The sequence below is a fragment of the Pongo pygmaeus genome, chromosome 15 (genome assembly GCF_028885625.2).
Source record: "Pongo pygmaeus isolate AG05252 chromosome 15, NHGRI_mPonPyg2-v2.0_pri, whole genome shotgun sequence".
Lineage (NCBI taxonomy): Eukaryota > Metazoa > Chordata > Mammalia > Primates > Hominidae > Pongo > Pongo pygmaeus.
In genome coordinates, this window is record NC_072388.2 from 68,161,503 (window position 1) to 68,264,941 (window position 103,439).

At 48.4% G+C, this 103,439-nt stretch overlaps 1 protein-coding gene across 6 annotated transcripts; it reads left to right on the top strand.

Annotated features, from left to right (window-relative positions):
* The first annotated feature begins 1,160 nt into the window (after positions 1-1,160).
* Positions 1,161-100,609, top strand: GALNT16 (polypeptide N-acetylgalactosaminyltransferase 16). 6 transcript variants are annotated; one of them, XM_063651736.1, is made up of 17 exons: positions 1,161-1,277; positions 1,710-1,999; positions 62,064-62,221; positions 65,988-66,086; positions 66,634-66,701; positions 67,259-67,324; positions 69,751-69,872; positions 72,784-72,871; positions 74,404-74,488; positions 74,816-74,919; positions 79,953-80,079; positions 80,829-80,921; positions 82,987-83,070; positions 88,313-88,454; positions 89,149-89,274; positions 93,313-93,452; positions 98,026-98,316. In XM_063651736.1, the coding sequence occupies exons 2-16, from the start codon at positions 1,823-1,825 to the stop codon at positions 93,448-93,450; spliced, it is 1,677 nt and encodes a 558-aa protein (XP_063507806.1). In that variant the 5' UTR covers positions 1,161-1,277; positions 1,710-1,822; the 3' UTR covers positions 93,451-93,452; positions 98,026-98,316. The 6 variants fall into 6 exon arrangements, 5 of the variants coding, with proteins under 5 accessions (XP_063507806.1, XP_054303393.1, XP_063507804.1 ...); XR_010123742.1 differs by lacking the exons at positions 1,161-1,277; positions 98,026-98,316 and adding exons at positions 99,344-99,491; positions 99,971-100,609 and having other exon boundaries at positions 1,421-1,999; XM_054447418.2 differs by lacking the exon at positions 98,026-98,316 and having other exon boundaries at positions 1,259-1,277; positions 93,313-97,350.
* Positions 100,610-103,439: the final 2,830 nt, after the last annotated feature.

A 103,439-nucleotide genomic window follows, 5' to 3' on the forward strand; every position in this document is an offset into this window, starting at 1 on the left:
CATCATTAGTCTTCTGAGTGAGGATATCATATTGCAGTGATGACCCTGGGTTTTCACAGCAAAAACCCAACTAGGGGTTTCTTCACCTCAACAGAAATGTATTGAGCATCTATTATATGTGCGGTTCAGTCTTGAGTGCTGGAGAAATGGAGAAAAGCCACCTGATTTTACTTCTATCTGTCAAGGTGGTGCTCATGGGATGCTTGTGGGGGGCATGATGCTGTGACTTCAGTTTGCCTGATTCCCCAGGTGGCTTCGTTTAGAGGCTGGACCCTATGTGGGTCTTCGGAGGAGCCATGGTGTCCAGCAGTGCCAGCAGGAAGCAGACTCCTCAACAACTCTGCCCCGGCATTCAGGGACCTCCTGAGTTCAGACTCACCCAGCCTGGCCAACCTCAACTCCTGTCAAATCCTAGGCCCCCTGCAACGCCTGGCAGCTCTCTCTCTTGAACACATCAAGCTCTTCCATCCTCTGGATCTTTGCAAGGCCTATTTCTGCAGTCTCTCCCCATCCTCACCTCCCGCATCCTTGCCTCTTAAGTGATTCATCCACCTTTCTGAGAGCTTTCCCAAAGGCCACCTTACAATAAATTATTTCTTCCTCTGTTGGATCCCTGCTTTGTTGTTACACATCTATTCATTGAACGCTCTGTGCCCCACACTGTGCTGGTCTCCTAAAACTCATCTAAGTCACTTGCTTTCTGCCTGGAGTGAAGAGTAGTTCACGCCTGATTCTCAGTGCCTCTAGGGCTGGAGTGGAATCTCAATGTCTGTGTCCTCGTCTCTCACCACCGCGTTTTGCACTTTGTCGAAAGGTGTCAGATGGAGAGATGGCTTCTAGACTGGGCTCTGCCCACTAATTAGCTGTGTGGCCTTGGGAGATTCATCCGGTCTCTCTTGCTTCCCTTCTTTCCGATGAAGTAATGCTGACGATGATATTTCAGGGTTGTCCAGGGGTCAATGAGGCGGGATAGAGGGAAGCATCGTGAAATCTGGGAGCCCCAGGCCAGCGAAAAATGTGGAAGGGACGTACCCCCACTCTCCTAGCACCGGGTGTGAGGCAGCGTCGTTTCCCCTTCGCTCTCCTCGAATGTCAAGTGCACCAGCTTCCAATCCCTCCTCTGGGCGGGCCCTGTCTGGCTAATCTCAGCTGCAGATTCCAGTACAAACTCAGGACTCTCCCCCGCCCAGCCGCCCCTACACAAGGACTCGCCGAACACACCTTGAATCCCGCGCCAGAGCGCAGCCCGGAACTGCAGCTCGGCGGCGCGGGCCCAGGTCGGGGGTCGCGCGTCTCCAGTCGGTGACTCAGGGCCGCTTGGTCCGGGGGTGGGTGTGGGTAGGCAGGACCAACCAGGGCCGCGCGGGGGCAGCTGCCGGGCGTTCGGTCACCTAGCGGTGGGAACCGAGGCTGGCTTTGGCCAGTCGCCATTCCGCCGCGGGCGTCTGTCTCGCCGGGTTCCCGGGCGCGGGAGGAAGGCCCGCGCCGCTTCCCACCCGGCGCGCTTCTCTCCCAGTGCGCAGTGGCCGGATGGGTCAGCCGGCGGCGGCTGGAGCGCGGAGCCGGCCCTGCGCGCCAATGAATGGGCACCCGGGGGACGCGCGCGCTCGGGGCTGAAGGGCATTAGGACCGTGAGGATCGCTCCGCGATCCTGTCTCTCCCTATCACCCCCCCCGCCCCCCCACCTCTCTCCTTTTTCTGCTCTGCAGGACTGAGCAGCTAGGCGCGAGCGAAAACAAACAGCTGGGGCTGCGAGCGCCCCCGCCCCGGCCCCGAGAGCACGCCGGCCCCGTCCCCCACCCGGGGCGCCCGTCTGCCCACCATGAGAAAGATCCGCGCCAATGCCATCGCCATCCTGACCGTAGCCTGGATCCTGGGCACTTTCTACTACTTATGGCAGGACAACCGAGCCCACGCAGCATCCTCCGGCGGCCGGGGCGCGCAGAGGGCCGGCGGGAGGCCGGAGCAGCTCCGCGAGGACCGCACCATCCCGCTCATTGTGAGTACGCCCTGAGCGTCGAGCGGCCGGCTAGGGAGCCGCGGCGCGCGTCCAGCCCCTGCGCGGCGGCCGAGGGCGCGGGGCCCGGCCAGGGGCTGAGTGCCCGCTGTGCCGGGCCGGCTTTGTATATGTTGGAGCATTCCTGCCCGTTGTTATGGCAACCTCTGCCGGGCGGCGGGGCTGGGGCGCACCGACTAAGGGAGGGTGACAGAGGGTGGGGGCTGGGAGAAAGTGCTGCAAGTTTGGTGGGCCCGGCGTGCGCGCGCGGCTGGGAACGTGGCGGCTCTCCCGGCTCTGCGCTGCCGGGGCCGGGGGTCTGGGGGCTGCAGGAGCCTCGTGTGCGCCGGAAGGCTGCCAGGCCCAGCGTGCTGCGAGCGGGCGGTGGGAACTACTCACAGCCGAGCGCGTAGGTGGCAGTGCGCAGCCCCTCTCCAGCCTTCTGGGGGCAAAGGACATCGGGTGGGGGCGTGGGTAGGGAAGGCTCTCTAGGCGCTGCGCCTGGCTTCGAACCCCCTTCTGAGCCGGGGTCAACTTGAACCCGCTTCTTCGGCGCGGACACCCAGCTCCCCCGGAGTTCTCTGGGTTGAGGAGAGGTCTCGCACTGTACGCGTCTCTCACTCCCAACATTACGGTCCGCCACCACGGGTAGGTGGGCAGTGTCAGCGCCCGAGCTCGGCGATACCCTTGCATGAAGTCAGCCTCGCGACATCTAAGCGGGCAGGGAAACAAAGGCAGTGTGGCACAGCGGGGGCGGCGGCGGGGCTGCGGGGGCCCTTGGCGCTCTGGGGACCCGGGCGGGGGCGTGCGGAGCCGCAGCCGCCCTGCAGGGGGCGATCCTGTCGCCGTCTCCGTCCGAGCCCCAGGTGACAGAGCTGTGCGTGGCCAGGCAGGGGCACCTGTTGAGGCGGGAGGCTTTGGCACCCGCCGAGAGTGCGCTCGAGCGGGCGCGTTCTTCCAGACGGGGGCGGTTGGTGAACGGGAGCCTCGGGCGACCCTCGGGACCTACCAGGGCGGGGCAGCCTGGCCGGATGAGGACCAGGAAGAGGAGAGCCGAGTGGGGCGTGGGTAAAGGAGTGAGGAAGCGTGGCGATTCCGACAAGGAAAGATCTGGGCCTGGGGGTGGAGGGGTGAGGAGCTCCGCGGGGGAGGTGCAAGGTCCGGAGGGCTGAGGCGTGTGTGGAGCCGAATCCGAGAAACGCATCCAGACGCGGATCTGAACCCAAGGAATATCGGGAAGTTCACTGGAGAGTGTCCCCTCATATTCCCATCCTGCCCCAGATTCCGAGTCCCCTGCAGAGGAAACATTATTTCAGGGCTTTGCCTGAAGAGACCTGGGGAGGGTGAGGTTGTGGGTTTTGTCCTGGATAGCAGTCTGGGTGAACTATCTGGGGGCAAGCCTGATTAGGTGCACTGTTCCCTTCTGGGCTGTTCTCCCAGGACACTGTTTCCAAAGCACTTGTCGCCCTTTGGACAAAAAACTGATAAGGAAAAGCCTCCTGTGCTGAGACCCCAGAGTGTTGTGATCTGAGCAGAGGGACAGGTTGGAGCTGGAACTGTCCAAACCAGCAGTGGCCTCCAGACCCCAGGGAGCTTCCTCCCCAGGAGCCCAGGCTGCCACATTCATACTCAGTGGCAGGAACAGCCCTAGTCTCAGGCAAGGCAGGCTGGCCAGATGCTCTGTCCCTCTTTCTGATGAGGCTATGGGAAGAGGGTCTGAGTTGGAAGGGGTGGAGAAAGAGGCTGGGCAGGGAGGAGAGGAGGGAAGAGAGCACAGGAGACTGCTGCTCAGAGCCTCTGCTTTGGAACCCGGAACCTGAACCCTGACCTGGCCCATGCACCTCTCTCCTGCTCCTTCCAGAGTCGTGTAAGATGCACTGGGAGGACCGCTCACATTTCTTAAGAGTCCCAGAATGGTGTAGGGGACCTGCTGGAAGGATTCAGCACTCATTTTGAGGGGTGGGAATTGGAGGTCATGAGAATCACCAGTAAACATCTTCTTGTCCCTGCTTATTCCCACAGGGTTTGACTTGCTGTGGGAAGCTAAGTTTAAAGTATGAAGGAGTATCAGGGAGATACCTGGGAGCTGGGAAGTGAAGGTGCAGGAAGAAAGGGAGGATGGAAGTCCCTGGGAGTGGCAGAGCCTTCTGTGGCCACTTAGGGGCACAGCCAGCTCCCTCTTTGTTCTTAAGCTTTAGATGCCTGTTCCACTAGCACTGACCCCCCATCACGCACCACTTCTGACAACTGCCTTGCAATGTATCATTGTATTCCTCTCTTCCAGTTATTTCTTCCATGTGATTTGCAGCTGAATGTAAGTGATGCATGCGGGAACTGTGCTGGAAGCTCCTTGCATCCCCACATTGATGCACACAGGAAGATTTCTTTTTTTCTTTTTTTTTTTTGAGATAGAGTCTCATTCTGTCACCCAGGCTGGAGTGAGGTGGCATGATCTCGGCTCACTGTAACCTCCACCTCCCAGGTTCAAGTGATTCTCATGCCTCGAGCAGCTGGGACTGCAGGCATGCGCCACCACTCTCAGCTAATTTTTGTATTTTTAGTAGAGACAGGGTTTCATCATGTTGCCCAGGCTGGTCTCAAACTCCTGACCTCATGTGATCCATTCACCTCAGCCTCCTAAAGTGCACAGCAAGGCTTCTTAAAGGAGTGAAATAGGATTCTCACCCATTTCTGGGGGCAGTCAATGCTTCACATCCCCTTAATATTATTATATTATATTCATATCTCCTTAATATTTTATCAACTGTAACCTGGCTCTAAGTAAGGAGGTGGGGGATGTATGTTCAAGCTTCTGCAGGCATTGAACCCTTTGTTCAACTTAAAAGGGGCAGGTGCAGCTGAGGATTTACTTTCTCCCTGCAATTTGTGGTAACCGCTTATTCAGAAACATTTCTCTGTCTAGTTGGGCCAGGATGCTGCATGTGGATTTTCAGATTCTTAGAGAATGATGTGGCTAGCCCTGCTGTCAGAGGCTGGCAAATTCAGACAGGCGTCATCATCGCTCCCTTGGGGAATCAGAGAGCTGAGCTGGGAAAGGGAGGGTCTGCAGAAGCGCCTGGACCTGGAGGCAGGTCTGCTTTCACAATGTCTGGACTATTCGAAGCCAGCCAAGTTGCTTCTGGACCTTGGAGATGCCTGTTTGGCATTATAGGGTGTCGGCATGGCAACCGTGTGGCCAGATTTCTCAAGAAAGTCCTGATTTTTAATATTCTGTCCTGCTATCGGCCCACGTGTCACCAATTTTGATGTGAAAAATTTGGCTATGGAATCTGTAAAGCTAAAGGGAGATACTGATTCCATCCCTATATGGCTGCTTAAGATGCGGCAAGGTTTGTGATTTTTCCATGCTGTACCTGATGGGCGAGGCAGTAGATTTGGGGACATCCCCTTGAATCTACACTGATGCACGCTGGGACAGGACAGCAGCCAAACTGGGAGGCGGGGCCGACACAGCCGGCCTTGAGTCTTCAGTCCTCACAGTTGTAGAGAACATTTGTGGTTGTTTTGGTTTGGGACTTAGGTTTTCCATATGCCAGTTCACTAACAGGCATGGGTGGCAGGCTAAGGTGTTTTATGGAATTTCACTTTACATTTTTTAAAAGGACTACTCATTTTCGGTATAGGTGCACTCATTTGTGTCAACAGTCTCCTATTTAGAGCTGTGAAAGATTTAGGCAAGAATTTTCTTAAACTAGAGTTTCTTAGCCTGAAATTGGGATACTGCTGAATGACCATCGACACAATACTTAATATCTCTGGACCTTGGTTATTTTGTCTGCTGAAGTTGAGTTAAATGATTTGCAAGGTTTGTTGATCATGAGATAAGCAGATGATAGCTCCATTTCTAGATGTAAATACATGGCTTTAAGGGGGAGTTCTCCTGAAAGGTGTTGTGAAGTTTCTGCTTATGGAGGGACATGCTCCTGTCAGGGGAAGGTCCCACAGGAACCCTTGAGGCCTTGCAGGAAGCCCCCGCTTACCTAGCAGAAGGGGATGCAAATGATGGCTTTTCTGGTAGTGTTCTCAGAGAGCGGATGCTTTAATAAGATCTAGAATAATTTATATTTTATTTATAATGTGTGCATTTTGGAACTGTGGGAACATGATTTGCCTAAATGTAATAACAGAAAGTGATTTTGTATTTAATTGGTTTAGGTACCACACTCGAGAAAGAGAGTGAGGAGGAAGAAGCACAAACACCCACAATTCCCTTCGTCAGAATGTTCAGATTTTTTTCTTTTCTTTCTTTTCTTTTTTTATTTTCTTTTTTCTTTTTCTTTCTTTCTTTCTTTTTTTTTTTGGACACAGGGTCTCACTCTGTCACCCAGGCTGGAGTGCAGTGGCACAGTCATGATTCACTGCAACCTTCACCTCCTGGGCTCAAGCGATTCCCCTGCCTCAGCATTCCTGAATAGCTAGGACTACAAGTGTGTGCCACCACACCCGGCTGATTTTTATATATTTTTGTAGAGACAGGGTCTTTCCATGTTGTCCAGGTTGGTCTCGAACTCCTGGACTCAAGGGGATCCTCCCACCTTGGCCTCCCAAAGTGCTGGGATTACAGGCGTGAGCCACCGCGCCCGGCCAAAAGTGTTCAGATATAAAGGGCCTGATTTCCTGTCAATGGGGTCTGTTCCTGAGCCATTTCGAGACCTGCCTCTGGGACATGGGGTCAGCCCAGAGGCAGCTAAGACTGGGGGTGGGGAGGAGGGCTGGCAGCCCAAGAGTTACCTTCCTGGAAGGCCAGAGGTCCAAGGGCACGGGACTAGCTTTAGGGTGCTGCTCATGCTTCTGCAGGTCTTTTACTTCTGTGCTGTAACAGCAATTTCCCCCCCAGCTGCTCTGAGATCTTTGGGAGCATGGCTTCCTTCCCTGGTGGCTGTGTATGTCCTTGCTGCAGGCAGAGAAAACCCTTGGGTCTGGAAATGCCATTTAAGGTAGAGGTAGGAGGACACTGGTAGACCAGGGCAAGGCTGAGTTGCCCACGGGACTGTCTCACTGTAATGGAGGAAGCTTCCCTGAGGTCAGAGAGGAGCCTATAGCCAAGCCTTCATTACAGTTACAAGATTGAAGATTTATACCCTGTCTGCTTCTTGAGGAGACCTTAGGCACCTTCCCCATGAACAGTAGAGCAAAGACACAGGAGGCTAAACAGACATGGAAAGGAGCAGAGGAGCCGAGCTTTCAGAAATGAGTCAACTGCTGATTATACTTGGGCAGTAAATTCAGTTCATTTAATCAGTGTGCTTGCCTGGTACAGTCACCAACTGTGTGTAGCCCGCTCTGAAAATGGTGTCAAGTGGTTTAGTCCCTCTTCTCTGAAAGCTTGTGGTCTTTGACCCGTACCTGTCTAGCCTCCATAATCACTGTATACTCTGTTATGTTGATGGTGACGACATTCATTGGAGACCTGGATGCTGTGTGTTTTACAGGCTTACCTCTCTGAATCCCCTCAACAACCTAATGAGATGGGTACCATTGTTAAGTTCTCATACAAGTAAACACGCTTACTCATGCTCTGACAACTAGTAAGTGTACCTGACACTAGATGTTTCTGACTCCAAAGCCCAGGCTCATGTCTTCCTTCCCCTGGAGCATCTTCTGGGCAAGATCCAAGCCTGGTCTATCAGCACATCTTTTCTGGGGCACCTGAATCAGCACCTTGCTTTGTATTCACTCCACAAACATTTGTTGGGGAAAAAAATGCAAAAACGATACAGAACAAAATGTTGGCAGTAGGGAGGTAGGATTATGGGCAATCCCTCCTTCCATCTTTTGGGTTTTTACCCCCAAATTTTCTGTAATAAGCATCCATTAACATGATAATGTTCAAACCAATAAGGATAATTATTTTAAAAATATATTTGATGACTGGTTAAGATCACTCTTGACTCCAAAATCAAAGTATAACCTTCTTAACTACATCTCACACTTCTGACTCCCCATCAAAACTTAGCATTGAGCCAACTTTCAGAAAAGACAAGAGACTTATTTGAATTATTCTGTAGGGTTCCAAGGAATAGAATTGGGGCCAGGAGGTGAAAGATGCAGGGAGAGAAATTTCTTTGCAGCAGAAGGAAAACATTCTCACAGAACCATCCAACATTGGAGCAGTCCAAAGGCCAGCCAGGGTTTCTCTCCACACTCCCTGTTGGCCCATAAGTGCTCCCAACAGCAGCAGGAAAGGGAGAAAAAAGACTCTCTGTCATGAAATAGGGCCCAATTATTGCACTGCAAGAGCCCTGCACCCTGGGAAGTAGGCGGGCCCCATGCACTGAGGCCAGCCCAGGATGGGGTAACAACCAGAAATCCATAACTGCTGCTGTGCTCCTCTGTGCCCTGTTCCTTTGGAGCTGCCAAGCAAGGAAAGAGAGAGGAAGCCAAGGCTGGTCAGAGACAAAGCTGCAAAGTTGGAGGCGCTGGTCTTTAGCATCTTTCCTCTCCCAGGACTGAGGCCTGCATAAGTATTTCTGCCTGGTGGAGGCACCTTGAGTCTGACCTTCCCATATTCCACTTCTATTTTCCCAGTCCAACCCAGGTGTGATTTCCAGGTTACCTGTCCTGTCTCCCAGGCCCCTGACTGTTGCTGCCTGGGGCGGCGCTGGCTGGCAGTGCCCCTGAGCTGTGTGCTTATGGAGAAGCCACAGCCCTGGCCTGCCTGTCTCCCCACACCCCTAAACTTCAGCTGCACCTTTGAACTGTATCTGGCTAGAGACAGTATGGTCACCCAGGGAACTTTTGTGAACATTTCAGACCAGATAGGAGTGGCAGGCCAGAGGTACTTTGGGAAAGAGGGGGCGACTGGAAGAAGCTTGTCGATCATATTATGTAGGCAAGATAAGGCTCAGGCAAAATTTGAGGAGGCATTGAGGCAGGTCTGCCCAGGTATAGCCTTTCCACTTTTCCAGACCCATTAGGAACAACTTCATGTTTCGCTGAAGAGCACCACCTCCTCTTTCTTGCTGTTTCATAAAGTGAGGTGTGGCTCTGTGTAGAGCAGGGATGACATTGTCTCAGAGTTCAGAGGTGAGTGACATGCCTTAATGTGAATTGTGCTGTTGCAGGATTTTCCTGGCCCCTAGGTGGGCCAGGCAGAGTGGAGTGGCCCAGGATGGAAACAGATGTTGGCTGTCAGCAGGGAATGGAGAGAGGGAATGGAGAGAGGATGTGAATGAAGTCCAGGTGATCCCACTTCTAGGCTCAGCCCTGCCCTCAAGGGACTGTGTTTCCTTAGGTGAGTCACTTCCACTCTCTGGACCTTAGTTTCCTCATCTGTCAGGTGAGGGTTGAACTACAGGATCTTGGAGGTCCCTATCAGCTGAAATCATCTTGGACTTTGTTGAACTTCTCCCGCAAAAGTGAGGTGGCCTTCAGCCAGGGCTTAAGTCCTGATAGTGCTTGAATTAAGGAGAATAAGACCAGAGGGTGAGGTGTACAGAGACCTTGACCACATGTATTAAGAAGGGCTGTAACCTTTAAATTCTCATAAGGAATAAGCTAGCCCTCCTCCTTCCCCTTTCTCTTCCCTTGAAACACTGTCTGATGGAGCTACGCAGCTCCCTGCCCGCTGTTCTAGAAGCCTAAGATATTTGTGAGTGTGTCTGAGAATGCACACAGGCATGTAGGCAGAAGTGTCTACAGGTGGACTTCAGATCTCTCAACAATCTAGGAAGACCAGAAGGAAGCTACAAAGACCCCTTTGCAGAGCATAAATAGCCACAACACCTGTGGACTTTACTCGGAAGACAGGCATGGAATTGCCCATAGGCCACAGTCTGGCAATTAACATTGTTTATAAAAATTGGTTTCAGTAGTTCAGGGGGTTGGTCATCTCCTGGCAACTTTCAGTTTTCCTAGGTTACAAATATAGTAGATTGGATGAAGCAAGATGAGGGAATTGCTAGGAGCTGCTGACACACTGAGAAGTGACAGCTGATAGCAAAGGCCTAGCCAGGAACGGCCGTTCCTGGCTTCTGCCTCCTGCCTCCACATACACACAGGATCAGAATGCTGAAGGCAGCATCTATTCATTCTCTTGACAATTATTTACTGAGCACGTACTATGTGCCAGGACTGTTACGGGCCTGGAAATAACAAACCAGGTAAAATCCAAGCTCTCAAGGGGCTCGTATTCTAGTGGGGAGAGGCAGAAAATAAACAGAAAGATATATTAGGTGGTGGCAAATACTATGAAAGTAAAGCAGCATAAGGGGGCAGAAAGATGGGAAAAGGATGGCCAGGAAAGGCCTCTGGTAAGACTTCACTGGAGATGGTATTGGCATGCAAAGAGAGAGTGAGCCATGCGAACATCGAGAGAGACAGTGTTCCACACAGCCTAGGCCAGGGCACCATCCCCGGAGAGTGTGTGCTTAGAGGGGCAGCTGGAGCAGGAGGAAAAGTGCCCACAGCAGAGGCCAGACCGTTAGGCCTTGCAGGCTGTGGTAAAGATAGGCTCAGAAATCCGTCCCTGAATCATCAGGAAGTGATAAATTCCACTCGGTGCACAGGCTGGTAAGTCAGGGAACTGTGTCATTCATTTCAGAACATTTTCCAGCAAGATGGTCAAATTTAGTTGTTAGTGTTGGTTCTTTTTTCTTTTTTTAAGATTTTTTCCCTCCCAGGATATGTGTGTGTATAAAAGTGTTGGTTCCTAAGGAGGTAAGTGTAGGTTCGTTGCAAAATGTTCTGTGTCTTGGAACACTTCATTTCCTTAAAATGTGGGATCAATGTGTGTTGTGTGTGGTATGTGTGGTGTGTGGTGTTTGTGGTATGTGTATGTGTAGTGTGTATGTTGTGTTGTGTGGGTATGTGTGGAACGTGTGGTGTATGATATATGGGGCTTGTGTGTGTGTGTGTGTGGTGTAGTGTGTGTTGTGTGTGGTATGTCTGGTGTGTGTGTGATATGTGGGGTTTGTGTATGTGTGTGTAGTATGTGGTGTGTGTGTGTGTGTGATGTGTGGGGTTTGTGTGTGTGGTGTGTGTGATGTGAGCTTTGTATGTATGTAGTGTGTGTGTGTGTGTGTGATTTGTGGGGTTTGTATGTATGTGTGTTATATGTTGTGTGTGGGGGTGTGTATGTGTGGTATGTGTGGTGTGTATATGATGTGTGGGGTTTGTGTGTGTGTAGTGTGGTGTGTGTGATATGGGGTTTGTGTGTGTAGTGTGTGTGTGATGTGTGGGGTTTGTGTATGTGTGTGTGGTGTGTGAGATGTGGGGTTTCTGTGTATTTAGTGTGTGTGTGTGTCTGTGTGCGTTTGTGTGTGTGTGTGTATGATGTGTAGTGTGTGATGTGAGGCTGGTGGAGGGTGTTGGTGCCTGAAGCGATGTAGAAGGGAAAAGATAATGGAGCCCTTGTTGAAATATTGGAGTGGGCAGGCTGGGGAGGACTCTGTCTGGAGGGAGAGTTTTGTGTGGGATGGAGAATTCTTCTGAATGGTGGTACCTGATCAAGCCTGCCTTTGTCTCCTTGTCTGGTTCGTGGTGTTCTCTTCTGGTACAGTTGGGACTCTGGAAATTGTTTTCTGGCAATGCAGGAACTTGGAATCCCTGCCCCTCCCCACAGCTTCTCCTCTGTTCAAGCAGACCCCCTGGAGGCTGAAGCCTTTCAAGGCCTTCCCTAAGACACAGAGCAGGCACTTGTGTGGGGGGTAGTCACTGCTGGGCAGGAGTGGGCACTGCGCAGCTGTTTCTCAGGCAGGTGCTGGATAAAAGGGGCTGCCCTCAGGAGGCAGACGGCTCTGCCCGGCCCGTCTGAGGTGTGTCCTCTGAGGTTCAATGGCTCCCTCAGTGCCCAGGTGACTGGTACGACACAGCGTTGTGTGTCTCTGGCAAGCTGCAGGCACCTTTTTTCTGTGGTTTAGGTCACACACAATTCCAATCCCCTGGCAGTCGTGCCCTGTGAGATGCTTCTTGCCAAAGTTCAGATTTTCATCCCTTCATCTTCTCACAGCAGCTCTGCCTGTAGCTTCTTTAAACAAACTGTAGGGGAGGGCTTCTGATATTTCAAAGTCTTTCATGTCAAGGGAAGCTGGCCTTGGGCTGCCACAGCCCACTGGGGCAACCCGAGTTGCCTTCCAAAGTTGCTGGATCAGCGGTCCGTTCCAGGGGGCTTCACTTCTGACGCCTCACACATCTGTGACCTGATTATTTCCTTGGAAGTCACCTTTTCCCCTCCCTGTGGAAGTTCTCACTGGATAGGGAGATGCAGGGCATGTGGCAGGCTTGGGGCATTATCCCAGGGCTGAGGGGAAGCACAGCCTGGGGTTCAGGGAGAAAGAACATGTGATCGCCTAGTGATGTCTTGCTGGGGATCTGGTGGTTTGAAGGGGCGAAGCAGTCACGACTGAGCACAGCCCCCACAAATACCGCACCAACCTGGAGGCCGGATGAAGAAGGAGAACCAAAGGTCAGGGCAAACACACCGCAGGGACCAGGGAAGGCAAGGGAGCAGCAGGCCAAAGCACTTCTCCAAGTGGAAAGCAGAGGCTACCCACGGTGATGTGTGAGTGCAGTCTTGGTGGTGCCTTGCGGGGGCATGAACATGGCAAAGGCCTTCTCCCAAAACAACCACAGGAAATGGCTCATCGCTGGATGCACCCCAAAATTGCCAACTCCAGTTCTTTTTTGTATAGCAGAGAACACAGTATCACCCAACTACCTCTTCCAGACAATGCAGCATCCCTGAACCACACCAGGGCCGGGGCTCTGGGACTGGGACTCACAGCGGGGTGAGGAAGAGCTAGCTCAAGACCTATGGAACCTGGGAGATCCGAAGGCCAGTGCTGGGGCAAAGCTGAGGGCAGGCCAACCAGAGAGCCCAAGAAAGGGCCCTGGCAGAGAGGAAAACTGGGCATAAGGTGACAGGTCTGAGCGAGAGTGCTCAGAGGAGCCGGCCCCTGGGATCCCCGAAGCCAAGCCGAGTCACAGGAGCTCTGATGGGAGGCTGGCATCTGCCCGACGCTGGGGAGAGCCCTCCTCATCACAGGGTCCAGACTGTGCTCACCAGTGCAGTGGTTGCCGGCCACAGGTGGCCACCAAGTGCGTGGAATGTGGTTAGTGCAACTGAGGAACTGAATTTTTCATTTTATTTGATTCTCATTGATTTAAGTATTGAAACAACACTCATTTTAGTTGTGGGAAAACATTTGGGAATGTTTAGAACTTCGGTATGTGGAATCTATATTTTCAACTGTAAATTTTTGTGAAATCTCAATACAGATCAAGTATCTGTGCTGAAAATTTAGTATCTGAATTGAAATCTGCTGTAAAATATCAGATTTCAAAGACTTAGAAAAGAACTAAAATACCTTGCTAGTATTTTTTACATGTTGAAATGATATTTGGATATATTAGGTGAAATAACATTATTAAAGTTAATTTCATCTGTTTCTTTTTATTTAATGTGGCTACTAGAAAATTTTACCTTGCATACGTGGCTTGCAGTCTGTTTCCACTGGGCAGTGCTAATGCTCACATTCATTCATATCCCCTCTCTTAACTGCTAGGAGGGACCAGGTGCTGTGGCTCACGCCTGTAATCCCGGCACTTTGGGAGGCTGAGGTAGGGCAGATCATCTGAGGTCAGGAGTTCAAGACCAGCCTGGCTAACATAGTGAAACCCCATCTCTACTAAAAATACAAAAAAATTAACCGGGCCTGGTGGCATGCACTTGTAATACCAGCTACTTAGGAAGGCGAGGCACAAGAATTGCTTGAACCTGGGAGGTGGAGTTTGCAGTGAGCCAAGATCATGCCACTGCACTCCAGCCTAGGTGACAGAGCAAGACTCTGTCTTAAATAAATAAATAAATAAATAAATAAATAAATAAATAAATAAAAAGTGCTAGGAGGTTGTCCCAGGAAGGTTATACAGTCATGTGCTGCAACAATGTTTTGGTCAACCATGGCCTACATATATGACAGTGGTCCCATCAGATTATAATGGAACTGAAATATTCCTCACCTACTGACCCTGTAGCCACTGTAATGTTGCAGCACAATTACTTTATTTTAAAAAATAAATTTAGTGTAGACTACATGTACAGTGTTTATAAAGTCGTGTAACATCCTAGGCCTTCCCATTCACTCATCACGCACTCACTGACTCACCCAGAGCAATTCCCAGTCCTGCAAACTCCATTCATGGTATGTGCCCTATACAGGTCTACCATTTTTTATCTTCTATACTGTATTTTTACTCTACTTTTTATATGTTTAGATACATACGGATATGCAAATACTTATTGTGTTACCATTGCCTACCATTCAGGACAGTAATATGCTGTACAGGTTTATAGCCTAGGAGCAATAGGGTATCCCAAATAGCCTAGTTGTGCTGGAGGTTATACCATCTAGGTTTGTGTAAGTGCACTCTGACATTTGCACAGTGATGAACTTGCCTAATGACGCATTTCTCAGAATGGATAAGGAATGCATGACTGTATACAAAGTGAAGAATCTGGCTACGCATCCTAGTTTACCTTGACTTCAGGATTAGATCTTTCCAGTCCAGCTGCTACTGAGCTATTGGTTCCTAATTCACCATTATCCGTGAGCATGAGATACCTCCCAACATGGGCTCTAGTCCTCATATCATCATTAAAAACAAGGTCAATATTTTGTGCAGTGTCTTCTCTTTTAGAAATCCCTTCTAAGCTCTTGCTGTGATGAAAATGGGTTTTGGAGGAGGGGTAGGAGCAGTGGAGGTGAGAAGCCTTTTACTCCTCTGGAAGGTAGAGGGATGATTTCCAGTCTGTTGCTTTTGGTGTTTCATCTTTGTCCTGTTACAGCCAGAATGACAAGTAGGTCTCAGCTCTAATGCCAACTCAGAACCTGTGGAAGTGGCAGCCTGGAGCACTGTGGTGAGGATTCTGGAGCTGCCTCCAGGCTGAGCGGGAAAGAGGCTATGATCGATTAGCCATGTCTGTAAAGGGCTTGGAAAGGGACCCTAGGACATGCGCCTTGTATTTACTAATCCTGCATTAGGTGAGGTGGTCTTCTTGGAGTGATTTTTCTCCACTTTAGAGATCTGACATGCTTTAAGACATCAGCCACTTTGAAGAAGCAGGGAATGAGGCTTACACTGAGCCAGAACATGTGCAGAAGAGACATTCTCATCTCCTTGGGCCAGAATCCTAGCTAAGGAGATGTGTGACATTTTAGTAAGCATTCCTGTCAGGAAAGTCTCAATACCCCCTTCACATACTTGGTGGAGGTGAGCTTGGCTCTGGTCCGGGCTCAGCCTACTGGCAACAAAGGACATAGTTACAGCCATAAACCCAAGAAGAGTAGGAATCTGCAGGGTTTGGGGGAAATGGGAGGGGTTGGCTCTTTTTCTGTCTTTCCTTTTCTTTGCTTAAAAACAGGAGCTGTGGATTTGAGAACATGTCTTGCTTCTTGGTGCTAAATTTCTGATGATGGCTTTGTTCAGGATGCAGCATAGCATAACGGTTATGGGCACAGACATTGCAGCCAAAATGTTGGGGTTCATATTCTAGTTCTGCCACTTACTAGCAAGTTACTTAAGCATTCCATGCCTCTGGTTTCTCGTCTGGAAAATGAGGATACTAGTAATCTGCGTTTTAGAGGGTTGCTCTGAAGATTGAGTTAATTCACATCAAGAGTTTAGGTTAATTCACATCAAGAGTTTAGAATTGTGCCTAACTCGTAGTAAATGCTATACAAGCATTAGTATACAAATTGTTACACAAATTAGTATGAAAACTTGTAATATGTTATTATTTGTTAATTTGTATATTAGTTATCTAATTCTGCATAACAAATCACCCCAAAACTTAATGACTTAAAACAATAATTATTTATTCTCTCTCATTGGGTCAAGGAATTTGGGAGTGGCTTGGCTAAATGGTTCTGGGTTTTCTCATGTAGTTGCAAACAGATGTCAGCCAGGGCTATTGTTATCTAAAGGATTGAAGGTGTTTCTCTCATATGGTTGGCAAGTTGGCATTGGCTGTTGGCAAAAGACCTCAGTTCTCCACGTGGGTCTCCACAGGCCTCCTGTGGGAGGCCTTCATAGTATGCGTCTTCATAGTATGGTGGTTGGCTTCCCCCAGAGCAAGCAATCTGGGAGACCAAGGCAAATATTGCCAAGCCTTGTATATGTGTGATGCAGCCTTGGAAATCTCATAAACAGAAGAGTAATATGATTTTGAGAGATTGCTGTGGCTGCCGGTTTGAGAATAGACTGGAGGACGGCAGGGATAGAAGCACTTTTTGACTGTCCAGTTTGTTCTGATACTTTCCCCCTTGACCAGCACAGCAGGCCTCGAGCTGATTATTACTGTCCTCATTTTACACATCAGAACCTTACTCAGAGATGGCAGGTTACTTGCCAACAGAGCCAGGATTCTACCAGGGCTGCCCGGCTTCAAAGCCATGGACACACTTACTTGTCAGGATACCCACCACCTGATGGCACAGCGTACAAGGGGAAAACAGATTCTGTGAAGGATCTTAGTTCCCCTATCTCTTCAAGTCAGGATGGGGAGCTTCAGAGGGCAGAGAGGTACTCATGGATCAGACAAAGGATTGGAGTGAAAAAGGGGTGACCATAGCAGTTGCCATAGCTGTGGGAAGATAGAGGGACTGGGGCAGAGTTTGGAAGGTCTTAGGGACTAGACGGGTGCAGGCTGGGGACAGCCCCTGCAATTGGCTTAGGCTCTCCAAAGTAGAACCCCTGAGGTCAGGGAAATTCTTGGTGTTATTTATTATACCCTAGAGAGCTCTATGCAAAGGAAGCAGGACCACCCACTTGGGATGGAGTACCTTGCAGGAGTAAAATAAATGAAATTGATCAGTATATATATATCAGTATGAAAGGAGCTGAAAAATATGATGTTAGGGAGGAAAAGAACTGCATTGCAGAATTGATTTAGTATGATACCATTTATGTAAATTAAAATAATACAAAACAATTCCATATATCATCCTTGGGTGTGTGTGTGTGTGTGTGTGCGTGCGCGTGCGCACATATACATCTCAAAGTATAAAAGTGGAACTGTCCAGGCACACTTGCTCATACCTGTAATCCCAGCACTTGGGGAGACTGAGGCAGGAGGACTGGTTGAGCTCAGGAGTTTGAGACCAGCTTGGGTAACATAGTAAGCCTCTGTCTCTACAAAAATTTGTTTTTAATTAGCCAGGCATGGTGGCATGCACCGAGTAGTCCCAGCTACTCTGGAGGCTGAAGTGGGAAGATTGCTTGAGTCTGGGAGGTCATGAGGCTGCAGTGAGCTATGATCATGCTACTGCACTCCAGACTGGGCTATAAAGTGAGACATGTATTAGTCCGTTTTCACGCTGCTGATAAAGACATACCTGAGACTGGGCAATTTACAAAAGAAAGAGGTTTATTTGGACTTACAGTTCTACATGGCTGGGGAGGCCTCACAATCATGGCAGAGGATGAAAGGCGGTGGCAAGAGAGAATGAGGAGGAAGCAAAAGTGGAGACCCCTGATAAACCCATCAGAGCTCGTGAGACTTACTCACTGTCACAAGAATAGCATGGGAAAGATGATTCAGTTACCCACATTGATTCAGTTACCTCCCATTGGGTCCCTCCCACAGCATGTGGGAACTCTGAGAGATACAATTGAAGATGAGATTTGGGTGGGGACACAGCCAAATCATATCACCTGTTTCCAAAAACAGAAAAAAAAAGAAGACCAAAGAAGATACACAGCACACTTATGCAGTGAGTGTCCTGGAGAAGGATGGGAGAGAGGATCAAAAGAGAGTGTGACTTTATCTGTAATGTTTTGTTTCTGTTGTTTTTGTGGTTTTGTTTGTTTGCTTCAGTTTTTTTATAAGAAAGAAGTTTGAAGGCCGGGCACAGTGGCGCACGCCTGTAATCCCAGCACTTTGGGAGGCCGAGGTGGGCGGATCACGAGGTCAAGAGATCGAGACCATCCTAGCCAACATGGTGAAGCCCTGTCTCTGCCAAAAATACAAAAATTAGCTGGGTGTGGTCGTGTGCACCTGTAATCCCAGCTACTCAGGAGGCTGAGGCAGGAGAATCGCTTGTACCCGGGAGGTGGAGGTTGCAGTGAGCCGAGATGACGCCACTGCACTCCAGCCTGGGCAACAGAGTGAGACTCTATCTCAAAAAAAAAAAGAAAGAAAGAAGCTTGAAGCAAATCTAACAAAATATAAACAGTTGTTAATTCTGGTGGCAGTGCAAGTAATCGTGTTCTTTGTCTTTGTCCTTTTTGGAATAAAAAAACTCTGATTTTAAAACATGTTTAAAGTAAAAGGAAAGAAAGAGCTTGTGACTTAAGGTTGCTGGATCTCAGCTGATTGAGAAGGAGGGTGCAGTGGAGGACTGAAGGCAAAATGCCTGTTCCCCCAAGCCTGTCACCCACGTGGCACTGTGGTCACTTGCCTGGAGGACAATCAAAGTGATTCTCGATTCTTCTGAACCTGAAGATCAACCCTGATGGGCTGGCATTGAAGGCACTGGTCATGGAGAAAAGACTTCCCTGCTGAGAGCCAAGGCAAGACAGACGAGATCCCAGGACCTGAAGGCCAATCTGTAAAAGGGCTGAATAGTCAAAATGGGTGTGTCTTCACGAAGGACAAATGACAAATTCTTTTGATAGAAAGGTATGAGATCAAAGACAAAAAGCCTTTATTATTATATTTTCTCCTTTTTTTATTATGCTTTAAGTTCTAGGGTACATGTGCACAACGTGCAGGCTCATCACATATGTATACACGTGCCATGTTGGTGTGCTGCACCCGTTAACTTGTCATTTACGTTAGGTATATCTCCTAATGCTATCCCTCCCCGCTCCCTGCCACCCCACGACAGGCCCCGGTGTGTGATGTTCCCCATCCTGTGTCCAAGTGTTCTCATTGTTCAGTTCCCCCCTATGAGTGAGAACACGCGGTGTTTGGTTTTCTGTCCTTACAATAGTTTGCTCAGAATGATGGTTTCCAGCTTCATCCATGTCCCTACAAAGGACATGAACTCATCCTTTTTTATGGCTGCATAGTATTCCATGGTGTGTATGTGCCACATTTTCTTAATCCAGTCTATCATTGTTAGACATTTGGGTTGGTTCCAAGTCTTTGCTATTGTGATTAGTGCCACAATAAACATACGTGTGCATGTGTCTTTATAGCAGCATGATTTATAATCCTTTGGGTATATACCCAGTAATGGGATGGCTGGGTCAAATGGTATTTCTAGTTCTAGATCCTTGGGGAATCGCCCCACTGTCTTCCACAATGGTTGAACTAGTTTACAGTCCCATCAACAGTGTAAAAGTGTTCCTATTTCTCCACATCCTCTCCAGCACCTGTTGTTTCCTGACTTTTTAATGATCGCCATTCTAACATTTATGCAGCCAACAGACACATGAAAAAATGCTCATCATCACTGGCCATCAGAGAAATGCAAATCAAAACCACAATGAAATACCATCTCCCTTTTTTTTTTTTTTTTAGTTTTTTTTTTAGAGACAAGCCCTCCCTCTGTCACCGAGGCTGGAGTGCTGTGGTGCTATCAAAGCTCACTGTAACCTCCAACTCCTGGGCTCAAGCATCTACCCACCTCAGCCTCAGCCTGTAGCTAGGACTACAGGTGCTCACCACCATGCCCGGCTAATTTTTAAATTTTTTGGAAAGACGGGGTCTCACTATGTTGCCCAGGCTGGCCTTGAACTCCTGGGCTCAAGCAGGCCTTCCACTGTGGCCTCCCAAAGTGCTAGGATTACAGGCATAAGCCAGCACACTGGCCATATTCTGTCCCTTTAGACATAATATGTGTTTAATACACAAGGCAGGAAATCAAAAGGAAGGAAATAAAAATCACCCCAAATCCTACCATTCAGGGTTACTGCTATTAATGTTTTGGCAAATAATTGATTCAGATCTTTTTTGATTGATTTTTTAAAAAAGGAAATTACAGATTCTATACTGTTTGTAACTTGTTCTTTTTATTTAACACTATATCACGAATACTCTTCTGTATCATAATCTTCTTCCAAATATTTTTAAATGTCTGTCTAGGATTTCCTTGTTGTCTACTGTTCCATAGACTATATAATCACAGTTCATAAATGATGAATGTTTACATTAGATTGGACTATATGATGTATTTTAGGTAAAAAATTGTCAAATTAGCAGTTTCATATGGTCTAACCAAATATGTTGTCCAGTGTTTCATAGTTATAAACAACACAATGAGCATTCCTGAAGGCAAATCTTTGCACATAGCCTTGATTAATTCCTTAGATAAATACCTCGAAATGAATTGTTGAACAAAAGATCAAATTTCAAATAAAGACAGGATCTGACAGGGCTGGAATTAAGGTGAGGCAAATTATCTATGCACAGAGCCAGATCCTGTCTTTACCTTAATTTTTTTTTTTTTTTGAGACAAAGTCTCACTCTTGTCACCGAGGCTGGGGTGCAGTGGCACAGTATCAGCTCACTGCAACCTCCACTTCCCAGGTTCAAGCGATTCTCCAGCCTCAGCCTCCCGAGTAGCTGGGATTACAGGCGCTTGCCACCACTCCCGGCTAATTTTTGTATTTTTAGTAGAGATGGGGTTTCACCACGTTGGCCAGGCTGGTCTCGAAATCCTGACCTCAGGTGATCTGCCCACCTTGGCCTCCCAAAGTGCTGAGATTACAGGCATGAGCCACCATGCCTGGCCATTTATCTTAAATTTTAATATTTTGTTCATTAAGAATTTTTTGCATTAATTTTGATTTTTAAAAATATTCATTAAAATATTACATACCTTGATTACTGAGTTTTGGGGGGTCCCTTTACATTTGCACCTGAGGTGAGTGCCTCACTTGCCTTACCCTGAAGGTAACGATAGCACTACCTTTTAGAGTTGTTAAGATGGGACAATCTTTTGTAAATCTCAGAACATTGTCCATAGTAAGTGTGTTCAATAAATGTTACATACATCTCCACTGAAAAAGCATTGGTTTTCTTGTGTGCAACAAGCACTAAGCTAGAAGCTGGTTTACAAGGACGAGTAAGACCCAGTTCCTGCCCTCAAGTTGCTCAGCCCTGTAAGGGACTGAGTGGGTGTGGGAAGGGCTGTGGGGGCCATGGCAGGGCATATGCCGAGTATAGCACAGTCTTGGACAGCCTCGCTGAGGGCTGAATCTTTGAAGATGAGCACGTGCTTGGTGGACACAGGAAGGAACATCAGGTGAGGGGTGTGGCCTAAACAAAGTCTTGGCGTAGTAACCCCAATTCCATCTTGTAGGGTCATCTCATAGGGTCATCTCATGGGATTGTAGCCTGAATGGAGGGGGCCTAGGCCGAGAAATAAGACTGGGCTGTTGGGGGAAGAGACTGCAACTTCACCCTGAAGCTGGTATTTATTCTGTTCCCAAGCCACACAGACTACAGGAGAGCCCAGCCTAGAATAACCTACTAATGTTCACTATGCAACAGAAATAATGGTGCCTAGTATTGATTTATTTTTCTTATTTTTAAAATTTTGTATTGTAGTAAAATACATATAAGATAAACTTTACCATCTTAACCATTTTAAAATGTACAGTTCAATGGCATTAAAGACATTCACATTGTTGTGTGACCGCCACTACCATTGATCTACAGAGCTCTTTCATCTTCCCAAACTCAAACTCTATGCCCATTAAACACTAACTCCCCATTTCCCCTCTCCCTAGCCCTTGGAGGCCACTATCCTACTTTCTGTCTGTATGACTGTGACTACTCTAGGTACCTCATATAAGTAGAATCCTGTAAGTGGTGTCTTTTGTGATGGCTCATTTCATTTAGTGTAGTGTTCTCAGTGTTCATCCATGTTGCAGCATGTGTCAGAATTTCCTTTTTTTAAGGCTGAATAATAAATACTCCTACGTATGTCTATATCACATTTTGTTTATCCATTCATCCATCAGTGAACCTCCCGGGCTGCTTCGACCTTTTGGCTAATGTAAATAATGGTGCTGCAAACATGGTGTACAAATATCTGTGCAAGATGCTGCTTTCGGTTCTTTTGGGTGTATATGCAGAAGTGGAATTCCTGGATCATATGGTAATTCTATTTTTAATTTTTTGAGGAATCACCATAACTTTTTCTTACCATTTTTACTGGATAAGGGAGCTGAGGCATCCAGCACAGTGCCCACCCCTAGAAAGTATACAATGAACATTGTTGCCTGGATGAGGCCCATGGAGGTTGAGTCACTTGCCCAAGGTCCCAGAGTTGGTGACAGATTGGGGGAACATCCAGATTCGAATCCAGAGGGCAACTCCAGGGCCCAAAGGCTCTTTACCTCCAGGTTGTATAGCTCCCTGAGAGGGCCTAGCTCCATCAGTTTCATGATGTCTTCTCTTCCCTTTCCTCCCCATGGGGAAGAAGCTGAGGTTACAGCCCTTAGGGGAGCCCCCACTGCCTTCGCTGCAATGAGTTGTAAAGGTGGCCAAACTGCTCATGGCTAATAAAAACACGGAGTCTTCACCACATGCCCACACCAACCCCTGAGACCAGGGCAGCAGCTGCTGTGCACCAACCCAACTGTGCTACAGATTGCTTTTCCTTAGCTGTTCCTTGTATACCCAGTGGACAGAGTCCGCGATCTTACTTGACCTCCACAGTGCCTGGTCCATCATGAGCACCTGGGGACTCTGCAGTGATTGAACCTACAGGGCCTACTGTGGGTCACACCCAGAGCAAAAAGCTTGACACATTCTCTGATTTGATGCAGTGAACTAGGAACTGTCAGTATCTCCATTTTGCAGATGAAAAAACTGAGACTCAGAGAGGGTGTGACAGCTAATCAGTCACAGTGCTGGGATATACAGCTGATATCTGGGCTCCTAACCACACAGGCATATAAAGAGGGGGAGAACCTAATTCAGCTCCAGACCTTGTTAGGTGTGCAGGGTCCCACTCAAAGTCCCCAAAGCACCCCTGGATTGGGATGGAGGAAAAGGATGAGAGGAAAACAAGGACAATTGCAAAGCTGGTGGACCCAGTGCTCTGCTTGTCTGCCCTCCCCGCTTTCAATGTTCTGTGAGCCTGGCGGTGGAAATCTCTCTCCTTTGTTGCCAGCAGGGCTGGAGGCTGCATCGCTGTGTAGTCATGACACCAGCTGAACCCTCCACTCCTGGGCTTCATGTGCTCACGTGACCCCAAGGAGAAGTGGCTTGTTAAAGAACTCTGACGTCAGCCTTTCTCCATCCCAGCACACAGGCATGTGCCATTTCTGAGACCTGATATTTTGCAAGCCTGTATTGAAGATCTCGGTACAGTCTCCCATTACTCCAGACACAGTCCTCTGCCCGAGGGTGGGTGCTGGGTAGGAGCTGAGACTGTCCCCAGTGCCTGTCTAAACCCCAAGTAACCATGAGGGTCATTAAAGAAACAACACTCATTCTGAAATTGCCTCCTGTTGGTAAGTATTTGCATGCACAGAGCACTTCAAAGACTAAGTGTTAGGATTATGAATTTTCATACGTTACATCGTGGGGTTTGTCCCAGAGAAACTACGAGAAACGTCAGCCTTGACGAAGACGATGTCTGCACTAGCTGGGCTTTGTTTTCTTTATGTGAAGACAACTCAAGTTGCATGGTGAAGTTTCATCGCTTTCAGAGAGGCTTGTAACCTGGGACCACCCGCGTCCCCTGGAGGCGATTCCTTGAGTAGTTCCCTTGCACGCTGCCTGCGTGGACACAGTGTTGTGTGGTGTTGGAGTGCACAGGCCTGGAGTCAACCAGACCTGGATTCGAGTCCCCGACTTTCCTCATCTCCTATTGTTCCCTCCACGCACTGTGCTCCTTCCACACTGACCTCCTTTCTTTCCAACAGGACCTCAAGTTGTCCTGCCCTGGGCACTTTGCACAGGCCATCCTCTCTGCCTAGAACACCCCTAGCTCCTCAGATCTGACCATGATTGGCTCCTCTCTCCAGCCCTCTCCAGCCTGTACCTTGCTTTGTTGCCTTCCCCACGATGATCGCCCTCGGAAATGATTTTTTTAGGGTTCCCTTTTATAAGGATAATGTGAACATGGGCCCTGTATCTGCTCTAAGTGCAGGCCCCATATCTGCTCTAAGTGCAGGCTTAAGAATTTGTCCTATTTATTTATTTATTTATTTGAGACAGAGTCTCCCTCTGTTGCCCAGGCTGGAGTGCAGTGGTGCTATCTTGGCTCACTACAACGTCTGCCTCCCGGGTTCAAGCAATTCTCCTGCCTCATCCTCCTGAGTAGCTAGGATTACAGGTGCACACCACCACACCTGGCTAATTTTTGTATTTTTGGTAGAGACGGGGCTTCACCATGTTGGCCAGGTTGGTCTCAAACTCCTGACCTCAAGTGATTCTCCCAACTTTGCGTCCCAAAGTTTTGGGATTGCAGGTGTGAGCCACTGCACCTGGCCAAGATGATTTTTTATATGTTCTCTACCGCTCTCCACCCCACCTCTTCCACTAGCATTACAGCTCATGAGGGGCAAGGCCATCTGTGGTGTTCACTTCTGTACCACCAGATTAGCACCTGCCATGCAGATACCTGTAAATTTGTGCAGTTACCATGGAGCAAGTGATCTCACCTTTCTCAGACTCGGTTTCTTCATCAATAAAATGAGCATGATTAAGGTCACAGAATTACATGAAAAGGCACTATGCACACATTAGTATGATCCACAAATGATGGATCACTAATGTCATTCACTTGGGTTCCTTGAGCACATCAGGGAGTGCACCTAGTTTAGCTGCATCAGGTCCTGGACAGTGCCTGGCACTTGGTGGGCACACAGTAAATGTTGCCTGAATCGGAGGGAGGCTGGCCAGTATTGATATGGCTGCAGTTTCTTTGCTCACTTGGTCTTTCATAGTCTGCATCACCCATGTCGTGGTTGCTAGGATAATGGTTTGTCTGCCAGGGTCACACTTGGCCTCTTACAAGTCCTGACTCTTGGGCTCAGGCTGGTGAGGAGCTTTGTGTAATGTGCCAGGGAGCTTTTCCAAGGTAGGAAAGACAAGATGGTAGTCATCACAGGGATGAAGACCACCGGTGCTGGAAGCTAACTGTCTGGGTTCAAATTTAGCTCTATCGCTTACTAGCTGTGTGACCTCAAGCAAGTTACTTAACCTCTCTATGCCTCATACCTACATCACAGGGTAGTTAAGAAGTTTTGATTATTTACTCTAAGTGGTGCTGTTAGAATGATGCCCAACACTTAGTAAGTGCTGCATTCATTTTGTTTTTATTACCGTCCCTCTGCTTTCTCATCTTCCCTGTGTCGTGTATTCATTCACTGAAGATATATTCATTATGCACCTACTATGTGTCATGAACTGTACAGGGGGCTGGCAGATCAAAGATGAACAAGACATTCTGGCTCCCGTCTTCAAGTTGCTTACAATAAGGTGGGAATCGGTGATCACAGAGGCGTGGATAAATACCAGGGGAGGGTATGCTTAAGAATGATTTGGCTCATCCTTACCCATCCTGATTTGGAAAAATGGATTCCTGCCTTTTGGTGCTCACACCTGCCCTGCTATACAATCTTTGACCCTCTCCTGAGACTAGACTCAACTTCTCAGGGCTGGACCTCATCCTTATCTTCCCCCAAACACCTGCTGCACTTCCTCGAGAAAGGGATGCCTGCTCTTCAGGCACAAGGAAGCAGAGCCACCACCTCAATGCCAGCAGCCAGGCCATCCTGCTACCCTCCAGACTCCAGAGGCAAGTGGGCCCATCAGCAGCAGCAAGGAGAGAGAGATCAATGCACCTGTCTCAGGAGCTGCACACAGATAGGTATAAGGAGGCGCCCCCAGCAGCGTGTCAGCTCCAGGGTTGTAACTTCCAGTTAACTCAACCCGTGTGGCATGTGCAGACGAAGGTGACACTGGGGAGCCAGGGCCAGGAGGCTTTTACACGTGGCTGCTCACTCATGACAAATAATGCTCCCGGGTGGAAAACTTGCCACCCACCCTGGGCAGGACTCTGGGGCCTTCACTGAGCACCTGCTTAGGTACAAGAACCTCTTATTCAGCAAAATGCTGTGACTTGCGGCTTCATAATATGGTGAATTCTGGTTCCACAACTTACTAGCTGTGTGAACTTGGGCAAAGTATACCTCTGCTCTGTTTCCTCAGTCACAAAATGGGGACTGATATGGTTTGGCTGTGTCCCCACCCAAATCTCATCTTGTAGTTCCCATAATCCCCATGTGTTGTGGGAGGGACCTGGTGGGAGGTAACTGAATTATGGTGGTGGTTCTCCCATGCTGTTCTCTTGATAGCAAGTGAGTTCTTATGAGATCCAATAGTTTTATAAGGGGCTTTTAACCCCCTTCGCTTGGCCCTTCTCTCTCCTGCCGCCATGTGAAGGACGTGTTTGCTTCCCCTTCTGCCATGATTGTAAGTTTCCTGAGGCCTCCCCAGCCATGCAGAACTGTGGGTCAATTAAACTAAACTTCTTTCCTTTATATGTTACCCAGTCTCGGGCACTCTTTTTTTTTTTGAGACGGAGTGTCACTCTTTCCCCCAGGCTGGAGTGTGGCGGCGAGATCTTGTCTCACTGCAAACTCCTCCTCCCGGGTTCATGCCATTCTCCTGCCTCAGCCTCTTGAGTAGCTGGGACTACAGGCGTCCGCTACCATGCCCGGCTAATTTTTTGTATTTTTAGTAGAGATGGGGTTTCACCGTGTTAGCCAAGATGGTCTCGATCTCCTGACCTCGGCCTCTCAAAGTGCTGGGATTACAGGCTTGAGCCACTGCACCCAGCCTGGGGCAGTTCTTTATAGCAGCATGAGAATGGACTAATACAGGGACTATAAAAGTGCCTGCTGTGGGAATAGGATTGTCAGGGGGATCAAATGAGATTACACCTCTAAAATGTGTAGTATCATGTGTGGCTTTCTCATCGTTACTGTTGTCATTATTGTTATCATCTTCCAGGAGCAGTGAGGTCATGCCGCTAGCCCATCACACACGGAAGCAGGATGGCTCCCATTTAAGAAAGATCCTTTAATTTTTATGCCACACTGTCAGTTTTGCACCTGCACAATGTACCATCGTCTACATTTCCATTGTAGGCACCATTGTAGCTGGGGCTGTGGCAGTCACATGGAGGAAGGACCTGTTTGACCCTCAGAGAAAGAGGGTTTTGTGAGGACACCAGAGAACTGGAACTGCAGTTGAAAGGGGAGGAAGCTGAGCCCCCCTCTCCATCTGTCCCTCAGGGATGGTGCCATCTCTCACACAGAGTTTCTTCATCTTCTGGATACACACCCCCACCCCTCACTAGCTCTGGCTTTTCCACACTTCTGCTGGCACATGGCATGCAACCATAGTGGCCCCAACCCAGATCTGCCTCATGGCCCCTCAGCTCAGCATCCTGGTCTGACTCTCCCACCCGCCCCAGTGCAACCAGTTTCCCACTTCTCGAAAGAGGCTCTGGTAGGTGTGCCCTGCCCTGCCAACCCAGGCTAAAGAGGTTAAAGATCACTGTTTAACCAGCACCTGGCTGGCTTGCCTTTGGGTGAGGTGCCCAGCCTGGGCAACTCACTGTAGCCAGGTGCTCAGAACCACAGGGCACAGAACTCATAGGGTAGGGGACAGCAAAGGGTAGGGCATGGGGAACAAGGGCAGAATCCTGTAAGAAGGGATGAGGGAACTTTCTGGAATGATATTACTGCTCTATTTCTTGGTAGGGATTTGGACTATGCAGGTGTATGCACTTACCAAAATTCATCCAAAGGCACTTTTTTTTTTTTTTTTGAGATGAAGTCTCGCTCTTGTAACCCAGGCTGGAGTGCAATGGTGTGATCTCACCTCACTGCAACCTCTGGCTCCCAGGTTTCAAGTGATTCTCCTGCCTCAGCCTCCGGAGTAGCTGGGATTACAGGTGCCTGCCACCACGCCTGGCTAATTTTTGTATTTTTAGTAGAGATGGGGTTTCACCATGTTAACCAGGCTGGTCTCAAACTCCTGACCTCAGGCAATCCGCCTGCCTCAGCCTTCCAAAGTGCTGGGATTACAGGCATGAGCCACCGCGCCCGGCCAAAGGCACTCTTAAGATTTGTGCATTTTACACACACATATTATAACTCCTACTTAATAATATGCACGCAAAGTGTTTAAGTGAAATATACTGAGGTCTACAGCTTCCTTTGAAGTGCACCAAAAAATCAGGATGGGTTGATTGACAGATGAAAGGATGGATAGAGGAGAACTGTATGATCAAGCAAATATAGCAAAATGTTAACAGTGGAATCCAGATGGATGTTCACTATACAACTCTTTCAACTTCTCAGAATGTTTGAAAAATTTTATAATAAAATGTAAATGTTTTAATAAAAAAAGAAAGGGAGTGTGATCAGGCAGGTCTTGACTGGCATCTCCACACAATTTGCCCTTTTTCCAGTCAAAAACACAGGACCCTTCTGCCCCAGGCCTGCCACAGAACACTTGGCATCTTCTTGACCAGTGTAGCCCCCATCAGTGAATCAAGAGACTTTCCAAGACATATGAGTCACTCACCATTCCTGATTTTCCAGATCAAGACCCCACACACCTCACCATGGTTTGTGACTCTGCCCACTGTTGGTCCATCTTTGTGCAATTACAACTCTGCATCACACCCTTCACTTTCATAGGGCCCCTTTGAGCATCTTTTGTACAATTGCCATTGACATCATTGTATCTCCACTGTGTGAAATACATCCCAGAGATAAAAATCCCTGTTGGTTCCCTGGGGACACGAGCCTCAGGTCTGGTTGTTGTTGCAGGCCCAGCACAGTGGCTGCCTAGCCAGATGCTCAGTAAATGTTGACTGGATAAACGCAAGGATGAGTGAACTGTAGAATTCAGTGCAAGAAAGAAGTGTTTATCTCCTGACGTTTGGGTAATCTTTCTTTTTAGCAAACAGAACTGAGTAGCACACAGCATTTCCCTTTTGGTGCAATATAGCAATTACAACTGCTCCTGTAGCCTGAGCTCCCTCACTGGAAGTGGGAGGGGGTACCTGCTCCTTCCCTTACACGTCTCTGGATGTTTTGTCTCCCTGTGAGTAATGCTCCAGGGAATACATAATAAATAAGTGAATAGAAATCAAGTCCAACCTCCAGAAAGATTAAGTGACTTGTCCAAAGGCAAACAGCCATCTGCTGGCCAGCACAGCCAACACAGAGCCCGCCTTTCCTACCTGCACTTTTTTCTCCTGGACCACACTGCCTCTTGTGTTCAGATTTGAGGTGAAAACACAGCTTGGAAATGATGCAGCTGCCTCTGAGTGAGATACGCTAACCAAAAATCCTAACTGCAGGGCCCAAATCCTGTAGAAAATTATCCTCTTGATCCTCGCCTGGATATTTGGTGACTAATTCTGAGGACTCAGAGAAAACCCTCCACTGCACCAGGAGCTCTGAATTCTCCCTGAAGTTTCTCAAGTCCTCAAAGACTGAAGTGCTAAGAACCCTAAGTGTTTCTTGGGATCAGTGACCCTCCAAGTCCAAAGCAAACTAACAGTGTCTGCCACTGCCTAGCTCAATTCTTTGTGCACTGCTTTCCAGCAGGGACTGAAAGAAGGGCCAGTCAAATCTAGGAAGTGACCTGGACAGCCGCCTAGTGGCCTAATTTACAGGGGGAGGAAAACAAGGTCAGGAGAGAGTATCGTCTGTTTAAAGTTGCACAGCGTGTTTGGACAGACTAGGGCTGGAATCTAGGCCTCCTGGCTTCCAGCATCCCGGCAGGACTTTTCCCACCACCCCCTGCTGTGTCTTTAAAAAGCCACAGGGCACTTGTTCTGCATTAAGGCAAACCAGAAGGCAGTTGGAACAGGTTGACAGCCCGCAGCAAAGAAACGTCTGATGCAATTGGTGGTGAATGAATTTTAGTGGGGATGCTGCCAAACTTGACCCCCGTTGACACAGGAGGCCCATGTGAAACAGCGGCTCTCCCACCAGTAACCCTGGCCCCTATGCTTTTCCAACACTCAGCAGGCTGGCCACGTTTCCTTCATTCGTTTTGCATTGACCGAGCACCTAGCCAGGCCTGGCGAGTTGCAGCCCCAGACCTCACTAGTTTACCACCTGGAATTACTCAGAGAAAATGAGATTAATAGGCCCTTCCTAGGCTATCTCTTCAAGGATCAGAACTTCCAGTCGGTTTCAATCAACCCAGAACTCTGTAGATTGGAAAACAGCTTCCACAGCATCAGAAACTTCAAAACTCAATATGAGGTCCGGAAAAACCAACACCTGGAGAATGAGAGAACCCACATGTGGAGCAGGGGCATATTTGAGTCTGGTGTTGGCATGGGCTGTCATCCTAGCGAGTGGATAGAGGTCTTTTCTTCTTTTTTTTAGAGACGAGGTCTCACTCTGCCACCCAGGTTGGAGTGCAGTTGTGTGATCACAGCTCACTGCAGCCTCAACCTCTTGAGCTCAAGTGATCCTCCTGCCTCAGCCTCCTGAGTAGCTAGGACTGTAGGCACACACCCCCATGCCTGGCTAATTTTTTAATTTTTTGTAGAGACAGGGTCTCGCCCTGTTGCCCAGGCTGGTCTCAAATGCCTGGCTTGAAGCAATTCTCCTACCTCGGCCTCCCAAAGTGCCAGGATTACAGGCATGGGTCACCATACCTAGTCAAATAGAAGTCTCATTGTTTTCCCTTTTGCAGCCTCTGAGGGATGCTGAGGTGCTGGAGAGTCTTGAGAGTGGCTGAGTCCATGTGGAAGTCATTATGTAACACTTGAACTTGTATGAGGCCCAGTGAATCCATTTTGAAGTCTCTGGTTTTAAGTTTGCACAACTAACTGAAGTCACCAGGGAATGTGATGCAGGGGAGACTGGAAATCAGGATGCTTCAGAAGGTCTCTGTGGTCAAAACTTCTGAAGGCTTCAGCTCGCTGGAAGGTTCAGACTCTACAAATCTCAGTTGCTGGCCTCAGGCCTAAGGCTTGAGAGGGGCTTGTTGGCTCGGCCTATGTCCTGTGGTTGTCCTTTGGTGGGAAGAAGTGGGCAGTCTCCACAGGGGCCTACAAGGACTGCCCTGGCTTCCATGGTGGTGATAGTGGTGGTGGGGCAGACTCCTGGATTCACCCTCCTGCTGAGGTTGCCCTCAGAAACAAGAGGCAACTCCCTGGAAGGAAACTCAGGTGCTCTTAGGAAGAGGAAATGGATACTAGGCTTCCCAAAACAAATGCTGTCCCCAGAACCCAGTGTAGACATTGTTCTGAGTTATTTATTCATTTGGAGATAGAGTCTCACTCTGTCGCCCAGGCTGGAGTGCTGTGGCACGGTCTCACTGCAACCTCTACCTCCCAGGTTCAAGCAATTCTCATGCCTCAACTTCCCAAATAGCTGGGACTACAGGCGCCCGCCACCAGGCCCAGCTAATTTTTTTTTTTGTTTTTTAATAGAGATGGGGTTTCACCGTGTTGCCCAGGGTAGCCTTGTACTCCTGAGCTCAGGCAATCCGCTCGCCTCGGCCTCCCAAAGTGCTAGGATTATAGGCATGAGCCACCACGCCTGGCCTGTTCTGAGTTATTTTTGTTAATGAATTTCATATGAACATATGCTTTGTTGGTCAATATCAATGATCTAATGTGTAAGGTTTTAAAAAGCAAGAGACAGTGCCACAGTGGTAGTTATTGTCACACGCCATGTGTTCATCTTTCTCACCGGAACTGCTATTTGGAGATGCTCTCAAGTTTGCACTTTGACCCACACAATCTTGCCAGATCTTTGCAAGGTTCTTAGGAGGCAGCTGTTGTTTTACCAAATATGGTGTTCCCAGGAGAAGGACCCTTTGCCTCAGGAAACCAACATCTTGGATGGCCTTGCAAGCAAACAGGAAGGCGGGGGAAGAAAAAGCTGTCCCAAGACATCAGAATTGAACCCAGGCTGCCTGCGGCTGGGAACAGCACGGCAGGGACAGACTCCCAGAATCATCTGTGTTTGGTGCCTCCGCAGAGGAGCTGAGACAAGATGTTGGCAGGGGCTTTGCCCTTCGGTTTCACTGTTGATGGTTTTAAACTGACAAAAGCAGTTGAAAAGGTTGCAAAAATAGTAAGGCTCTCATTGACCCCAAGATGCTATGGCAGAGAGTGATTGAAAGATTCACGTTAAGAATGTGACTCTTGAAAGTGCCTCCCAGAATTCAGACTGGCTTAGGAAAATAACTCGTGTGCTTCACCTCTGGGCTTGGAACCATCTCAGTCCAAATGGTAATGGTCTCAGAAAATTACCAGCCCTCGAAAATGAGTGTGGCGAATGGAAATGCTATTTCAGCCTTAGATGGAAAGAATTAAGTGCCAAAACCTTCCATCCAGGTTCCATGACTGACAACAGTTAAACTGTGTTAGAGGAAGGTAACGTCACCAGGGAAGGTTCCCTGAAGCTTCAGGACCCACAGAGCTCCCTTGAGAGACATGGTTCTGGGGCGCGGCAGCCCGCCAGCCAGGAGACAGGGTTAGAAGCTCAAGTGTCAAGGACACTTCTTCCAGGCTGGGCGTGGTGGTTCATGCTTATAATCCCAACACTTTGGGAGGCCAAGGCAGGAGAATTGCTTGAGGCCAGGAGTTCGAGACCAGCCTGGGCAACATAGTAAGACCCTGTTTCTGCGACAAATTTTAAAAAGTTAACTGGGCGTAGTGGCATGTGTCTGTAGTCCCAGCTAACTCAGGAGGCTGAGGCAGGAGGATTGCTTGAGCCTAGGAGGCAGAGGTTGCAGTGAGCCGAGATCACGCTGCTGCACTCCAGCCTGGGTAACAGAATGAAACCCTGTCTCAAAAAATAAAGTAAAATAAAATTTTATGTGGGAACTTTTGAAGTTTGTCCCCAAAGCTCTTACCTAATAAGCCCCCCTCCCTGGCTTATTAGATAAGAGGGAGACTTGGCTCTGACTTTCCAAGTCTCTAGGCTGGGTGGCTCCCAGTAGACCAGCTATTCATACATCTGACTTGACAAGGACACAACCCAGTGAGGTCAGGGTCCCCACCCACCCTGCTCTTGGTCAGAACAGTGGGAAAGGCACCTTCTTCCACAGACATGCGCCAAGCCCTGACCTTGAGCCAGCCTGCCAGGCCTCCGTGCTGCGCTCACCGACCACCAGGCACAGGCACTCAGGAGGAGAGGGAGTGGGATGGGGAAAGACAATCCTCGCCTCTGCCAGGAAGGCTCAAGGTCATGTGGAACAGGAGTTCCACCCCCTGGACGTCAGTCCTTCACTAGCTGTGTCGCCTCCCTTGACTTCCCCCATTTCTTCATCTGTAAAATGGCTACCATGAGAATGCCCACAGGCTTATAAGAGCTCACCTGAGAAACCGTGTGAAATTGCTTTGCAAACTGATCAGTGCCATAAAAGCAGAAGTAACCATGGTCATTACTATAGTAGGCACCCGAAGTCCTGTAATGGGTGTGACCCCACAGGCACTGCTAACTTGGGAGGGGTTCAGATACCCCTCCTGGGCACAGGCCTGATGGCATCCTGGGTCCTTCCTCAAGACAAGAATCTCAGGCGGGAAAGGGGACCTGTGGATGGCTTTGTCTTAACCTCAACACAAGCTTAACAGTAGCTGCTAATTATGGAGCATTAACTCTGTCCCCCCAGGCATGCTAAGAATTTTCTTCTCTCAATATCCATGTGGGGTAGGACCTGGGGCACAGAGGAAATGGGCACAGAGAGTTGAAGTACTTTGTGCAAGGCCACACAGCTAGTGAGTGGCAGAGCCGGGACTCCCATCCAGGTTGCCTCATTCCTGAGTTAGTGCTCTTAGCTGGCATGCTGGACCACATCTTTGTTTCCCATTATGAGCTCTGTCCTGAGACAGAGGGGAAAAGGTGAGTCAGCTGCTTAATGCTGCTGCCCCTGCTGGGCCCTGCTTCTCCTAGGAGAGGAGCTTGAGGCCAACGCAGGCAGGGCAGGGAATGGGAGTGCCATCCCAGAGCCCCAGGGAAGGAGCACATCTTCCCTGCTCCTGAGCGCATCTCTGTCCTAATGACACCAAGACGAGTCTCCTTCCATACCCTTGGCCAGTTTAATGGCCCATGGAAAGTCCTTTAAGGCTAGCTTAGCCAGCTTCCTGCCCCAGTCTAGACCCAGTGGCTCTTTCTCTGTTTTCTGGGGAGATGGAGAATCATTCCCTCCTACCCACAATAACCTTTCTTATACCAAACTCACAGATCTACTTAAAGCACCTCATCTTTTTCTCATTAGTCTAGTGATGGTGGCTTCCCCCTACCGGTTTGATTTGCTGTACACAGTGGCTAAATTTCCTGTCGTCCCTCCAGGCTGATGACAGGGTTGGCCCATTGGGCAGCCTTTTTCTAGTGCGGAGAGTCAGATCACAGTGCTGAGAGCACAAGACCTTTTGTTAACCTTCCTCTACAAAGTGCTACACTTCCTTAATGAGCTGTAATGAGAAATGCATCTGTGGTGACAAGAAAATTAGGTGGAAGATAATTGACTGAACTTATTAATCCCTCAATATGTGCCATGACCTACGCTGAGCATTCTGCACATATTACAATATGTCATCCTTGCAACCTCCAAGCAGGTTTTTTTTTTTCCAACCCATTTTACAGACGAGGAAGCTGAGGCTGAACAGAAGTTAAGTATCTTGTCACTGATCAGATGGCCATATTGGTAGAGGGGCCAGGAACAAGCCCTGTTCTGTCTTACCCCAAAGCCTGGGCTTTAAACTCCTCAGCACACTGCCTCACTGCTGCAAAGAAACCCAGATGCGGTAGGAACTGCATTGACTTCTTGCTCCACCCCTTAATGTCTAAACCAGATAGAAAAGGGATTTCTTTACAGAGCTCTGTAGAGTTAAGCACTTTTCTTTCAGACAGAATACTTCTTAAAATAGGCTTGGCTTTTTTCTCCCCAAACACTTCAAAATACAGTTGGACAAATTCAAGCCATTTGAGTCAGTTAAGCAGTAATTTCTTCCCTGACTAGCATTTATTGAGCACTTATTGTATGTCAAGTACTTTGTATTCATTGTTTTTATTTAATTCTCATAACAACCTGAAATAGGTGATGTCATTGTGAGGTGGTACAGTATGGTGGTTAAGCATTTGGCCCTTAAAATCTGGCTACTGCTTGCCCTGCTGCCTGCTAGCTGTGTGACCGCAGGCAAGTCACTTAACCTCTCCGTGCCCAGTTTTCTTATTTGTAAAATGATGATGATCATAGGAGAGTTGTGAGGTTTAAGCGCATTAATATATGTAAAGTGCTGGAACCAATGTCTGGCTTTATAGTAAGCATTAGTTATTCCCAGGACCATGTTACTGATAAGGGAACAGGAAGATAAAAGAGCAGCTACACTGGGACAGTTGGCATTTTCACCCAATGAGGCCAATGCCAGAACCCATACTTTTTTTTTTTTTTTTTTGAGACGGAGTCTTGCTCTGTCACCAGGCGGGAGTGCAGTGGCATAATCTCGGCTCACTGCAACCTCTGCCTCCCGGGTTCAAGCAATTCTCCTGCCTCAGCCTCCTGAGTAGTTGGGACTACAGGCGTGCACCACCATGCCCAGCTAATTTTTGTATTTTTAGTAGAGACGGGTTTCACCACGTTGGCCAGGATGGTCTCGAACTCCTGACCTTGTGATCCACCCGCCTCGGCCTCCCATCTCGCTCTGTCACCCAGGCTGGAGTGCAATGGTGCGATCTCAGCTCACTGCAACCTCCACCCCCCTGGGTTCAAGCAATTCTGCTGCCTCAGCCTCCCAAGTAGCTGGGATTACAGGTGTGCGCCACCGCGCCTGGCTAATTTTTGTATTTTTAGTAGAGATGGGGTTTTACCATGTTGGTCAGGCTGGTCTTGAACTCCTGACCTCAAATGATCCATCTGCTTTGGCCTCCCAAAGTGCTGGATTACAGGCATGAGCCACCGCGCCCAGCCCCCTTTTACCTTTTTAAAAAGCCACTTTACTGAGGTACAATTCACATACCAAAATACCAAAAAATTCACTGCAATTCAAGGACTTGTACTAAATTTACACTTGTGCAACTTACACCATAATCAAGTTTGGAACGTTTCTGTTATCCCAAAAGGATCCCGCATGCCCACATACAGTCACTTCCCTTTCCCACCCCCAGCCCTAGGGAACCACTAATTTACTCTCTGTCTCTATGGATTTGCTTTTTAGGGGAGACATTTTATATCAATGGAACCTACAATATGCAGTCTTTTGTGACTAGCTTCTTTCACGTTACCTGATTATTTTTATGTTTATTTACTTTTAAAGAGGGGAGTCTCATCATGTTGCCCAGACTGGACTTGAACTCCTAGGCTCAAGGGATCCTCCTGCCTCAGCTTCCCAAGGAGCGGGGATTTCAGGCACAGGAGACTGTGCTGGCTCACATGATATTTTTGAGGTTCACCCATGTAGTTTATATTAGTAGTTTGTTCATTTTTATTGATGAATAATATTCCACGGAATGGATATGCCTCATATTTTTTCATTCACCAGATGATAGACATTTGGATTGTTTCCACCTTTTGATCTTTATGAATACCTTTTAAAATTTTAATAATCTATTACAAAAAAATTTAAACATACAATGAATCCCCACGGGCCCATCAACCACCTCAACATTTAACATTGGCCGGGTGCCATGGCTCACGCCTGTAATCCTAGCACTTAGGGAGGCTGAGGCGGGTGGATTGCTTGAGCTCAGGAGTTTGAGACCAGCCTGGGCAACATGGGGAAACCCTGTCTCTACCAAAAATACAAAAGATAAGCTGGGTGTGGTGGCGCATGCCTGTAGTACCAGCTACTTGAGAGGCTGAGACGGGAGGATCACTTGAGCCAGGGTGGTTGAGCCTGCAGTGAGCTGAGATTGCGCCCCTGCACTTCAGCCTGAGGGACAAAGTGAGACTGTGTCTCAAAAAAAAAAAAAAAAAAAAAAAAAATTAGGCTGGGCACAGTGGCTCACACCTGTAATCCTAGCACTTTGGGAGGCCGAGGTGGGCAGATCACTTGAGGTCAGGAGTTCAAGACCAGCCTGGCCAACATAGCGAAACCCTGTCTCTACTAAAAATACAAAAATTAGCCAGGCATGGTGGCATGTGCCTGCAGTCCCAGCTACATGAGAGACTGAGGCAGGAGAATTGCTTGAACCCAGGAGGTGGAGGTTACAGTGAGCTGAGATCGCACCACTGTACTCCAGCCTGGGCGACAGAGCAAGACTCTGTCTCAAAAAAAATTAAAAAATTAAAAAATTAACATTAACATTTTGCCATTGTTCTTTCATCGAAACCACTCACATTTTTTTTTTCTGGAGTACTTAATTTCTCATAGGTAACATATTAATCAGGTTCTAAGACCAAGGAGTATAAGAAGATATTTCTTTCACTCTGGAAAGTCCTATCCCACATCTGCTCAGTTCTCAGTTCCCTCCAACCACCATTTTGTTCATGGACCCTTCCAGAATTTCTTTAGGCATATCGTTATCAGTCCATTCTTGGATTGCTGTAAAGAAATACCTGACATTAGGTAATATGTAAAGAAAAGAGGTTTCACTGACTCTCAGTTCTGCAGGCTGTACAGGAAGCATAAAGGCTTCTGCTTCTGGAGAGGCCTCAGGAAACTTCCAATCATGGGAGAAGGTAAAGGGGGTGTGAGCCTCCTACATGGCCAGCGTAGGAGGAAGAGAGAAGGAGGAGGAGGTGCTAAACACTTTTAAACAACCAGATCTCATGAGAACTCACTATTATGAGAACAGCACCAAGGGGGATGGTGTTAAACTGTTCGTAATAAATCTCCCCCATGATCCAATCACCTCCCTCCAGGCCCCATCTCCAACACTGGGGATTACAATTCAACATGAGATTTGGGTGGGAACACAGAGCCAAAACACATCACATATGCAAGAAAATATAAATATATAGTCTTGCTCAGGTGTGTTGGCTCATGCCTGTAATCCCAGCACTTTGGGAAGCCGAGGTGGACAGATCACTTAAATTCAGGAGTTCAAGACCAACCTGGGAAACATGGCAAAACCCCATCTCTACAAAAAATATAAAAATTAGCCTGGCATAGTGGCACATGCCTGTAGTCCCAGCTACTCAGGAGGCTGAGGTGAGAGGATTGCTCGGACCTGGGAGGCAGAGGTTGCAGTGAGCCGAGATCACACCACTGCACTCCAGCCTGTATGACAGAGCCAGACCCTGTCTCAACACAAAATAAAACTAGATAGATGGATAGGTAGATAGATAGATAGATAGATAGATAGATAGATAGATAGATAGATAGAGAGACAGATGGATAGAGATAGATGGATAGAGATAGATAGATAGATAGATAGATAGATAGATAGATAGATAGATAGATAGATAGATGCCTTTTCTCACCTTTTACACAAAAGGTAGCATATTACATACACTGTTTTGTACCTTGATTTCTTTTTCACTTAATAGTAGAGCTTGGAAATCTTTCCATATCAGAAGACAGCTTCCTCATTCTTTTATTTACATTTTTACAGCTACATATTATTTCATTGTGTAGCTATACCATAAGTTATTCAATCAGCCACCTACTGATGGACATTTGGACTATTTCAGTCTTTTACTCTTAACAGGCAATGCTGTGGTTCATTGCCTTGTACATATGTCATTTATCATGCAAAATATCTATAGGATATATTTCCTAAGAAGGAATTGCTGGGTGAGAGAGTATGTCCATTTGTAGCATTTGTAATTTTCACTGATTTGCCCTCTTTGGCGGTTTATCAATTTGACACTCCCAGCAGCCGTATACACTTGCAAGTTCTTGATTTCCTATTGCCTCATCAATAGAGTGAGTTATCAGACTTTTTAACTGTTACATAATAGTTCTGTTTTTCAGCTCTTGCCTCATTTTCTTTCTTTCTTTTACTCTTTTGCCTTAGTTTATACATTTTTATGTTAAGAATTTTTGAATGGGCTATTCTTATACACCTTGACTCATGTTTTAAGGCTTTTAAAAATAACAGCTTTAATGAGGCATGATTCACATACTATACAATTCACCCATTAAAGTGTACCAGTCCATGGTTTTTAGTACTTAGCTCTCTTTTAATGCTCATCCTCAATCTTTAAGAATTTTTTTTCTAATTGTATTAGTCTTATACATTCAGAAAAGCCAAAAAAACAAACTACAAAGAAAAACATAACACTGTCACTTAGAGATATCCACTGTTAACATTTTTTTTAAACAAAAATAATACCATATTGTAGATCATATGCTGAGGTTTGCTTTTATCATTCTCAGTTCTTCTAAGTCTCTCAATTGTGTGTTCAGCCTCTAGGTCTTCTAGTGACATAATCATCGTGATGATAACAATAGCAATAATAACGATAATACTAACGACTTACTGAGAGCTTGTTATGTGCCAGGCACTGTGTCTTACATGCTTTATGCGCTCGATCTCAATTAATCCTTGAAACAGTTTGTTGGTCGGTACTGTACTCATCCCTATTTTACAGCTACAAAAACTGAGGCTCAGAGACGTTAAGTAATTTGCCTCATGTTAAACAGGTAGCAACTGAAAGAACTAAGGTTTGAACACTCATCTATGCAACTTCAAAATCTCTAGTCACTCAGCTCCAAGTTCAGACTCGAGACATTCAGGACTGGTTAAAGAAAGCAGCCCCTCTCTCAGGAAGAGTCAGGAGGGCAGAGGAGTTACAGCCTCTCAACAGCAACGTTGGGGCCTGCCAATGCCAGTTCCTGATGCCCCCCTCTTTCTCAGGGCTGGTGAGTGCCCAGCGCCCTTCACCTGCATTGGCAGGATTCTGTTCTAGGTGTGTGGCCCTCTCTGCCCATGGAGGGCCCTCCCTACTTCAGCTTGTAGATAGGGAGTGGAGTGGGTAAGGAGGTGTTGCTGGAGAAGTGGCCTATATCACAAGAAGATGTGGGAACCCCTCTGGCGGGAGTCATCTCATAGCTCTTCCAACCTGTTGGTAGGGAATGATAGAACAATTCCAAATCTCTGCACTTAACAATCAGCCTCCCGTTCCCTGTCGCACACTTCCCACGTCCTCCACCATGTTCCAGCCTCACAGACACTTTGGGGGCACCTTCCCCTGCAGTTGCCCAAGCCAAGTAGTCAGCAGGAGCTTCATGGCTGTTAGCTGGAGCGGAAGGCTGGCTGCCTGGTTGCCACAGCAACAGCTGTTGTAAGTAAGTGGTCCTTGTGACAGAAGACAATTTAATAAGCCAGATCTGGGGGCCTAGTGGGAAGGTTGCTAGTGGCTTTACTGGGTATCTTCTGTGGTGCTGGAGCTGTAGGCAGGCAGGTGTGACTGAGGAGAGTTGGAGTCGGGGGAGGCCAGGCATCTGCCTTTACCTGAAGGCTGGAGGCTTTTGTCCTGCAGAGGTAGGCTCAGCCAAGAGGGAGCTGCCTCCTGTGTCTTCAGAGATCCCGACACTCAGCTCTGGACATCACCCAAGGCCGAGGCCTTGCACTTCTGCTCCCAGCTAGAATGAACAAGCTTGTATCAGAGCAGTTCTTCTGCTGAGAACAAGTGGACCATTTGGATGAAGCATAAGAAACATCTGTGTGCAGTTGAGACTGAGGCAGACAGGACAGGTGTCCATATCTAGGGCCCGATTTCAGCACGTGCAGTAGCCCTGGGGAAATGGCATGCTGTTTCTGCATCTCTGTGCTCCTAGTAAAACAGCAAAACTCCTGGAAAGAGTTGCCTATGCTTGCTGTGCTGTTTCTCTCCTTTCATTCTTTCTTGAATCCACTCCAGTGAGGTTTTTGTCCCTACTGTTCCGCCAAAATTGTTTGTCAAGGCTGTTCTCACTTCATTTGCTCCCTAAGGGATCTCGCCTCAAGTCTTAGGTTCCCAGGAAGCTGACTTGGAGACAGAGGTTTGCATGCAGCAAGTTTATCCGGCAGTACTTTGGAATGAATACTCGCAAGGCACACAGGATGGCACAGAGGGAGATGCTCCACTGTGATGGTGTTGCAGCAAAGGCTGTGGCTGACCTCCAGGGGTGCTCCAGAGCTGGGGCAGCCTCATCCGTAAGGTGGGGTGGGGAGTGCTGCGCAGTGTGCTGTGGAGGCATTACCTTGAGTCTTCCTAATGTCCTTAAGGAAGAGGTTCTGTCATTGTCCCCATTTTGCAGGTGCAGAGGTGGAGGCTGAGTGAATTATACATCTTGCTCACTGTGGGGAGCTGAGACTCAGATCCAGTCTTCCTGCCTCCCAGAGCCCTAGCCACGCTTCTGCTTCATAAAGCCTCCAAGAAGCGTGTTGAGGAAACTCCTGGGCCAGGTCTCTGGGAGGCCTGTGACTGTCACTCCCCTGGACTGGCTGCTGGGAACCCCATCTTCACCATGGAACTGTCAGGCTACAATGGAGGCTTCCCACAGATTCTGTCCCTATCTCCTTCTAAGACACCAAGGCTTCCGTGTTACAGGGTCTGATGGAGCAGCTCTGAGATGTTACAAGGGTTCAAGCAGCCTCAGAAGCAGGATGAAAGGATGAAGCCCCAGAGAGCCAGGCCTCTCTTCCCCAGCCCATCAGCGGCTGCTTTTAGCACGTGTGTGCACATTTTAGGAAGGGATGTTTCCTAGGGTGCTGCCTCCTTTCCCCACAAATGGCTCTGAAACTTGAAAAAAACAAAAGTCAATTCCAAAATAAGCGAATCTCTAACCACTGGGTGAACCCCTCTGTGTCCCCTTGAAGAACTTTTGTATTTAAAGTATGTGTGTGCTACACTCGCACACACGTATGCTCTGATACACACAGACACATCCCTGTCCACAGCAAAGCTTGTGCCTGTGTACACACATAAGCACACTCACATATTCACACAAATATGCAGACCCAGAAATGGAAACACCGAGCAGCATCAGCATTGGGGTGATGCCACTCCTGCCCTTGCTGTCACTGGGGCTGTGGCTAGTGATGCTTCTGCTGCTGCCACCTCTAAGGCCACCTCTAAGAGCCGTTACCCTCTAGGGAGCCCAGGCAGCATTCTCTGATCTCAGAAAACCATGCTTGCTTTTGCCTATTAGGGTCTGGGGTGATGTTTGAAGCCTGCAGGAATGGTTTTAAATATTGATTTGAGTCATCTGCAGAATCTTCCATTTCACTTAGGGTGTGCCCATTTAACCTCTGGAGAGCTACTGCCAAATCGCCTGCCCCTTCTGCAGGCCCTCCTCCCAGGTCCTAGCAGTCCCCTTTGCCATGACAGTTGGTAGAGGTCTTGGAGTTTGGTTCTTGGTACAGCTTCGTGAGAGATCTTTCAAAGCAAGAGGACGTCCAACTCAGAATTAAAGCAAAACTCCTGTTCCTACCCCCACACTCCCTTCCCCACCCCATCCCAAAGGCATGGGACATAGGAAGTCAGAGGTACCAACTTGGGATTTACCTTCTGGTTCTTCCTGTCCGTGGAGCCCTCCCAAATTGAATGCTTTTCAGCGGTACTCAGAGTACAAGAAATTCTTCCTCTGCATCATATTCTCTCTCACACACTTTAAAAGTGCTTGCTGTGAGGCAGCCCCCTGGGAGTGCTGAGCTAATTCTATCCCTGGCTTTGTTCCTTTTTTCAAAATCCATGTTTAACCAGTTTGGCCCAAAAAGAACTTGGGGATTTCAGGGCTCCAGGGAGTACCAAAGGCTTGGGATTGCACCAGGGATTCTGAATCTGGACTCCAAGAATGGACCTCAGGGGTTTGTGAGCCTCTGAAAGCACCTGCAGCTGCGTGCGAGTTTATGTGTGCTTTTTTCCTGAGGAAAGAGTCCATAGCTTTTAACAGGGTCTCAGCAGGTGTGCGAGCACTCTTCCCTACATCCCCCAGAAAAGGTTAATAACCATTGCCTCAGGGACAGAGTATGTAGCTTTATTTTTTTTTAAATTATTATTATTTGAGACGGAGTCTCACTGTGTTGCCCAGGCTGGAGTGCAGTGGTGTGATCTGTGCTCACTGCAACTTCCACCTCCTGGGTTCAAGTGATTCTCCTGCCTCAGCCTCCCTAATAGCTGGGATTACAGGTGCATGCCACCGCACCTGGCTAATTTTTGTATTTTCAGTACAGACAGGCTTTCACCATGTTGGCCAGGCTGATCTCAGAGACTCGCCTGCCTCAGCCTCCCAAAGTGCTGCGATTACAGGCGTGAACTACTGGACCCAGCCCAGAGTATGTAGCTTTATAAACAGGCAGAGTTAAGTAACTGCATTCTAGAATCAAGAGGGAAGGGCCAGGCGTGGTGGCTCACTCCTGTAATCCCAGCACTTTGGGAGGCCAAGGCAGGTGGATGATTTGAGCTCGGGAATTTGAGACCAGCCTGGGCAACATGGTGAAACCTGATCTCTCCAAAAAGTACAAAAAATTAGCTGGGCATGGTGGTGTGCACCTGTAGTACCAGCTACTCGGGAGGCTGAGGCAGGAGAATCGCTTGAACCCAGGAGGCGGGGTTGCAGTGAGCCGAGATGGCGCCAGCTTGGGTAACAGTGAGACCTCATCTAAAACAAACAAACAAACAAACAAACAAACAGAAAACACAATCTGAAGAGGGATTCTTAACAAGAAGTTGAGGTGGGGGTGCTGTATGCAAAGTTTTGTGTGAATCTGCCTTCTGAGAATAGGATACAGATTTCATTAGATCCCCAGAGAGTTCATAACTCCCTGATTTAATAATCACAGATACAGAGAATTAATGATGTTAAAGTATTAGTGTCATATGAAAAGGTAGATATTTTTAATAGTGATTCTTTTTCAAAATGTAAATGCATTTATTCATTGAAGAAAACTTGAAAAAAATCTTCTGGAAATCTTCCAAAAATCACCTATAATTCCAACACCCAGAAATAATAACTGTTTTTTTTTTAAAAAAAGATTTCTCCAGTGTGTCTGATGTCTGTCTGTCTCTCTCATTCTCTCTTTCTCTGTGTGTGTATGGGCATGTACACACAAACCTAGAATCATACTGATTTTAACATGATTTTTATCTATGTAATATCTATCTTATGAGCACTGTCTCCTGTTGTTAGTTTTCTAAAACAGTGTTTTTCAAACTTTGTTTAGTAATGGAACCCTTATTTTTAAACCGAATCTTGCACAGAAGTCTAAAATATAAAAGAAGTCTAAAATATAAAATAAAAAAATATAAAATGAAATTACAGTTTCAGATAAAAATGAATACATTTTTAGTATAACTATATCCCAATTTGAATTTTAGATAAACAAATACTATAAAAAGAATACATTTTTAGAATAAGTGTGTCTTATACCAATATTTGAGACATACTTATACCAAAAAAATTATTTGTTGCTTATCTGAAATTTTAACTTAACTGGGTATCCTGTATTTTACATGGCAACCTTGTGATATGCCATAATTTAACCACTCTCCCATTATTGGACATTTAGATTATTTCCAATATCTTACTATTATAAAAAATATTAAGCATGTATCTTTGTACCTACATCTTCATTACTTATTATTTTATAACACCCTAGAATCAAAATTGCTAGACCAGAGGTTGTGAACATTTTAAAGGCTTTTGATGCATTTGCCAAGTTGTTTTCTACAAAGAAATGTACCTTCCACAGCTGTATGTGAGGGCGCCCTGACCCATTGTTACTGGTTCACATTTGCTCGTCATTCTGCCCCAGCAAGGTCCTGAGCCTTCAGGTGGGATCCAAGATAGCTAAAATGTGTGGGGCCTGAAGGTGCTAAAGAACCCAAAGGGAGGGGCTGGTTAGCCCAACAGCAGCTGCTGCTTGGGGTCAGGGATCAGGGCTGATAAGAAATAGGGTAGAGATGGCAGAGACTTCACCCAGGGAAAGTCAGCTCCAATCATGTGTTGCAGAGACCATCCTTTCTCCATTAAAGTAGCAGTAAGCTGTACACTAGGCCCATGTAATGCATTATATTTAGTAAGCAGCCTTACTTACCATAAAGACAGCCATTCCAAGGAGGGGAGAGGCTACAGAGGAAAAAGTCTGAAAAGATTTTTTCCCACTTAAAAAATAACAATTACATAAACATAGTAACAACCAAAAGGATGGAAAATCACCCATAATCTTCCCATCCTAACGAATCACAGTTTTCAGTTTTCAGTATACCCTTCTTGTCAAGGTCCGTAATTTTTACATAACTGCAATCACAAAGTGTATACAATTGTATCCTGCCCTTTCCTCCCTTTATTGTGCAAGCATTTTTCTGTACTGCTACAGAGCTTTCATAGCTAATATTATTATTGTGATTTTTTCTTGATTTCAGAGGTATAATTATTCAGCAAGATAAATGAGAACATCCAGATAAACAAAAATGGGATCAAAATGCACATATTAATTTGTAGCTCATTTTCTCCCATTTAACTGTGTCTAGTGAACATCTTTCCATGTTAAAAAATGTTGATTTCTGCATCATTTTTATAATTGCAATATGTTCTATTTAAGGAGTCTTCCATCACTTTTTTTCCAGGCTCTTTTTGGGGGTGGGGGTGAGGGATCAGCTCACATTTAATGATGACATTTTAAAATTGTACAAGTATTTTCACATTTGCCCACTACAAACTTAGCCTCTTAAAATGACAGGAAAATACCAACCAATCGCAGGTTGAATAAGTTTACCCCTTCAGTTCCGATTTGCAATACCCCATATTCTTTTGAAATATGAAACAGACTGGTAAAGGCCAACAGTAAATTTCTGCCCTCTTGACAGAGTTGGAGAGTTCAGTCCAGGTTCTATTATGGTTTAATTTTATAAATGAAGAGATGGAGATTCAGAAAATTTAAATAACTTCTAATAGATCACATGTCAATGAGTGAGAAAATGTAGGCCTTTTAATTCCATACGTAGTTTTTTCTTTTTTCTTTTATATTATTGCAGTAAGAACACATAACATGAGACCTACCTTCTTAGCAAATTTTGAAGTGTACAATCCATTATGATTGACTATAGGTACGATGCTGTACAGCAGACTCTAGAGCTCATTCATTTTGCTTGGCTGAAACTTCACACCTGTTGATTAGTAATTCCCCATTTCCTCTACACCTCCCCCAGTAGCCCCTGGCAACCATGAACCTGACATTTTGATGTCTATGAATTTGACATCATCATATTTTAGATACTTTATATAAGTGGAATCATGCAGTGTTTGTCTTTCTGGGACTGGCTTATTTCACTTGGCATAATGTCCCCAAGGTTCATCTGTGTTGTTGCAACTGGCAGGATTTCCTTCTTTCTTAAGGTTGAATAGTTTCATTGTATGCATCTACCACATTTTCTTTATCTGTTAATCTGTCATGGACATTTGGGTTGTTCCCACATCTTGGCTATTGTGAATAATGCTGCATTGAACAAAGGAGTGCTAATATCCCTTCGAAGTCTTGATTTCAATTATTTTGGATAAATACCCAGAGTGGGCTTGCTGGATGTTATGGAAGTTCTATTGTTAATTTTTTTAAGAGCTTCCATACTGTTTTCTGTAGCAGCTGTGCCATTTCACATTCCCACCAACAGCGTGCAAGAGTTCCAATTTCTCCACATCCTCACCAACACTTGTCTTTTTTTTTTTTTGTAATAACCATCTTGACAAGTATCTTTTTTTCTTTTTTTTTTTTTTTTTGAGAGAGAGTCTCACTTTATTGCCCAGGCTGGAGTGGTGCGATCTCAGCTCACTGAAACCTCTGCCTCCCCGGTTCAAATGATTCTCTTGCCTCAGCCTCCCAAGGATCTGCGATTACAGACATGCGCCACCATACCTGGCTAATTTTGTATTTTTTGTAGAGACGGGGTTTCACTGTGTTGGCCAGGCTGGTCTCGAACTCCTGACCTCAGGTGATCCACCTACCTTGGCCTCCCAAAGTGCTGGGATTATAGGTGTGAGCCACTGTGCCCAGCCCTGACAAGTATTTTATTGTGGTTTTGATATGCATTTCCTGATGATTAGTGATATTGAGCATTTTTTCATATACCTGTTGGCTGTTTGTATATATTCTTTGGAGAAATGTCTATTCAAGTTCTGAGCCCAATTTTTAAATCAGGTTACTAGTTTTTTGTTTTTGTATTTTTTACTGTTGAGTTGTAGGAGTTCCTTATATTTTTTGGAAATTAACCTCTTATAAGAAATATGACTTGCAAATATTTTCTCTCAGTCTTTTCACTCTGTTGATTGTGTACTTTGCTGTGCAGAAGCTTTTTTAGTTAGATTTAATCCGGCTTTGTTTATTTTTGTTTTTGTTGCCTGTGTTTTTGATGTCATGTCCATGAAATCATTGCAAGACCAATAGCATGAAGATTTTCCCCTATGTTTTCTTCTAGGAGTTTTACAATTTCCAGTCTTATATTTGTCTTTAATCCATTTTGAGTTGATTTTTGTGTATGGCATAAGATAGGGGTCCAGTTCCATTCTTTTGCATGTGGATATCATGTTTTCCCAGCACTATTTGTAGAAGAGACTATCCTTTCATCATTGCGTATTCTTGGCACCCTTGTCGAACATCAGTTGACCACATATGGATGTGTCTATTGGGGTATCTATTCTGTTCCAGTGGTCTTTTTATGTCTATGCCAATTCCATACTGTTGTTTAATGACTGTAGCTTTGTAATATATTTTGAAATCAGGAAGTGTGACGCCTCCAGCTTTGTTTTTCCTTTTCAAAATTAATTTGGCTGTTTGTTGTTATATAATAACTTACTGAGCCAATTCTCTACAGTTGGAACTAGGGTTTTTTTTTTCCACAATCTTTTGCTATTATAAGTGAAACCAAATTTTAATCATTTCCTAGGGAAAAACCCCTAAAATTGAATCACATGTCACTTTTTTTTACTTTTGATCATACTGTTAAATTTATCTCTAAAAGATTTTTACCAGTTTATACTCCCACTAATAATGTATTAAAGAGTACCTAGTTCCCCACAGCCTATATCAAATATTGTAAATCATTGCTAAATATTCTGTTCAGTTGAGAGAACATAATTTATTTACTCTTCTTCCTGCTGTTAACATTTAGATTATTTTCAAATTTTCATTCTTACAAAATCATCATGAACATCTTTCTGCCTAATATTTGTCTATAAGTTGAATCATGATTAAAATAGGAATCCTGGGTGAGAGGGCGTATTTACCCTTGTCACTTATACTTTCCAAAGGTTAAACTGAAATCTTCTGGGTTGATGGGAGATTTGGGGCACCCTGCCATGTCTAGGGGAAGGTAATGGACAGAATGAAATAGAAGAGGCCATATGCCAAAGGATAAAGCACTAGAAATGTACGCCAGACTGTTTTCCAAAAGGGTACTAATTTAATAACCATTCCGGTGGCTTAAAAACAATTTAATGCAGTATTCAAAGATATTAGGTAAGGAAGAAAAGCACTATCCACCATTAACCTGCAATAATGTCATTCCTCACAGAGGACACTTCAACCTCAATAAAACACACATCTCTGTCCCTCCTGGACCCAAAGCTAGCATGTGCATCTGCCTAGCTCATGCACTTGGCAGGAACTACCTGTGGAACTCACAGGGTAGCTCATCTCCTGGGGCTCCTCTGTTCTAGAATCCTTTGTATTTTTATCTCCTATCCAAAGCTCGAGATCCCCAAGGGAGCAAGTCCCATTTTAGTGACACCTAATCAGAGCTGCTGATACTCCTTCAGCTCCTGTGGAGCCTAGGTCTCTGGGGCACAATGAACACACTTTTTCACATGACAAACATACCTCGAGCAGCTACTGTGTGCCAAGCAAAGCGACAGGTCACAAAGAAGCTCTCAGCAATTCAGCAGCCTTGTCCAGAGACCTAGTCCTCACTGTTTCAGCATTTGCTCCATGATCTGCAATAAATATGTATTGAACAATGATAGGATGAGTGGATATTGTTCCGGCTCATTTGATATTTGAGGTGGAAGAAGACTCAGAGATCATCTTGCTGAACCCCCTCCTTTTATACAGTCATTTAGTGACGGCCTCCCATGACCCGATGTGCTTGACACCCCGAGGCAGTACCATTACCTCCTTTCCGCAGCTATGGAAACTGCTTCACTCAGAGGTTAACTCGACTGCCACTGTGGAGTAGCTGTGGTCTAGCTGGAGGAACTTGACTGACATCCCTTTTCAGCTCTCCTTGCCCTGCCTGCCCCCTTCAACTAAGTTACTAAGTTAAGCACTCAACATCAGGCACTTTAGAAAATATGTTTTTTAAATGGTCAAGACAGAAAAAGAAATGGCACCAATTTCCCATGTGCCTAAGTACCTAAGTACCAGCCTCCTGGGAGTGTTCTGTGGTTGATGTCCGCAGTACAGGTGAGGAAAGGCTTGGCTTCTCGGCCCCCACCCCCAGTCCCACCCTGTTTTCAATTGTTAGGCTTGTGCTTTGGGGAGAAATCAGGCAAAGTCAAGTTGGGTTGCCAACCATCATACGAATGATGAATTCACCTGCAAAAGCACCTCCCACCCCGACTCTGCAGTTCAGCCTCCACGTCCTGCTCCCCTCCCTCCTCCACTTTCCTCTCCTTCCTGTCCATCAGGACTAAGCTACTCCGGACGGTACCTCGGCCCTCAGATGTTACAGCTGAGGAGGGGCTTACTTTTCATCAATGTATTTATCCCTGAGTTTCACTCTGAGGATGATGATGATAATGATGACAGTAATTAGCTCAATCCTTTTATCTTAGGTAGAGAAGAATTAAGGTTCACCTGTTTCTTAAAAATTTTATTATAAAAAATCAATCCTTATTTATATAAAAAAAAGACATGTATGAAGGAAAAGGTAAAAGTCTTCAGTTTTCTATCTCACCCCCATGCCATCTTCCAGAGGTGACCCCTGTAGAGCGGTTTCCTGTGTATTCTTTCAGGTATACCTATGCATTTACACATGCATATGTTTATAAACTATTTATATAAAATGAATCACACTGTATGTACTTATTTCTTCTAACACTCCTTTAGAATTTGAGTATAAGGATAAACTATACTTTAATCAGTTGTCCACTGATAGACATTTATTTCCACCATTTTTATTAAAAATAATGCAGTAATTAATATACTTGTACATTTCACATATTTACATGAGTTTAATTGTAGGGTTAATGCCTAGAAATATAAGGTGATCATATAATCTATTGCCTAAACAATGACAAGTGCTCATTCAGAAGGGCTCCAGAGAGCATAGGAATGTACACTGGAATTGTCTCAGGAAATCAAGTGTATTTTTACCTAGAAATGAAACTTCTGCTAAGTCAAAGAGTAATATTTTTAAACACTGATGTTGACAAATAGCCTTCTGTCATGGTTATACCAATGTATCATTCACCAATGTATAAAAGCTTCTATTTCTTCAAACTGTCAAAATACTGAGCATTAATAATTATTCTTGAACTTTGCCAGATGAATTAGCAAGACATTATGTCTCATTTTAGTTTTTGACTTTTGTTTTCTGTATTTTTTTATTACTGACAGAATCAACCAGATAGATCTTGCTTTAATTTGCATTTTTATTTAGTCATTAATGAAGTTGAACATCTTTTCATTTATTAATGGCCATTTGTGTTTTATTTTTATTTTCTTTTTCCTTTTTTAACATGTACTTATGTTTATTATAAAAGGATATAACTCAGGAAAAGCCAGATGGAAGAAATGCATAAGGCAAGATATGGGGAAAGGGGCACAAAGCTTTCATGACCTCTTGAGATGTGCCACCTACATTTCATCTTTCTTTCTTTCTTTTCTTTCTTTCTTTCTTCCTTCCTTTCTTTTCCTCCTTTTTTTTTTCTTTTTTTTTTTTTTGAGACCGGGTCTCACTCTGTCACCCAAGCTGGAGTGCAGTGGTACGATCATAACTCATTGCAGCCTTGAATTCCTGGGCTCCAGTGATCCTCCTGCTTCAATCCCCTGAGTAGCTGGGACTACAGCACGCACCATCATACCTGGATTATTTTTATTATTTTTTTGTGTGTTCGTAGAGATGAGGTCTTGCTATGTTGCCCAGACTGGTCTTGAACTCCTGGCCTCATGTGATCCTCCTGTCTTGGCCTTCCAAAGTTCTGGGATTATGGGCATGAGCCACTACCCAGCCACACATTTCATTTTTCTATGAACTTCTTCATATCCTTTAAGCTTATGTTCCTTTTTAAGTATTGGTTCATTTCTTATTGATTAATAAGAGCTCTTTGTGTATTACAGAAGTTAGTTCTTTGTCATATTTTTATTTAATACTTTTTCCCAACGTGATGTTTGTATTTTGACTTTATGGCATTTTTGACATATAAAAATGTTAAGTCTTTGTATAGTGTTTTCTTTTATGACATACGGGCTTTATGACATACGGGCCGAGATTGAAAATAAATGAAAAGTGACCAGTTTTTTCTTTATACTTTTAAGTTTCTTTTTCAATTTAAATATTAGAGCTACCTGAAATTTATTTTGGTTGAAGAAATTAGTCCAGATTTATTGATTTCCACATTGCCTAGTCACTTTTCCTAACGTCATTCACTGAATGGCATAGCTCTCCCTCCCCACTGCCATTTGAAGTACAAATGTATCTTATGCCAATCCTCCACATGTATTTGGGTCTATTTCTGATCTCTCCTCTATTGATCTGTTTATAGTAAGACATACTATAAGACTACAGGTACTACTAGTATAGTAGTATTCTACTATATACTACTATATAGGATATAGATCTATATCCTATAGATATAGGATACTATTATATAAATAGCATCTGTAGTCTTATGGTATATCTTAAAACCTGTTAGGTAGTTTTTTTTTTCAGATTTTCTGATTGTTCTCTCATGTTTAAACTCTTCCAACTGAATCTCCCTTTCCCCAACACAGCTGTTATTTGATCAGAGTTGCATTAAATTCATAGATTAAGTCAAGGAGAATGTATGTCTTTATATCACTGACTCTTTTTCAAGCATGAGCCGTGTCTTCCATTTAAGGTCTGTTTAACTACAGGGTGGGTGGTCATAAAGGGAAACATGGACAAATATACCTAATCAGTGGTTTATTTCTATCACATTACAATACATGAAACTGTGTTGTTTTCACTAACATGTATGGTTCAGTGTACTGTGCAAAACTGCCATAAATGCCACATTTCCATTGATCCCTGCACATGCATCTAAAATGTGCTATGATTGGAACATTTGTGTCTCTGTTTTCTAATGGAATAAGACTGCCTTTATGGCATCCCAGAAGTAATCCAAAGGGTTTTTTCTGTCTAAAAAAAATTAGGGCTGGGTGTGGTGGCTCACACCTGTAACCTCAAGACTTTGGGAGGCTGAGGCAGGAGGATCGCTTGAGCCCAGGAGGTTGAGGCTGCGGTGAGCTATGATGGCACCACTGCACTCCAGCCTGGGTGACAGAATGAGACCCCAGCTCAATAAATAAATAAAATTTTAAAAAATAGTATTATCCCTCTTTCCAAAATTTATGACTACTTTGTGCCTTGATAAAGTGCGGGCTACAGGGGTAGAGGCAGTCCAGGGGCATGGTCCTATTGAGGGGACAGGTCACACCTGCTCCAGCAGTGGTCCTGTCTTTGTGCTGCTGTAACAGAATATCATAGACAGGGTGGCTTATAAACAACAGAAATTGATCTCTCACAGTTTCAGAGGCTGGAAACCCAAGATCAAGGCACCAGCAGGTTTGGTGTCTGATGAGGGCCGCTCTCTCTGTTTCCAAGATGGTACCTTGTTGCTGTGTATTCCAGAGGGGACAAATGCTGTGTCCTCATATGGCAGAAGGTGAAAGGGAGTAAAGGTGTGAACTCTCTCTGAAGCCTCTTTTATAAAGGCATTAATCCATTCATGAGGGCGGAGCCTTTCTGACTTAATCACTTCCCAAAAGACCTTACTTCTTAATACCACCACAATGGGGATTAAGTTTCAACAGGAATTTTGGAGGGGACATATTCGAACCACAGCAGAGCCTCAAAGAAAGTCACACAAGAGGCAGGCTGATTTTTCCCAAGTTCTCTTTCCCTTTTCCCTTTTCCTTACGTTTAATCTGATTCAAAAAATCTGCCTTTGTCATGCTCTGTCCCATTTGTGGACATTATTGTGAAAGTATAGCCTAACCAATTAATTACTAGTCACAAACCACAGGTAATGTGTTTCTAAATTTGACCCACAGTGCCAATAATGTGCCACATCGGCCACTACTCTGTTTTTGGCTCTCTCTTCTGAAAAGTGTTATAAACCGAGATGCCCAGCTGGCAATCAAAGCCTTGCTGAGTTCTAATGTGTTGAATTGGATCCTGGCCCCACTGGTCCCGACCTCAGTTGGTGGGGCAGAAGGCTGTCACCATCTTTGCAATAGTCACACTATGAGTGTCCTATGTGTTATACGACCCATTATTGCTTTTTTTTTTCCCCTTAATATGTTGGGGCAGGGGTGGTGGCTCACACCTATAATCCCGGCACTTTGGGAGGCCAAGGCAGGAGGATGGCTTGAGGCCAGGAATTTGAGACCCGTCTAGGGTAAGTAACATAGCAAGATCCTGTTTCTAAAAAAAAAAAGAAAAAGAAAAAATCTATCTATCTATCTATCTATCTATCTATCTATCTATCTATCTATCTAATATATATAGTCCCAGCTACTCAGGAGACTGAGGTGGGAGGATCACTTGAGCCTAGGAGTTTGAGGCTGCAGTGAGCTAGAATCATGCCACTGCACTCTAGGCTGGGCAACAGAGCAAGACCCTATCTCTAAAAAAAATTTTTTTTAAATTAAAGTGTGATCAGTCCGTGTTCGATAGATATTGACTGTGAAATACCTGAAGTACAATGATGGCATGCAGACCTTGACGCTTTACGCTTGTGACTACAGCAGAAGTGGCACCGACCTGGACCCCATGTTAGCCCAGAGGGTGTTTCTTGGGGCGTCAGTTGCGTTGAGGTTGTCCTGTCTCAGCAGTTCATCCTGCTCGTGTCCTTTTCCTCAGCCACAGAGCAGGACCAGGTTGTTTGGGGTACTGGTACCCTGAGCAAGAACGACTTTGTCTCCCGTTAGGTGTGACTGCTGCTGAGAGTCATCAGGACCTTGAGGGTGTCGCTGGCTGAGAGGACCCAGGAAATGTGGTGGTGTGCTGGTTTGGTCTGAGTACACAAACTCTTGTATTTTTCTGTTTTTCCATGTTCTTTTGAGCCATAGTCAAGAAGCGCATGTCCAGGCCAAGAAGTGGCAGCACTGGGCAAGTCCCTATCTGAGCCATGAGCTGATGCCCTGATCCTTGAGCCAAGGAAGGACGCAACCTCCAGCCTGAGCTTGTCAGGACTCAGCTGTGTGCCGGGCACCAGAGACCAGCCTGCTTTGGAGCTGAGGACTCCGAATTGGCAAGAGGGGATGCCAAGGACATCTGAGCCACAAGCTGGTCTGAAGGCACACAGAGAAAGCTTTGTGCTTAGGCTCTGTGGCCAGACAGCCTCAATTTTGGTCCCGGCTAAGCCACTCAGCAGCTATGTGACCTTGGGCATACTATTGTACCTCTCTAGGCCTCAGTTTCCACCTCTGTAAAATAAGGATAAGAGGAGCATTTGGAGATAGAAATAAGCCCTTGGCATAGCACCCGGTGCACAGTAGACCCTCAGTGAGCCGTCAGCATCAGCTCCTTCCTGTTGAAGATGCCCAGTCTTCCCCCCATACCCTGGGCTACAGCAGCTGTGGCTAGAAGGATCAGGCAGGGCTTTTGTACCCTTCACAGACTCAGGGATGCTTGATTTGCACTGGCGAAACTGATAAGCAGATGCAAGCTGAGCATCAAATATCTCTGGCATGGACCAGCCTCACACTCCCTCCATCCCCACATGGCCTCTGGGCTGGGCAAAGGGCGGGAAATGGAGACCTGGGGAGCCTGGTGGACCTGGAGGGGACCCTCGGGTCTGAGCAGAGACTGCCTGGAATGGTGGGCCTGATGCCTTGGCCCAGCCTTAGGTGGAGGACCCTGGGTGGCTCAGATCCCTAGGGGAATAAGCAATGGGCCTCCCTCCACTTTCTTGGTGAGATCACTGGAACCACAAGCACTCATAAGGCCACAGGAACTCTTTCTCAGTGAAACCACTAGTATTGGAAAGCTGTGCAGTCATCAGTACCCCTGGAGGAGTCATATTAGGATGTGTTGGGAAATCTAACTGGAGGCCTTAGGTGGGTTTCCCCAGGCAGCTCCTATCTCATGTTCTGGATATGTAATTAAACTAGGGCCTCCCAGGCCTGTGGGACAGAAGTGTTGCAAGGTAGTGGATCTCCATAGTAACCATGGTGGCTCTAGCTGAGTTTCAGTTGGCTCTGGCTGATGGTGAAGTTCCTGATCAATACAAACAGAGGCCAAAAACCAGACTCACAGTTAGCCTTCCTGGGAACGGGGTCAGAGGAGACCACCTTTAAGGTCCCTCATAGTTCCAAGATCCTATGATTAGCCCCTCACCATCATGAGTTTGTACAAAGCAGCGGCTCTCAACTTGGTAGCACATTGGAACTGCCTGGAGAGCTTTAAAAACATCTGATGCTTTTGTCCCACCTCCAGAGATTCTGGTTTAGTTGTTCTTGGGTATGGCCTGGACATCAGGCTTTTTGCCATCTTCCCACGTGATTCTAATGTGTGGCCAAGGTTGAGAACTACTGATAAAAAGGCAGACAACGTAATATTATAATAATAGTTAATAATAATTCGTTAGTTAATAATAATAATCACAATTTATGTGCAAAGCACATTATATACATTGCATTCTTGATAATTTCCATTTTCCAGATGAAGAAGAAACATGTTCAGAAAGGGCAAGTGACTTTCCAAGGCCAGAGAGCAGTAAGAACTGCCATTCTATACCAGGGCCATGAGAATTCAAAGCCCTGGCCAGTCACTTCTATAATTGCCACTTTTGAGGCAATGTGCAGCAGAAGATGGGGACACGTCTGAGGGACCCTTGATACTCCACTCAGGCCTCCCCTGTACCCAACCTGAGGTTCCTGGCCCTGTGCAGCCTGCAGCACCTTGTCTGGTTGGATGAGACCACTGGCAGCCCAGTGGGGTTGGCTACTTCCTGAGGCAGGCTCAGGGAGGCCCTGTGGAACTCTCCTTTTCATTTGGAAGAGCTGGAACCCGAGACCTTGAGCTCAGAGATGTCGAATTTTGTGCTTAGCTTCCCAGCTCTCATAATGAATGGCAGTCTTTCAACTTGGGACAGAGAATCAGGTAAGATTTTACTCCCAGGGGAGTGGGGAGTGGTTGGAAATCACATTTTATTCACCAAGTGTTTTTGGTTTATAGCAGACTCAGGAAAAAAGTCAGGGGCCATCCATAAAATAGGGCCAGAGCCTTTTTACTTGCAGTTTCATTGAAATTTAGTGAAAGGTAAACCCAGCAGGTACCTGTTTTACTGGCAGTAAAAGAAAATTGGACAACAATTATTTAAAATGAGTCAGAGCTGTTTAAATCTAAAATTTAGGGGTATGTGTATGTTTTAAAGAAAGTTTACAAGGCTTGGAGATTTGGACTGAACTGTTTTTGATGAAAATGACATGGAAAATATTTTCCTTTCTTATTTTAAACCTTCTTCTTTGCTGTTTGTTTCCTAAATTTAGCAGGAAGCAATAAGCAAATCTAGCTGGAAAAAAAACTGAAGCAAGTTAGGGAAGTTTCAAGGTCTAATCGAAATGATAGACTGAAAATAAAGCTGTCCAAGGTGACACAGTAATTCTTCCCATTTTATAGAAAAAAGTCATTATTTCAACTTAAACCATTTCAGATGTGATTGACCTATTGGACACGGAAGTGCTGGATTTGGCACTCCCTAAAAGTACAAAGACTGGGGAGGGAGGCAACTGTCTAAACATCAGCCAAGAACTCTCAGCAGGAGGCTGGAAGGATGTGGGAGGCTCGTCAGCCTGTCACTCACCATTTCCCCAACCTTCCTTCCTCACCATGGCAACACCAGGGCTTCTGGAGCCATGGTCCAGATGGAACCCCCAGTCTCAAAGCCTGAACGCCGCCCTGCCTGCTGGGGAAGGCTGGGAATGCCCCACCCAACTCTAGATTTAAGCCACTAGCCAAATGCCAAAGACGGTCCTGATATTTTGGAATGGATCATTGACACCAGTGACTGTCATTGTTGTCAGTGACTCACTTGTTGGGTTTTGGGTTTGACTTTGTTTTTTACTTGTGGAGAATGATTTTCTATTTATTGGGAGAACTGCGGGACTGATATCTCTGAACTTTTGGTCACTAGAGAAGAACACCCAACTCAAATCAGTTTAAAAAAAAAAAATATGTAGGTAGGTAGATAGATACTTTACATCTCTTGGTTCTGATTGTTTCTTCTTGGTTCATTTTTCAGACAAGGTTTCTCCATGTGATGAACAAGAAGATTTTCATTTTGCACGCTTGGCAGTGCTGGCAAAAAAAAAAGTTCATCGTATAGAAAAGTCTCAGGGAAGATTCTGATTGGCCCAGATCAAATCAAATGACCATTCCTGAACCAATCACTGTGTCTAGAGGTGCAGTAATGAGATTGGCCTAGCCAGGGTCTTGTGCTCACCCTTGTGGTGGTGCTTGGGGTGTTGGTGGGACAGGGGACAGTGAATGACAGTCCTGCCAGGAGCCTATGAGTAGGGAAGAAGATCTCCAAGACAGGCAAAAACTACCATACGCCGGCTTGGTCCACCTCAGTCTCAAGTGTTGTATTTGGCCAAGGGTGCAGGGATGGTGGGGAAAGGAGGAAGGAGAGACTTGAGATTACACCTGTATTCAGTAGCTATTGCTTTTGAGTGCCTACAATCACCAAGGTTCTGCTCTGGGCTTTGGGATTCAGCATTAGACAAAACAGAAAACCCGTGCCCTGGTGAAGCTTATAATCTTGTGGGGAGAGGTAGCCAAAACCCTAAAATAAATAAGTAAAGCACATATAGACTGTGAGATTGCAATCAGTGCCATAGGAGAAGCAAAACAGTGCAGGAGGGCAGGGAATGAGAGGGTCGGGTTGGGGTCACAGAGTTACATATGGTGGTTGGGGAAGGCTCACAGAGGAGGTGACGTTTGAGCAGGGTCCTGCAGGAGGTTTGAGCAGGGCCCTGCAGGCCCTACACAGAGGATCCTTCCACAGAAAGAATGTGGCTGGAGCAGAGCGAGTAAGGGGCAACAGTGGAAGCAAGTTCAGCAAGGTGACAACTGCCCAGAGAGCCCCTCAGGCCATTGTGAGCTTGGGGGCTTGTAGTCTGTGGGGGGGGGGGGGGCATTGGAGGTCACGTGATGTATCACAGGGTCCCATTTGTTTGCTGTTTTCTCTCCAATTGACTATAGGTCCTTTGAGAGCAGGGACAATATTTAGGTATTCATTCATTTACTTATCTATTCCTTGATTCAGCAAACACCTGTTGAGTACCTACTGTGTGCCAGGTGCAGGGAGCCCCACGAGGAAGAGCTCACCATCTAGTGGAAAAGAGAAGTAAAGCACAAATGTCAGTGTCATGTGACATGTGCCCCTGCCTGACATAAGAATTCCACCAACAACCCAAAATACTCTCATTACCCCCTCCAGAGAGGGCAGCCAAGCTAGTCCCATCTAGTGGCTCCAAGCCCAGGATCTCCAGTCTCTTGAGCTCGTCCAGATATAGCTCCTCATGGTCCTGCAGCCAAGTGCCAAATGATGCATTTACTCCCTCGCCAGTACACTTAGTGAGCAACATGGACGGAATGCAGGCTAGCAGCAGCACAGTTCCCCTTTAGAAGAGGGGAGGAGGGAAACAGCATCCACTGGTCACACGACATCTGCAGACTCCTGCTCCAGTGGGAGTCGGGGTGGGGTGAGGTTCTGTGGTCAGTTCTCCAGCTCCGCTCTGAGCTTGGGATTGGAGGTTTCTTCTTTCTGATCCTCCATGGCCAAACCTGGCATGGGATGGGGCATGAAAGGGACCAGATGCTTGGATTCCTGTTCTAGGGGTCATGTTGCCTTTTGTTTATTTCCACATTCTCAGCCTCTTACCCAGTGTATGTACATAGTAGGTTTTCAATCAGTATTTGCTGAGTTAATACCAGTGTTGTTAAGTACGGTGCCTGCGAATACACAGGGCAGACATTGAATCAGGCTATGGAGCATTGGAGGGCAGCAAAGACGACTTTGTGAATTCATGACTTGGGTGGAACTGCTCATCTCTGCAACAGGGAATGCAGGAGAAGCAGCAGCTTTGGGATAAGTGGGGAATTTGTTTTGAGATGCTCCCATGGGACATTCAAAGACCTGAAGTCTCAAGATCAAAGAATGGAACTAAAGGCAAAAGGAGGAGTTCAAGAGCTGGGAGGAAATGATTATGGTCTGGGCATGGGAACTGGGGTTACATATTGGAAGTAGAACAGCTCTGGGTGGTGACTGGGGCGAGGCCAGAGAGAGCTGAGGAGAGAGGAAGTGAAAGCCCTTCAGAGGTCATGGAATTGTGGCCAGAAGCCACAACCTACCCTTCCTCAGGATCCCCTCCACTTCACTGGCTCAGGGCCAACTGACATTTCAGCTCCAACCCCAAGGAACAGCAGGGTCATCCTGAAAGGAGAGCTAAGGCCTCTGGGCCTACTGTTTCCATGACACCTGTCTCACAGGTGAAGAGTCAAACCCCAAACCCTGATACCACCTGGAGCGGGGTTGGACCACCCAGAGAGTATGGCTTGTGGAAGGGAACAGCAGACTTTACTTTTCCCAATAGCATCTTTGAGGATGTGTAACTCAATTTCGAGGCCTTGGGAGGAACCTCTCTAGAGAGCCTGGGCCTGAGCAGGCATTCTTCCACAACAGTCTCCATGGCCGTGAGGAAGCCTTCAATGAAGCGGGGAAGGCAGCAGGCTGGGGCGGGGGGAACTGTCTCAGAAACCTTACTTCTGCTTCCTGGCACATAGGAGGCGCTCGGTGGAGCTTTGTTGAATGAATGCACAAATGAATGGATGAGTGAATGCAAGCATTCATAAACAAATGAATGCGTGTTTAGGTGATTCAGAAGGGTGCCCCAGTGCCTGGAAGATGGGTGACTGTCAGTCAATGTTCACTGGAAAATGAATGAGTGTGGGATGAGGACTCAGAGGTTTCCTGAGCCCGCAGAGTGGCTGTAAGTCCTAAATAACAAACATGGCTATTTCCCACAGCTGACCTGGAGGATAACGAAGTGCACACTCTCCCTTTGGGAGCTTCAGCAAATCATCCCTCTGCAGTTTTTCTTTAATTTTAGCTCCTTTGCCGTCAACTGGAGGCTTCGTTCCATTTCCCTGACCCAGAGCTAAGAGGGCATCCATCACTCTCCCAGGTGGGAAGGACAAAAAGAATCACTCTCCCTTTCAGAGTTGGATGGCTTGGATCCTTCTGGCAATCCAGGGCTCAAGCCAGAACATTCCTTTTCTCCCTCTCTCCCTCCTTCCTTCCTTCCATCCTTCTGTCTTTCCTGAAATGGATTTTGAGTTCACTGGGGGCTCCGCCACATCTGTTCAGTCTCTGGCATGGCACCACCTCAATGTTCCAGCACAGCAGCCACAGCAGTGTTACCATCATGAGCATCTGTGTCTAGCATGGGGTGGGCCCAGTGGACACGAGGACATCTCCCTCACTGTTCTGCCCTCAGGGAACCTCCAACTGGCTCCTAGGACAGGAGGCAACCCTAGAAGGTAGCATCGCTACAGAGTGGCAGCAGTTCCAGAGATCAGAGCTCCCTGGACCCTGGGCATGCCGGTCCAGTGAGGTTTGGGGCTAGGCTCTCAGGGGAACTTAGAGGCCCTGAGCTGCTGGTGACAGTCCCAGTGTCATTCCACACAGTGATCCACTCCCCACAGGTCTAGCTGCCTTGCTGCGACCATCCCTCTAGGACTAGGCCTGTGATAGCGTCCTCATGTGAGAGTTTTGTGAGTGGGCAATTCTCACCCTCCTTTCTGCTTCCTCTGGGGCCACAGCTTCAGCCCAGGGCTGGTGCTTGGGCAGAAAGTTGGAGTTGGGATGTACCCACAGTTGATGATATTTCATGGCACTCTGGAGAACATCCAGCCAGCAGTTTGGTTCAAGTAATGAGATGTCAGGGTGCATGCATCCATCTGTTCATTTCAGATGTGTCCTTCCTCAGTGTCTGTTGCTGGAGACTCTGGGAGCACAGGGTAGGGTGTGGCCATAAAGGAACGGGATGGGCGATGGCATCTACCATCCATCACTGCCCAGCACTTAGTGCCTGGGGACCAGTGGGTCTTATAGGGGCCATTTTCAGGAGCAAGCAAAAGTCCCAGAGAAGATGCATCACTGTCTGAGCACTTGAGTTCTGGTAGCTCTGACATCAGCCTGCAGGGGTTTGCTGTCCTTACAGGTAGTTCTTTATGCAGCAGCTTGTCCAAGCCCTGGTGTTTTACTGATCGGGTGCCTCATATAATGCCTAGCCCAGGGCTAGGCCCAGGTTTCTCCCCAGGAGACTGTCAATCTGCAGGTGCTTGGCAGTGTCCATTCTGGTTTGTAGTCCCCTCAGGACACCTTGCCTTAGAGGTCTGGTGCACTCCAGGACTCACCCTCCCCATATCCCACAAAGAACATTGGTTAAGAGCATGGGCTTTGGAGTCGGAATGACCAGTTTAAATCCAGACCTTGTGACTTACTAGCTCTGACCCTGGATGCTTTTTAAAAAGCCTCTTTATGGCCGGGTGCGGTGGCGCATGCCTGTAATCCCAGCACTTTGGGAGGCTGAGGTGGGCGGATCACTTGAGGTCAGTAGTTCAAGGCCAGCCTAGCCAACACCACAAAACTCCGTCTCCACCAAAACTATGAAAATTAGCTAGGCGTGGTGGTGCGCACCTGTAATCTCAGCTACTCGGGAGGCTGAGACAGGAGAATCGCTTGAATCCGGGAGGCGGAGGTTGCAGCCTGGGCAACAGAATGAGACCCTGTGTCAAAAAAAAAAAAAAAAAAAAAAAGAAAAGAAAAAAAATAGCCTCTGGAGCCTCAGTTTTCTCATCTGTACAATGGGGGAGATAACGGTCTCCTCCTCATAGAGTTGGCGTAAGGCACAAATGAGGCCACCCGGCTGGCTCCTGCCTGGTGTGTGCTAAGCGCTCACCATGTGGCAGGGTCCTCCTGCCTGTGGTCCTCTCTGATGCTGACCTTCATCTCAGGTGACAGGAACTCCCTCGAAAGGCTTTGATGAGAAGGCCTACCTGTCGGCCAAGCAGCTGAAGGCCGGAGAGGACCCCTACAGGCAGCACGCCTTCAACCAGCTGGAGAGTGACAAGCTGAGCCCAGACCGGCCCATCCGGGACACCCGCCATTACAGGTACGGCCTCCATTGTGTCAGTGGAGGAAGAAAGGCTGAGAAAAGGCCAACATTGTTTAGTTTGTCTTCTTTTACATGTATCTAAGAAATGAGGATGATTTCCTCAGACTGTGTCCAGTGATTTAGACATTCAAAAACCTCACCCTCTGTCGCTTGTTTACTGAGGCCCTGCCAAGACTGAGGAAACCGCTCAGCTGGGGCCAAGGAGGCCCCGAGGCACTTCAGTCTGGCACCCCAGCAAAAGTGACCTTGGAGGGGACCAAAGGAGGTCCGTGGGGGTGGGTGAGCCAGGCGCTCTTGGGGCCTTACTGGTGGTGCCTAAAGTGGAGAGAGTCACAGCCCTGCCTATTGCAAACAGTGGGGTGCTGTGCCCCACCCCATTGACCTCCCTTTCCTGCACCACAGCTCCACCTCCTCAGCAACTCCCAGAAATGCTTCCTAGTCTTGTTCTTAGTTCTCCCAGTATGGTGAGGTGGGAGAGGCCTTAGACCAGGACCAAGGAAGCCTCCACTCTCATCCCAGCTCAGTGTGAGTGACCAGCCTTAAGCAAGGCATTATCCCCTCTCTGGGTCTAGGCCCTTGTGTATTCTGTCTAGAGCATGAAAGTCACCATTTCCAGTCTTTCCTCTTCCTGCCGTCACCTGCAGGAACAGTCTGAGTTCCTGATGCTGAAGCACCACCCTCCCCTCCCCATGACCTGGCCTTACCCACCTTTCCCCCAGCACTTGATGGTCCTGCAGTCCCCGACTCCTCCCTCCTTCCTTCCTTGCTTTCACACGTGCTGTTTCCTCTGCCCAAACACACCTCCTCCGCCCCACCTACCCTTCGAGCTACTTGGCTCACTTTGAGGACACTTGGTTCACTGTCCTCTCCTCCATGGAAGGCTCCTTCCCAACCTGGGCTAGGTTGGGCCCCTCTTCTGCAGACATCTCACAGAATGGCCAGGGCACTGCTGGAGCTGACCCACGGCTGTGCCTGCAGCTATGTGCTCAGAGCTAGGCTGGGCCTCCGTCTGGTCCTGGTGTGAGGGTAGCAACAATGACTTGGATCAGGTTGCTTTTACTTCTGAAGCAGCTACTCCACAGCACAAAGAGTACAGGTGAGGTGAGGGTGCGAGAGGGCCTGGTTCTAGCACCTTCCTTGTCACTCACAGACACATGTCTGAAGTCCAGGGTGCTTGGTAGCCTGTGCAAGCACAGGGCTGGGGGAGCCCCCGACCTCGGCCTCACTGTCCTGTAACGCCAGCACTGTCAGCCTCCAGAAACCACTCATGCAGCCAAGTAAGGCAGTACTCCTGCTACGTGGCAAGGCCAACACCAGGTCTGCTGGCCATTTCTGGACCTCAGAAGTTCTTTCTCACCCAGTCCTGGGCAGTGTCCCCTCCTGTCTGCCTGTGCTGCAAAAGAGGTTACATCCACGTAGCTCCACTAGGAGACCCTTCATGGGTAGCCCTAGCCATGGCTGACTTAGTCCCAGGGTCTGGAGGATCTGCTGGCCCCGATCTGTGAATTGAGGGCTTGCCCTGGATAATCTCTGTTCATCCCCCAGCTTACCTGACTCTGAACCTTCTCAGGTGCTCACTGAGAAACTTAAAGGGGGAATTGCCCTGGGGGCTACGTACATTTTTAAATGAGACGCTTTAAATCCGGGGTAGTGGTGGGTTGATGAGGTGCACATGCTGCTGCCGGGCCCTCTCAGAAAGCTGAGGTGGGCCGGGCACAGTGGCTCACACCTGTAATTCCAGCACTTTGGGAGGCTGAGGCGGGTGGATCATTTGAGGTCACGAGTTCAAGACCAGCCTGGCCATCATGGTGAAACCCTGTCTCTACTAAAATACAAAAATTAGCCGGGTGTGATGATGGGCACCTGTAATCTCAGCTACTCGGGAGGCTAAGGCAGGAGAATCTCTTGAACCCAGGAGGCAGAGGTTGCAGTGAGCCAAGATCACGGTACCGTACTCCAGCCTGGGTGCGAGAGTGAGATTCTGTCTCAAAAAAGAAAAAAGAAAGCTGAGGTGGCTCATGGGGTGTGTGTGTGTGTGTGTGTGTGTGTGTGTGTATGTGTGTGTGTGTGTGCACATGTGTAGGGAAGCAAAGGACGTGCTGGCTTTGGTGGGCAGGCCTCCAGCCATGGTGGGGCCAGTTTGCTGGTAGGAGCTGCTCTTCCTTGCAGCCCCACAGGCTGTAGTGTCTGCTGGACTCCAGATTGTCAGGTTCATTTCTATTCCAGCCCTCAATCTAGGGAGCCCCCTCCAGGGGAGCAAAGGGACATAAACCACATAAGACAGGCCGAGGAGGATCACAGAGAAAACCCCATCAGCTCCAAACTCAAAACTCAGGGCTGGGACAAACCCCTTTAGACACTCCTGGCTCCTGGGAGCCAGATAAACCCCCACGCTAAGTAACATCAATCCCAGAGGCATGCATGCCGAAAGGGTTGGAGGGAGCCAGTGGGGAGGTCAAGTTCACCCTTCAGATGGGGTGTGGGTGGGTTTGCCCCCTTCAGGGAGACATCGCTGTCCCGATTCCCTCCTTCCTGGGCACCGGATGGTTGGGGGATCAGGACAGAGGACTGGGGCCCTGGAGGTCAGCACTGGGAGGGTGCACACTTAGGAGGGATTTGCTGCTCCCAGCACACCCCAGCTCAGCCGGCCAAGCTCACTCCCTCCCCCACAATTCATAGGCCCTTGAACAGCATGGTTTCTCAAGGGGTAGAAGGCAAATTTCCCTCCGTCACCACTACCCTTCACCCCCTCTAAAGGAGAATTATTGCACAGCCTCTAAAGATTTCCCCCAGGGGGTCCCAGGCTGGTGGGACTCCTGCCTGTCTGACCCTGTCTGCTCTGCAGGGCAGGAAATGGGCCTGGGAATTCGGGCTGTAAGCTGCTGTCAGTAGAATGAATGCCATAATGAAAAAATGGTCACTGCTGGAATAGTCAGAGAGCAATTGTAATAAAGAAGATTGCTATGAAAACCAGCAACGGAGGCCACCTTCCAGCACCCCAGGAGCGCAAATAAATGCATGCGCAGAAACAACAGGGATGAAGTCTGGCAGGAATGAATTGTTTTCACTCCCCTTCTAGAGGAGAGGGAGCCAGTAGGCCAGAAAATGTGGTGTCTATGGATGGCTGGGGAGGGAGGGAGTGGCAGTATAGGCCTTTGGTGTCTTATCAGAGGCTTGTTTCCTCCAGGGGACCCAGGACCCTGGGAGGAGCAAGACTGCTCCCCAGCTTGTTGTCTGCAGCAGGGCTGTCAGTGTTGGACAGTGAGAGGGAGGAATTCCCTGGCAGCCAGGGTAGGGGTGATTCCTCTGCAGATGCTACCAAATGTCCTGAGCTGGGAGGAGAGAAGGAAGAAGCTCCAGGGTATCAGGACAAACAAACAGGTAGCTTTCCCTCTCACATATACCCCCCACCATACGACAGAGTGTGGTCAGGGCTGTATCCTGGGGCCTGGTGCGGTACCTGTACATACTAGGGAGCCCCCTTTGGGGGCTCTGAGATCTCTGGTAAAGAGCCCCCGGGCCTTGGAAGGTCTCCCAACCTGCTGCTTCCCTCCCAGGACCCCAAGATGGGTGGCATCTGGGCTCTGGGCCAGTGTGGCATGCAGCATGGGGGTGGAGGCGTGGAGCCTCTGGCCTGGCTGTGGGTGTGCCTTCTCTGCCTCGCAGAAGTATTCTCAGGCACAATAGACTGGACAAAGAAAAACCTTGACCTGCCCTGAGGATGCCCTTATGGCTGGCTCTGACCTCTGTGGTCCCTTCTCAGCTGCCCGTCTGTGTCCTACTCCTCGGACCTGCCAGCCACCAGTGTCATCATCACCTTCCACAATGAGGCCCGTTCCACCCTGCTGCGCACGGTGAAGAGGTAAGTCCAGCCATGGGACTCTTATCTCAGTGGCGCTGGCAGGGGAGGACATTGGGATTGGGCGCTGTGGCCAGACAGCATGAAGTCCAGCAGGTGCTGGAGGCTGAGTCCTGTACTTCTGAGAAGCTGAGACTGGTGAATCAGGGCCAGGAAGACCCCAGAAGTCAAACTGTTAGAGGAATGCGGCAGTCAAAACACCAGGTCAGATGTCCAGGACACGGGCAGAAATGCAGGTGTCAGGAGCTGAGGGAGGCCGGGCTAGACAGGAGGCCTCAGGAGGGTGATGGAAGCCCAGCAGTGTCTGTCAGTGTCAGAGAGAGGTGGACTGGAGGTGGATTCTTCCTGCTAAGCCTGGGCTTGTGGTCAAGTTGAACTCCCATCTCCCCATTTCCTCAAAGAACTTAGACAAAAATAGGATTCAGGTAGGAGCGCCCAGCATGCTGGCCCTGGAGCTGGGCGGCTGGGGAGTCCCACGGCCCAGGGAGTGGTAAAAATGGGAGGTGGTTCCTAAATCCAGGCTCTTCCTCTGTTTCCACTGCTACTGTAGTGTCCTGAACCGAACTCCTGCCAACTTGATCCAGGAGATCATTTTAGTGGATGACTTCAGTTCAGATCGTGAGTAGTCACCTTCCTTTTTGCAGCCCTCCATTCCACCCTTGTCTGTGTTTCCCCACAACACCAAGGCAAGCACCCTGAGGTTGTCCTGACCATCACAGACACCTTTCTGCCCCTGGCAGGGATCCTGTCTTTTCTAGGACCCCTCCCTGGTCCTGTTCTCTAGTGTCAAAGGAGGGGAAAGAAGGGTGGGTGTTGCTTTGGATGGGACACTAGTGAGATGATATTGTTTTAAAAAAGTAAAGAAAATCAACAGCATCCTTCATTATTACAACTGCCAAAGGCAGATGATAGCTGGGCTGGTAACCACCCCCAACCGTGCTCTCTGGTGCTCCCTGAGGTGGAGTGGAGTACTGCCATAGGTACAGGCACTCTTCAGTCTGGCCTGAGAGTGGGACAGGGCAACCCTTCAGCCAGTAGTGATGACCATACCCCTTCCCCATCCCCATCCCCAGCCCTTTCCTGGGCTTAGTATAGGGCAATTTTCATGGCAGCCAAACCACTAGTGGCCTGATGCCCATGTCTAAATGAGCTTGCCTTCCTCTTTACGTCCTCAGCGGAAGACTGTCTACTCCTGACCAGGATCCCCAAGGTCAAGTGCCTGCGCAATGATCGGCGGGAAGGTGAGTCCTTGCACCCTGGGTCCCACCGAGGGCCCATCTTGGTGTCATCCTCTGCACCTCCCCACTCTCTTGGTGCTGTGGCACACCAAGTCAACATGGCCCTGCTGCATTCCTGATGGCCAGGACCAGGCTCTGCAGAAGACTCTTCTCCTTCCCAGATCAGCCCCATCAAGGCACAACTGTAAGCAAGTTGCTCCATCTCTGGCTGCCTTAGCTGTCTTTCCTGAGAAATGGGATAAGACAGTCCCTTTCTGCCTTGCAAGGTGATTGTAAGGATTGCATGAGACAGGCTGTGTGGAAAGGCTTTGAGAAAAATCCAGAAGCATAAAGCAGATGTGATCTCACTTCCAATCCTGACGTGTTTTGGAGTAGCTACTATAGTGTGGCATTGTGCATGGCACTCTAGGGGACACGAAGGAAGTACAAAGCTTAGTCCCTGCCCTCGGAGGGCTACTACATAGCCAAGGGGTCAGAATCCACTGCAGCAACAGGCTGGTTGTGGTTGTGTATGAATAGCATGGAGATCGGAGGAGAGCTGGAGTGAGCAGGGAAAGCTTCCATGGAGGAATGGGCCTCAATGGGGTGTGGGGGCATCATGAGACAGGTAAAGGGGAGCAAGGGAGGGCATGCCGGCTTGTGCACTCTGCAAGCAAAGGCATCAGTCAGGGGTACGGGCATGCGCAATACTAACAGCCCCTTTCCTGAGGGCTCCTCCCCTGCGGGCATCCACTTTGCTACTTTCAGTCCTTGTACTCAGCCCACTGTGCCCGTTGTACAGACAAGGGTACTGGGGTTTAAGGAGCTTCAGCAATTTGCCCAGGGTGATGAATAGAGCAGCCATGGTTCCAACCTGTGGGGCCCAACTCAAAGGCCAGCCTCCTAACCTCCCTCTACTCATACTCCCTTCCTGTGAGACCCCAGTCCTGGTCAGCAGGGGGAATGGATGGAGTGAATTGAGATGATAGAAGACCTTGGAAGCCAGAAGAAAGCACTGACTTCATAAGGCAGAGGTAGCAGGGAGCCACTGAAGGTTTTAGAGTGAGAGAGGGATGTGATAGATATGTTTAAAATAATCCCAGCACTTTGGGAGGCTGAGGCGGGCAGACCACTTGAGGTCAGGAGTTCAAGACCAGCCTGGCCAATGTGCTAAAACCCCGTCTCTACTAAAAATATGAAAATATCTGGGTGTGGTGGCACATGCCTGTAGCCCCAACTACTCAGGAGGCTGAGGCAGGAGAATCACTTGAATGCTTGAACCCGGGAAGCAGAGGTTGCAGTGAGCCAAGATTGAGCCACTGCACTCCAGCCTGGGTGACAGAGCGACACTCAGTCTCGAAAAAAAAAAAAGAAAGAAAGAAAGACCAGTCAGGCCAAGGGGCCACAAGAATATCAGTGAGGGAGACCTTCAAACCAGAATGGAAGTGGCCAAAGTTAAATGCTTCCCAAGCCACTGGGTTGTAGGTACCGTCAGGTCTGGGAATACGTTGTCCCTGGATTTGACAACAACAAATGTAAATTTATGACTCGATGCTTTGTAGACACTTTTGGAGTGGAGACTGAAGGGCTTTTGGCTGGCTGGCGGGCTGGTGGGCAGCTAGAGGCAGAGTGTGGGGCAGAGGCATGGCTAGGGAAATGTCTTCAAGGAGCTGCTTATACTCAGAGCTCTAAGAGTGAGGCCCTTCCCTCCCACAGCTCACAGGGCATGCATGGCCACTCTGGCAGGGGCAGGAGAAGCTGGGCCTCCTCCCTCCTGACCAGGCAGGTCCCCGCCCAGAGCAGAGTGCTGCCCAAAATGAGGCTGGTGAGGCTATCGGGGGACAGGCACAGAAGAACAGAATCTGACATGTGTGGGTCTCCCAGGCACCAAGCTCTGTCCCTGTCGTCTTGTTTGATCCTGACAGTCAGGGATTATTATCTCTCTGAATCTTATAGATAAGAAAAATGAGGCTCAGAGCAGTTAAATAGCATGCTGAAGGTAAGGAAAGGGGCTGCCATACAAACTTAAGCCTATCTTAGTCTCGAAGATTATCTCCAGGCTACACATAGGGGTATGGCTGGAGGGGACGACTCAGAGGTTCCCATGGGAAAAAGTTTTGTTTTCTGGTTCTCCTTTGGGATCAAACTACTTTATTGCACTTTCTACGCTCTGAACTGTGACTGTTCATCAGTGTGTCCCTAGAGCCCAGACAGTGACTGGCATATAGAGGGCACTCCAGTGTGACCCTGGAGTGATGATGGTTGATGGGTGGATATGAAGAAGAAAGGGAGGGAGGCAGGAAACAAGCAGAAGTATAAAGTCAAATCTAATCACAATAACTCAGGAAACCTCAGCCCCTGAAGGAGAGGAGAGCCTTGGGACTTTGGGGGACAGGTGGGAAGCCAATTGGCCCAGTCCCAGCGCCAAGCCCTGACTACTCCTATTGCAGGGCTGATCCGGTCCCGAGTGCGTGGGGCGGACGTGGCTGCAGCTACCGTCCTCACCTTTCTGGATAGCCACTGCGAAGTGAACACCGAGTGGCTGCCGCCCATGCTGCAGCGGGTGAAGGAGGTGAGCCGCTGTCTCTGGGGAGCTGGGTGTCCTTGGAGACTCAGCCACTACGTTCCCGGCACCAAGGCCTATGGGATAGTCTTTGAAGCTGGGCAGGCATCGTAGGAAGCCCAAATAGTCTACTTGCCCCTGAGTGACTTCACCTTATTGAGTTTTCTCATCTGAAAATGGGGATAATTGTAATAATTATTCCACTGGGTTACTGTGAGAATGAAATTGAATGAAAGCCTGGGTGAGCTACAAAGCTCCTGCTACAAATGGGTGTTGTTTTTCTCCTAGGCGAGTTAGGGTCCTGTGCTGGGAGAGCTTTTGTTCAGGCTGGGAAGCCCTTGCAAGAGGGAGCAGAGGATGTTGTTCTCAAAGAGAGGAGAGGGTAGGAGGGCCCCTGCCACGTGCCTACTGTTCTCCAGAACGGGGAGGATTTGGACAGATAGCAGAAAAGGATGAGGTGATTACAACCCGACCATAAAAAGACAAATAACCCAATTTAAAAATTGGCAAAGGGGCCTGGAGCGGTGGCTCACCCCTGTAATCCCAGCACTTTAGGAGGCCGAGGAGGGCAGATCACCTGAGATTGGGAGTTCGAGACCAGCCTGGCCAACATGGTGAAAACCCATCTCTACAAAAGTATAAAAAGTAGCTGGGCATGACGGCGGGTGCCTGTGCTCCCAGCTACTTGGGAGGCAGAGGCGGGAGAATCACCTGGTCCCGGGAGGCAGAGGTTGCAGTGAGCCAAGATCACGCCACTGCACTGCAGCCTGGGCAACTGAGCGAGACTCCATCTCAAGAAAAAAAAAATTGGCAAAGGATTTGAGTAGACATTTTTTCAAAGAAGATATAGAAATGGCCAATAAGCCTAGGAAAAGATGCTCAGCATCATTAGTCATTAGGGAAATGCAACTCAAAACCATAATGAGATGCCACTTCACACCTACCAGGCTGGCTATAATCCAAAAGATGGACAATAACAAGTGCTGGCAAGGACATGGAGAAATAGGAGCTGTATCAGGCCATTCTTGCATTGCTATAAGGAAATACCTGAGACTGGATAACTTACAAAGAAAAGAGGTTTAATTGGCTCACATTGTACAAGCATGGCACTGGCATCTGCTTGGCTTCTGAGGAGGCCTCAGGGAGCTTTATTCATGGCAGAAAGTGAAGGGGGAGTAGGTACCTCACATGGCAAGAGAGAGTTAGGTGGAGGTACTACATATTTCTAAACTAACCAGATCTCACGAGAAGTAACTCACTATCACAAAGACAACACCAAGCCATGAACAATCCACCCCCATGACCCAAACACCCACAACTAGGCCCCATCTCCAACCTTTCATTTCAACCATACATTTCAACATGAGATTTGGGTGGGATAAATACCCAAACCATATCAGGAGCCTTCATATATTGCTGGCAGGAACGTAAAGTAGGGCAGCCACTTTGGAAGGCAGTCTGGCAGTTCTGCGAAAGTTTGAACATAAGTTAGTTACCATATGACCCAACAGTGGAGCTGCTAGGTGTATACCCGAGAGAAATGAAAACATATGTTCACACAATAACTTCAGAGCAGCACTATTCAGAATAACCAAAAGGTAGAAAAAATCCAAATGCCTATCAACTGACGAATGGGTAAATAAAATGTGGTGTATCCATACAACAGAATTATCCAGGCATTAAAAAAATGAAGAACTGATACATGCTACAACATGGATGAACTTTGAAAACCTACGTGAAGTGAAAGCCAATCACGAAAAGCCATACATTATATGATTCCATTCATAGGAAATGTCCAGAATAAGCAAATCTATAGAAACAGAAAGTAGATTGGGTTTCTTGTTGGGGTGGTGAAATGTTCTGGAACGAGATAGTGGTGATGGTTGTACAATCTTGTGAATATACTAAAAACCATCAATTGTGTACTTTAAACCTGTGATTTTATATCTCAGCACAAAAAAAGTCTATAAAAAGGATGAGGTGAGGCCCTCCACAGAGCACTGAAAAACCATCAAAGGTCTCCACTGATCAGCCCCATCCCAGGCTTCCGTTATCCTGATCTAGGGTGGGAACTGAGGGGCAGAGCTGGATTCCAAGTTCCAGACAAGAGGATTTGGCGGGTGAAAGCAGAGTGGGGAAGGAGAAGAAAGAAGAGGCTCTGTTCCGTGTCCCCCATGGAGGGCAAAAGATGAGAAGGCTCATGAAGGGTGATGAAGTTTTGCATGTGGTATATGACATAATCTATCACCCAAAAAAAGAGGCCAGCAAAATCAACATTATTCATCAAGGTTTTGGATTTGGATTTGTGTTCTGGGAGGTGATGCGGGGAGTGGTGAGTCTGACCTTGTAACAGTGGATGTGGTATGAGAGGGATAGCACCCAGATTACATGGGGACCTCGGAGCCCCTGCCCTCCAGCTGCTAGTAGTCCCATTGGGAAGACTCAAACAACTATAATACAAAGGTGAATGATATTAATAAAACAACAGTTCAGACCAGAAATAGAAGAGCCACTTCAGGCAGCACAATGAGTCACTGTCCCAGCAATCATCTAGGCTGTCATTGTAAGAGTAGCTTAAAAGAGGAAAAAATCCTTCAGCCTGCAGCAGTCAAGGAAGGCTTCATGGAGTAGGTGAGATTCTACTTCATGGAGTAGGTGAGATCCTTCTACATCAAAATGATGTGTGAGGAAGAGGCTTGGAGAGTACATGGGAGCCAAATAGGAACATCCAGGAACTTGGGTGTGGTGATGCAGGACAGCTGCCAGGAGCCTGCCAGGGTTGAGGGGCGGCCCTGGGCACACCCTGCAGGAAGTGCTGAGTGCCCCATGTCTGAGAGAGGCCTTCTCCCCAGAGCAGGCAGCTAGGCCTTTTTCTGCAGAGAAGTCCCAGGCCTCACACCATGTCGCATCTCTCTCCTAGGACCACACCCGCGTGGTGAGTCCCATCATTGATGTTATCAGTCTGGATAATTTTGCCTACCTTGCAGCATCTGCTGACCTTCGTGGAGGTGAGTTCTGCTCCCAGGGGTGGGGCTGTAGACATGAAAGGAGGTAGGTGAGGCTAGGCAGGCAAAAACTCTTGCTTGCTGCTCTTTCCAGCTGTGCCAGAGAGCCTCATGAACACCCCTTCCACCAACTCCAAAGAGAAAATGAAGAGGGATTGGGTGCAGCCCTGGGACTGGGGACAAAGGAGCAGAGCTGGCAGTTGCAGACTTCTGATACAATCAGTAGCAGAGCCAGACTAGTCTCTCATCTTTCCCTCTCTCCAAATATTGACACTTTCTTCCCAAATGCTGCCAGCCTAGGGATCATGGCCACAAGTCCCGGCAGAAGGCCGTGATGTGACAGCTGTCTTGAGGATGGGGAGTGGGGAGCCCTCGGCCTTACATGACTTCCTAACATGTGCGCCCCAGAGATGGTCAAGACCTGTGTTGTGTATGGCAACTATCAGCCACATTTGGCTATTGAGCTCTTGAAATATGACTAGTCTTGAAAAGTGACTAGTTGGAATTAAGAGTGCTATAGGCATAGAAAACCCACAGGTTACCCAGACTTAGTGTGAAAGAATGTAAGATACCTCATTAGTAATTTTTTATATTGATTACATGTTGAAATGACAATATTTTTGATATATTACATTAAAAATATTTCGTCCAAATTAATTTCATACATTCTTTTTCTGATGTGATTACTAGAACATTTTGAATTACGTGTTTGGCTTACATTTGTGGCTTGCATTATATTTCTTTTGGACTGTGACGGGCTGTTCAGTACAGTAGATAATAGTCACCTTTGGTTACTTAAACTTGCATTAATTCAAATTAAATAAAACTTAAAAGCAGTTCCTTAACTGTACTAGCCACATTTCAAGGCTCAGTAGCCACATGAAGTTAGTGGCTACCATATTCGACAATGCAGATACAGAACATTTCATCATTGCAGAGAGTTCTATGGAACTGTGCTGCTCTAGAGAATCTGTTGCTGGGAGCTAGCGGGCACAGTGGATTTCCCGTTTGGGATCCGGACTCCCAGTATATGGACCCAGCCATTAGTTAGATCGTGAGTCTGAGTGGGATTCCGAAGGGAGCCAGGCATTTCCCCTTTGGGAAATCACCTCAGGGCTTTGGCACTGGCAGCTGCCCCTGCCTGGAATTCCCTTTCTCCAGGTATCTGCATGGATCTATCCTTCATTCAGGTCTCTACTCCAAAGTCACCAGAGAGCCTTTCCTGGCTATTCTAACTAAAATATTAATAGTATGGGCACCCCTCCTTTGTTTTCTTTTTCTTTTTTTTTTTTTTTAGTACTTTCATCCCCAGCTGACATAGTCTCCATTGATTTATTTATCTTTGTAGTTTCTGTCTTACCCAGTAGATGGTACACTTCCTGAGAGGAGGGGCTTGGCTCATTCGAATGAAGGAGGGACTGCACGAAGAGCCCAGGGCTCTGATCAGGGGAGACTCCGAGGGGTGGTGGAGTGAAGGGGCTCAGCAGCCCGCAGCTCTGCCCTGAGCTCTGTCCTCAGCTTGCTGTGTCCCTTAGGGTTCGACTGGAGCCTGCATTTCAAGTGGGAGCAGATCCCTCTTGAGCAGAAGATGACCCGGACAGACCCCACCAGGCCCATAAGGTCAGGGCTGCGGTGGGCTCTGGGGGACCCCTTCCTTCCCTGGGTCAGGGGCCTGGGAGGCTCTTGGGAGGCTGTATTGGTCGCTTGGGCTCCTGAGACGCACTAAGTGCTGACTCTGTTCTGGGTCCTCGGACCCTGTATGCAGGGACAGCGTGGACAGAGGCCACGGGAACAGATGTGGGGGGCCAGGGAGCTGGCCAGACATCCTGCCCCAGTGACTCTGCAGGGAGGGATCTAGAGGCAGACGGTCTTGGGTCCTGGGGCCATCTGAAGGGCCTCCTTGCTTCTCCAGCTCATGTGTTGCGTCTTCCCTCTCCTTGCTCCCAGGACGCCTGTCATAGCTGGAGGAATCTTCGTGATTGACAAGTCCTGGTTTAACCACTTGGGAAAGTATGATGCCCAGATGGACATCTGGGGGGGAGAGAATTTTGGTGAGTTGGGAAATAGTGACAGTGAAAATAACAGTAGCAGTAATAACTATAGTTAACCCCGACAGAGCACTTTCTATGCGTGAGGACCTGCTCTAAGGACTTTACACACATGAGGTCATTTAATTCTCTCAAGGACCCTCTGAGGTAAGTACCATGATCTCCATTTTACTGATTTTAAAGCCCAAGGCACAGAGAAGTTAAGCAATTTGTCCAGAGCCACACAGCTAGTAAACAAAGAGGTTCTATTTAGGGGGAGCCCGTGGTCACATGGCTGGACATGTGTGTGGAAGAACACACAACTGTATCACAGACCACAGCTTACACATGTGGCTGCTTCTCTACCAGCAAGGCTGGGAGGTGTGTGGTAGAGGGTGGTGGTGAGATGCTAAGAAATGGAGTCAGATGGCCTGGGTTCAAACCCTGGCCCTACCACCTGCATGCTGTTTGGCCCTGGGCAAGTTAAAGCCCTTTAAAGTCTGAGTTTCCTCAAGAGGTTGTTATGAGTACTAAATAAGGTGATGAGTTAAAGGCAGGTCACAGTGCTGGTGGCCACTGTCATTAGGCAGTCTCTAGACTCAGAAGCACAGGAAGCTGCCCCTCCCTGCCCTGAAGCAGCAGCGAAGGACAGAGGTGGGGGCAAAGTGTTCCAGTAGGGAGCTGGAGGGGGCTGGACCCTCACACACTTGCTTCTCAGCTCACGGTGTTGGAGCCACAGAGTACCAGGGAAGGGTTACCAAGTGGGATCGGATCCCAAACTCTGGACTCCAGTATGTGTGGGCTGGCAAGCCAGTCAACTCTTTGAACCTCAGTTTCTTCATTTGCAAAACAGGGTTGCATGTGAGATGGAGGTTAGATAAAGGGTGAGCATTAGTTAGGGTCCTGGCAGAATACGGAAGGCTCAACCGACTTGAGTGTTTATTAAAGGGCTTATTTACATGGTGCGGGCAGGATAGAGGGAACCGCAGGGACAGCGCAGTACTGGGCAGGGCTGTGACTTCTGGGAGCTGTAACCACCCCAAGGTCTGAAAGACAGGGTGAGGGAGCACCCCACGATGGAGCTGTGGTCTTGGGGCACATGCAGCCAGCCCATGGCACCAGGCAGAGAGTGTCAGGGCTAAACACTCACCCTCACTCTACCCCCACCCCGTCGTCCCCTGCTGGTGCCTCCCTGTCTGTCTGAGGGAGGGAACCCAGCAGTGCAGCCCCCAGGGGCAGTCACAAACAGCGATGTGGAGACGGGGGCAGTGGGGAGCACCATTCTGGGGGTCTCCAGGAGCAGGGGCAGGTCCTTGGTGGCCTGTTCTTGCCCTCTTGGTGGACCCAGTCCTTCACAGAGCCCTCTCCCACTGCTTCCTTCTTCTACCTGACCAGGTGTTCTGTGCAATAGGGCTGGTGGTATCTTACCCATTTGACAGGTAGAAAGACTGAGGTGGATGCTGCCCTCCAGATTTCAGTCCGGAAACTCCACATCTAATGGGCGTATGCAGCTCCTTTACCAGAGCCACTTATGTGTTGTGGGACTTTGGCAAAGGCACAGTCTATGTCTCTGAGACGTTAGGAGCAGGGGTTCTTTAACTCCTTCTCCTTGATCAGGAAAATAGCAGTGAGGGGGCTTGCAACAGGCCTGATCCCGACTCAAAACCAACTGGAGTGGGAATGGGCGTGGGACTCCCCCAGCTTTGTAACTTGCTTTTGGAGGCTGTTTCCAGGCAGGGTTCGGAGGAGTAAATTCTGGGAACTGGGGTGCAGTGACCCCTCCATTCTGACCCCTTTCATGTGTTTTGGGTCCAAGTGACCTGCTTTGTGTCTTCAATCTCGGCCTGAAGGACTTTGGCAAAGCCAGTTTCCTGTGAAGACTTGGAAAGCTGGGAAACTCACAGTCTCCTTGCTCTGCCTCCAAAGGCCATTTTTTCTTTTTCTTTTTTTTCTGAGGCTAGAGACAGAGAAACAAGTGAATGATCAAACAGCTCACTTCAAACTCTGCCTGAGGCAAGGGCTCCGTGGTTGGAGAACTTGAAAGGTGAACCACAGAGTGGTTCTGGCAAGGGTTTTGTTTCTTAGAGGAAATTCAAAGAAATGTCTAGGCTAGCTGCAGTGCTCAGACGTTCAGCCGCTGGGACCAGTTTTGAGCTGGGTTTGAGCCTTTCCTTTTATTCCTTTATTGAAGGAAGGGAGATTTCCAAACCAAGACGTGTTCTTTTGTCCCCAAAGAATTCCAAACTCGGGAGCCCAGAGGCCACCTTGAGTGGGGCTGGCAGATGTGCAAAGTTAGGATCCCCAACAAAGATGTGTTGGGGATCCTTTTAAAATATAGATTATGTTGCTCCTGTGCTCAAAACCTTGCAAGAGTTCTCATGTCATTCAGAGGAAAACCCAAACTCCTTACTGGCTACAGGGTATCTGCCTTTCCCTGCAGCCCTGCAGCCACACACCTGCCCTCACTTCCCACCCTGCCTCACTCTACGTGGGCTGCATGGTCTCCTTTTTTTTTTTTTTTAGACAGAGTCTTGCTCTTATTGCCCAGGCTGGAGGGCAGTGGCGCAATTTCAGCTCATTGCACTCTCTGCCTCCTGGGTTCAAGCAATTCTCCTGCCTCAGCCTCCTGAGTAGCTGGGATTACAGGCACACACCACCAGGCCCGGCTAATTTTTGTATTTTTAGTAGAGACGGAGTTTCACCATGTTGGCCAGGATGGTCTCAAACTTCTGACCTCTCAGGTGATCCGCCCGCCTCAGCCTCCCAAAGTGCTGGGGTTGTAGGCGTGAGCCACCGCCCCCAGCCAGCACGGCCTCTTTGAACTTGTCAGCTGTGCTGTTGCCTCTAGGGACCTGACCTTGCCGGCTCCTCTGCCCGGAATGCTCTTCTTCTGCTAGCCACAGGACTTGCTCCCTCACCTGTTTCAGGTCTTGGTTCAAATGTCCCTTTTATAGTGACAACTCCCCTTATCAGCCTAATTTAAAACATAGTCTTAGTCCTCCCCCACCACCATCCACTGGCCCTCTTCAGCTCCCAGCCTGGTTCATTTTTCTTCAGGGCCCTAACTACCATCTGATATGCTCTATTTATTTTATTTTATTTTTTTCATTTTATTTATTTATTTATTTATTTTTAGAGACAGAGTCTCCCTCTGTCGCCCAGGCTGGAGTGCAGTGGCACGATCTTGGCTCACTGAAACCTCTGCCTCCCGGGTTCAAACAATTCTCCTGCCTCAGCCTTCCAAGTAGCTGGGACTACAGGTGCATTATCCGCCACACCCGGATAATTTCTTTTGTATTTTAGTAGAGATGGGGTTTCACCATGTGGCCCAGGCTGGTCTCGAACTCCTGAGGCAATCCGCCGCCCTCAGCCTCCCCAAGTCCTAAGATCACAGGCGTGAACCACCGCACCTGGCTGACATGCTACATTTTTATGCATTTTCTTGTTTACTTGTATTTTTTTGCCCCTTATTTTGTGGAGTTCCCATCTCCTCACTTCCCTGCTAGAGTACAAGGGAATCTAGAGCAGTGTCTGACATATAATGAAAATTTGCTGAGTGAACTAAAGAATCTGACAGTGTGGCTTGCTGGACACAATGTGAACTTGATGCCGCACTTCTGCAACTGAATATTTGAGTGACCTTGGAGAGGTTATTTAACATCTTTGAGCTTCAAAGTCCTCGTTAAAAAAAAATAAGGGTAATAATCCTGACTTCACATGGTTGCAGTGAGAATTAGAGATTGGATAGAAAGAGCATGGCGTGTAGTAAGTACTCAGTAAATGGATGGTTACTGCTATTGTTATGGCTATTGTTGATAATAATAACAATAGTTAATAATATTATAGACATTATGGGCTGAGTGGGATGAAGTGACTTAACTAGCATAACAAAGTTGGGATGGCAGAAATGGGACCAGAATGCAGATCTTCTGCCCCCGAGGACTGTCCCCGGTTCTAAACCTTAGTTGCTGAGGCCAAACACAAAGCTCTGACCAGGAGAAGGGACAGATGCCTGGCAGTTTATAGGCAGACCTAGGGAAGCCCATTGATACAGCCATCCTTACATGTGGGTCCAGGTATGCCAAGTGTCCAGTCCTGGCCCTGAACCACATCTGGACGTCACTTGGTGCACACGGGCTGGCCAGAGGTGGGCTTTAGTCCTGCTTCCTCCACTCTGCCCTTTGCTAGTTACTGGGAGGGTCCTGACCAGCTATGCCAGGTGAGAGCCCCCAGGCCTGGTTGGAGATCATGAGTGTCCTTAGGGCCAGCTGAGGAGTGGGAAGAGACCATAGGGTTAATATGAACGAAAGTAGGAAATCAAAAGAGATTATGTGAGATTCAGCCAGCTGTCAAGGTGGGTCCTTACCATAAATGGCAACTGGTGAGCAGAGATCAGAATGGTAACTTTTGAGGTCCCCTTCTGGGCAGCAGGATGGCCACTGCTCTCCCGACACTACTGGGGACTACAGTCATCTACAAAAGCTGGTTCAGCTCCACCACTGCTGTCAAAGGGAGGCATGGCTCAAGAGGGCCAGTGAGAGCCTGTACAAGGAGACCAACTGGGTCAAGAGGGAGGTTGGGGCCAGCCCAAGAGGTGCCAGCTGGAGCAGCCTGTGGTTTGGTTGGCGGCTGGTTTTCCGACCTCGTGGGTGCACAGAGATGGCTGATGAGCAGATGTGTTTTTCCTTAGCTCATGTCTGGCTGGGGATTTCTAGACAGAGCCTGGAAATGATGCCCCTGTTTGGTTGTTTTCCTTCTACTTATGTTCTTGGTGTTCCTTCAAGCTTTTTCCACTGCTCTTCCTAGAATGGGCCACGGGGATCATGTGTAAATGTGTGTGTGTGTGTGTGTGTGTGTGTGCATGTGCACACACACACGTAGAGGGGGCAGTCAGGAACACGTGCAAGGAGTGGGAGCACTCCATTTGAGCAGGCCCAGGAGCCCCGACCCCAACATGTACCTCCAGTGAGACACCAAAGGGAAGGGAAGCCAGCCCCTTCCCACCCTCACTTGCCAAGGAACCCCTTCCTCCTCCTGACGGCTACCATTTCCTGCAGAGCTCTCCTTCAGGGTGTGGATGTGTGGTGGCAGTCTGGAGATCGTCCCCTGCAGCCGGGTGGGCCATGTCTTCAGGAAACGGCACCCCTACAACTTCCCTGAGGGTAATGCCCTCACCTACATCAGGTAGGTCACCAAGAAAGGAGCACGGGACTCGGAGGAGGATACCAAGGCCCAAGCCCCCAGCCTTGCCAGTCATCACTATGTGACTGTGGGCAGCCACCTCACTTCTTGGGCCTCAGTTTCCCCATTTGCCCCCTCTGGTAACATCCTGGGATTGCAGGTACCTTCAGGGGTGGAGGGAGTTGCCACCGGGTCTCTCTTGCCTTAAGACTCATATGGACTTCCTTTGTCCATATGAGTCTCGGAAAATTGGCCAAATCCCCAACTAAGCCATGCTCTCCACTCATGGAGCCCCGAGTGCTGGTCATGGATGCCAGTGTCCCAACCCTGACTTGATCAACCATCTGTCCATCCCTATCCCCAGCTATAGGGTGCACTAGTTTCAAGGGAGAGTGGACAATGTCCTAGAAGACCACTCCCTGGTCTGCTCTCCTGAGGAGGTTGGCAGGGGAGGATGAGGGACTTGTCATGAGCACCCTCGTACATGTGGATGGTTCTTCACCTTGTTGAGCTCATGCTTATTTGTACAGGGTTTGGAGCAGCAGCTGCCCAAGTCTAGCTGCATACCTACAAAGTCGATGGGTATTGACAGACTGTCTTCCAAAAGGATTGTGCTAATCTATACCATCCAAGTATCACCTTGCTCCTGAGATTCTCATTGTCCTGTATTCATGGATCAATTAACCTTGATCCTGACCGCTAACCCTGTTGCTTCCCTGGTGACCTTATTTTACTCTTTCCTCTCCTTTTAGGAATACTAAGCGCACTGCAGAAGTGTGGATGGATGAATACAAGCAATACTACTATGAGGCCCGGCCCTCAGCCATTGGGAAGGCCTTCGGCAGGTGGGCCCCCCCAGCTCCACTGTCTGACTCCCTCTACCCACATTAGCACAACCCCAGCAAAATACGAAGTGGTGTGTACGCCAGGGAACCACCCACCACCTCCCCAGCCACTGAGCTCCCACTCTAATGGGCTTCTTTGGGTTCTGGGAGGGAATGCAACCTCAGAGACAAGACCTTAGGCTTTGAGGAGCGTGAAATCTCATGGGGAGAGAAGGTTCGCTTATGAAAAAGAGCTGCCTGTCCACAGCTGCCTGCAGAAGAACAGGCATCTGTGGAACTGCTTAGGAAGGGGCTGCCTGCAGAAAGCATTTGGGGTTCTGCCTCCACTCCCTGTTCAAAATTGACATCTGTTAGCCTATTTTCCTGTCACGGACTGTTAGGACTATGGTCTAGTTAAGCATTTTCAAAATGCAGATGGGTTGTGAAATCAATTTAGTGGGTTGTGACCAGCATTTAAAAAGAGAGAGAGAGAAGTAGAACACTATAGATTAGATTAGTACAGAGCAGGATAGAAAATAAGAGTTGATTGCAGTTAAGGGTTACTATTGTCCTTATGAAACTCTTATTTCAGTTGTGGGTGCATGTGTGTGCATGCATGTACCTACACATGTACAGTCGCCTCTCTGCATCTGCAGGGGATTTGTTCCAGGACCCCCCCATGGATACCAGAATCCACACAAATGCTCAAGTCCCTGAAATAAAATAATGTAGTACTTGCATACCCTATGCACAACCTCCTGAATATTTTAAATCACCTCTAGATTACTTATAATACCTAATACAATGCCTACATATCACTTCATTTGCTTAGATTCAATGTGGTACTTGATGCGTGGCGAATTCAAGTTTGGCATTGGAATCTTGTGGAATTTTTTTTTTTTTTCTAGATGGAGTCTCATTCTGTCACCCAGGCTGGAGTGCAGTGGCACAGTCTAGGCTCACTGCAACCTCCATCTCCTGGGTTCAAGCAATTCTCCTGCCTCATCCTCTAGAGTAGCTGGGATTACAGGCACGTGCCACCATGCCCAGCTGATTTTTTGTGTTTTTAATAGAGATGGGGTTTCACCATGTTGACCAGGCTGGTCTCGAACTCCTGATCTCAAGCAATCTGCATATCTTGGCCTCCTAAAGTACTGAGATTACAGGCATGAGCCACTGAGCCTGGCCTGAAATTTTTTCCTGAGTATTTTTGATCCAAGGTTGGTTGAATCCATGGATGCAGAACCCACAGATACTGAGGGCTGACTGTACATGGGGCGTATTAGATTACAATGTAAGATAGTTATCTCCTACTTAAGCTTGTGGTCAGAAAAGTTTGAAAACACTATTAATGATCATCAATGAATCTTCTCCCTATTTATTCATATCTATCTCCCTTTTTTTGAAAAAATAAGTTATGTCACTAAATATTTCTTGTAATGAAGAACTAACATTTACTTAGCACCTGCCCTGTGCTAAGTGCTTCATGTCCCCTTAATTCACTTGATTCTCACAAAAGCCTTCTGAGATGAGTGGTTGTGTCCCCAGTTGAATGTAGAGGAAACTGAGGCTCAGATAGCTGGTGACGAGGGCCGTCAACCAGTGGCCATTGTGGTGGGTGTACCTGAGGAAGGTGAGGATGGCGGTGTCCCAAGGATACATCTAACGGTTTTATTTGCCAACACACCTGAAAGATGTTTAAAGCTTGCTCTTCTGCTGTTAGACCTTCCTCCTGTACTTCTCATTAATTCTGCAAAGATAAAGACCAGTTCATGGTCTGCTAACTGAGGTCTTAAGGAGTGAGAAGCCAAGAGAAAGGCATGGTCCCATATGGTCTGTGCTCACCCTGAAAGGCGAGCTCCAGGCAGGAATTTGATGAGTGAGGAATAGCCAGGAGACCTGCCTTGAGCTTGCAGGTCAGAGAATAACATCAGACAAGTGGCCAGGGCTAGACATGGCAGGCTGGAAGTCTCCTGGTCCTTGCCTGCCTGAGATAGATGGGGCTGGGGGACAGGCCTCTGGCGTCCTCCCTCGGGTTGCCTTCCACCCTGGCAGGCCGAAGCCCGAGCCCTGCCTCCTCCTACAGTGTGGCTACGCGGATAGAGCAGAGGAAGAAGATGAACTGCAAGTCCTTCCGCTGGTACCTGGAGAACGTCTACCCAGAGCTCACGTGAGTGCAGCCCTCATCTTGTGCATCCCCCAGGCGGGTAGGGGTTGGTTGGGGCCAGCGGCTTGGGTCCCACCCCACCCTTAGATCTCCTCAACACCGGTGATCTGGCTTTCTAGCTGCCGGGTTTTATCTTCTTGTGAAGGCTCTGGGGGAACTGAGAGGGCATTACTAGGAGTTATAAATTAGGTGTGGTGGGAACTGAATTTTTAATGGTCTCAGATCTAGAAATGGACGTTATCCCCTTAGGAAACAACACTGCATTACATAGCAAAGGCTGCAGAGACATTCGTCCTCTTTAGCCCTGTTCTCTCCCTTCTGGGAATTTATCCTAAGGAAATAAAGCAACCAAAGCAGAAGCTGTTGACCAGCAGATCAATAGCTGTGGTGAAAAAATGAGAAACTGCCAGGCACAGTGAGTTATGCCTGTAATTCCAGCACTTTGGGAGGCCAAGGCAGGAGGATTGCTTGAGTCCAGGAGTTTGAGACCAGCCTGGGCAACATAATGAGACCTTGTCTCTACTAAAAATCAAAAAATTAGCTGGGCATGGTGGCACACACCTGTGAGTGGGAGGATCACTTGAGCCCGAAAGGTAGGGGCTGCAGTGAGCCCTGGTTGTGCCATTACACTCCAGCCTAAGTGTTAGAGTGAGGAAGAGGGAAGGTGAGAGGAGGTGAGGGGAGGGAGGGAGGGAAGGTGGAAGAAGGAAGGAAGGAAGGAAGGAAGGAAAGAAGGAAGGAAGGAAGGAAGGGGGAGAAGGAGAGGGAGAGGAAAAGAAAAGAAGAGAGAATCAACAATAGGGGTTGGCTTCAGTGAATCACCATACATAGATCTAAACAAATATTATGCACCCATTAATATTATAATCATAGAAACTGTGAAGAAAACACAGGGAAATGTTTGCTCTGGCAAATGAGAAAACAAAATGCAAATGATGTGGGCACTCAGGCTGTAGTTACCTAGGAATATGTGTGCATTCTCACAGGACAGTGGGCAATAAGCTATGATGGCCTTTTCAGTGTCTCAGTTACATCCACCTGGTTCATTTCCTCACCTTCCTCAGGCCTTGACTCAAACGTCCCCTTCCCAGGGAGACTTTCCCTGAACACTCTGAGTTTGCAGCTCTACCTCCCTCCCCAGCATCGTCTCCTCCATGTTCCTTGTAGCCATTATTATCATCGGCATTATCTGGCCAATTAATTTTGTTGTATCTCCCCAAACTTGCCTGTAAGTTCCATGAGGGTGGAGGCTTTGATCTGTTTGTTCACTGCTTTATCTCCAGCACCTGGAACAGTGCCTGTCATAAAATGGGCACTCAGTAAATATTTTTAATGGAATAAATTGCACAGTCTGTACATCTCAATCATGTCTAAAATCCGCATGCTCCCTCTACAGCTGTCATCTTGGGGAACATGTTTCCCACCGCTGCCAGCTTTCTCTCAAGGATGCTGCCATGGCTTTCCGGAACACTCCACCCCTCAGAGCTTGCGTATCCTTGAAAGAGGCAAATCTTTGTCCTTTGAGGACAGGTTTGATTTTTGGCCAACAGCCACCATTAAGTTGTAGCCAAGTGCAGTGAATAAGCTAGAGATGATTAACCCAGATAATTATAATCCCAGGTCCCAAATACAGCATGACTCTAAATGAACAAGATTAAACTGACTCTAGGAGCAATTTCCAAGAAGTTCCAGAACAATGTGAGCAACGGCAGTGTCACTGAAAGAAAGTCAGTGGCCTAGATAACCCCAGCTCCCTGGACACTAGCTGTGATGGGAAGAACATTAATTTATGAAAATGCAACTTCCTGAAGTGGTCACTTCTAGGGCACAGTGTTCATTCAGATGCATCATTTCTGAGACCCTGAAGAAAAAAGAGCAGAACACTGTGTCAGTGTTCATACAACATTTGGGTGAAGCCCACTAGTTCCAGCCCTAGGGCAGGAGCTGGGCAGCCTGTGGGAAGAGTAGGGGAGGCCTAGGAATGCCCTTCCTCTCCAACCTCAGTGCCCTGCCACAGGGTCTGATGACACCCCCAAGGACCAAGGGGAAGAATTGTCTTATAACTATCAGAAACCTAGCTTGATCACAAGGCAGGAGAGTAGATGAACCAGCTACGTCGATGAGGAGCAGAAGTCCTCTTCTGTTTGTTCTGCCACTGTGTGAAAGTTAAAATAATTTTTTGTTGCTAAGATGGAAACCCCAGACCTCATTCCTATCTGGATTACTCACCCCCAGTTCCTAGGGTGAGGGGCCAGGAGTGGATCAATTTGCTGATTAGAAAGGGGACCCATAGGCCTGAGTGATACCAACTTTCCTCCAAACAGGGGGTCCCTAAATAGTTGCCTACACTTGCAAACAGTCAGTGGGGAGACTGAGGAGGCTGAAAGAAGAGGCTTTTGCTTTCCTAGGCCTGCCGTGGCTCTGCCCCTTCTCCAGGTTAGAGCTCTGCAGCTGGCCTCAGCAACTGCTAATTTATTACTTGCATTAGGACTGTCAGGAACAGTTGTTCAGGCTGTGCATTGCACAAGCACACCATGTTTGTGAGGGTGCTAGTTGCATAGTAGCCATTGCATGTTCATGACACTAATTCCAAGCAAATAGCAGTAAGCATTCTTCTAACAAAACCAGTATGTCAATTTTCTAACAGAAAGAAGTAGTGTCTTGGGGAATGGATCTAATGGCAGCCTGTGTACATAGAAGAGACCCATAGAGAAGGAAGTGGATGCAGCGTTTAGAGGGCTGCTGACAAACAGGACAGCTTAGCCTGGCACTGCTGGGGAGCTGGGGAAGGATGGTGACAACTGCTATCCCAGCTGCTCCAGGACTGCTACCACAATGACAGCTTAGGAGCTGCATCTGATCTTGAGATTGCTCCCAAGCCTAGGGTTTCTTCCGTAAGCATCACTGGGCATTGCCACTCTTGGTCAGTGTCCACCTCACCTCTGAAAGCTGATCAGCTTGCACAACACCCTAAGCAACAAGGGAGTAGCAGGGTCTGGAACAACCCCTTGTGCTGTATTCCCCCTGAGCAGTTATCAAAGAGGCCTCAGTACCATCTTGTCTCTGTAGAGAAGGGAAATATAACACATTGCTCCTGGATGAGGCTGAGAGTGTGGAGCTCCTGCCCTCCAACATGCTTGCACATGGCAGGGGTTGCAAACTCAAATTCTTACAGTGGTCAGGCAGGTGATGTTAAGAAGTCAAATGGGTAAGGATGAGACAATAGAGAGTTGTGGGAACTGTGGCAAACTGCGATGCAAAAGCCCCACTCAGAGAGGGCAGCTGCTACTCACTGCGGTGGATTAGTGCCATGCTGGAACGCAAGCTCATTGTGGCCTGATCTTCCAATTTTTTCAAGGGAAGCTAGATTCAGATTTGAAGGTTTCTATGTAACCTTAAAATCATTCAATATTGCCAACTAATTAAAAGCAACAACCACCACGCTATGCAGGTCAGACCATGTCCGGGGTCCAGATTCAGCTTGGCAGCCAGCGGTTTGCCACCTCTGCTAGAGAGTTGCACGGCCTCCCAAAGGGAGTCTGGAGAGGCACAGGCTGCTGCCAGGGGTGTGGGAGAGGAATTGAAAGGGTCTCTCTGAGCCTCCTGTGAGCAGATCAGTTCTGGAACTTTGTGGCTTCTAGCCACTCCTGAGGAAGGAAGACCCGGTTTGGTCTAGATCCTGCAGATGTCCACATCAAAGAATGCCAAACATCTTATAATGGCCCAACCCCCCAGGCCCAGATTCTTTCACTGACAGAGGTAACAGGAGGCAGAGAAGGCACACACACTGTAATCCCTCCTGCTCCCCCGTAACTCCCAGGCCTGGTGACTCCTTAATCCAAGAACGAACATAACCTGAACTCAGGTATGCAAGCCTGCAGCAGCTGGGGCCGGCAGCTTCCTCAGGTTTATTACCCATAAGGTGTCTGTGTGTGTGTGTGTGTGTGTGTGTGTGTGTGTGTGTGTAAGCATATTTTCCTGTGCATATAAAGTGTTTTAATAATATTTTAAAACTTGCCTGTTTTACTTAATAGTGTGCTGTGAACATTTTTCCATACTAGCAAGTATCATTTCACAAAGTCATTTTTTTAAATTTTATTTATTTACTTTGAGACAGGGTCTCACTCTGAAGCCCAGACTGAAGTGCAGTGGTGGCATTATGGCTCACTGCAGCCTCAAGCACCTGGGCTCAAGTGATCCTCCAACCTTAGCCTCCCAAGTACTTGGGACTATAGGCATGTGCCACTGTGCCTGGATAATTTTTTTTTTTTAATTTTTGTAGAGATGGGGTCTTTCTGTGTTGCCCAGGTTGGTCTCGAACTCCTGGCCTCAAGTGATCCTCCTGCTTTGGCCTTCCAAAGTGCTGGGATTACAGGTGTGAGCCACCATGCCCAGCCATAAGTCATTTTTAATGGCTACAGGGTTTTCCATCCTATGGATTAATCTGAATTTATTTAGCCCAGCTCCTGTTGTTAAACATCTAGAAATTTCTGGTGTTTTCAATATAATCAACCACCCTGAGATGAATATCTTTTACAACATTTATAATTATTTCTGTAGGATACGTTCCTACAAGGGGCAATATTGGTCAAAGATGTGTGCATTTTTAAGGGCTTTGAGACATAATAGCACACTGCCCTTCTGAGAAGCTGTGCTAATCTATGTTCTCACCAGGAAGGTGTGAGAAGATTCAGTCTCATAGCTGTTGCTGACACTGGGCATTATCATTAAATTAAGTGTGTGTGTGTGTGTACAAATGTACATACATGGTAAATAAACATTGGTGACTCTGATACGTAGTTCTTTAATCATTACTGAGATTAAACACATTTTCATATTTGTGTTTAATTTGCCTCTCCAAAGCACTCCCTTCCCTGTAATTTTGGGATTGATTATTGAGCATACGTTTTGGTCCCAGGCTCTCCTGAGGCTTTCCTCTTTCTGGACTGAGGGGCTCTGTTTCTCCAGCCTGAGCTCCCCCCATGGCTCCCCCATTCTCTATGTCTCAGGCCCAGCCTCCAGGGCAGAGGCTCCCAGAGCCACTTGGAAGAACCCCTGGGGCTGAGGCCCAGTCTTCCCAGAGGCCACTCCTGCTCACCTCCCGCTGCTGGCCAGGCTGCTCCCAGGCCCCTTCCCACGGAGACCTCGGCGCTCCCAGAGCTGATGGGATGCTGATGTCTGGCAGAGGGTGTAGGTAAGCCTCGGGGGAGCAAAGCACAAGCCTGACTGCTGCCTTTTCTCTCAGGGTCCCTGTGAAGGAAGCACTCCCCGGCATCATTAAGCAGGGGGTGAACTGCTTAGAATCTCAGGGCCAGAACACAGCTGGTGACTTCCTGCTTGGAATGGGGATCTGCAGAGGGTCTGCCAAGAACCCCCAGCCCGCCCAGGTAAGGACCTCGGGTAGGAATGGGAGTGGGAGAGAGCTGGAGGCACTGTCCAGGAGTGGGGTGAGGGATTTCCCCTACTCATTTTCCTCCTCTGTCTACATCTTACACAAACCCACTTTGCCAGGGGCCCCTAGACCCTGCTCCTACACATTCATATCCCCTTTCCAGCCTGTCACTTGGGTATCCTGTGTGCACCACCTGCTTTGTTCTTGCCGAGGGAGAAGAGCTGCCCAGATAGTGCCCAGTTCTCTCCTGAGATCCAGCTGGGGTCGGCTCATGTGACAGGCAATGTCCAAGACTCCTGGGCGCACATGGGTGCAACATATGAGTGTTGCACCCACATCGAAACTAAAGCAGGTCATGGAGACTCCAGTGAGGACCAGCTTTCAGCTGCCTTGGTTCCATGTCTTGTCATTCTTTCTCATCCCCCACAGTCCCTTGGCACAGCCCCGATTGCCCTCTGGCCAGCTCCAGCTAAGCTCCCCCACCCCAATATTTTATTACCAAAAAATTCAAACATATAGAAAAATAGTAAGAATTATGCAGTGAATACCCATACACCTACCCTAGCTCCTATAATTATTTGTAGAAATCTTACAAAAATATGCCGTGTTTTTGCTTTATCCCCTATCTACCCATCTCTCCACCCATCGCTGTACTTTTTGACTTGGCCTTTCTGCTCCCTGCCTTGCAGGCATGGCTGTTCAGTGACCACCTCATCCAGCAGCAGGGGAAGTGCCTGGCTGCCACCTCCACCTTAATGTCCTCCCCCGGATCCCCAGTCATACTGCAGATGTGCAACCCTAGAGAAGGCAAGCAGGTGAGTCTCCTTGCCTCTGGCTCAGAGGCCCAGCAGCCCCAGGGGACCATGCCTCAGGGTGGCAGACCTTGGCAGGAGAGCCCCTGGTTGACTCAAATAAGCCCTTCAGAACGAGGATCTGGGGGGAGGGGGAGCAAAGTCTACATCTAGGTCAAGCCAATTATTCTGCCCATGAGGAAATACTTCTTTGGGTAATTATTTGTTTAATGCCATCCTGGCAGGCTGTGAGCTCCATGAAGGCAGGGACCACTTGTCTTGTTAACACTGTATCCCTAGCTCTTGACAACCACCACAGTTCAAATAAGTGTTAGCTTTTACTAACAGCCTGTGCTAGAAGTTTGAAATAGATCATCTCATCTAATCCTCCCAGCCACCCAGTGACGTGGGTTCTAGTACTACCTCCATTTTATAAGTGAGTAAGCTGAGGCTCGCTGAATCTAAAGAATATATGTCAGATCACACAGCTGAGAAGGGGTGGAGCTGGGATTCAAACCCAGGTCAGTGACTTCTAGGCCCACAGTCTTAACCCAGCACATAGTAGATGTTCAATAAGTATTTCTTTACTGCTGGCAGACTAGGGAAACTGAGCTCCAGACACAGTGATGTCCAAGCTGGCATGACCAGCCTCACGTGAGCACTGCTTTTTCCATTCATCCGACACTCTCACCCATACTGTCACCACTAATCCTGGGAGACAGGTCAGGGTCAAGGAAGAAACTGATGCACAGAGAGGTGGAGTCACTTGTTCAGGGGACACAGCAACCAGTGACAGTGGAACCAGAAGCTGGATTTCCAGAGCCAGCCAGCTCCCTTCTGTGCTACTCCCTTCCTGTCTTGGAGGGCTCCCTCGCCACCCAGGGAATGGGACCCAAGGCCCAGAGGCTGCTCCAGCGCTTCCCCTGCTCACCCTTCTCAGAAGCCCTCCCTGTGCCTGCCACTGGCTAGCCTGCCTCAGTAGGTGCAAGCAGTGAGGAGGGTGCCTGGGTCTCTGATTTGGCCTGCATGGTTTTCCTCCTACCCCCTTTTTCTTTGCTTGGGTCAGCATGTTTTTTAAAGGATGAACAGCAGTTTGCTGTGCCATTCTGGAAAGCAGCCACATCTTCTCCCTCTGGCCTGTGTGTGTCTGAGGGATCTGTGTGCCTAGCCCACTTGCTGGACCTGTGGGACACTTTAAGCACTTTTGGATGGTGGGGGGATGCAGCCCACCCTCGGCCCTGCCTTGCAGTGGGGCTGGTGCAGTGTCCCCTGCACCTAGAGCACCCACCTCTCTGAGGGCAAATCCTTGAGCCCACACCCACCCCCTCCCGCTGAGCAATTATCTCCGAGCAAAGCCGCCACTCGATTGCCCCTCTGGGGCTGAATCACACATTTCCCTCTTTGTGCTGACCCAGCCTACAGGGTGTGTAGGAATCTCCTTGGCCCCATTCATTCTGCCCCTGCAAGTCCTGCCAGGCTCCCGATGGCACTCTGGGTGCCTGTGTCCCTCTTTTCCCAGGAGGACAGGATGAGCAGCTCTCCCACTGCCAATGCCTTCTGGAATCCAGGCCGTCCTTCTTGGTCCCCTGCTGGTCCTGTTTCCAAGGCTAGCTGGGTTTCCTGTATCCCAGAGGCTCCTGTGCCTCAGACCCGGTGTGATGGAGTCAGCAGGCCCCAGCTCAGTCTTCCCTCCCCCTCCCTTCACTCAGTCTCCTCACTTATAAAATAAGGGGCTCCCTCCCCTGCTTACCTCATAAGGAATCCGCAAGAACCAAGATGTGGAGATGGGACAGTGGGTGATGTGACATTGTTTCTCAGACAAGCCCAGAATTCAGTGGCCTGGAGAGTCAAGAAACCCTGAGATTGTGCCTAATAGCACTGATAGGAAGTGAGAATCCTGCTGTTTGGGGGGCACTTCCTAATGATTGGGCGATTCAGTCATTCGTTCTTCTTAAAACAAAATGACGGCCGGGTGCAGTGGCTCATGCCTGTAATCCCAGCACTTTGGGAGGCTGAGATGGGTGGATCATGAGGTCAGGAGTTCGAGACCAGCCTGACCAAAATGGTGAAACCCTGTCTCTACTAAAAACACAAAAATTAGCTGGGCGTGGTGGCGTGCGTCTGTAATCCCAGCTACTCAGGAGGCTGAGGCAGGAGAATCGCTTGAACCCGGGAGGCAGAGGTTGCAGTGAGCCGAGATCGTGTCACTGCACTCCTGCCTGGGTGACAGAGTGAGACTCAGTCTCAAACAAACAAAATGTCATTGGGTGCCTACCTTGTGCCAGAGAATGTACAGATCATGTTGGCCACAAGGATGAAAGGACATGGTCCTTGACCCCCAGGGAATTTACACTTTAGTGGAAGAGAAAGAAGGGAGTAAGACACTATATTACAGAAGGCTAGATGCTGAGGTAGCACCAAGCACCAAGACTCCCTGGGGTGAGGATGGCCATACTCTCTCCAGCTGGGCATTGCTGGAGGTTTGGCCTACGTGAGGTAAATGTCAAGGACTAGAAGAGCATGAAGAAACAGGAGGGGCAATCCAAAGGCCCTTGACCTTTAGGCTCTCTGCGGGGGCCATGTGGGCCCAGAGGGGCTGGGTCTCAGTCCTACCCATCACATCCTTACATTCCCACTGGGAGCCCAGGCTCCGCACCTGCCTTCCACCCTGTGTGCACATCCCCCCACAGCCCTAGCCCTATCCCTGCAGCTGAGTGGGCTCATCTCTCTCCCCCCAGCTGCTCCCTGTCTACCCACTGCCCTCAGAGCCCTCTGGGCTTCCTCCACATGGTCACAAGCACTTCTGCCTCTAATTGAAGACACAGTGAATGAGAGAAGATGGAAGAGGGGAGGTGGTTGCATGGGAGGCAAATAGGAGAGAAACCCAAAATAGACCTATCTTACTATTATTCTTCCCTGAGCCTTGAAACCTGGGTCTCTGCCTCTCATCCCTTCTCATAAATGTTCCAAGCAACACTCCATCCTCCACCCAGGCACTTCCATAATGTTCTGCAGGAGCAACTCTTCTCCCCTTTGTCAAACCCGGGATCGGGGAGGCAGCAGGAGGTGAAGGCACTGACCAGGAGCCCCTGCATGACTCTGTGATGTGAGACCTCCAGTCTCCCACCACCCTGCTGACCCCACACTTCATCCCCACAAAGAAGGCAGCTTCCTGCTAGGGGGTGTAGATTACTGGCCTCACAGCTCAGAAGCTTAGGAAGAAGAAATCATGTTTACAGAAATAAAAGATTTACCTAGGCCAGGACTGACAAGCTCAAGTGCCTACAGGGAGCTGGTGGGAAAACCCCAATAAGAGAAAAGTCGGGACCAGGCGGGAACTATGGTGACCTGGAGAACAAAAGCCCCATCTAAGGCAGAGGGCAAATCCTCAGCCCCAGCAACTGACGCCATGTAAGAAACTGGGTCCAATAACTAAATAGAAGCTAGAAATGCAGATTTGCACATGGCAACCAAGCTAAATTGTAAATAAACACAGGGGACTTCTGCTTTGCCTCCTCCTCTGATCTGGACAGGAACTTCTGCAAACTACAGAAGCAAGAGCCCCGCTGGGAAGGGCAGGGCTTAAAGCTGGTGTTAGGGGTAGGATGGGGGCAGCCTCTTACATAGGAACACACAGCCTGATTTAAATGAGGGGCATGACTGGGCATGGTAGCTCATGCCTGTAATCCCAGTGCTTTGGAAGGCCAAGACAGGTGGATCACTGGAGGTGAGAAGTTCTAGCTAGACCAGCCTGGGCAACATAGCGAGACCCAGTCTCTGCAAAAAATTTAAAAATTAGCTGGGCGTGGTGGCGTGCATGTGTAGTCCTAGTTACTCAGAGGCTGAGGCAAGAGGATTGCTTGAGCTCAGGAGTTCGAGGCTGCAGTGAGCTATGGTAGCACCACTGTAAGAACAAGATCATCCCTAAAAAAAAAGGAGGAGGGGGATGTGTCCTAGTTATATACAAGGGTTGTGTACATACATGTGGAATGAAAGTACAACATTATTTTTTTAAATCATTGTTTTCTCCTTCCTCTCTTAACCCATCTCCGTTCCTCCTAGAAATGGAGGAGAAAAGGTTCTTTCATCCAGCATTCAGTCAGTGGCCTCTGCCTGGAGACGAAGCCTGCCCAGCTGGTGACCAGCAAGTGTCAGCCTGACGCCCAGGCCCAGCAGTGGCAGCTGTTGCCACACACATGATGGTAGCCCTGGGACCTCCTGTACCTTTTGCATGAGACTTTGGGACCGGAAGGGGGTTAGGGTGGGGGAGTGCAAAGCGGGCTGTTCCCATCTCCTCACATTTCCGCCAGGACCATCAGCAAATACCCACCATGACACACGTTCTCCAAAGCTTGTTCCAGGAGGGCGCAGGCGGGCGTGCCCCGATGCCCTCAGTGCTGTCCTGGCCTTGCCCCGGGAGAGGAGATGGTCAGGGTGCTGGACTGTTGCTGGTTAGAGACTGAGTAGGTGCCCCTGGCCCTTTGTTCTCTCCCTTGGCGCTTCTTGGGGCCGGGACAATAGTGTGTGGCCCCACACTATTGTCCCCTTTGTTGCCTGGAGAGAGCAAGGACAGAAGCCCACACAGGGGTCTTTTGGGTCATGAGGCCCAGCTGTGCAGGCAGGCAGGGCCAGGGGAAATTGGGCAGTGTGGGTGGAGAGGCTGAAGGCTGAGAAGAGGGAAGGGGAGAGGGGCAGCCTGCAGGGGTAGCTAAAGAACGGGAAGGAGGTAAGAAGCCCGGTGACCTGCCAGAGATGCCAAGCCCAGGGTGGCGGTGGGTTGGGTGGGGATGGATGGTGTCTTGGCAGCAAAGGATGGGTAATTTGCAAATGAACATGGATAGAAGAGAAGCAAAGCACCAAAAGAACAAGATCTCTTACCCAGGACGCAGTCCCTTCCACACTTTACCAGCCCCAGGGTCTGAGCCTGACACTGCCTCTTCCGGTCCTGTGCCTGTGGGTGCCCACATTCTTAGCAAGAGGCTGCAGAGGGATCTTTAGGGGACAATTCGGGCGTAGTTTATTAAACCGACTCCACTTCTGTTTGGCCATGTGTCAGGCTGAGACCTCTCTCTTGGGCATTAATGAACAGCTAGTGCCCTGTCCCTGCCGCCAGGACCCACTGAAAGGACGGGTAGCCACACACATCCCTGAGTAGCCCCAGCCTCGTTTGTCATTTTTGACTCCTGCTTTCTCAACGGTTTTTGCCTCTGTCAATACAGCATCATGGGTGGTTGGAAAGAAGGGAACTTCCTTTCTGGACCATGAATAGCCCCTAAGTCATTAGGGCTCAACCTCACCCTTATTCCCCTCCCCGCTACAGAAGCCCCTAAGTCATTAGGGCTCAACCTCACCCTTATTCCCCTCCCTACTACACGAGGGATTTTCTTGAAGGGTCAGCTATTGCACTGGGCTGGGAGGCTGGCTGTGGCTCCTGTTTGTGAAGAGAACTCCCAGTTCCTTTTCACAGCCACTGAGAACACATCCACACATCTACCCCACGGCCTTGTCTTGGAACTGCTCCTGCTATCCCCACACCCTGCTTCCTCACCCCACTGGCTCTTGGGCAAATGACTGTTGGTACCAGGACCCTGGGGGTCTCCCCTACAAAGCAGACCAGCCTGGGGCAGATATACGTACCACAGGAGCCCCCTGTCTTTCATAGGCCAAGGATCCACACACCCATAGAGTTCATGGATTCCAGAGGGTCTAGCAATCTCTTGAAATTGTCCCTAAAATACTGCGTGTGTGCATACATGCATTTTCCTGGGGAAAAAGTCCATGGCTTCTAAAAGAGGTCCCTGATCCCCCAAAGGGCCTGAACCTCTGCTCTGGATTGAAGCCACTGTCTGCCCAAGCTGCCACCCCCTAATCTTCCTCCCTGGTGTGCTCAAACTGCCATCGCCTGCTCCCTCCACGCGGCCCTTGGGGTCAGCAGCCAAGTGTCTGTGGTCCGCAGCACCTCCTCTGGAGGGCTCTCCAGCAGTTTCGCCTCCTGGCTCTCACCAGCGTCCTCTCGGCAGCACTCCCGCGCCCAAGCACACCCCTCTGGACTTGCCAGCGCAGGGCCCTTCGCCCCCCAGGGCCATGCTTTGCCTGTCCTCTGTCGTGATGTTTCTTCCACAGCCAGGTGCAGCCTCAGATCCCCTGTTCATCTGGGAAGCCTCCTGCCACAGCTTAGGACAGAACTGGGCCCAGGGCAAAGGCCTCTCCCCAGAGGATGGACTAGAAGGCCTGGGCCACACTCAGGCATGGACCTTTGGGGCTGGGGAGCAGGGGCTGCTCCTGTTGAATGTAAGAGGACTGCTGACCAGAGGGCCTTCAAGAGGGTCTCTCTCTCCTTTGCTGTGGTCGGATCAGGCTCTGCACTTATCAGCCGGTCCTTTGTGGCAACTCAGCCCTATTCTGTTTTTGCTTTTCCTCTTCTTGACCAAAGCATGTGCCACTAGCTGTCCTTGAGGACCTCGTCTTTATGAAACACACACTTGGAATAAAACCACTTCTTACATGTCCACATGCACCAGCGCCTTCCTTTCTGCCTCCAGGCTTAGCCCTTCAGCACACCCTCCCCCGCCTCGTGGGGAAAGTCAGGGCCTCCTTTCTGTAAAAGTGAAACTGAACATGCTCAAGTCTAGCCCTCTCCTGCACCTGGTAGCTTGCTCGTCAGCCTCCATGCCCTGTGGTGCCCCAGGAACTCCTGACTGCTCTGGTGGGGGCCAACAGGTGGCCCTACTGCAAGGGCAGGCCTTGGACCAAAACCAGGAATCAGCGCAGGTCAGGTGGAGCCCAGGCTCCTGTGGCCTCATTATGGGATCCTACTTGGGGCTTAGAAATGGAAAGCAAATTGCTTCTCCAAATAGGTATTGCCCTGCCGCCATGCTTGCCTTTAGCCAGCCCTCTCTCCTTCCCTGTGAGCCAGCCCTGTCCCCTTGGAGCTGCCCTCCTGTGCTCTACCACACAAGAAGGCAGTGGTACAAATTCAGGCAGGACATACTTCCTGGGTAAAAACAGCAAAATAATTCTGAAAAGAGTCTTACCAGACCAGCTTTGCTTGATTGGGTAGCAGATGCTCTGCCTAATGTTCCCATGGAAACCAATGGAAAACCCCCACCATGTCTGTGATCAGAAGCTGAACCTACCCAGGTAAAAATAAACGCTGCTTCAACATACATGTGAACTGCAGTTGGCAGGCCAGCACACCACTAGCCTCTCCTGGACGCAGCCATTTCTGCCCTCAGCCCCACTTTGCCGTAGGGCTGCTGATCTGGAGTTACCCAGAACTTCTGACCCCTGGGCCTGAGGAGCCTGGAGCAAAGCCCTAGCTGGCTGCAGAGAATACACCTTGGCTACAATGTCCAGCTTGGTCTGTGCTTAGGAGCAAGTCACTGTAAAAGACCCTGGCTGCAGTCTCCATTCCCCCATCCACCCCTCCGTCCTCTCAGGGAGCACAGCCCACCACCCACCGCCTACTCAGGGCTCCCTCCTGGCGTGCTGAGCCCCATTTCCGCTCTCCATCTATTTTCACCCTCGGCCTTGGAGGGCTCTGGTGCTTGCTTCTCCTGACTCAGGCTCTCTCCTCTTGCTTGCTCTCCTCCAAACCTACCTCTCCCAAAGCCCATTTTCTGTGCCACCCAGTTTTTTCCCTAGGAATCAGCCTAGGGCCTTTAGCCAGCCCCTGGAGGAATCAGCAAAAGCCCCAGGCTGGGTATTAACAGTTGCGTCACTGGCAGGAGAGTCCCCTGAGAGCCTATGGGTGGGGCGGCAGGAGGGACTTCTGCACCGGGGCCAGACTCCCATTTGTACAGCAGGGAGCAGTTCCTGAGGATCCCTGGGCCTCTGCGACTTGGCTTCAGTTTTTACAAGGGCTCTTCCCCCAGCCCCTCAGGAAGGCTGTCTCCATCTGCAGTTGGGAGAAATAACCTGGACAATATGACTGTCCTCCCAGGGGTCCAGCACCCCAAGGCCTGCGGGGGATGTCTCCCAGCACTGCATGGGGTGTGGTCCTCTCCCACCAGGGAACAGGAAAGGAAACCTGGAAGGGAAAGGCTGGCATTTATAACGTCTGTAATTTCATTGCCAACAATGTTCTCAGTGTGTTTGGTATTTGTGTGTCCCTGTGATGGTCTGAGTCAGTGCTCCTCCAGAAGGAGGGGGCGACCCAGCCAGCTTCTCTAATGGGAAGAGGTCTTCACTGCCAGGCACTTAGGAAAGACCTGGAGATGGAGCAGGGGAGGGCCTACTCTCCTGGCCTGGCAGCTGGGCTGTCTGAGTAGCCGACCTGGACTGAGGCTCCAGAGCCATCTGAGGACACCCTCTCCTGCTGAATTCAGCCCTGTGAAGCGTGGAGAAGAGTGCACTAGGGGTGTGGACTCTTGGGTCTTTAAGACCCATTCAAGCCAGGCGCAGTGGCTCACACCTGTAATCCCAAATATTCAGGAGGCTGAATTGGGAGGGTCCTTTGAACCCAGGAGTTCAAGACCAGCCTGGGCAACATAGCGAGCCCCTATCTCTATAAATAAATAAAAATTCAAATCAATTTAAAAAAATACCCATTCAGCTGAATCCCTCACTACTTTGCCATTTGCCAGCTGTGAGCTCTTTTTTTTTTTTTTTTTTTTTTTTTTGAGACAGAGTCTTGCTCTGTCACCCAGGCTAGATCTCCACTTACTACAAGCTCTGCCTTCTGGGTTCACCCCATTCTCCTGCCTCAGCCTCCCGAGTAGCTGGGACTACAGGCACCCACCACCATGCCCAGCTAATTTTTTTTTGTATTTTTAGTAGAGACGGGGTTTCACCGTGTTACCCAGGATGGTCTCCATCTCCTGACCTCGTGATCCACCCGCCTCGGCCTCCCAAAGTGCTGGGATTACAGGCGTGAGCCACCGCGCCTGGCTGAGCTCTTGAATAAGTTATTTCATCTCTCAGCCTTGATTTCTTTACCTGTTAAATGGGGTACTCATAGCCGTAAAGGATTTTTTTGTGAAGCCTGATCGCAAAGCATCTGGCCCTTTCCAAATGCTTAATCAATATGTCATTACTATTATTAATAAACATTTTCTGAGTGCCTGCTACATGCCACTTTGCTAGGGGTGACGACACAAATGTAAACAGGACAGAAATGGTCCCCGCCCTCGAGAACAAATATTCTAGCAGAGGAGATGGACCAATCAGCAGCAACTGTGATACCACATGATAAAAGCTACAGGGGAAGGCAGGAGCTATGGGAGTAAGGAGAGGGAGCTCTCACCCAGGGCGTCAGTGAGTTGGTGCTCTCTCTCCAGAAGATGATGCTTCCAGGACAGCTTAAAATGACATTCCAGGTAATGCCTGCCTCAGGTTGGATAAAGGTTGGGCTGGATAAGGTCTGGTGAAGTCCACTGGCCACACTAGCAGAGATGGCAATTCAGCTGGCACCTTGCTGGGTGGCCTGGGCTTTTTACCCTGCAGGCAGCATCGTGGTGATGTAGACCAGCCTGTTACAACAGGAGAATTCTAGAAGGAAGCTATGGGAGCCATTTCAACCCCAACAGACACAGCCTGTGCTTCTTGAGCTAGGGACCATTCCTCCAGGGCTCGGTATTCTTCCTTCAGGAAGGTGGGTCTAGTTGGTATGGGAATTAGTGATCCTTGTCTGGAGAGAAGGGATACTCATGGTGGAGGCGTTCCAGGAAAGACTTGTTTTTGCCATGCTCTCAGGTTGCTTCTGATCCCCTCAAGCCATCTGAAAACAAAGCCTGTCTTTCAACAATTTGTCTTTCAAATATGTGTCTCTTAAGATGTGGTCCAGATAACCTGCTCAGTATCCCTGGAAGGATTGTAGACCTGTATGCTCCTGGGTCTGACCCAGACTGAGAGGCTCAGAATTCCTGTGTTTGTATTGAGTGGCCCAAGTGATGCGTTTGCACATTTAAGTCTTCAACTCCCATGCACCAGGAAGGAGAGCTGGAGGCCCAGAGAGGGGAAGCTGTGCAGGAGAGAATCAGAATGAGCTGGGCCCTGGATTGAGTACCCTGACACCCAGCACTGGACTCACTACAAGAGGGAGAAGCCAAGGGGAAAGAAGGCTACCCTTGTACTCCTTACTGTACTTCTCCAGGAGCCAGAAGAATGTAGGGACCACATCTTGGACCCGGAGGTCTGAGCCCAGCAGTGGTGGAGAGTTCCCAGCTGGGAGACCCTCAGTTGGATGGGAAACTAGGGATGGCAGGAGAGTCTGGGGGACTCTCTGGCAGGAGAACCGGGAGGTAAGAGTCTCTGGAGACAGTTGCTCTAGGGCCACCTCGATGGGGTCTCTGTCTGGGCCCCTCCCCACAGTTTGAGTCAGAGATGGCTCTCAGCATGGCAGGAGGCTTGCTCCTCTCCCCGTGGGTGGACTGCAGTTCCCACAACCCTGTCGGGCAGCTGCAGAGCTCCAGGTTTCTCTGCTCACAAGGGCAGGGGCTGCCCCTCACCCAGGATGACTCTGCCTTCCAGAGCCTTGGTCTCCATGGGGGTGGGAGTGTGGGGGGATGCTAAGGTTAAATCAGGTCACAGTAAGTTGTGGGGGCAGCAGGTGGAGCAGCTGAGTGGAGTGGTACTGGGAGCTTTCTCTTGGGTGTGCGGTGTGGCCTTGGTCCTGCAGCCATCAGGTGGGGGTTTGGGACTGACTTCTCCTTCTGAAGGATGCTGGGAAGGTGAGCTGGCTTTGGCAGTGCTTAGAGCTCCTGGGGGTTTCCCCTCCTAGAACATGCAAGCTCTCATACCTGTGCATCGTCATCACGCCCATCATCAAGCCCACAGTGGTGTGCTGAACACCTGCCCCACAAAGAACGTGGAATGCTCTCGGAGGAGCCCCGTGAACCACCGATGGTCACAACTATCCAATGCCTGACAGCAGACAGCCAGGCCAACCTCAGCTCCCACTCTCTCTTCCTCACCCTACAATCAGCCAAAGTGACCTGAGTCATGTAGTGTGAAGTTGCTTTCTGCTTTCTCTTGTTTGTGCTTTTGCTGTTTCTTCTGCCCCATACTTTGTTAACTCCATGGGTTAAATGCTACCCATTTTTCCAGACAAATAAATGCTGCTTCTGCAAGGAAACCCTTCCTGATCCCCCACCTGTCTGAAAAGAACCTCTCCAGCTTGCTTCTTCAGGGTGCTGAGTGTTCCTTCCCAGCCTGTCATCACCTTCCTCCATACGCTATGGCGTGTTTCTGTCTTCTCTAGTCTTGTCCTCTTTTTTCTGTTAGATTGTAACTCCTTGCTGACAGGAACCATGCCTGCTCCAGCTTCATACCTCCCACTGCTACAGCACAGAACCTGCTTCTCAGACTTAAAGCAAATGTTTGTTTGCTGAATGAATTAATTAAAGATAAAGCATTCTAACTGGGTTTGTTTTTGTTTTGCTTTGTCTTTTAATGATAAAGCATTTTGGCATTTAGGAATTAGTACCTTGCATACAGAAAGCACGCAATATACATTTGTCCATTTTTCCTCTCACTTCTTACAAGTTCGATATCGCCACAACTCCACCCTCCCTATTCATTAGTTGTCTCAACAACAATGTGTTGGTGGTGCTGAGGACTGACACAGATTGAGCACTTTCTGGGTACCCAGAATCTTAGTAAGGCTACCATATGCACTCCAATGAGGTAGGTTCTGATGCACTCACTTTATGGATGAGGAGGGGAGGCTCAGGTGAGAGAAGAAATTTGCCCAAGGATAAACAGCTAGGTTTAAACTCACTCCCACAGGAGCATGTGTCAATGGTCCCACAGACCAGCCCCTTCAGCTGGGAACTTATTAGAAATGCAAACTCTGGGCCGGGCGCAGTGGCTCACGCCTGTAATTCCAGCACTTTGGGAGGGCGCGGCAGGCAATCACAAGGTCAGGAGATCGAGACCATCCTGGCTAACACGGTGAAACCCCATCTCTACTAAAAATACAAGAAATTATCCAGGCCGGTGGCACACGCCTGTAGTCTCAGCTACTTGGGAGGCTGAGGCAGGAGAATCGCTTGAACCCAGGAGGCAGAGGTTGCAGTGAGCCAAGATTGTGCCATTGCACTCTAGCCTGGCGACAGAGCAAGACTCCGTCTCAAAAAAAAAAAAAAAAAAAAGAAAGAAAAAAAAAGAAATGCGAACTCTTGGCCAGGCACAGTGATTCCTGCCTATAATCCCAGCACTTTGGGAGGCCAAGGTGGGAGGACCACTTGAGCTCAGGAGTTTGAAACCAGCCTGGGCAAAATAGTGAGACCTCATCTATACTATAAATTTAAAAATTAGCCAGGTGTGGTGGTGCATGCCTGTAGTCCCAGCTACTCAGAAGGCTGAGGCAGGAGGATCACTTGATCCTAGGAGATTGAGGTTGCAGTGAGTTATGATTGCAGCACTGCACTTCCAGCCTGGGCAACAAAGTGAGACCCTATCTCAAAAAGAAAAAAAAAAAAAAAAAAAAAGAAGAGGCCAGTTAGGAGACTGAGACGGGTGGATCACTTGAGGCCAGGAGTTTGAGACCAGCCTGGCCAACATGGTGAAACTGCGTCTCTACTAAAAATACAAAAATTAGTCGGGCATGATGCCAAGTGCCTGTAGTCCCAGCTATTTGGGAGGCTGAGGCAGGAGAATCCTTTGAACCCAGGAGGTGGAGGTTGCAGTGAGCCGAGATTGTGCCACTGCACTCCAGCCTGGGAGACAGAGTGAGACTCTGTCTCAAAAAAAAAAAAAAAAAAAAAAAAACATGGACACAGGAAGGGGAACATCACACTCTGGGGACTGTTGTGGGGTGGGGGGAGCAGGGAGGGATAGCATTAGGAGATATACCTAATGCTAAATGACGAGTTAATGGGTGCAGCACACCAGCATGGCACATGTATACATATGTAACTAACCTGCACATTGTGCACATGTACCCTAAAACTTAAAGTATAATAATAATAAAAAAGAAGAAGAAGAAGAAGAAGAAGAAAGAAGAAGAAGAAGATGAAGAAGAAGAAGAGGAGAGGAGAGGAGAAGGGAAGAGAAGAAAAAAAAGAAAAGAAAAAAGAAGAAAAGAAAAGACAAATAAATGCAAACCCTTGGTCCCCACTCAGACCTACTGAATTAGAAACTCTGCGGGTGGGGCCAGCCCTCTGAGTTTAACAAGCCTCTTGGGGATTCTGATGCATGCTCAGGTTTGAGAGCCACTGTTTTGGTGACTGAGATGGGTTCTGGTCCCCTAACGGGGCCACGTGTCACCACGTGGTGCAGAAGGCTCAGAGAGCTGTGTGCTGTGGGCCTTGCCTCTGCTAAGCAAGCTGCCTGCCACAGAGCTCTGGGCAGTGATGGATCCCTCTGAGGTGGAGGGAGAGTGGGCACTGGGCTGGGCTGAGGGTTGCCGCTGAACCAGCTGCCACATGCCAGCCTCGCTTTGCATGATTTATGAGTTTCTTCGCCAATACCAGCCACATATGGCTGACTTCATTCTAGAAGAGCTTCTGCCTCAGAAGATCTATTAATCAAGGAATCAGTGCTGCATCCTCCAGCCTGCAGGAAGGGCATACATTTTACCGTGAGTTACACGGCAAAGTCCTTTCTATTAGTACTCCATTCAATGACATTTATAACTGGTCCTGTCAGTCACTAACCAAACACTGAGACACACATTTTATCTTCTTTGATCTTTACAACTCTATCAGGTAGGTATTTTCAATACCACCCCATTTACAAACTAGATATCAAAGCCCAGAGAAGTGAACATATCTGCCCAAGATCACCCAGCTGGCAGGATGGAGGGCCAGGATTTAGAATTGTGAAGTCTGATCTGGGGTCCATGCTCCTTGATGCTCCTTATTGCCTTTCACGCATCAGTTTGTATATTCACAGAACACTGAGAAGTCTGCACTGTTATCCCCATGTTGCACTTGAGGATACTGAGGCCCTGTGCAAAGCTCTAACAGGCTGAGAGCTCTTGTCCCCACATCCCATATGCTTACATGGCTGATTCTTAGAATGGAGGTACGATGGGCCAAGGTTGGTTCCACAATCATCATTTTGCAGATGTAGAAACAAGATGAGAGGCCGAAGCACCTAAAGTCACAGGGGGCCCGGTGCGGTGGCTCATGCCTGTAATCCCAGCACTTTGGGAGGCCGAGGCGGGTGAATCACCTGAGGTCAGGAGTTCAAGACCAGCCTGGCACGGATGGCGAAACCCCATCTCTACTAAAAAAACAATAATT

What these genes read in the sequence shown, in the direction of transcription:
- GALNT16 (XM_063651736.1), top strand. Translation starts at nt 1,823, where the DNA reads ATGAGAAAGATCCGCGCCAATGCCATCGCCATCCTGACCGTAGCCTGG. An exon ending in GGATGACTTCAGTTCAGATC is followed by an intron (nt 66,702 to 67,258) that starts GTGAGTAGTCAC and finishes TTACGTCCTCAG; the next exon opens with CGGAAGACTGTCTACTCCTG. An exon ending in ACCCTAGAGAAGGCAAGCAG is followed by an intron (nt 89,275 to 93,312) that starts GTGAGTCTCCTT and finishes CGTTCCTCCTAG; the next exon opens with AAATGGAGGAGAAAAGGTTC.